We start from the raw sequence: 117,257 nt of genomic DNA on the forward strand, positions 1-117,257 counted from the left end.
TTTGGCCACTAAATTTAGTGGTTAAAGCCTCTCCATTGAGTGGTAAAGTTTTCTGAATGAAGTAACAGGTGGTGTACACACAAACAAAGATTTACAGAGACTGTACTGCACTAATGACTTTTAATCTGCTGCACATACCTGAGAATAGCTGGTGAAGAAACACTTGCTTTTCCAGAGGGAACAGAGTGAAGAGCTAAAGAAAGAGTGTAAGTCCAGCTACTAAAACTTGATGCCATGATGTGAGCAGACATTTTTACTACTAAGACAAGTTTTATGGACTGTGGCAGAGACAGGCTGTAGCCACTGAGGTGATGTGACAGCTGTTGAAGGCTCCCATGAATGACCACTGCATACAGTGCAAGCCTAGAGGGAAGTGCACCTCTGCTAAAAGGGACAGTCACCATGTGTTCATCTTATGAGCTCCCTAATGGTAAAAGGACTGTTTACTTTCTGTTCCAGTAACAACAAACTTTAGTGCCTTGAAGCAGTCACACTTTGTTCAGACGGATCTGCAAAGTTACCAATCTGCAAAGCCACCAAGAAAGAGACTTTGTTAACAAACCACTGGGTTGGACAAGGCATATATATAGCAAGTCTAGGAATATACTTGAAACTATTATAAGAAGGGCTCAAAGGTATGAGGATATGCATGATTTATCAATGATGTGAACTTGTAAATTGTTAACTTGGAATAGAACATCTGATAGTGAAGTTGGGGAGGATAACAGATAGTGAATGAACAATTATGCAATAATACTAGTTAAGAACAATTAATAATCATAGCAATGAAGCTAGAATAGCATCTGAGTTATGTTACAACTATTGTAACTCATAAAGGGATCAGACACCAAAGGGTGGGGTACATCTAGCAACATATTAAAGCTAGAAATGATAGGAGTGCCAAAAAATAGTAATCCATCAAGATGCTATATAGGATTTTAATATAATCTGATGCTATGACACCCACTGCATGAATTCAGTAATATGTAGACACAACACAGACTATGTAAAAAAATAACGGCAAAAATCTCCACTAACACCATTGATGAGATACATTGATTACTACTTGATAACAGCATGTTAAATGTAACTGTTTGTCCATATTTACGCTGGTTTTAGATGAATGGTACAGAAGCTATAGTGCTATTACATCTTACATGTCCATAAATGACTTGACATATCTACACTGTGACGGGGGATTAAGTACCTTTTGCTTTGTGGATATAACTTTCAAGTATTGTTTTTTGTCACAGATCCAGTGACAAAGGGTGGCTTGTTATACTACATTTTTCTTTATGTCACTATATCTGGACAATACTGTTATGAGTTTTATTCACATGTGCATGTTAACTGTGGCACACAGGGGCTCAGCAGTTAGAATTGCTAGCCAAGCATTGGATTAGATAGCCAAAGACAACTGGAGGCTTGTATAGTCAGCTTAAACACAGGTTAGGGTATTTCTGTCCTCTATCAGCACAAATCTTCTTTCCTTATTGGGAGAATGAGAATCGGCATGTAAGCACTATGATATTTCTGTATTTTGTGGAAGAGGAATTCAGCCCTTGTTTGGAGACAGAAGGACCAGCAAGTTGAAGAAGAACCATATAAAAGGTCTGGACAGTAGCCAGACCCTTCGAGGCTGTGTCGACACAAAGAGTAGTCGAAAAACCTCCCAGCGTGGGGACGGAGAAAATGGCTGACTGTGTTGATCCAGATTTCCCACCTGGATAAAGTCTGTCCATATGCCTCCCCATCTGTAACCGCGTAAAACGTCAGTAAATGTAAGCTAAAAGATATTTTGTCTCATGTGATTCTTGTACCGCCGTAATCACAAGGGATATCGCCTTTTCTGGTATATTATGATATTGTTTAATTATTTAATATGCCACAATTTTAAAAGAACACATTTCCAAGAGAGCTAATGCCTCTGCAGGAAACACATGTGGAGAGAGTAAATGAGTTCAGTATCTTCTACAACTGGTTCGACTGCCCTGCTCCTGCTTTAACTGCCACAAACTCACTGAACACCACTCCCTTCCTCACAGCTACTCATCCACTTGTCCCCTGAACTGGCAGCATATATCTTGCAGTCCTCTCTCCCCAACAGCATAGCAGTACAGCACAAGAGGCTAACAGCATCCCCTGTTCTCCACACCATTATTGCTGACCAAGTTAGAGAGAAACTGAGGAGGCTGCTGGCCCAGATAAGGTGTGCCCAAGACTTCTGAGGCTCTGTGCTGCTGAACTGGCAGAACCCCTTTGGCACATCATCAACCTGAGCCTGTGACTGGGGAGGATGCCTATACTGTGGAAGACCTCAGGTCTCATCAACCATGCCCAAGAAAGTGAAATCCAGGGAACTCAATGACCTCTGGCCCTAATATCCCATATCATGATATTATCAGTAATACATTATTTTATGTGTAACTTCTGCTTGTCTTTTTACTATATCTAATTGCCTGAGTTTATAGATATAGAGGGGAAGGTGGGGATAAGTTATATAAAATAATACCTTATAAACAGTGGTAAGTCGGTGAGATTAGGCATTCTAAGTCTACATGTTACTAATACAATAGGAGAAAGTACAGCAATATATATATTACTCTACCAAGATAAAACACATATGTAAGAAACTCCTGCAGATGTTCTGTCATTCTGTGGATGCCAGTACTGTCTTCTATGCTGTGATGTGCTGCTTGGGTTGGCTTGCTTGAAGAAGATATATGCTTACTGTATTAACAAGCTTATTATTCGACCAGGATCTGTGGTTGGCATAGAAATGGACTCTCTGGTGACAGTGACAGAGAGGATGACACAATGGAAGCTGCTGTCTATTATGGACAATGAAAATCATTTACAATACACCACCATAATTAAGCAGAGGAGTCTATTTAGCGGTAGGCTGCTATCACAGACCTGCAATACGGACAGATACAAAAGATCTTTTGTCCCCAGAGCCATTAGACTCTTTTACTCTTCCCTATCAGGGGGGATTGCTGGGGGTTGGCTGTACTCAGGACCTAATGCTCCTTCTCTGCTCATAGTTTATGTTAGCTATATTAGCTGTGCACTGCATCCAATACCACACTACTTGGTCACTACTGCATAATCGTTTTTCATAATGTGTCACTTTAAACATGTTATCCTATCAGCATAAACCATATCACTTTATTTTACTTTAATATTATGTCACTTTATTATGGGCCATGTGTCACTTTGGTAGTAAGTTATTTGCACAGTTCCCATTTCACTGGTATTATTGAATGCACCAATCTATATTACTTACCTGTATTGAACTGTAAGATTACAACCCCAGTGTACCTAGTTAATGTTATATTTATAGTGTGTACTTAAATGTTAATGGCAAATTTACCCTAGTTAGTTTTTGTTTAATTTCATTAGAATGTAGTTTTCACATAGATAATGGATATTTCTGTTTTACCCTTATTAGGTAACATGTTAATGGATAGTTGTTAATATTCAGGTACTGTATATTCCTGGGTGACAAAAGAATGATCTCAGATTGTACTGTAGCTAGGCAGACAGAAAGAAATTAACTGTTAAATAGAAATGCATTAGTGGCATATAATTTTCTGATTGTATGTGTATGTCAAATGTAGATGTTAGTGTTTGTGATAACATACCCAGGGCAGCACGGTGGCGCAGTGGCAGCGCTGCTGCCTCGCAGTTAGGAGACCCGGGTTCACTTCCTGGGTCCTCACTGCGTGGAGTTTGCATGTTCTCCCCGTGTCTGCGTGGGTTTCCTCTCACAATCCAAAGACATGCAGGTTAGGTGGATTGGCGATTCTAAATTGGCCCTAGTGTGTGCTTGGTGTGTGGGTGTGTTTGTGTGTGTCCTGCGGTGGGTTGGCACCCTGCCCAGGATTGGTTCCTGCCTTGTGCCCTGTGTTGGCTGGGATTGGCTCCAGCAGACCCCTGTGACCCTGTATTCGGATTCAGCGGGTTAGAAAATGGATGGATGGATAACATACCCAGTAGAAACTTTGGAAATGTAATGTAGACACCAAAGCCTTAATGGAACATCACAGACAATAAGTTTTTTTTTTCTTTTTGTGTATTATCAACTTTATTCTTTATTTTTTGTGTGAACTATTTGCTTTGAATTTCACTAAAACATTTAAAACAAAAACACTTGGACTGTACAGTGGGTTTTTTGTACATGAGTTATACTAACTGCTGGAAAGCTTTTCTGGTAGCTGCATTTTGAACTATTTTAAACTATGTGGAAACACTTGACAAACATAAGTCTATAAAGAGTGAATGATATTTTCAGGAATTCTAGATTTTTTATAGGGCTTTAATAATGTGTATAAAGGTCTTGAACTTTAGCCTGAAGTTAAAATAAAGACAACAGACTCCAGGCTGCTGAGAGGTTGCATGTTCATAATTTTCTTTTATTCTATGGGTGTTAAATCTGCTTATGTGAGGACCGTTATTGTGTGAACTGCACTAATACATGAGTGTGATCATGAAAGCAGAATAAGTTTATTTTTGTATCCAAGATGCTAAGACAACTGATAATCTGCATATCCTCTGTAAAAAAAAAAGATTTTATTATACCATATGTACATGCCCCAGAGGACGCTTGGGCGTCCCACCCAGGATTGAGGTGGAATCTTTACCCAGCTACAATGCTATAATGGAAGGATGGACTAAATTGGGGCAACACCCAGCTGGGATGACTTATGATTCTTGTCCTTATTGGAATGCCGAAAGGTTACAGGAATTGGCAAGAGAAGATGGCAGGGAACAGTTCATCCTCCACTTTAATAGGTGGCAGTGTTCCTCATATGGAATCCCAGTTTGGACACCTGCCAGGCTGCATTGGAGTTGGAGTCTGGAGGCACAATCCTGTAAGGATCCCTGGCAGACGATAGAGGGTGCTGCAGGGGGAGAACATGCCTGACTTTTTCATGAAAGTGCTTCCAATGGGCCACGTCACATCATTCGAAGTAGTCCTGTGTCCCCCATAAAAGAGGCCACACTGCTTTGTCCAGGGAAGTCAGAGCTGGGAGCAGTGCAGTGGAGAGAGAGGGGGGAGAGAGAAGGAAGAAGAAGCACTATTTAATTGTTATAACTGAACCTGGGACTCTTTGTGTGTTCATGTTTGGGGTTTGGGGCTCTGTGGCAAGCCCTAGACTTCACACATATATAATTAACAATTCACAGGCAGCCTAATTATTTCAGTGCTGTCTGTGGAAGAGGCATTATTTTAAGAATTAACCCCTGAGGAATAAAGACTCACGCTGTAAAGAAAATAAGTTGAAAGGAACTTCTTTTTATTGTAATTTGGGTATTGGATTTGCCAGCATTAATCATCTGGCAAAATTACATATTTTATTATATTTTGAGGTGCATTTAATGTGAAAACAGGTGTTTTTGGCATTTCATAACATTTTATCCAATGATGTGTTACTGACTGAGGTGTCTTTTCTGTAGAGTTTGAATAAAGACCTCACAGTCTTTTCCATAGGCATATTGAGAATATGTTTGTACATGTTTGTGAGGAAATATGTTCTGGTACGGGTCCCAAACAGCCGTGAATTGCATTTTGGATGAACAATATAAGAAACAGCCTTAACCATGACCAAGAAAGGACGGTCAGGTCAATAAACATTTATACTTAAAAAAAAAGGAAATATGCCAGATTATTTAAGTAAAGGGAACAATAATTGCAGTAATATGTCACTAGCAATTGCAGCAAGAAGATTAGATGTATAATCTAGTTGTCAATAGCACAAAAAATAAAATAAGCCAATGGAGAAGAGTAATAGTTTCCTAGGTTTCAGGGATGGGGATTATTATTCCTCTTGAGAAATTTTTGTGCATTCTTCTCACTTGTGGGAGCTGATGATTTAGTTATTGTACAAACCGTAATAGAGAAACTGTGTGTGCTACAGTATATAAACATAAAAAACCAGCAGTTATTATTTTGTCTGTTTAAGCTCTGCAATGCAGATCCTGATGATATTGTTACTTGCTCTTTTCACAAGAGCCGAAGAACTGGCATGTAAAATTAGAGGAAGACCAGAGAGTCCAGAATTTTATCAAGATGGGGATATCATAATTGGAGGCATCTTTTCATTTCGCAGCAGTTTAGATGGTACTACATACAACTATCGAATTATGCCGGAACCTCCCAAATGCAAAAAGTAAGTTATTTCATATTTTTCAAATTGAACTGATAGCCAATAAATCAACGTATATCCAAAAAGATATAAGCATATAAGTGTTAAAACACTGCTTTTGATAAGTACATGTTTTTCTATTAGATACAAATTGGATGATAATAATACAGAAGAAATGCTGAGGATTAATTTCTTAAATCTCCGTTTAGCTTTAATTTCAGAGAGTTCCAGTTTTCTCAAACTATGATCTTTGCCATAGAAGAAATAAACAGAAATAAAGAAATACTTCCAGATGTCACTTTGGGCTACAAGATTTATAATGCATGCGGCTCCCTGAATATTTTAAGAGTAGTCATGTCTTTAATAAATGGGCATAAAGAAGTGCTTTCAGACTTTTCTTGTGTAAAACCCTCAACGGTACAAGCAATAATAGGCCATTCAGCATCAACACCAACAATGGGAATAGCAAGAACAGCGGGGCTTTTTGGAATACCTGTGGTAAGATTTGAAAAGCATGAATAATAATAACTTTATACATTAGTAAGTGTTAAAATGTCATATGTTATAGACGCCAAAGGAATACAACACTTACTTTAGATGTGTTATTATGAAATATGTTTTCTGCAGTTTTCATAAAATTCTATTGCCATAATATTTATTCAAATTTTAAGTGTACAGCTAGAGTAACCTTTATGAGATTTCCACTATCATTTAGGTACCTTTAATAATCTACTGTTGTTTCAGATTAGTCATTTTGCCACGTGCGCTTGTCTCAGCAATCGAAATGAATTTCCCACTTTTTTTAGAACGATACCCAGTGATTATTATCAAAGTCGAGCCCTTGCAAAGCTTGTGAAGCATTTTGGATGGACTTGGGTTGGTACTATTAGAAGTGACAATGATTATGGGAATTCTGGCATGGCTACATTTGCACAGGTGGCCCAGCAAGAAGGTGTTTGCATTGAATATTCAGAAGCGTTTTTAAAAAGTGGACCAAAAGAAAAGATTTCTCAAATCATTGACATTATAAGAAAATCTACTTCAAAGGTGATAGTAGCTTTCTTGTCACTTATAGAAATGGAAGCATTGGTAGAAGAACTACTGCTTCAGAATTTAACTGGCTTGCAGTGGGTAGGCAGTGAATCTTGGATAACAGAGAGATCCCTTGCAGCAGGAGATGGTTACAAAATTCTGAATGGGGCAATTGGATTTGCAGTTGGTAAAGCAACAATTACAGGGCTTAAAGACTTTTTGCTGGCTATTCATCCCTCAAATAATTCTGGAAGCAGTTTTTTGAAAGATTTCTGGGAGGCAGTTTTCAGTTGCTCTCTGACTTCTGAAAAAGGGGTTGATATTTTAAACCCTTGTACTGGGAATGAAAATTTAAAAGACATAAATAATGAATTTACTGATGTTTCTGATCTGAGGTTTTCTAATAATGTTTATAAAGCTGTATACATGGTAGCACATGCCCTTCATAACCTACTTATCTGTAAAAATGGTTCAGGTCCATTTGAAAACAAAACATGTGCTCAGAAGATGAAAATAGAACCATGGCAGGTACGCTATTGAATTGAATGTTTCTTTCCTTTTTGGAATCTATTTACTTAGTTTTGGTAGTTTATATTGTATTAAATGGTAGTTGTATCCCGCTTAGATGTAACTTGTATTCAGTAGTGTTTGTCACTGATTCCAAAGATCAGTTTAGTTGCATTTATGCTACTTCTGACACTTAGTTACACTCTATAATCATAATATCTAATGTTAAACAACAGAATGAATAATTTGTAATATTTTCCTATTTGCAGCCTCATATTTTTGTCATCTATTAATTACGTATGTAAACAAACAGTTCAGTACCACTATCTGTTTTGAAAACTGAACATTTTAACACTTAGATTATGTTTGGTAATTCACAGTTCATTTTAACACTTACAGGTTTTGCATTATCTGAAGTTAGTGAATTTCACTACCAGAAATGGAGAGATGGTATTTTTTGATGAAAGAGGGGATCCTGCAGCAAGATATGAACTAATAAATGTGCGTGCTAACATGAGAAACTTAACTGAATATGTTACCGTAGGCTATTATGATTCAGGTTTTCCAGAAGAAAAACAGTTTTTGATGAATAATATTAGCATTGTTTGGGCAACCGGTCAAAATGAGGTATGGTTTAATTGTGTATACAAATGTTTAGAATATAGGAATACAATACCAACTGTGCCCCAGTCACACTTAATGACACATTCAGAGAAAACTGGGGGCTGTTTCTTCAAATTAGTTTGATATTAAAACAGAATGCAAAAAACTGCTATGATGTTTAGCATAACAAATATAAGTTATTTTATTTATTGCACACAACCAAATGGCAGGTGTGAAAATCTGCATAAACCTCACAGGAACCGATTTCTATGGCTAAATGACATAGGGTATAAACAGAGCTTTGGCCACATATAACAGCAGCTAGTTTAGCTTCGAAAAAAGAAAGCATATGCAGTAATAAACCTCATACCTACTGTAAATATGGTGCTGGATCTCTGATGATATGGGCCTGTTAAGCTTTGATTCTTCTTGGAGTGCTTGGTAAGGTCAAGGTCATCATCAGTACAAGAAGAACACTAATCCCACACATGTATCAAATTAAAAACAAAATACTTGAATCCCTTTAATCAACTTATTTTAAAATCTACATATTTTAATTTAGGGTGGCAAGAAGCCAGAGCCTACATTAATTAGATGCTAAAAAGGATCCATTCTTGAAAAAGATTCCAATTAACTGCGGTGGGCTGGCGACATGCCTGGGGTTTGTTTCCTGCCTTGCACCCTGTGTTGGCTGGGATTGACTCCAGCAGACCCCCATGACCCTGTAGTTAGGATATAGCGGGTTGGATAATGGATGGATGGATTTCAATTAAAAACGCCCATCTCAGTTTGTGGTCTACACTCTACTGAATAGATGTGATTTAAGCTGCGGATAAGTTCAAAAAGAAAGATATCAACTATCAGGAAAGAACCTGTATGATGTGTTTTTTTTTGAAGATCACCTCCTACTTTTTATTCTTATAAGAAACAATGAAAGATTTTAAATGTCATATCACTGCATAAACAAAAGCAAGAAGTAACTGATTTATTATTTTACTCTCCTATATTCAAACACATACTTTTAAAGAGCTAGAGCCTATTTTGGTATTAATAAATGCAAAGTAAGAACCAACCCTGGACAGGAGACCATTACATAGCAGGCACTCTCACTTACATACAGATGCATAAATAATAAAACAAATGAACAAACACAACAATTAATGTAGTGGAGAACATGGAAAAAAAAAAAAACGCCCTGAGCCAAGATATGAACATATGACTTTAAAGGTATTCTATGCCATGTTGGTTAATGAAGAGAACTACCTGTATAATTAATATACTGAAATAATATATGGTAGCTGTGTTTGTTGTTAGTCTGTTTTCAAGGTTAACCTGGACAATAATAACTGATGGTGATTTAGAAAGCATTTTTTTTAATTTCTGCTTTAAATTAGTGTTAGATAATTGTCCTACAATTATTATTTGCATTCTTTATACAGACACCAAAATCAGTATGTAGTAAAAGTTGTGATCCAGGAACAAGAAAGGCAGTTAAGAAAGGAAAACCTAGCTGCTGTTTTGATTGTATACCATGTGCAGAGGGGGAATTCAGTAATAAAACAGGTAACACCTTTATCATGCTATGAATACAGTTCTTATAAGAATGCATGTATATTCTTGACTTTTGTGTATATGGATGCATAACTTACTTTATACTTCCATTCAGACTCCCTAAACTGTAACAAATGCCCTGTGGACTACTGGTCAAATGAAAGAAGAGACACATGTTTCCTAAAGAAAATTGAATTTCTAATGTTCAGTGAAATTATGGGATCATTACTAGTGGCTATTTCATTATTTGGAGCCTGCATAGTTACTGCTACTGCTGCCATATTTTACCATTACAAAGACACTCCTGTTGTTAAAGCAAACAACTCTGAGCTAAGTTTCCTCCTTCTCTTTTCACTGGCCTTGTGTTTCCTCTGTTCTCTCACTTTCATTGGTCAGCCTTCTGACATTTCCTGCATGCTACGTCACACTGCTTTTGGCATCACATTTGTCTTGTGCATATCTTGTATTCTAGGGAAAACAATTGTGGTATTAATGGCTTTTAGGGCAACTCTACCAGGTAATAATGTTATGAAATGGTTTGGACCCAATCAGCAGCGGCTAACTGTTTTCACTTTCACATCAATACAAATTGTAATATGTATAATGTGGCTGATTATATCACCTCCTCTTCCTGATAAGAATACAAAATACTATAATGATAAAGTTATTCTGGAATGTGATCTAGGATCATCTGTGGCATTTTACACTGTATTGGGGTATATAGGCTTACTGTCTGCCATTTGCTTTGTTTTGGCTTTTCTTGCTCGCAAGTTGCCAGATAACTTTAATGAAGCAAAATTTATAACATTTAGCATGCTGATTTTTTGTTCAGTTTGGATAACATTTATTCCTGCTTACATCAGCTCCCCAGGAAAATACATAGTAGCAGTGGAAGTATTTGCTATTCTTGTCTCCAGTTTTGGGTTGCTCTTCTGTATTTTTGCTCCCAAGTGCTATATTATAATACTAAAACCAGAGAAAAATACAAAAAAACATTTAATGGCAAAGACAAATGTTAAAACTCACTAAGAAATGTGCATGCAATGTTGAAATTATTATACCAATAAATTAATTTATGTGAAAGATACTGTTTTGTATTAGATAACATAGTGGTTAGCAAATCCCAGCCTAAGCAGTGTCTGTGTAAAACTTTTTCTTTCTACTCCGATTTCAATCAAAATTCCAAAGTTAGGTTGGGCTTGTTATGAATTAGCGGGTCATAGGGATTGTGTGTGATGCCCTTTCCTGGGTTGGATCCTGCCTGGTGTCCATTGCTAGCAGCACCCTAGCCAATGACTCTGTGTTGAAGAATAATTGAAAAAAGAATAAATGAATGTGCCACCAGTTTTAAACACACTTTGAATTATGAATTATTTGATATATCAAATTGAGAGACTTTAAATAAACGTATTAGAATATATTACACAATAACATTCATACAAACATTTGTAATTAGGAATCTTGCATATTTATCCATCCATTGTATAACCCGTTATATCCTAATACAGGGTCACAGGGGTCTGCTGGAGCCAATCCCAGCCAACACAGGGCGCAAGGCAGGAAACAAACGCCAGGCAGGGCACCAGGCCACCGCAGGGCACAAACTAACCTAACCTACATGTCTTTGGACTGTGGGAGGACACCGGAGCACCCAGAAGAAACCCACACAGACACGGGGAGAACATGGAAACTCCACGCAGGGCAGACCTGGGCAAACCCGGGTCTCCTAACTGTGAGGCAGTAGCACTACCACTGCACCACTGTGCCATCCCTATCTTGCATATTTCTTTCAAATATACTTAAAAATAGTAGTTTCCATTATACAGTGCATCTTATATATATGTGTGTGTATATATAATCATTTATTTCTGAATGAAAATAATGATAAATGAGAATATATGTAATTATATATATGTAATTACAATGACAACAGTTTTATATTTTACCTAATCTGTCTTAAAAGCTGATACTTGTATGTAGGCAAATAAACTTGCAGCTGTTGGAAATCATTAATACATTTCTGCTTTAAAATGTTTATTAATACTGTTAGACTGGCACTGTTCAGTATAATATTTGTTATTTGTTTTTTTATAATTTTATTGTACAATTCAATAAAGCAATCCAAAAACATTCTAGAAGTTGTGGCACAATACGACTTAAAGCATATATTTTGTTAATACACATGGAAAATATCAGAAGCAAGTCTTTAGCTTTAATTGTTTCAATTTTGTACACAGTTGTTCCATACTGGACATGGAAAAAAAAAACTCTGGTATAGATAATGTCAATGTGTGTTTAAATAAAATCTTACAGCATGAGTGATTTGTCAAAATACATGTTTTATTATGTGCATAGAGTTTAATTTCAGTCAGCATGATGTAGTGACTTTCTCAGTTGTTCAAAATGTACAGCAGGCTTTATAGGGTGAGACCTAAAATAGGAACGTGTCAATGCTCATTTACAGGGGCTCATCAATGAGTTTTGAAATCTTTATGAAGTGAATACACTGGCCGAATGGATAAATGATTGTATTTTCCATATCAAAACATTTTTAAAAGACATTAAAATTACTTAAGAAAACATATAGTGATCCCTCGCTATATCGCGCTTCGACTTTTGCGGCTTCACTCCATCGCAGATTTTAAATGTAAGCATATCTAAATATATATCACAGATTTTACGCTGCTTCGCGGATTTCTGCGGACAATGGGTCTTTTAATTTATGGTACATGCTTCCTCAGTTTGTTTGTTTGGCGGATGGCTGAGAAGCTACCCAATCAGAGCACGTATTACGTATTTAAAAAAACTCAATGATATACGATATGCTTCCCGCACGGTGCTTCGCACACTTAACAGTAGAATTACCAGAGCCTACGAAAAAACTCGTAATTCCGTCCCACCTTAAATCGCTTCTTAAAATCGTTCACAGCTCTCCACCAGCGTCTTTTGTCATCTAAATGTGCTGATAAAAATCAGGCTGCAAGCAGCCGGCTATTCCATCCCCCCACCGACTTAGAACGTGCACAAACTTCTCCCAGCTCATGCCTTGATTGATTAACTAGGAGTGAAGTGGAGTTTTAGACTGGAAAGAATAGATTATTATTTGGAATACACGCATTTCACGTGTGTTCCGTTTCTACAGTAATCCGTGTAAACACATTTTTAAAACAGAAACGTTTTTCATATTGTAGTAGTAAATGACAAAATGTAAGCATAAACTATATAATGTATGAAGCCTGAAGTCCAAATATCAAACACTTTCACAAAAGGTACACATATAACAGAACAAGTATGCTGTTATTCAAAAATATAACTGCAGAAAAAAGCCACCTTAGCATGCCATATTGACACGTATGTACTGCAGCTGACACAGTAGCATAATGGTATCAGCCGCTTACTGGTATCCAAAAGCTCATGAGTTCGATCCCACGTGGCTCAGTTTTGAGAAGTAAACTGCTCTTATTCTTACTATTTTAGAATAAAAACATGCATTTGATTTCAGTGTGTAACAGCCAGTAATTTATGATACTTGTAAAGGTTGTTTTTTTTTTTTATTCACTTTTCATTCTCAGTCTCAGTCGTGTTCAGGATCCTTCCCTACCCACCATCTGACACTGCTGTTTTCACATAAAGATGCGCTGTAGCTCTGCAGCGTACTTGTGACTGCATTCTCGTACCAATGCTTGCGAACTGAAGTGCCTGCGTGCACTTTTCGTGGCATTACACGTCTATTTTTTTGAGCATGCCTGTGTCGCTCAAACACAGGAACATATGTTGGTGTACAAGAATAAAAAACAAGTGCACTTTTATTCTAGACTATAAGTGAAGAAAAAATAAAGCAAGTTATAGTATAGGCGGTTGATACGACAGCTTGCGTGGTGCAATGCTAAGAACTGCTGATTTCCGATCCGTGCTATATAAAATCATCACATTCAAATATTAACAATTCCCACACACCCTTCCTACATTCACGACATGTGTACTTGTTGCAGTGTTGACATCTCTTTGGGCTATGGTTCCTATTACACTGAATGAGCACCTGACATTGTACTTTCTTCCCTATATAAATCACATTCGAGTATAGCGTCTCCAAATAAATCACATTTGAGTTATAGCGCCTTTATGTGAAAACAGCATTGTCAGATTGGGGGAATCGTGAACGCGACTGAGAGAATGGAACTGAATAAAAAAAGACTGAAATCAAATGTATGTTTTATTCTAAAATAGTTAAGTACATGCAATATTATTTGAAAACGAACAGCGTCAGATCGGGTTTGAATACACGCTGCGACGCTGAACTCTCTGTCTATCTACATAGTAATAACAGTAATTTTATTATTATATAGGAGCTTCCCTGTCTGCCTATCATATAGTGCCTTTCCTTCCTACCTATCTATATATCTATCCCCTTAGCTGTTTTTTATATATCTATTATACAGTGCCTTCCCAGTTTATTTATATATCTAGTGCCTTCTCTGCCTGTTTGTCTGTCTGATTGCATATAGCGCTGAACTTACTGCTCTGTACTTTTCTGTCCTCTGCATGTCCTGCACAAAAGAAACAGCACCATACAGCAACATGTGCGAACTGGCAAGATCGGGGAAAAAACACGCGGTCACTGATTACAAACCGCAAGATGAATGAAAGAGACAATATATGTAAAAACATCATCGCACTAATGCAATATTATTTAAAAACGAACAGCGTCAGACCGGGTTTGAATATGCGCCCAATCTGACGCTGTTCGTTTTCAAATAATATTGCATGTACTTAACTATTTTAGAATAAAAACATACATTTGATTTCAGTCTTTTTTTTTATTCAGTTCCATTCTCTCAGTCGCGTTCATGATCCCCCAACGCCCCCCCCGCCATTCTGACAATGCTGTTTTCACATAAAGACGCGCTATAACTCAAATGTGATTTATTTGGAGACGCGCTATACTCGAATGTTATTTATATAGGGAAGAAAGTACAATGTCAGGTGCTCATTCAGTGTAATAGGAACCATAGCCCAGAGAGATGTCAACACTGCAACAAGTACACATGTCGTGAATGTAGGAAGGGTGTGTGGAAATTGTTAATATTTGAATGTGATGATTTTATACAGCACGGATTGGAAATCAGCAGTTCTTAGCATTGCACCACGCAAGCTGTCGTATCAACCGCCTACTGTAACTTGCTTTATTTTTTCTTCACTTATAGTCTAGAATAAAAGTGCACTTGTTTTTTATTCTTGTACACCAACATATGTTCCTGTGTTTGAGCGACATGGGCATGCTAAAAAAAATAGACGCGTAATGCCACGAAAAGTGCACGCAGGCACTTCAGTTCGCAAGCATTGGTACGAGAGTGCAGTCACAAGTATGCTGCAGAGCTACAGCGCATCTTTATGTGAAAACAGCAGTGTCAGATTGGGGGTGGGGTGGGGTGGATTTAGGGAAGGATCTTGAACACAACTGAGAGAATGAAAAGTGAATAAAAAAAAAAAACTAACCTTTACAAGTATCATAAATTACTGGATGTTACATACTGAAATCAAATGCATGTTTTTATTCTAAAATAGTAAGAATAAGAGCAGTTTACTTCTCAAAACTGAGCCATGTGGGATCGAACTCATGAGCTTTTGGATACTAGTCAGCGGCTGATACCATTATACTACTGTGTCAGCTGCAGTACGTACGTGTCAATATGGCATGCTAAGGTGGCTTTTTCTGCAGTTATATTTTTGAATAAAAGCATACTTGTTCTGTTATATGTGTACCTTTTGTGAAAGTGTTTGATATTTGGACTTTTGGCTTCATACATTATATAGTTTATGCTTACATTTTGTCATTTACTACTACAATATGAAAAACGTTTCTGTTTTAAAAATGTGTTTACACGGATTACTGTAGAAACGGAACACACGTGAAATGCGTGTATTCCAAATAATAATCTATTCTTTCCAGTCTAAAACTCCACTTCACTCCTAGATAATCAATCAAGGCATGAGCTGGGAGAAGTTTGTGCACGTCGGTGGGGGGATGGAATAGCCGGCTGCTTGCAGCCTGATTTTTATCAGCACATTTAGATGACAAAAGACGCTGGTGGAGAGCTGTGAACGATTTTAAGAAGCGATTTAAGGTGGGACGGAATTACGAGTTTTTTCGTAGGCTCTGGTAATTCTAGTGTTAAAAGCTCTAACAGCCCATATTGAGTTTTGATTGTTTGCTTTTCTTTGTCTCTCTCACTCTCTCTGACATTCTCTGCTCCTAATGGAGGGGGTGTGAGCAGAGGGGCTGTTTGCACAGTGGCTGTTTGCTTAGAAGATATATACGCTCCTCTAAAAAACACTGAAAGACTACCTTCACATTGATTTTATTGCGTTGCGTTGTTTTGCATACTTAAAAGCCCAACAGCCCTATTGATTTTTGATTGTTTACTTTCCTCTCTCTCTCTGACATTCTCTGCTCCTGACGCGCACTCCTTTGAAGAAGAAGATATGTTTGCATTCTTTTAATTGTGAGAAAGAACTGTCATCTCTGTCTTGTCATGAAGCACAGTTTAAACTTTTGACTAAAGGGTGTTATTTCATGTCTAGAGGGCTCTAATAATGTTAAAAAACGTATTTAGAAGGTCATAAACAGGTTTTCTATGCTCAAACTGCAAAAATATTAGATTTATAAAAAAAGAATCCTACTTCGTGGAAATTCATTTATCTGTCTGGAGCGGATTAACCGCGATAAACGAGGGTTTACTGTATAACTGCAGGGAATATTTCTAAACAGTGTGGGAGAGTTTCTAAGGGCTTAAAGTATATAAAAATAACAATACAAACATATAGTTTCTACTTCAAGGATTTTCACCTATTGCGGGGGGTTCTGGAATGCAATCCCCACGATCGAGGAGGGATTACTGTACTGTACTTTTATAAAAATGCAATGATACACAATTTCAGAATTATTGTGGAGATGTTTACAGAGTCACCTTGATATATACGTCTAGGAGACTTTTTAAGACAGTTTCAAGTCTATTTTATAGAGAAAATGGCCACCATAACATGCATGTTTACAGTCCATCATGCTTACATTTGTTCATGTGCAAAACAAAAGAGAAAGGCCATCAGTGTACATGTTATGCTTGTCCTTCTGAACTTTCTTAAGCAGCTGCACTGCAAATGCCCATGTTGTTTTGACTCTAAAATTCCAATAACAAAAAGACATTGATGACAATTTTCACAGCTTTCTTTTACACAGAAGACTCTTCCATTAACACTGGAAATAATGGCATTGAGCGTTGGTGCTAAGGTTCTGTATTTATCAATCATCTCTGAATATTAAACAGGCTCAAAATTCCCAAGGTGACATAATTTTGGTCATACTCTTAGGAGCAGGAGTTTTCCTAAGTTAGGAAACTACTCCTAACATTGCCGGGAAATGGCTGTATTCGACATACATAACTCATTGCTATTAAAATGCTGCATTTTATATGTAACTCTACCAACACTTCCATTATGGTTGACAGTTCTTGGTTTCTTATTGCACTTGAAAAATCGATTTCTATTTTTGAGCTCATTTTTACCCAGCATTTCCAATACATTCAGCATTTCCCAGGATGTGCATGCCAATCGCTGCCTGATGCTCATCTTCTGGCAAATTTTAGCACTAGAATCCACGAAGCCTACAAAAAAAGCCGTAATGCAGCACCAATTTAAATTCCTCCATACCTCTTAATCAGCGTCCTTGTTTGCAAATGTGTCAATCAGAACAAGCAGCAAGTTCTCCCAGCTCAAGTCTGTTTATCTGTGTGCGAGCTGCCTGGAGTTGTATAGGGTAAATAATATATTGTTATTTGGAATACATGTATTTCATGTGTGTTCCATGTCTGCAACGATCTGGGTAAATGTAGGATGACAGGGAATGCAAGGTAAGAAATGTTGAACACATAACTAAAACAGAAACATTTTTCACGCTATAGTAATAATGACAAAATGCTGACGTGAAGTGTATAATGTGTGAAGACTGAAGTCCAAATATCAAATAAACACTTTTACATGAAGTATAACAAAGGAAGTGTACTTTTTCTCAATAATATAAGCTAAGAAAAATAAATCATTCAATTTACATGTTGTTGTCAATGAGTAAAAACCCAAGCCCAAATATCAATTGACAGAAAGTAGATACGTCTGCTTGGTTAGTGCAGAGGTAAGAGCTAGAATAGGTAAGAGCTGCTGCCTCATAAACAAATCCCAGGCATTACGACTTTTTTCGTAGGCCTCAGGGATTCTAGTGTTAGAGAGTTAGAACAGATTATAAGATAATAATAAGATAAAACAGATAAACTGTTCTAAATCCTAAATAAAATGCTTTTACTCCTATGTCTAGGATTAGCAAAGTTTGTCGCTCTGAGATTTTTGGTCCAGTTAGGACCATGTTCCTACTCTGACTTATGACCAAAATGTTATGGGAAACATGGTAAAAAAAAGTTAAAACAAGGAACTATATGCATTTTAATATCTGCCACGACTTTAAAAGGAAAAGTCAGTGGAAGAAAAGACCATGAAGAAAAGGACTCCAAGGAACACTCTTAAAAATACACATTATAGACACTATAATGTTCTGCACAACAGGAGAGTTCAGCATCTGCAATTTAAAGGGATGCTTGCTGATTCTAAAAAGCAGGCAATCTGTCAGGCACTGGAAATTTTCCAGAATTCAAGGAATTCAGAACCTTTTTACTTCCTATAATGTAACTGAGAAATCCAGTGCAACTTCATCCTCAACTGAAGGCATGGGAAGTGACAATTAGCAAAATGAAATAAATTTTTTAAAGAGAATGGTTCAATCTTCCTGTAAATAATGCAGAGTAAAGCTCCAGAAAACAGTTACTTATGGACGAATGGTTGATAGTTAAGAGTTATTTTTAAGATGGAATAGTTGCAAAAGCATAAGATTTCCATAACCTCAATATCAGGTTTAGCTCCATTCACATAATGTTGAGCCCTAGAGCGATGAATCTCAAGTTTTTTTTAGCTTTCTGCAACAGTAAATAGTTTTTAATTCAGAGTGTCTACTTGCAGGTACATATGGAGTGACCCAGTTCTTCAGGTCAACAGAAAGTGGAAGTGTAACCAGGTGCATGCTTCACTTCTTTCCACAATGAGGTTTGGGTTATTAGATGCATATGTAAAACTAGGGAAAAAGTGAAATGGTAGTTGTTTTGCTCTTATTTTGTTAAATAAGTAACAATGGGTTAAACAAAATGTGCTTAATAATTGATAATGATTATTAAAATAAGCTAAATAATCTTAAATTCAGATGTCTCAATTGAGAATAAATCTTAAAATAAGGAAAAGAAGATGTAATGTCTTGATATGAAAACATTTTATTTGCTTAGATTTTGTTTTTTGCAATAAACGAAAAAATATTTATTACCAGATCAATTGTGAAACCTCGAGTATGAATTTTTCTATGACACCAACTACAAAGCACAAAAATAAATTGACAGCATGCTTCAAAAGTACAAAATCATAAAGTGCAATATGTCACTAAAGATTTTATTTTCTATATTCACACATGAACTTTTTCCCTGCTAACTTTGGTGCAGTCAATGAAGAACATGAAAAAAGGTTTCACCAGAATACTGCAAAGATGGAAAAGCAGTATCAGGGTAAGTGGAATCAAAAAATGCTGGCCGACTTCTGTTGAACATGGAAATGAGAAGAATCAGATGATGAGTACAAATGAAAATCAGCAGCAAAACATTTTATCTCAATTGAACTAATGCAATGTGTCTTAGGACAAATAAACAGGATACATTCAATAAAAAATAATTTCATGTTTCTCCAAATCCATACATTATATGGAAACTCTGAAATTATATTTGTGCTCTGCTTGAAGCTGTGTGTCCTAACGCAAACAAACGTAAATCATGGTCAATCAAATATTAAGTAATATATTACATAATATATTATGTAAGTAATTTATCCCATAAAGATTAAATTAAGGCCAAAATCAAACATTTAGAATTTTGATTATATGGTTAAAATTAGAGTTATCTGTCAGTAACATCTGTCTAACCTCATACTGTAACCAGCTAAAATGCCAACAGCTTATATAGTGTACCAAGTCATCAAAGGCCATATTCACACACATACCAACACTCAATCTCACTGAGCCAGTTTAAAGATGCCAGTTAATAAAACTTGAACATCTCTGAGATGTAGGAGGGAAACATTATCTAGGAGAAAAATACACAGACAAGGGAAGAAAATTGTGAACTCCACACCAGAAATTGTCTGATAAATATGAATGTATAAATTGCTTAAAGATGTTACCAACTGCAAAAGACACTATATGAGGGAACCATTGTGTGTTGTGCTTACCTTAAAATAGTACTTCTAAAGGGTTTCCAAAAGAATACATGCAAACAACAACTCTTTTGTTATTTATATATATTGTAATTAAGACTATATCTGTTATAAATAATATGAGAATTTCATCAGAACACTAGAAGCTACAGGTAGTCCCAAGTTGAAAATTATTTCATTTAGGTTTTTCTTTCTATTAGGCAAATGTGAACCACTGAGAATTAAAGATTATTAGTCCGGTAATGCCCTAGGCATCCTTTGTTTAACAGACAGTATTTAAACCTACCCATTGTCTATTTGTCATCTTGGATTTCCTTTCAAGTCACTGAAAGACATGCTGATGAGAATTATTCTACTGGCACTTTCTATACGAGGAGATGAACCTATCTGCAGACTATGGGCAAAACCGGATACTCCGCTTTTTTCAAAAACTGGTGACTTTATACTTGGAGGAATTTTTACATTTCATAATAACATTGAATACTCTAAAGTCACCTTTACATCTATGCCGCAAACACTGAGCTGCAAAGAGTAAGTATAGTCATAAGCAGATTTGCATATAATGTAAATGCATCGTGTTCTGTGTTATTCTGTATTATTATCTTGTAATGAGTTTTGTTTTTTTTTTAAGTTTAGATTACAGAGAATATCAGTTTGCTGAAACCATGATCTTTGCGATTGAAGAAATAAACAACAGAACAGATATTTTGCCAAATGTAATTTTGGGTTATAAGATATATGATGCTTGTGGTTCTGTTTCTTTGGCAATCAAAGTTGCAATGGCACTAATGAGTGGAGCAGGAGAAGCAGAATCATCAACTCTGCCGTGTTCTCAACAGTCTAGCATTCATGCAATCATAGGACAGTCTGGCTCTTCTCCAACTATTGGGATTGCAACAGTTGTTGGTCAGTTTAACATACCAGTGGTAAGGAATGCTGTGTTATATCATTTATTTTTTAAATAATTGTTGATATTAGAAATTCTTTTCAACTGGTGATCTTTATTATTTTTAGTGTTTTTTTAAAAGTGACAACTTGACACTACCTTACTATTCCAAGAGCTCAAGTTTCATTTGTAGCTCAGTTATAGCTTGTGTCAAGTCTGTATTTTCACTGTGTCTTCGTGGGTTTTCTGCAATCCTCATGTATGCTCCTACATCTCAAAGATGAATGTTAGTTAATCGAAAAGTTTGGAATGGCTGTGAGGGGTAAAAGAACTTCCAGGTGGTGCTGTTGAACCATGTGATTAAGGAAAAATTAAAGACACTGTCAATTATTTGGTTTAGAATTATCAATTATTAGTTTTCAAATTTTAAAAGCTCATGCTTATATTTTTATTTTTAAATAGCTTAAAAGCCACCATTTATTTGTCAGCATAAACTCTGTTGGTTTTTTACACGCAAACAGCCTGTTTTTCTTTTTTACTTGCTAAACTTTAAATTTCAGTGAGATAATGAAACGTCAAGGACTCTGTGTACCCTAGGAGAGTTGAGCAGGCCATTGTTTTGAAAATATACAGATAGTTAAAAACTATATATCAATGCTTTTTAATTAAATTAAAGTCAAATGAATGTGTTGCATTAGCTAACTATAGGTTATTTAAGAGTTAATTAGTAAAGGCCTGTTACAGTATTTTATTTCTTCTAAACAGTTAGAGAACTGCCTGTGCTTATCAACTCAAGGCCACTTGCTTTTACTTGCAGCGGCCAGGGCCCTTGAGGTAATGACAAATCAAGGATAGTGTGTACCATAAGAAAACTAAATGCCATTGTCTTAGATATGCAGCTACCTAAAACTTTTGACTTGAAAGATGCCTGTGCATCAAGAAACTTTTGTTTGAGTGGTCCAGTATGTCATTTGTGGGTCCTCCTGGTTCTGAATTATTTGTGGGAATTAATCGATACACAAGTCTCAGACATGTATACAGGTTAAGGAGTAATGTTGGCAAGTTTCAGTCAGATGTTGGACACTAGATGATGGACAGTAGTGGGCTTAGACATTAGGTAAGGCTGGGAAGAACTACAAGGAGGGGATTATTTTGCATAGACGATAAGAAATATAATTTAAATTAATGCACTTTCTAGTTTAAGCACTTGCTCCATGGTCAAGTCTCTTTATTACACTGCTGTGTAATAAAGATGTTTTTCTGCATTCCCATCTGGACTCAGAGGCTACCTTCTTTTAAGAGAGAGCTTTTCTCCACAACAATACCTATTTGGGTAAAATTCTACTGTTAATTTTTATTTAGTATGATCTTTCAACAATATTTTAATATGGTAGTTAGACATCCAGGAGTTTTTCTAATAAAATTCATAATATTTTTAATATTAAATTATACAAGTAATAGACTTAACAGATATATTTGATAAAAGCATATTTAAAACTGTCATTAGATCAAACATAAAACATTATTACTAATGAGTTTTTCAGTAACAAATAACCCATGAATACAACAGATTTCTTCCTTTTTCATTTATTTTACTTTACACAGATCAGTCATTTTGCTACTTGTGCATGTCTCAGCAACAGAAGAAAATTTCCCACTTTTTTTAGGACAATACCAAGTGATTATTATCAAAGCAGAGCACTGGCACAACTTGTCAAGCACTTTGGATGGACCTGGGTGGGAACAATACGAAGTGACAATGACTATGGCAATTCTGGCATGGCTACTTTTATCCAAGCAGCCCAGCTGGAAGGTATCTGCATTGAATATTCAGAGGCAATATACCGGACCAATCCAAGAGAAAAATTTCTGAAAACAGTTGAAATAATTAAAATGGCATCTTCAAAAATTGTTGTTGCTTTTACATCTGTTATAGATATGGAATTTTTACTAAAGGAACTGGTACTTCAGAATGTTATCGGTTTACAGTGGGTAGGCAGTGAATCTTGGGTTTCTGCCATAAACCTAGCAAATAAAGAAACATATAGCATTCTTAAAGGGTCGATTGGTTTTTCAATTGCTAATGCAGAAATACCAGGGCTAAAAGAATTTTTAATGAAAGTTAAGCCAACATCTACTCTAGGTAATGACGGTTTAGTAGAATTTTGGGAGAATATTTTTGACTGTACTTTTAATAATTCAAATTCTAAGATGTGCACAGGAAAAGAGAATCTGCATGAAATAAGCAATTTGTACACTGATATCACTGAATTAAGAATAACATATAATGTTTACAAAGCAGTATATGCAGTAGCATATGCACTCCATGATGTCTTTACATGCCTCAATAACCAGGGAGCTTGTTTGGATATCCAAAGAGATACACAGCCACAGCAGGTACTGTCACTGATCTCTACTGTATATACTGTAATTACAGTATATAAAAATATTATACTTGCTTATGTATTTCAACAACCAAAATGTAACATTTTTCCTTTTAGGTACTAAAATACTTAAAAGAGGTTAATTTCACCATGAAAAATGGAGATGGCATCAATTTTGACATTAATGGAGATCCACCTGCAAGATATGAACTAGTGAATTGGCAGCTTAGCGTAAATGGAATCATAGATTTTGTGACTGTTGGATTATATGATGCATCATTACCAAATGGAAAGCAGTTTATAATGAATAACAGCATTGTGTGGGCTAGTGATGATAAGGTGAGCAGTTTTACGTATTTTTATTTTAACAACTGTGATATGTGAGTCACTGTCTTGCACCCCAAAACACGAGGCTAAGTCTCAGTACTTTAGAAAAAAAACAGCTTTATTCTATACTAGCAAAATACCCGCGCTGTGCAGCGGAGAAGTAGTGTATTAAAGAAGTAATGAAAAAGAAAAGGAAACATTTTAATAATAACGTAACACAGTGGCTCCCAAACTCAGTCCTGGGGACCCACTGTGGCTGCAGTTTTTTGTTTCAACCAGATTCACAATTGGTGATAATAATCGATAACAACTGATCTCATTTAATTAGCTGTTTTCTCTTATTTTGCATTTAGAAATACACACACACATATATAAACATATATATACACATATATATACATATACATGCATATATACATACTGTATATATATATACACATATACAAATATATACATATATATAGATATATATATATACACATATATATACATACATATATACATATATACATATATATATACACATATATACACACACACACACATATATATACAAATCTACATATATATATCTACATATATATATTAGGGGTGGGACTCAATTAAAAAAATTAATCTAATTAATTAGAGGCTGTGTAATAATTAATCTTGATCAATCATATGTAATCACACATGAAAATTTGCCCCAAATCGCAAATGTTTTTTTTAATTTAAAAGGGTTTTAGTGGGCGACAGAATCAAATAATAGACATGGACATGAATATTGTAAACTCAAGCTCTTTTAATTTCTGAAAAAAAAAAATGCTTTTAAACTGTATTTCAATTCAAAACAGAAACAAAAATATCATCCCTGGCTAAAATTGGGCAGACTTGAAAATAAAGTGGTATTTTAAGTATTGTCTTTAAATAAAAATAACAAAAATTTCAACATAAAGTGCAGTTTTTCTTCTTAAAAAAATAAGGCAGAAACATAAAAGGTAATTTGACCAGCTTCACCTTTAAACTCTGAGTAACCTTAGCCAAAATTATTTTGTACATTAGGCTAAAAGAGTGTGATTATTGAACATTTTTAATTAGATGTAATTAGAATTACGGTCACGGAAGTCCAATCATCCCCAGTAAGAGCCACAAAGTCCGCTTTCTGTAATGCATCTAATTTTGCTTGCTTTTCAGTGTGCACAAAACCATGCCTTTATCAAGGCTTCCTTCGGGTAGTCTTTTGAAATGAAATTTTCCTCCGATCAGTCGTAGGAACACGCTTTATTCCGACTCTAACATTTTTGTAGCTCTGATGTGTGCATCGATGTAATCGATGTACCAGGAAATCATGCATTGACAAAAGTTCCCCTTTGCCTGGAATTGAAAGTGTAATTAAATGTGTTATTTTTTTTAACGCGTTATGGAGTACATGCATCGAAGCTTCTCAGCTGTGCTTGCGCTAAGAAAAGGAAACATTTTAAAAATAACGTAACATGATTGTGAATGTAATAGTTTTGTGACCATTATGAGTGTTGCTGTCATCAAGGATTTGATTAAAATTTCTTTTAATCAGGTTCGTATTTGGACAGTTTGCACAAAACCATGCTTTTATCAAGGCTTCCGTCAGGTAGTCTTTTGAAATGAAATTTGTCTCCGATCAGTTTCTCTCGCAGTTTCGCTGAGTTTGTGCCAAACACCACCCTGACCATCTCATCTTCCTCTGCATAAGCACAGTCCTTTACCCGTGAATATTTAGCGGCAGTGTTTCTATTGGATTGCCGCTGACGGACGGCCTTATATGGGCAGGCACTAAATTACGTGGGGGCATCGAGCCAAAGTCTTTTATAGTATATGGACGAAAAAATAGGTTCCAGTTATGACCATTACATGTAGAATTTCTAAATGAAACCTGCCCAACTTTTGTAAGTAAGCTGTAAGGAATGAGCCTGCCAAATTTCAGCCTTCTACCTACACGGGAAGTTGGAGAATTAGTGATGAGTCAGTGAGTGAGTGAGTGAGTGAATGAGTGAGTGAGGGCTTTGCCTTTTATTAGTATAGATAAAACAGGAACAGCAAAGTTATTTATTGTAGTGGGATCTACCACTCTCTGATACATAGACACAGCAAACAGGCAGGGAGGGGACCAGGTTACTGGCCAAGTTATATTGTTCCCTGCATCACCCATTGACGACAGGTGCTTATAGCGTGATGGTGATTGGCTTGTAGTCGCTTCCATGGCGCTATGCAGCTGTGCTGCGAACATGCGGTTGTCTCGGCAACGGACACGCAGCAGTCTCATTCCGCTGTGTCGTCAATTTCAGAAACCTCACACAAAAATTAAACGGATAGTACTATAGAAATTTATAGACATTATTAAAATTTTCTATCTTATTACCATACATCAAGTTTTTTGTAAGAACCTTGGGTGGAGACAAGAATTAAAACTGGACTAAGTGCCATTTTTTTGCAGGCCACACTTACACACCAATCAATATAATCTAACGTATAAACCCAGGGAAACTCACACAAACACACTTAAAAATCCACACACACAATTTTTGGTCTGGGACTTAAATCAAGGATTCTGAAGCTTTAAGGGTGGAATGGTAACTAATGAACTACCTGCATATTGCCCATACCTGCATATTGCAATTTTTAATCACCTATGAATGCATATATTTTAATTTTATTTCAATTTCACTTGTTTTCAAAGATTCCAAAATCTGTATGCAGTGAAAGCTGCCCTACTGGCACACGAAAGGCTATACAGAAAGGCAAACCAGCATGCTGCTTTGATTGCATACCTTGTGCAGAGGGAGAAATTAGCAACATTACAGGTAAAGATGAACTACAGAATATAAAATACAAAGCCTATGCGATACAAAATGTGTGTTTTTGGCAAAATTAAGTATTTTTAGCACTTTAGCAATGTATTTAAGTTATATGGTAATTAAAATGCAATGTATTTAATTTAGATGCTTTCATATTTTTGTGTCAGATATTTTCTTTAGTATATATTTATATATTACTTTTTGAACTTATAAATGATCACTGAGTATTTAAAGTAAAGGATTGTTCCTACATTAACAATGTATAAGTCTATTATATTAATTAATTACAATATAATAATTATAATAATACTATTATTACTGCATATCATGTACAGCTTTCTTTTATGTTATCTCTGCGCAATATACATTATGCTATAATCACATATGTTATTTTGCTTTTTGTGTTTACAATCATATTTTATGATGCCTGGGATTAGAGGCCCAGCTTTAACATTTAAAATATAACAATTTTATAGAAGTATATTTTAATAAATACCTTTCTCTAATAATAAAACAGAAAATAATAAATAAAATATAGGTCACTACCACTGATATAATAATCAGTTTCTTCAAACCGTGGATTCCTTTATAACTGTGAAGCATTTTAAAGAGCAATTTTTATATGCCAAATAATTGTTTTTTTCATTCTTCCTACAGAAGTGACTACAACTATTATATAACTACAATGAGCTATAATTTATATAATTCTAACAACAGAATACAAGTATATTGGAAGTATATTCTTTGTGGTTTAAATTATGTTATATTTACAGATTCAATTCACTGCTTGAAGTGTCCTTTGGATTACAAGACCAACGAACAGAAGGACCAGTGCATTATGAAGGACACAGAATTTTTATCTTATGAAGAAATCATGGGGAAAATTTTAATAATATTTTCTTTGCTGGGTGTTTTCATAACATTAGCAGTAATTGCTATATTTTTCAAGTTCAGAGATACTCCCATTGTAAAGGCTAATAATTCTGAACTAAGTTTTCTTCTTCTTTTTTCATTGACGCTGTGTTTTCTGTGCTCACTTACATTTATTGGGGAGCCCACTGAGTGGTCCTGCATGTTACGACACACAGCCTTTGGGATCACATTTGTCCTGTGCATTTCATGTGTTCTGGGAAAAACAATAGTTGTACTGATGGCATTCAGAGCGACAAGGCCAGGAAGTAATATAATGAAATACTTCGGACCAACACAACAGCGTATCAGTGTTCTAATTTTCACTCTTATTCAGGCAATAATCTGTATTATATGGTTAGCAGAATCTCCTCCTTTTCCAAAGAAAAATATGAAATCTAATAAGGAAAGAATTATTTTAGAGTGTGACATTGGGTCAATAATTGCATTTTATGCTGTGCTTGGATATATTGGCCTGTTATCAGTCCTGTGCTTTGTTTTGGCTTTTCTTGCCCGGAAATTACCAGACAAGTTTAATGAGGCAAAATTCATCACATTCAGTATGCTTGTATTTTGTGCTGTTTGGATCACGTTTATTCCATCTTATATCAGCTCTCCTGGAAAGTATACAGTAGCAGTAGAGGTATTTGCTATTCTGGCATCAAGTTTTGGTTTACTTCTCTGTATTTTTGCTCCAAAATGTTATCTCATACTGTTAAAGCCACGTAAAAATTCAAAAAAATATTTAATGGGTAAAATGAGCTTGAAATAAATTTGACAAATATTTTTAAAAATCTATTGTTAAAGTTATAAAAGAAGGACAACAATGGCAATTTTGTTCACAAATAAAACTTTCTCAGTTTGTTCCTACAGTACATTATTCTTGACAATCTTTTTTGAGAATATTTAGAAATGTTTCAAATTACTTCAACTTTAAATAGCAATTTAAACGCTAAAACATAATCAACTGTTAGTAATGAGTAAATGGTACATAATCATTTTACAAACAATTAAAAAATTTTTTGTCATTGGTGACAAAAATTGGTGTTAAGTGACCAGTCTTAAGTGCCTTATATGTATGTTTTGCATAGCTATATAAAAAATTGCTTACATTGTTTAGAACAGGGATGTCAAAGTCACAGTGGTAGAGCTGCTGCTTTGCATTAACAAGACTGGGGTTTTTTCTTAATTTTACTTCACTTGCTTTCCAGGATTCCAAAACCTGAATTATTTTGTTTTTCCTTAACCAGCAGCAAAGCAATAATGGGATGCAAGGAAAGCTAGCAAATGATCAAGAAAGGGGCTGAAACACAGTTCCTTGAAACCATCATTTTTACTCCAAGCAGTTGCTTAATTAGAAGCCAGCTCTTGCTGCTAATTTATTCTGTTATATAATTCTTTGGTCTTGTTTGTGGTATCATTTATTTTTAAAACTGTTTATTCAATTTTTTTTTCCTTTGAGACCTACCAAAATATTTCGTAGGTTAATTTTTCTCAGACTTGCATTATTTTTTTTTTTAAGTATTTTATTGACACAGATATTGTATAATGAGCACAGAGCTGTAAATGGATTGACAATAGCTGGCCATCTATTAGCATGCTTTGCATGGCTGCTAATTATATGAAAAGGAACAAGTTTGAGATCTAAATCTTGAAAGGCTTGTCAAATACAATTAAGGCAAAATAAGCCTGTTCCATTAATAGCAATGACTGGTTAGTAATTAAGAAAATGAATTCAGCCATTCAGGATCTTTATTAGAACAATTTACAAAAAAATGAAATTTAGATGCTAATTCAATGTTAAACATTTACTTGTATTTGTACTGTAATATTGTGCAGGTCAGATAAGACTTGACCATCATCCATCTATTAATTTCCTAATATTGTTTCAACCACTGAAAGGTTTTGAGAAGTGAGAGCCAATGCTAGAAGCACTTGACAGAAAGTAGGATTTAACCGTGTATAAGGACGCTAGTCTGCTGCATAAGACACACACACCACTGCTTACTGATGCTGGGTCAATTCACAGCACTCTGTCAACAGACACAACCTTTACAATTTGGGGGTAAATTATAACACTCCTGAGAAAGTCCACATCCATGAGGAGACTATGCAAAGTCCAGGTAGTTCATGACCAAGCCTGAAATGGAACTCAGATAACTTTAACAACAAACAAAAATATTTTTAAAAAATACCAAAAATATGGCAATACTTGCAAGTCAGGATGCTCTGATCTCATATACTTCAGAACTGTTCCCTGTTGCTGCTGATGGAGCACTGACCTCTTCTCATCCCTAATATCAAGCACACCTACAACAGTCATTAAAATACATTATAGTCACCACCACAGATCACAACAGAGGGTACTGTGAGATTAAAGGGCACCTGATTTGCTGAAATCATTTTTTCTTGTACTCAGAGGTAGCAATTTTAACGATTTGTTTCACTGAGTTAATAATAGGTTTAAGGTCTAAAATCACTGGATTGTTTCTGAGATCATTTATTTTATGTAGAATGCTTGGAGGGGGCTGGGTGGTCATGTGGCCTGGAACCCCTTTCTTTATCCTGTAAAGCACTTTGAGCTACATCTTTTGTATGAAAATGTACTATATAAATAAATGTTGTTGTTGAAGCAGCATAAGAAATATTATGGCTATTATGTTCTGCAAAATCACAAATGACTTTGCATATGCATTACCATTGCCCCACAATTCTATAACTAGATTATGCATACATGGAGAAAGTTTATCGAAATACAAGAAACCTTTACTTGTTAGAGCCTAATTCCACCCCTGCTAGGCGACACTGCTTGTAAATCTCTACCATGTCATCATATTCACTTTCATAATACAGGGTTTACCATAATCATGAGAACATTCTGCAAGAATGTGAAACTATTTAATGTATTACTTTGTATATAGGTACCAAACAATTTTGCTCTAAAAATAGAGAGTATAAACACAATACGTATCAGAAGATATACGGTGATACCATTTATTGTATAATACAGAGGTCAAGTAGTACATACTACCTCTATACATTATATCGTGATGTGTGAGTCCCTGTCTTACACCCCAAAATATGAGGCTGAGTCTCAGTACTTTAGCAAAACCAGTTTTTATTCAACTTAAAAAAGCAACAGCATGGTTATTTATTGTAGTGGGATCTACCACTCTCCTATACACAGACACAGCAGTCAGGCAGGGTCGTGGCCAGGTTAGTGGCCAAGTAATACTGCTTATAATGTTCCTTGCATCACCCATTGATGACAGGCACTTTTAGCGTGACCGCATTTGGCTGAGATTTGTGGCTGAGCCACTTCAGTGCTGTGAGCCTGAGTTTAGAAACCTCACATATATATAGCAAACAATGCATATGCCTATTTCCTATTAGTTCTACTATATATTTAATGTGATATTTAGTTGGTGGGACTAAAAATGGCTGCGGTGGGTTGGCACCCCGCCCAGGATTGGTTCCTGCCGTGTGCCCTGTGTTGGCTGGGATTGGCTCCAGCAGACCCCCGTGACCCTGTATTCGGATTCAGCGGGTTAGAAAATGGATGAATGGATGGATGGACTAAAAATGGAAAGCTTTTCAAAGTAATCAGATGGCCTCCTTTAAGAAATTAAGAGAGACTTTCAAAATGAAGTACAAGAAAACTTCAATAGAAGTACGGAATACTCTAAAATATAAATTCATATTAGGAAAAAGTAAAAAGAAACTAATTTAATGAACAAATGCTTAAACATAAAACATTAACCAAATAAACTTGAATATTACAGAAACAGTGCACCCCAAATGATTGCAGTGTGCAACAGACCTGACCACTGGCATTTAGATTTAGATTAAACATTGGTTTTCAAGAGGACAGTGTAACAGGGTAACTTAGAAGAAGAAAAGGCACACAAGTTTTAGGAGCCAGCCACCTATGCAATTTCAAGACATCCTCCTTCCTCACAGTAAACATAAAGCAACACATACTGTTGCATTTCAACTTAATTAAACATACACCTTCACAGAAAGCATCAAACCACAGGGATTGTCCATGAAATCAAAAGAAACTGGTGAATACGAGGTGGAAAGGATAAAACGTCTTACAGTCACAGGTGGTAAGGGTCTGTTTCTAGAAAGCAGTTAATTTATCTTACTAAGGTGCTTAACTTAAACATCCAAACTTTTTCTGATGTTTATTATAGACAACTCCCCTTGAGAGCAGTTTCACAACCTTTAACAAGGTATATTGTTAGTATCATACAAATTTATGATTTTTCACAAAATGACAAGAAACAGTGCGTTTTAAAGTGGCTGTTTTTGTTAGTTTTGTGCTTAAACATTCTAAGACTTATTGACCTTAATGGTTTCTTGAACTCGAATCCATGCTTACATCATTAGAAAATAGCAATAGAAATTGCATACCTCTGGTCGGTGAGAATATACTCCAAACTATTCTCTAAATCTTCCAGCACTTCCTATCAAATTTCTTAATACCATTCTTATCCCCCATCTCTTGGATGATGACGCCTTGCTTTTTAAAACTCCTATATCCCTATTAAAACCAAACAGAGCACAGCTTCCCACAAATGACGGGAGAGCCCCTGGTTCAATGGTTTGCTGCTGGAATTGTGTTGTAAGTAGCTATGTCACATGTTGAGAAAGGCCTTCTCATTTGGATACTTGAACCCAACCATTAATATAGTTGTAATCATGGCCTTTGGCAGAAAATTACTACCCAATGTTGATTAGTATATGTTTCAGGGAGCCAGAGATAGTCCTGACAATGTGACACATGCCAAGTGCATGCCTCACAGATGTAGACATTCACACTTGCTTATACCGGGCCAGTTTAATGTAACTAGCATGTCTTTAAGATGATTAAAGAAACTGGAGAAGTAAATGGATGAAGGAAACTGAAAGACAGAGCAACAAAAAGAAAATAGTAAGTAAAAAAAGAGAAGTTGTGTTAATATAGTCTTTATAGTCAGTCTTTAGGTACCTTTTTTTAAATGCAATTGAGGTACTGTTTTAAAAATGAATAGTCTACATTGAGCAGTCTCACAAATGGAATTAAGTCCTTTGAATTAAGCACATGCAAACTACATTTTCTTTTACTTCATCCAAGCACCCATACTCTTTGTGTTGATTTACATGACTTAAGAGGTACACCACTTTTCTCCTTTTTGACATTGCTAGGCTGGGCTGGCTTCCTGGAATATTTGGTCATCTTTCCATAGGTTGTGTTTCTGGAGATGTCCAGAAAAAGTAAGCAAAACAGAGTCTGAAGCATCTGAAGTTCTCAATCCATGTTACTTACAACACATTTTTTCATAAATAGGAAAGAGAACGGTGACAATAGTGATCAATACATTTCTGAATCCAAGGGACATTCATTTTAGTGCAGCATGTTCCATCACCAAAGTAAATTCCCTCTCCAACAGAAGATGCTATGTCTACACCACTATCCACCAGAAATAACCTGGCGATTAGGATTATCTGTACAACTGCCAGAGGGCTACTCTTAACTGGACTTTGTAGCTTGCAACAAGCTGCGAGACAGACAGAAAGAAAGAGCAAATGGGTGAAAGACAAAGAGAGGGAGAAACATAACATGAGTGGCCCACACTGCATCCTCAGTGCATGTACTTGTACAATCACACAAACCTACTAACCTCTGGGCCATCTCCCACTGCCCTTAACTAGGTGTCCCAATGTAAAGAACAAGAAAGTGTGAGATACAGAGAAGAAGAGAAATTAAGAAAATATCTTTGAAAAAGAAAAGAAATAAAGGACATACAGAAGACAAACAAAAAGCTGCTTCAGGATGTTAAAGACAAAGAAAAACATGAAAATAGCTTTGAGGCTGCCTTTAAAGGTATGCTAGAAAAAAATCGAAGAACAAATACAGAAAAATGCATCTAAGTTTGAGAGTAACCTTACAGCACTTGGCACTCAGTTGGAAGACGTTAAACACTCATGACTCATACTGAAACAGCTGAATAACTGGCACCTACCGCTGACAGAAAAGCAACGGCTGTAAATTCCGAATGCAAAGTGCTTGGAGACAGACTAGCTGCACTGCAAGATGGATGCACAAGGAATAATATCAGAATCAAAGGTCTCCCTAAGAATTATGAAAGTCCAAACTCAGTGAAATTCATAGCTGAACAATTCTCTAAAATAATTGGAGAGGACTTCAAATCAGACATCGAGATAGCAGCAGCTTACTGCATACAGGGATCAAATCCCTCTAAACCTAAAACTCTCATTGTGCATTCTGAAAAAGTACAGTTTAAACATCATATAATGTTATTTCTCAGACTGAAACAAGAGATTATATTTGAAAATAACCACATTCATATTTTCCTGGATTTCTAAAAGCTAAAAGTGCTGCATTGTACAACATTAAACAGCACTTATGGAAAGCCAAGATCAGATACATCTTTTTGTATCCTGCCAAACTGAAAGTGGACATTGAAGGTAAGCTATTTGTTTTTACTTCTATGAAGGAAGCAGAAAAAGAGCTAAAAAAAACTGATCCCGACACTTTTTTGAAATACGATCGTTGGTTGCATTCTGTTCAGGCATGACAAAGAAGATCTTACCAGCTGTTTGATTCGCCTGCAATAATACTGCTACCATTATTATACATCCTATTTACTTCTTGGTCACTTTACATTTATGTTTTAATTACAATTACATGTGTATATGTATATACCGTAAATACCTGTATATAGGACACATTTTTTTTCTTAAGAAGTAGGCCTAAAAACCCAGGTGCGTCTTATACATGGATACTTCTATTACAAAAATTATAAATCTATATACAGTATATAATTCACTAAAGCAGCCGACCATGGGCAGGCAAGACGCAAGACAGAAAACCAACTCACCAAGCCCTGCCCATCAACAATTCACTACGCATGACATGACAGAGCCCTGTCCGCCAAATCTAACCCTCCTCCTGCCACACTCACAAATTGTTTTACACGCTAATACAGTGATTCCCAAACGTGACAAACTTTGATGGCTTGTCCGCCTGCCTGATTGTTACCAGCATTCACTGCAGTGTACTGGAGTGTTAAACTATCGCAGCTGATACCTCACAAACTGTCCTTATTCCCCCGATATCGGATACGCACTGTCAGGGATGCCAGGGGCCATGACCCGGCCGGGACGTCATGAGGGACCGGATGTGGGTCTGTGCCCACCCAGGATCACGTGGGGGTTGCCTTCCGGGTTGCTCTGGGGGCCACGGGTACAGGGCATGGAAACCCGTGGCCACCGCCAGGAGGCGCCCCAATGCCTTGGGGACCTGTTACCCCAGCACTTCCTGGTATGGCAGAGATTTAGGACGGCGCCCGGAGAGCAGCCAGGAGGACAGCCGGCACTTCCGCCATGCTGGGGCGTGGCCAGAGGAGGAATGCCGGGAACACCTGGTGCTCATCTGGGAACCATATAAAAGGGGCCGTCTCCATTCATTCGAGGCTAGAGTCGGGAGGTGGAAGGACGAAGCTCAGGAGAGCTGTGGAGGCGGCCCGAAGAAAAGGCATTGTGAGGTCAGGACTGAGTTGTTTGGGGTTTGTGCACAACTGGGTCTTAGTGACCATTATTTGGGTCTGTGTGACCATTGAACTTACTGTTGTAAAAATATTGTAAATAAACGTGTTTGTGGGTGACATGAACGTGTCTGCCTGTCTGTGTCCGTGTCAACTTCCACAGCACGCACATACGCACGCAAGACAGAGCCATGCCCACAATTCCTCGCCTGTGTCGCTTTCATCTGTGTACAGTCCACACATACCTGTGCGCCACATTGACTGTTCGTTTTCCAAACGCATCTAGTCACAAACTGTCCTTATTCATCGGATGACACATACGCAAGACAGAGCCCGGTGCCCAAATCCTCACCTGTGTCGCTTTCATCTGTGTACAGTCCACACGGGACTGCACCGACAATTCACTACGCACGACATGACAGAGCCCTCCCCGCCAAATCTAACCCTCCTCCTGCCACACTCACAAACTGTTTTACATGCTGCATACAGCGATTCCCAAACACGATTACTCTCCTCCTGCCACACTCACAAATTGTTTTGCACGCTGCATACAGCGATTCCCAAACACAACAAACTATGATGGCTTGCCCGCCTGACTGTTACCAGCATTCACCACAATGTACTGGAGTGTTAAACTTTGCAGCTGATACCTCACAAACTGCCCTTACCGCATTCCCCAGATATCCCTGACCCCATCAGATTCAAATTTGCCTTTTACTTTTGCACGCAATTTCCTTTGCCGTTTGCAATGACAATTAATAAGTCACAGGGACAAACTTTCAAAACCATATGCCTGTATCTGCCAAAACCAGTTTTCAGTCACGGAGAATTGTATGTTGCTCTCTCCAGAGTTCCAACTTTTCATTCACTCACAGTAATATCCTCAAACCCACCCCATTTGGACAACTGTGTCTTTCAAGAAGTGTTCAGTCATCAATAAATAATTATACAGCGTATGCTACGCCACGGGTTGGCTAGTTTATTATAATATCAAAAATTTATTGTAAAAATTTCAAATTACAATACTATATTCATCAATATTTATCCTCGTCGTCACTGTCCTCATTAAACAAAACATCCCACTCCTGTTGTGCTATACAGTCATCATGATAGTCCAGCTCTTTCTCCTTTTGGTCATCATCATTGTCATCAGCATCGTCCATCCAAAGAATGTCGTCTTCCGTGCCATCTAACATGTTGCTGATACAACATTTCTTGAATCCCTTCACCATGGTCTTGATTGGCAATTCTTTCCAGGCATCTACTATCTATTGGCAGATTGCAGGCATGTCGACTTTCCTCGTGTTGCCACCCTTGGTAAAAGTGTGTTCACCATTAATCATCCATTCAGCCCATTTTTTCTTTAGTGCTGCTTTGAATGGCTTATTCACGACGGCATCCATCGGTTGCAGAATACTGGTCATGCCGTCGGGGATGATGAAGAGGTCTGTATTGTGTCGCTTCAATTTAAATTTAACATTGTCGGTTGTATGGCATCGGAAAGCATCTAACACCAGCAACGATTTTTGTTTCCCTAGACCACCGTCACGTTTCATCCATACTGTTTTCAGCCAGTCGTCCATTATGCTGTCATTGAACTATCCTTGTTCTTGCACTCTGACTATCACACCACTCAGGAACTTATCTTTGGGCATGGTTTTCCTCTTGTAGACGATGTACAGTGGTAACTTTGTGCCATCAGCCATACACCCAAACATCATGGTGAAACAGTTCTTTTCATTTCCAGTCGATCGCATAGTGATGGTACTTGCGCATTTGATATTTACTGTGTTCTTGGATGGCAGGTCGAATGTCAACAGAGTTTGGTCGGCGTTTCCAATCTGGCTCATGCCATAGTCGTATTTCTGACACATCTTGATGACATAACTTTGAAATTTCGTTAATAACTCCTAGTGGTCACTGGGTAGTTGCTGACTAATAGTAGTTCTTCGTCTTATTGAAAGCTTACTTCTTCCAAAGAATCTCCGACACCAGTTCATCGACGCCTTGAATTCTATGATGCTTTGCTCTTTCGACAATCTTAGAGCCTGTAAACGAACGGTAGTGGTGCTGACTCCTAGGCAGTCTCGACGGGTATCTTCAATCCATTTAATGAGCGCCTTTTCCAGGTTAGGGTGGTGAGACTTCAAGCCTCTGTTTGCCCTCTTTACCTTTCGCATTTCTTTGATGGTACTTTCGGCTTTTTTCCATTTTCTGATTACGCATTCTGTTGGACCAAATTGCTGCTCAACTGCCCGGTTCCCGTGTTCTTTCGCGTACATGATCACTTCCAGTTTAAACTTTGCAGTATAGCTCTGTCGTATTGTCTTCGCCATGTTGACTGGGTGATAATGAACAGCTATCTTTAAAACTAATGGGATATTTATACTACCGGTGTGTACATGGAAGCGTAATATCAACCAATCATAGAGAAGTATTTGAATCAAAATTTATTATTGATTTATCTTCGGCTTTAGTCTCACTGAACACATACCGATGAGACTTACAGTGCGGTGCAAAAGTTTTGTTGCAGTCATTCAATATGAGCCGGTGGATATGCATGAAGCTCTCGGTGCGTAGATGGGAGCATCCATTGGACTTTATGATCGCGTGCGCGTGTGTCAGTGCTTCTCCTTCACCTTCTCCTTCGCCTTTGATGGCTGTGTGATGGGGATAGAGAAGAGTGGTTTGAATCTAATTTGAATTTCAGGGTTAGTTTTCAAGCGACAGATGGTTAGCAGTGCTGCAATTGTAGCTACTGGGGTATGCCTCAGTCCACGCGCGATTAGCCGTCGCCCCCGCACTGGCATTTTTACACCATTTCAAATGAAAGTGTTTTTCAGGTGTAGCGTCGCTAATACTGTATTGATTTTGGAGAATGACACGGCGTTTGAAAGCTCATTTTACAATACATCCACCTGTATGCCTTATTGTAACGTTTGGATATTGTTTTGTTTAGAAGTTTCATGTCACCGATACGTCATTTTCGCCGTCTAGTATGTTTCTTGCTCTTTGTTGTTGTTCAGAGAGACTCCAGGCTAACACAAATGCATGGATACAATCACTGGCGCTGGCAGCAGCAGCTTTTAATTAGTAACTCAAAATAAGTATGCGTCCTATAAACAGGTACACAGGTTTTTCCATGGTTTTTAGGGTCAAAAATCAACTGCGTCCTATACATGGTATCGTCCTATATGCGGGCATTTACGGTATGTATGTATGTGTACCTTCTTTTTATTTCTTTAGGGCTTACTACACTTATCCAGGGCTACTGTTTAACATCATTCCCTGGGTTTACTCTGTCAAGACTGTTTAAGATTATACTTCATGCTTATGCTTATAGTATTTGGACTGTATTGTCAATAGAGATCTCTGTTTTGATCCTTATACGCCGCAGCTGGGGGGCTTGTTTTGTTTTGGATGTACTCTGTCTCTAGCTATGTCAGAGGACTGGGACTTTGTGAAGTGTGGTCTAGCCTCATGTTGGTTGGCAAAATGGGGGGGCGGGGGGACAAGGGGTGAGAGAAAGAGAGCAAGCTATCTCTAATCTATTTTTTAACCCTTATAATTATAAGTGCCAACACAACATTAGGATTCAGAGAAAACTGGAAATTAAGTTCAAAGCTGTATTATTTTAAGACTACAAAATTACAGCAAAAGCTCAGAAGAAAGATCTTCATGAAAAAAGGGAAGGGGTAAGCTGAAAAATAAGGGAAAGATTATCGGTTTATTTAGACTTTTCCAGGGTGAGGTTAAAGAGTTAAAGGGAGTGGAAGAGGCAGCTCTGGGGCAAAGCTTTATCCAGAAGTCCTGTAAAAGAATTGGCATCAATACCAACAATAAGGTGAAAACCAACAAATGATAGAATGTTTTTACACATGCCAGAGAAAAAAGTACCTCTTTTCTTGTTTTAAGTTTATTTTCAAAAAGCAGAACTTTACAATGGCAAGCTACTCAATCATACAAAGTCTTACATAACAAATACAAGAATTACTTCAAAATCAGGACAGAGAAAACAAAAGAAAAACAGAAATACAAAGAAAAACAAAACAAAATAATATTCCAGCATTTCTATGTGGCACATGGGCATAAATCAAGCAGAAGGCAAGTTTCCTGCTACTCAGCTCAACAGATCCTTACATAATTGTCACGTCCAAATGAAAGAATATTAAGTTGTAATGATCTGCTAAGTAAAATCATAACCTCACTTTTATGGGTGGATACAAAACACAAAGCAGCAACAAGATAACACTTGAGTGCAGCATGCTGTTCATCTTCCTATAGCAGTTGTGTTTCTTGAGAAAAGCTATTTGTGCCTTATTCTGCTGTAGAAGATCATTAACACTCGACCTCTTCTGTGGTGTAGAAAGAGCTCACATTCTGTGAGAGAAAATAAAGATTAGCCATTATTCCATAGAAAAGAAAAAGCTATAAGAAAGAATAGAAATTAAATATGCGAGACTGTAACAAGGTTGTTGATTTTAATATAACTAAGGGGATCACTGAGCATCTCTAAATACCCATCCTACTATGACCCCAACAAACATTAAAAAAAGCTACTGGCCTGATACAGGGAAAGTGCTGAACAAGGAAACCCACATCACTGTCTCCCCATCCCAAACCCCTAGTAATAAGAAAACACAATATCATTCAAACAAGGGCTCTCTATTCCAACTTGTGTGGAAGAATAATTTTAGGGTAACATAGCATTCATCTTAAAGAAACAGCATAAATAAAGGGTTAATACATATCAGAAACCTGTTCAGGCATATCAGGAAACCAGATAAAGGTCAAGTGAACAACAAAGACAAGAATGTACCAGGAGCAGGTTGATGTAATATTCCAAATGTATGATTAAGAGATCAGCAGATTTCTTGTAAACAGTAAAATTGAACAGTTGCCACATACACTGAGATTTCAATGTCTAAGCTAAGAGATATTGAAGAAAGGATATAATGGAGAAAGACTTTTATTTAGTCTGGTTGTGCTCTATGCTAAACACCTAGTGTCTTTTAACTAATCAGAGTATGAAATGTAAGGATTAATCAGCACTAGTTATGTAAGTTTAGTTGTCAATAAGTGTGAGCTTCTGTTTTTTATTATGTGACATTTTCTCATCATGGTTTAACAGACTGCTGTGAGAGATGCTCCCTCCTCAAGCATGGTGCTGCAAGTGTAAATAAATGAAACAGACAAACTTTTTTCTCCTGCTTGATTACTGATTAAAAGGGATTTACCAGACTTGTCTTATAATTAAAATGTTGATTTTGACCACACTTGTTTAAATTACTTATGAAAAAAAAATAACATTATAAAGACATTAATAATTTGAACTCAGTCATAAAAAATGCTGTTAACATATACCAATTGAGAGCACATGACACAGTCAAGATATTGATCGCTTCACAAGCCACATTGGGATCTGAGTAAAGCTGCTGAAAGCCTGCATGTGTTAGGTGGACTCTGGCATGTGTCGGAGATGGCTGTGGTGGAGACCCGGCTGGGACGCCTAGGAAGACCGGAGGAGTGCTTACACCTTTCCCCAGACCATATGGGGGTGACTGTCCTGGTTCCTTTGGAGGTCACGAGTGCAGAGCTTTGAAGCTCAACCCTGTAGGGGCCCGTGGTCACCCCCAGGGGGCGCCCCAATGCCTGGAGAGCCCTGGGCCTCAGCATTTCCGCCACACCAGGAAGTGCTGGGGGGAAGAAGAGCAGGGACACCCGGAGTGCTTCCGGGGATACAGCCAGCACTTCCACCACACTGGGGCGTGTCGGTGGAAGATTACCGGAGCACACCTGGAGCTATCCGAGGGGACATAAAAGGGGCCGCCTCCCTTCATTGAGGGCTGGAGTCGGGTGGAAGAGGACGAGGTCTGGAAGGAGAGAGAAGGAGGCGGTCTGAAGGAAAGGCATACTGTTGTGTTGGCCTGGACTGTTGTGGTGATTGGTGCTGCGGCACTGGGTTTGTGCACTTTAAATACTTGTAAATAAACATGTGTTGGACTTTAAAATGATGTCCGTCTGTCAGTGTCCGGGCTGCTTCCCACACATGATACAACAGAAAAACTCGATTGCCAACATCCCCGCAATTTTCAGGATTTTTGACATCATCTGACAAGCCCCTACAGATTGAGCACTGTAATTGGGAAAGAAATAACAATTGTTTCACAAGCAGTAATTCTGGCATCACGTTACTCCAGATGCACTGCACAAAATTCTAGTATTTTACTGATTTGGTTTTGCACTTCACATCCAGGATCAGCATTTTCATAATTTTAATTGGTTACCTAGCTGTTTTAACCAGTAGAACTTAACAGCCAGACATCTTCATACATTTTTTTTCTGTCCCAATGCCCTGCACTTTGACCTACATTTGTACTCAGAGCAGTCTTACTAAGCACTTCTCTGATGCAATGTCCCACAATTAGTTTACATCTTGTGACTGCTGGATTGACACAGAATTGCTATAACAATGAGGTGTAATTAAAAATATTCAGGATACCATTATTAAAATACTGCTAAATCTGTAAAGGAGAACAAAAGTAAACAGGCTGTGTGGACCCTGACTTGATACTGTGGCAATCCTGCTTTTCTGCATGAGTTCACAGGTGCCAACTGGCACAATATAAATGGCACCCTGTTGCTACCCATTGGACACCTCCAAAATAATAAAACAAGTCTATCTTCAACCTGCCTCTTGCCTGCTTTTTTACTTTGCTTGTTATTCTCACTCTGTTGCGGTCTTACTAACTGACCCATATTCCTCTTGATCCTTGTCAGGATAGTGAGCTATAAAAGCAGCCAATGTAAAGAGTTTAAAGCCTTACAGGCCACCTGTGTTGACACCATTCTTTGCTGCATTATTATTATTACTTTTTTCACTTATTGTGTGCCTTCAAAGAACAAAGTGCATACCATAATGTTTCTTGGGTTCTGCTTGTAGCAATCAGCTGGTGTCCTGCGTTGCAAACTCTTACTGCTGTAAGGAAAAGAAAGCAGTGAGGAATGTAAAGCAGGGTTGGGGTGGAACCCAGGGGAAAGCACTTTTTATGTGGGCATAAGACAGTCGAGTGACAGGGATTAGGGATAGTACTTTCATGTCTAGCATGATGTGTGGTTTAGGACTTGGTCACCCAGTTATTGGTGCTAGACTGAAAATAAGATGGTGGTGCTGATGCTTCCCTTTATAGGATGCAGCTACTTGGAATTTTGATGGCTCTTATATTTAAATAACATTTGCTGAAGCATTGCTAGTCTTAGTGCTGCACCAAAGTAAAAGCAGTCAATGAAAGCATAACTATTTATAGCCAGCATGTTCTCATGTAAATAGTTAAAACGGTGCACTTATGTGGGTGAGTGCACTGGACACGCTAATAGCATAACTGGCATGTAAAGGTGGTGGTACAAGCGTTGTCGACTGCTGGAATTGGAAGAAAGTATTTTGGGGTGGTCAACTTTAGCACAAGATACCAGGTAAGCGGTGCTTGCCTCAGCAAATTAGCTGCCATGAAGCTGAAACACACGTAATAGAGAAGCCAGCTTACGTGCAGGAAAGAGCAGGGGCCCGCTGGAAGATGCCATCATCTATATGCTACACGATCCCTCTCCCACTTGGACAGAGGCAGTGGTGCTGTAAGAAATATGTTTCTGGACTTCTCTAGCACATTCAACACCATCCATCTTCTGCTCCTTAGGGACAAGCTGACAGAGATGGGAGTAGACTCATACCTGGTGGCATGGATCGTGGACTGTCTTACAGACAGACCTCAGTATGTGCATCTCGGGAACTGCAGGTCTGACACTGTGGTCAGCAACACAGGAGTGCCGCAGGGGACTGTACTTTCTCTGGTCCTGTTCAGTGTATATACATTGGACTTCCAATACAACTCGGAGTCCTGCCACGTGCAAAAGTTCACTGATGACACTGCTATCGAGGGCCACATCAGGAGTGGGCAGGAGGAGGAGTATAGGAACCTAATCAAGGACTTTGTTAAATGGTGCAACTCAAACCACCTACAACTAAACACCAGCAAAACCAAGGAGCTGGTGGGGGATTTTAGGAGACCCAGGCCCCTCATGGACCCCGTGATCATCACAGGTGACTGTGTGCAGAGGGTGTAGACTTATAAATACCTGGGAGTGCAGCTGGATGATAAATTGGACTGGACTGCCAATACTGATGCTCTGTGCAAGAGAGGACAGAGCTGACTATACTTCCTTAGAATGCTGGTGTCGCTCAACATCTGAAATAAGATGCTGCAGATGTTCTATCAAATGGTTGTGACAAACGCCCTCTTCTATGAGGTGGTGTGCTAGGGAGGCAGCATAAAGAAGAGGGACGCCTCACGCCTGGACAAACTGGTGAGGAAGGCAGGCTCTATTGTAGGCCTGGAGCTGGACAGTATGACATCCGTGGCAGAGCGACAGGCGCTAAGCAGGCTCCTGTCAATCATGGAGAATCCACTGCATCCACTAAACAGGATCATCTCCAGACAGAGCAGCAGCTTCAGCGACAGGCTGTTGTCACTGCCCGGCTCCACTGACAGACTGAGGAGATTGTTCCTCCCCCACACTATGCGACACCATTTATACGTTAACATTATACAAAGTTATTGTCTGTGTTACCTGCATTTTTATCACTGTTTAATTTAACATTGTCTTTTATCAGTATGTTGCTGCTGGAATATGTGAATATTCCCTTGGGATTAATAAAGTATCTATCTATCTGGAGGAAGAAGCCGTTATGCTACAAGCGTGGGGGTAGTGCTGCAGACATTGTGGGAATGTGTGAGTGTGAAACAACCAAGCTTTATAATAGTTTTTGGGGAGGTCAGCGACACATGGACATAGCTAATGTGCTACGTAAATCAGGATAGGGTGATACCTTAGTGCATCACTCACAATTGGCTGCTGAGAAGCCAACAGCTATATAAAAAGGGTTGGAGTGAATGCTAGAGAATGGACTGAATTTGAGCCAAATCTACATTGTTGAATTTAGTTGGTGGCAATCCAGATAAAGACAAGACACATGCTGAGAACCCTCCGATCACCTACAGAGTGGAGGGTGACGGCAAACAATGACAGAGAGAAGCCGTGCAGTTTATGCTGGCAAAATTTGCAAAGAACTTTATAAATATATTACTGTATATTTTATCACACTTATGGAAACTTTTATTGCAATTTATTGCCTTAAGCAAGAACCCTTTAATATGTTCTTGCATTTTTCAACCTGCAGAATTCTTGAGTGCTGAACTTGTACATATTGTGATAGCATCATGATTTTACTTTGAGTATTTATTGTATTTTTTCAACCAAGTGGGTATGGACATAAGTTTTGGTTTATTTCTGCATGACACACAACTTTTAATGTGTTTATGATTTTGCACTTGAACAGTCATTTTGTAATAAAGAACGTTATTTTTTTTATTTTCAAGAGTCTGCGTTTCCTTTTTCTAACATATCTCTGGTTTCAGTTAGACTATGAACTATCGGGAGCCCGACTGTCAAGGTTGTGTCACAGGTTCAAGTGCACAGGATTCCATAATTTGGTGGCAGCAGTGGGATAAGAAACCAGTGTGTGGTGAGAAAATATTTTTTGAGCGCACAGAGATGAAGACAGCATGGCTCCCAAGAATGTTCCACAAACCAGTTCTCCTTTTCGGATTCTTGGATAGGATCCAGGTACAGCACGGGCAGAACAGATATCAGTTCAGCTATAAACTACTAGGAGCCGCATTGTCAAGGTCGTGCCACGGGTTCAAGGGCATGGGGATACACAATTTGGTGGCAGTGGTGGGATGCATTGCCTTACCCAGTCACGGAAAAAGAAGGCATGGTCAATAAGATCAACAGGCAGAGAAGGAAGGAAAAGCTATGGGGCTCGCCTCAGGTTGGAGGTAAAGCAGTACCTCTGTCTGACCTCGCAGGTGACACTCTAGATCTGCTGGATAGTGTGGCAGAGGCCCAGTGTAATGACCTGAGCCTGTGAGCCTGCTTTGACAAAGCTACCAGGGGTTTTCGAACAAATACACGAGAGATCTTTGCGAACCATAATAATCTTAAGTACCATGCAGATGAGCACTACTATAGGCTGGTGTCACCTGCAAGTATGAGGACAGAAGTCTTAATGCTAAGCTACACTACCCCATGGTCAGGTCATCAAGGGCAGATCAAAATATCTGGCAAGCCTATCAGAAGTCTCTCTTGGCCAGGATGGTCGAGAGACATGGCAAAATATGTATGTTAAGGAGTGTGTCTAGTGTGCCAGAATGTAGGACCAGTAAAGAGTGCCAGTAATTGATGAGCCATTCTTCAGAATTGCAATGGATGTTGTGGAGCCTTTAGAAAAGATCCATAATGGGCACAGATACAGTACATATTAGTGGTATATGATTACACAACTCGATTTCCTGAAGCTTTTCCCTTTCTCTGGCAGTATCAAGCAGAAGGCAAGAAACAACCCTGTCCACTACAGATCATGAGCATACACACAAATTTAATTTAGGTTTGTCAGTCAGACATATAGCATGCCTTTAGATTGTGTATGGAGAGTGCCTGTACAGTAGAAAATTAATTATGAGATCATATAGAGAACATGCAATTTTTTAACAAATGAAATCCCATTCAACATTCAAAGTAGAGTATGAGTATAGAACAACTACAGTGCTCTTTGTTATGCAACAGTTACTACTGTTTAATAAAATAATAAATAGCTTTTATAAGGAACTGAGACATATTGGTTTAAAATGAAATTTTGCTGTTGTCTGAACTCCTTTTGCATTAATTCAACAGATGCTTACAGTGTGCCTATAAACATTGAGATATATTGATAAAGTACATATATTTAAAAAATTTAAATAAATAATAAATAAAATTTACCATTAATTAATTGACCTGTGATTTTTGAGAATTTGTGCATTGAACACATGAAGGATAATATCTGTAGAAAAATAAACAATGTATAAATCCCAAGGCTAAAAGGAGTACATTAGGCAAATTAGATAGAATCTTTGTTACCTTCAGGCAGAACACTATATAAACTCAGTCAATTCTTGTTCTTTATTTTTAGTGTCATGTAATTTGCTCAAAGACATGTTTCTGAGAATTATTATGCTGGCTCTTTCAGTAGAGGGTGAAGATTTGTTTTGCAAATTATGGGGAAATCCTGATATTCCTCTTCTTTCAAAGACTGGTGACTTCATGCTGGGTGGAATTTTCACACTTCATAATAATATTATAGCATCCAAACCCACACTTCAGTCAAAACCTGAAGCATTTACCTGTATAGGGTGAGTATTCTGTCTATCTATATAAAATACACAAGCTATGAAGTTACATTTAAAAACTAAGTCAAAGTTTCTTTTCGTATTTTAAAAGCTTAAATTATAGAGGATATCAGTTTGCTGAAGCAATGATCTTTGCAATTGAGGAAATAAACAACAGAACAGATATTTTGCCTAATGTGTCACTAGGATATAAGATATATGATGCTTGTGGTACTGTTTCTTTGGCAATCAAAGCTGCAATGACACTAATAAGTGCAGATGGAGAAGCACATTCATCAACGTTGTCATGTCCTCAACAGTCTAGCATTCATGCGATCATAGGGGAGTCTGCATCTTCACCAACTATTGGTATTTCTACGCTTGTTGGCCAATTTAACATTCCAGTGGTAAGAAACAGTGAATCATTATTATTAGTGACAGGTTTTTCAGTAACTTTTTACAACTTAAATTACTATACAAGTATCATTTTCCAATAAATTTTAAATATTATACTAAAGTTATAAAAGGTTTTTGGCAATCAAAAAATTAATATTGAATGGATTTGCCATAAACATGTAACAGTATTAAATAGCTCTTTATAGTTAATCAATTGTTTTCCTAATATAAACTGCTCAAAAAAATTAAAGGAACACTTTGAAAACACATCAGATCTCAATGGGAAAAAGAAATCCTCCTGGATATCTATACTGATATAGACTGGGTAATGTGTTAGGAACAAAAGGATGCCACATTGTTTGATGGAAATGAAAATGATCAACCTACAGAGCCCTGAATTCAAAGACGCCCCAAAAATCAGAGTGAAAAAATTATGTGGCAGGCTAGTCCATTTTGCCAAAATTTAATTGCAGCAACTCAAAATTGTACGCAGCACTTTGTATGGCCCCTGTGTTCTTGTATACATGCCTGACAACATCGGTGCATGCTTCTAATGAGATGACAGATGGTGTTGTGGGGGATCTCCTCCCAGATCTGGACCAGGGCATCACTGAGCTCCTGGACAGTCTGAGGTGCAATCTGGTGGCATTGGATGGACCAAAACATAATGTCCCAGAGGTGTTCTATTGGATTTAGGTCAGGAAAGTGTGGTGGTCAGTCAATGGTATCAATTCCTTCATCCTCCAGGAACTGCCTGCATACTCTCACCACATGAGGCCAGGGATTGTCGTGCACCAGGAGCCACTGTACCAGCATAGGGTCTGACAATGGGTCCAAGGATTTCATCCTGATACCTAATGGCAGCCAAGGTGCCTTTGTCAAGCCTGTAGCGGTCTGTGTGACCCTCCATGGATATGCCTCCCCAGACAATCATTAACCCACCACCAAACTGCTCATGCTGACTGATGTTACAGGCAGCATAATGTTCTCCATGGCTTCTCCAGACCATTTCACTTCTGTCACGTGCTCAGGGTGAACCTGCTCTCATCTGTAAAAAGCACAGAGCACCAGTGGTGTATCTGCCAATTCTGGTATTCTATGGCGAATGCCAATCGAGCTGCATGCTGCTGGGCAGTGAGCTCAGGGCCCATTAGAGGACATGGGGCCCTTGGGTCACCCTCATAGAGTCTTTCTGGTTGTTTGGTCAGAGACATTCACACCAGTGGCCTGCTGGAGGTCATTTTGTAGGGCTCTGGCAGTGCTCATCCTGTTCCTCCTTGCCCAAAGGAGCAGATACTGGTCCTGCTGATGGGTTATGGACCTTCTATGGCCCTCTCCAGCTCTCCTAGAGTAACTGCTTGTCTCCTAGAATCTCCTCCATGCCCTTGAGACTGTGCAGGGAGACACAGCAAACCTTCTGGCAATGACACGTATTGATGTGCCATCCTGGAGAAGTTGGACTACCTGTGCAACCTCTGTAGGGTCCAGGTATCGCCTCATGCTACCAGTAGTGACACTGACTGTAGCCAAATGCAAAACTAGTGAAGAAACAGAAAACATGAGGAGGGAAAATGTCAGTGGCCTCCACCTGTTAAACCATTCCTGTTTTGGGGGTCATCTCATTGTTGCCCCTCTAGTGCATCTGTTGTTAATTTCATTAACACCACAGCAGCTGAAACTGATTAACAACCCCTCTGCTACTTAACTGACCAGATTAATATCCCATAAGTTTCATTGACTTTATGCTATACTCTGATTAAAAAGTGTTCCTTTAATTCTTTTGAGCAGTATACTATCATGATATAATGAAAGTGTTTATAAATTATATATTTTATATATACTGTATATATATATATACTGTATATATATATATATATATATATAATATAACTGGTTTAATTTTCACAGATCAGTCATTTTGCTACTTGTGCATGTCTCAGCAACAGGAAAGAGTTTCCCACTTTTTTCAGAACAATACCAAGTGATTATTATCAAAGCAGAGCACTGGCACAACTTGTCAAACACTTTGGATGGACCTGGGTGGGGACAATAAGAACTGACAATGACTACGGCAATTCTGGTATGGCCACCTTTATAGAAGTAGCCCAGAAGGAAGGAATTTGCATTGAATATTCTGAATTTATTTACAGAACCAATCCAAGAGAAAAATTTCTTAAAACAGTTGAAGTAATTAAAATGGCTTCTTCAAAGATCATTGTAGCTTTTGCATCTTTCATAGACTTGGAATTATTAATGAAGGAACTGCTTCTTCAAAACATAACGGGTTTACAGTGGGTAGGCAGTGAGTCCTGGGTGTCTTCCAAAAATGTAGAAACTAAAGAAAACTACAGAATTTTTAAAGGAGCAATTGGTTTTTCAAATGCTAATGCAGCCATCCCAGGATTAAAAGAATTTTTATTGTCAGCTCATCCATCTAGCATTCCAGGCAATACAGGTTTGATTAATTTTTGGGAAAATACATTTGATTGCAGTTTCAATAATGCAACCTCTAAAATCTGCACAGGATCGGAGAATCTAGAGCAAGTAAATAATCTGTACACTGATGTTTCTGAACTAAGAATTACATATAATGTTTACAAAGCTGTATATGCTGTAGCACATGCACTCCATGACCTTGTAGCTTGTCAGGATAATCAAGGACCCTGCACGGCGAACCAAAAAGATGCACTGCCACTGCAGGTAAGTACTTTGTCATGTAGCATTTATGTATTTTTCTAACCTTAATTTAACCAAGGTATTGAACTTTTTAATTTATGCGCTTAAATTTAATTACATTTATTGTTTTCATAAACACTGCGGTGGGTTGGCACCCTGCCGAGGATTGGTTCCTGCCTTGTGCCCTGTGTTGGCTGGGATTGGCTCCAGCACACCCCCGTGACCCTGTGTTCGGATTCAATGGGTTGGAGAATGGATGGATGTTTTCATAAACAATGCAGTTCTTTTCCACTTAAATAATGTTGGTTACGAAATCTTCTTAAAGTCATTGTAGGTTTAAAATAATTTTTCTTGACTCCTGCTCTAGTTTAACAATTTAAAAATTTTAAGAAATACCCGTATTTAACTGTATATCGAAAAAGTTACTTAACAGTATGAATTAATGTAGTACGTTTGGATCTTTTAAATATCTCTTTGATGTTAACATTCAAAAATGTTTGACAAACAAAAACTGATAAACTGTTGGACTGAGTGGCCTGTTCTTATCTTCTTTTTATGATCACAATATTTTAATATAATAGGCATTGCAATACCTGCAGAAGGTTAATTTCAGTGTAAACAATGGTGAATATGTAAATTTTGACATTAATGGAGATCCTCCTGCAAGATATGAATTGGTGAATTGGCAGCTTAGCGTAAATGGAATCATAGAGTTTGTGACAATTGGATTTTATGATGCATCTTTACCAGAAGGAAAGCAATTCATTATGAACAATAAGAGCATTGTGTGGGCCAATAATGACAACAAGGTGATCTGTTTTATTTTAGCTTTATTTGAATAAAGGATGAAATTTATGATGTAATTTTATGAGCTTCATTACTGTATGATTCAGAATTGTATATGTTTATTTTTCGTTTTACTTATTACGCTAGATTCCAAAATCGGTATGCAGTGAAAGCTGTCATCCTGGTACACGTAAAGCTACGCAAAGAGGGAAACCAGTCTGTTGTTTTGATTGCCTGCCATGTGCAGAAGGAGAAATTAGCAATAGCACAGGTAATGATCTGACTACATAAATACACAAACTTTTTAGTTAAACTGATCCTTTTCCATAGCCTGCTTTGTTAAGCACGTGGTTAAGAAGACTTGGAATGCGCCTTAGCAGAATTGAATATAATCCAGGAACCAATCCTGAACAGGATGTTATTCCTTCACAGGCTGCATAATCTGGATGGTAAACACAGGTTTGGAAGTAGTCAAATTGAATATATATCAGCTTATATTTTCAGGTCCAAAAATACTAACAAAATATACCTTGTGAAACTGGAACTATTATTGAGAAGCAGGACTGTGTTTTTTATGAATGAATAAACATCATTGTAGCACTCTCAGATACCTACTTGATGGAAGAGATCTGCATAAGTTTTGTGACATTGTAATGTGCTGAGAAAGCCAAATGGATCACTGTCTAGCGCAAAATTCTGCTTTTTTCACTTCTTCCTTAGAGTTTGTACTCTTGAAGCAGTAAAAAATGAAAAAAGAACAATCAAAAACAAATCTAATGAAGTCATTTTCTTTTTGCATCCTTTGGTAAATTGTTATCAGCACTTCAATTTAACAGTAGAAGGCAATTGTTTGATTTACAGTAAGATAAATTTCTACAAAGGTTTTAGGAGAAAAACTACTAGACTGTTCCCAAATTAAATGCCACATTGGAGTTTTATTGTGTTGTATGTTTTCAGCTACATGTTTTACTGAAGTTTCCTTCCACAATAGTTAGTCAAAATATAAAAATAATATAATTCATTATTTGCTATTTATCAGTAAATCAACATTGTCCAAATGTTCATTAAAATTGCTACTTCATGATAGTCTTAACTTTTACTTACAGATGCAGTTCACTGCATGAAGTGTCCTTTGGAATACCGGGCCAATGAAGAGAAAGACCAGTGCATTTTGAAGGACATTGAATTTTTGTCTTATGATGAAATAATGGGGATGATATTAATTATATTTGCTTTGTTAGGAGCTTCTCTAACTTCTGTGGTTACTGTTGTATTTTTCAAGTTCAGAGATACTCCAATTGTGAAAGCTAATAATTCAGAACTAAGTTTTCTTCTTCTTTTTTCATTGACACTGTGCTTTCTGTGCTCACTTACATTTATCGGGGAGCCCACTCAGTGGTCCTGCATGTTACGACACACAGCTTTTGGGATCACATTTGTTCTTTGCATCTCGTGTGTTCTGGGGAAAACAATAGTTGTGCTTATGGCTTTTAGAGCAACAATGCCTGGTAGCAAAATAATGAAATGCTTTGGACCAACTCAACAGCGGTTAAGTGTTTTATCTCTTACACTTTTACAGACCTTGACATGTATCATTTGGTTAGTAAAATATCCTCCATTACCTCACAAAAACATGAACTCTAATAAAGAAGTAATCATTTTAGAATGTGAAATGGGATCCACAGTAGCTTTTTATCTTGTGTTAGGATATATTGGGGTGCTAGCAGTCATGTGTTTTGTTCTAGCTTTTCTTGCTCGAAAATTACCAGATAATTTTAATGAGGCAAAGTTCATCACATTCAGCATGCTGGTATTCTGTGCTGTTTGGATCACGTTTATTCCATCTTATATCAGCTCTCCTGGAAAGTATACAGTAGCTGTTGAGGTATTTGCTATTCTGGCATCAAGCTTTGGCTTACTTCTCTGTATTTTGTTCCAAAATGTTATATTGTTCTGCTGAAACCAGATAGAAATTCAAAAAAGCATGTAATTGGTAAAATGCAGTCAAAATCGCTTTGACATCTACATTTGATAAACCATTATATAGAAGACACAATCAGTGATAATTTTTTAAAGCACTGATTACACAGCAAGGCAAATTGAAATTGAGAAAAATCTCAAGTTGTACACCAAGGTAATCAAATTATTTTTACAACTGTTAAAAGTAATAGTATATATAATTTAATAAGTCTGCTTTAAAAATATCTAGAATGCTATGTTGGGGCCCCAGCCCCCACAGCATTTAAGTCGATTAGCTGGACTTATTAATTGATGGAACAATTAAGGAAATGGGCTGTGAAACATCTAAAACAATTTTATTAGATTACAATACAATTTATAGTTAATTTTAATATATCTGAATTGCATTCTAACATATTTTGAATTAACTTCCTGCTCATTTCAACATGTGTCAATATGATATCTAATGGCAATTCATATAACTTAATTGTAATTTAATAATGTCAACACATAAATTAAAATATTTCACTATAAATCAAAATTATATTAAGATATCTTAAATACATTTGAGATATTTTGGAACATTACATGATCTGAAGCGCATTTTTTGATTTCTCATATTTATTGACATCTTAAATTCAATTTCTTTAATGTCTGATATTTATTAATCATATTAAAGATATCTAAAAACATATTAAATATCTAAAATTAATTTAATATACTTTAAAATTACCTATATAAAAGTAATTAATATTCATTTTGATGTATCTCAAATGTGGCTTTTATATGCTTTGCATTCAAATACCTAACCAGTCGTGTCTCCTCATGTTTTTTTTCTTGTGTAAATACCGTAGGTATCAAAAATCTGAACTGTATTTTAAAATTATTCAAGTTAACTTACAGATTTTTGAAAGTAATAATGTTTGTTAATGTGGTATAAAAATGAAGACATATGCCAATAAGTAATCTATATACTGTAGATGAAATAATAGATATTATGTGTCACCATCAAATACCAGCAAGAAAATAAGTATTGACTGAGTCAATGTTTTTCTCAATAAATATATTTCTAATGGAGCAATAGACATGAAATTTTCACCAGATGTCATTGACATCCCAAGTAATCCACAGGTACAAAGAAATCAAAACAAATACATCCACAAATTAATTATGTGTAATAAAGTGGAATGACACAGGGAAAACTTATTGAACACATGAAGAAAAGGAGGTGCAAAAAGGCATGGAAAGCCAAGAAACCAACTGAACTCTGTCAGAATTTAGAAAGCAATCCTGCCCCCTATCAGTACAAATTAATTTCGGCTGGTTTAGTCCTAATTGAAATTTTCTCATTATCAAGGTGTTGCAGAAAAGCATCTCTTGATGGGTAAAAGCAAAGAAGTCTCTCAAGACCTGTGTAACCTTATTGTGGAAAAACATACTGATGGCATTGGTTAGAGATGCATTTCTAAACTTCTGAATGTTCCAGTGGACACGATTGGGGCCATAATCCCGAAGTGGAAAGAACATCATTTTACCATAAACCGGCAATGACCAGTTGCTCCAAGCAAGATTTCTGACAGATGAGTCAAAGGAATAATCAGAAGAGTTGTCCAAGAGACAAGGACCACTCGCTGAGAGCTTCTGAAAGACCTGGGGCCTCATGTATAACGGCGTGCGTAGAACTCGCACTATAACATGGCGTAAGCACAAAAGCCGAAATGTGCTTACGCACAGAAAAATCCAGATGCAGGAATCTGTGCATCTAACTTCCACGTTCTTCCGCTACATAAATCCCGATCAGCGTGAAAACTAACGCCGTGCACGCCGCATTATGTAACGCCCCAAATCCTCCCAGAATTACGCCTATTTGAATATGCAAATCAATATAAATCGCTGTTGTGATGTAAGATTTTGCATATAACTTGATAAATGTTTTGTATGTCTTTATTTATAATTTAGGCAAAGCAATGTAATTTAGTGGTACCTTGGTGAGAGGCATTCTTGTTTATCCCCCCCATGTTTACGACTTTTCTTTGTAATTTTATGACAGGATTTGGGGGATGTGTCTTAAACCAGTTTGATGAGCATTTCTTTACTAAAGTCTTTTCCCCCATCCCCCACACAAAGCCAGGTTAGCATAATATATGGTTTTGGGGGGGCAGGAGATAAGATGTTCTATTTCACCCATTGGTCTGAGGTATGGCTGTTTGGAATTGGCCTGTCTCAGAGGCCTTTAAGTACCATGATATCCTATTCGCTGTAGGGAGTTGGACAGAAAGCCTATAAATGTACTTGCTCAACTACATTCTCTCTCTCTGACTGACATATGATGGAAGAAGCATCTCTCTTGCTAACCTGTGATGATGAAGACAACACAATGAAGAGCACAGCTCAGCAGCCATATTGAACAGACATGTGGCTGAAAGCTGAGCACCAACGATGCCTTAACTAGAGACATTTTAAGTAACTGCAAGTCTGTGTGCCACCTGAATTACACATCACCATTTTATCAGGTTGTATGGTTGCCAATATTCAAATGTACTTTGCATTTTGTTATTATTTATGAATATTATCAGTAATACATTATTTTATGTGTAACTTAACTCCTGCTTGTCTTTTACTACATCTAATTGCCTGAGGTTATAGATATAGAAGGGAAGGTGGGGATAAGTTATATACAGTGGTAAGTCTGTGAGATTAGGCATTCTAAGGCTGCATATTAATAATACAATAGGGGAAAGTAGAGCAATACATATATTACTCTACCAAGATAAAACAATTGGTGTAGTCGGGCAGGATTTTGGGGTAACCAAGTTTTGCACCCTGTTTGCAAATACTGTTTTGATGTATGTGTTTGTTTATGCATGTGAATTTTAGGGCACCCAGTGTACAAATGCGGTGGAAGTAAAACATTGTTTGGTTGCTGAATGGAATATAACCAACAAAGTGTAGAGACTTCATGTGTGTCACAAGGACACCCGCATGTTTGTTAGTACTGGTGGTAGTGAGTCCCTAATTAAAGTGCTAGGGAGTGGTGAAAGATGCATGCGTCATTCATACGGCATTTAAGTGGTTAAAGTGCTAGGGAGTGATGGGACATGCATTCGTCATTCATACGGTACTTATTCGTTTAGAATCTTTGTGTATGTATGTGTATGTTTGCTTACAGGGGCAAAAGTAGGCCAACCCATAACGAATTTGGCAAATTGTATTAGAGTAAATTGTAGACTTAGAAATGCCTAAGTTCATTTTAAAGTCAGCCATCTTCCAGTGGAGTGGCAGAGGGAAGCAGGCTAAAGCTAGGAAACCTGTAGTTCAGGTAGAGAAAGCAGAAGCTGAGCTGAGTGTGCCACAAAATGGAAGGGGCTGGAAGGATTAAAAGCAAGAAAACAGAGATCAGGTTTAAAGAAGACAGCTGCTGTTATAAGAGGTTTACTAGCTTGTATTATTGGTAATAAGGAAGATCATGATAAGGAAGAAAATAGCAAAGTGAATGAAAGTGAAAGTTATGGAATGTTGAGTGAGAGTTTTGAAAGATGTAACAGTTGGTGTGATAATTGTGAAGTGTTAGCATGTAGAACATCCGCTGCTAAAGTAGAAAGCAGTGAAAGAAGTGGAAAAAGAAATGTAAACCCCCATGGTGAAAGTTAGGGCAATAGTAACCAGATCGGACTGGAACCCTAAAACATGGGTGGGTGACTTACATGAGACAGATGTGTGCTCAGATAAAGAGTGGGAATGTGAGTGTGAGGAAAGGAGAGAGATGAAAGGAAGGGAAAACAGCAAGGGTGTTTTCTTCCTTTATTCTCCACTGCACCACAATCTCCAGTAATTCTGAGGCCTGTCCAGTATTTAAAGAGCATGCTACACTGATAGATATTTCACCACTGTTAGGAAAGGTAACCAGTGCTGCATTGAAATTTTGATTTAGGACAAAGAGATCAGATAGAAGGCAGAGGAGCTGGTGAGTGTGAATGGCAATTGTTGACTAGAGGGCATGAACTGGATATTGGCTTAAGGATACTGAGTAAAGAAAGTGTGGAATTTAAACAAAGAACAATGGAAATGAAAGGAATTCAAGTGCTTGTGTGTGAAAGGTCTGAATGTGCTAGTGCAAGAATGGCTGAGTTGGAAAGAAAGTGCACCAGTTTAGGAGTTGGTTTGAATGAAACAGGACAAGCCAAAGAACAAAGGATGGGGATGGTGCAGCAGGAAGCTCAGCTAGCAAGCCAGGAATGCACAGGGGTGTGAGGTCCTAACAGCTGTGCTAGGGCCAGCAGTAATTAAAAGCACACACACTTAGGTTCAGTAATTCGAAACCTGACTGACCAGTTGTTCAAAAAGACAGCCTATGACTCTCCATGCAATAAAATGGAGAAAAGTGAGCTGGTCTTTAGTAAAGAACACAGGTCAGTTTTAGCAGAAATGCTGGATTTAGAACTTGGGTTCTGGAGAGGCTTCAGCCCACACTTTCAGGTAGCAGTTACCATACATAAAAAAAGGACACACAGGCAATGAAAAAAATAGAAGGGTAGCGCAGGAAGACAGGAAATGGAAAATAGTTATTTCTGTTTCAATTTTCTGGCCTTTGCAATAGTGCTACTTCTATTGTAAGGTTTTATGGACTTTGGGTTGGTGCAGGTAATAAATAGTGAAGGCAATTAGCAGAGTAAAATCCATGCAGGAGATCGGGTTACCATTGGCACATTGGAGTGGCATGGCACTAGTGCCAAGCTGTTCCAATGAATGCCTGGAAGCAAAGTTTGAGTTTTGGCACCAGGTCGACAGCCAAGAAAATGAGATGGACAGAAACTGCTTTGTCACCTTCCATTTTGCAGACCTGCCTACATAGTGGAATGAAAAAAAAGAAAGAGGAAACGACAAAGTCAACACGCAAAGACAAAGACATGAAGAAGAACTGAAGAGACAGCAAGAAAAGACACTTACTGGGGTTTAAGTGAGTAACAAGTCCACAAGTCATGCAATAATAGGACTAGTCACAATAGCTATAGTTTAAAAGGAAAGGTTTGTTCATTACTGCAGCAAATTTATATTCCAAGGGGTGGAAACTGAACAAACCAGTTAGGAATGCCAAAATAAGGGGATTAATTTTGGGCTCATAAAGTATACATTCTGGGTATTAATTAATTAAGTGGGATAATTAATATAATTAATAATATTAAGGAAAATGTATACTAAGAAATTGGTGAACTTTTCAGGAAAGCAGGTGCAGCTGATACATTTGCAAGACATATGGGCTCCGATGTTTAGGTATAGTCTAATTGGGAAAATATGGAAGCCCTGCTGAGATTGTCGGCTGTGGTACAGGCACAGGACCAGTGGGCCAATTCTGAACCTGAGGTGTTTAGCACAATGAGTATGCATATGGTGAGCAAACAACTCTAGGGGTGGCCTACGGGGGGAATGATGAGAGTTGCAAAGCTTTGATGTCTCATGGTGGTGATGCCAGCCTATACTGGTAAAGGCTGATGGCAGTCAAGAGTTGCACCATGGGTAGGAAAGCACAAGAGGCAACTAAGTCAACCCCAAATGTGTGCAGAGGGGCCACAAATGTTGGTTTGTGAACAGTTTATGCAGTGGCACATGTGCTGTCACTTGGGCAGAAGTGGTTGTACTGGCACCTGTGGCATGTTACCTTTCAAATTTTGATGTTAATTGTACAGCTGCATATGCTTAAACAGATAGTTTGGGACAGGGGTCTAATTAGCAGTTAGACAGAGAACAAGTACAGATTAAAAATTCACACAATAGACTAAATTGTAGTGGGCTAGTTTAGTGGAAGGTGTGGACTTGTCTCATTTTGAACCACCAGATCTGATGACATATGAAGACTGCAGAAAGAGTTGACGCAAGCTGGAGCAGATACAAGTCATCGGAGCGCTTCCAAGTTCTTCAGATTGTCTTTGAAATAAAGAAGATATGTAATGGACAAATGGTCACGGACAACTTTTAACACTGGGAGAGCAAATACTGCCAATCAATGCACAAGTTATGCATCAGACTCTTGAAACAATTTAAAGACATTGTTTATAAAGACACTGTACAAAACATTCATCGGGTGGAGTGTTGTGATGTAAGATTTTGCATATAACTTGATAAATGTTTTGTATGTCTTTATTTATAATTTAGGCAAAGCAATGTAATTTTGTGGTACCTTGGTGAGAGGCATTCTTGTTTATCCCCCCCATGTTTACGACTTTTCTTTGTAATTTTATGACAGGATTTGGGGGATGTGTCTTAAACCAGTTTGATGAGCATTTCTTTACTAAAGTCTTTTCCCCCATCCCCCACACAAAGCCAGGTTAGCGTAATATATGGTCTTGGGGGGGCAGGAGATAAGATGTTCTATTTCACCCATTGGTCTGAGGTATGGCTGTTTGGAATTGGCTGTCTCAGAGGCCTTTAAGTACCATGATATCCTATTGGTTCTAGGAGTTGGACAGAAAGCCTATAAATGTACTTGCTCAACTACATTCTCTCTCTCTCTGACTGACATATGATGGAAGAAGCATCTCTCTTGCTAACCTGTGATGATGAAGACAACACAATGAAGAGCACAGCTCAGCAGCCATATTGAACAGACATGTGGCTGAAAGCTGAGCACCAACGATGCCTTAACTAGAGACATTTTAAGTAACTGCAAGTCTGTGTGCCACCTGAATTACACATCACCATTTTATCAGGTTGTATGGTTGCCAATATTCAAATGTACTTTGCATTTTGTTATTATTTATGAATATTATCAGTAATACATTATTTTATGTGTAACTTAACTCCTGCTTGTCTTTTTACTACATCTAATTGCCTGAGGTTATAGATATAGAAGGGAAGGTGGGGTTAAGTTATAAACAGTGGTAAGTCTGTGAGATTAGGCATTCTAAGGCTGCATATTAATAATACAATAGGGGAAAGTAGAGCAATACATATATTACTCTACCAAGATAAAACAATCGCCCTTAAGCGCAGCCTTCTGTGAAAAGACAATGGGAAAAGCACGGGGAAAATATAAGACTTTCAGCGAATACCAAATGGAGGCAAAGGAAAAACATACTATTTGTTCAAATAAACCGTGGTATAATCAACAAAATGAAGTTAATCGAGTGACATAGTGTGTTAGAGAAACTTGAAAGCTCACATTCACAAAATCGCACAGTGCCGGAAATAAAAAAGAAGTCACATATCAAAGTTGCCGTGAAAAGAAGAGTTGTAAGCCCACTGTCTGAGTGTCATATGAAAGTTTATTAGGGTACAGAGAAAAAAGGCACACGGTGGGGAAAAGCACGAAATGTCAACTTCAATCTCGACATTTCCACTTTAATCACGTAGTTTATTTTGTCATTTAGTAGAACATTATAAATTTCATCTTAAAATCGTTTAATTAACCAGTTTCTCAAATCACATCGTAATTAAAGTAGCACGTTAAATGCTTTGCTTTGTATTTGATCTTCTACTCGTATGTGCTCTATGTGTGTCAATCACTACTTGCTTCTTAAACTGGCTCTCTTCCTCCAACTGGACACAGAGTCCATTACATTTGTGATATTACAGCTCTCTGAATAACTAAAATACTGAGATGTATACGTGATGTCATTTTCATGAGGATAGGAGCTAAAGCACGTTATTAAACATGTGTTTCACTTCGATGAAATAATTTATTGTCGAAATTTGTCGCATGCGTTTTTAGCTGTGTTGTTATTTTCTTTCTGTGTTATATTCAATATATATTGGCGTATCCGTCACTGCAGTCAGTGCTTTTCTTTCCCCAAGTAACCGATCGCCATACAATCAGCTCTGTAATAGACGTTAAGCCATCTGTAAGCTTAGCTCCGATTCTTCAAAACGTTTAAAGAACATTGAAATATCTTCGTAGTACATGTTTAATTATTCTATCCTTCACGACACTCCCAGTGAAGAATATAGATTATGTAAATGAAGTTAAAGTTTTATGTGTATAATTTAACAAACATATTTTGCTGCATTTCACCTTAAAAATGATATCGTCATCATATGTAAATACGCGCTTTATAAAGTGGCTCAGGTTGTGAGATATTATAACTGTAGTGCAAGTTTACAGTGGGGTGATTGTACTTATAAGTACAAATCGCTCTACAAGGAGCAATTGATTGAGTGCATTTAAAGTTCTTGGGATGAAACTGTTTCTGAACCGCGAGGTCCGTACAGGAAAGGCTTTAAAACGTTTTGCAGTGGCTGAGACAGCGTGTCCTTGAAGCTGTATACCGATAATTCTCTTCCGATCAGCTGCTGCTGTGATTCACACTCAGATACAGTGATATAAATACTCAGAGTCGTGCAGTGAGAGTAATATGGAAAAAGATGATCCGCTGTGGCAGCTCCTAACGGGAGGAGCTGAAAGAAGAAGAAGAAGAAGGAGAAGTGAGAGTAACAACACTAAAGCAGTTATGGTATTTGGAATACTATGGCTGTTCCCTGAACCATTATATTGTTACGAGTTAATTACAATCAGATGCATTACACTAATAAACAATATGCGGTTAGTTTCTGTGTATTTATAAAGCCGCGTCATGAAAATAATGAGTAATCACACAAGAACAGTACCATTACTTTGACGCTGGGTGCCGCCAGTTTGCAAAACCGAGCGGAGAACTTGCGTACGACAAGGCATGAGGTACCGTGGAAAAGTGCGTGGCTTTACGCCAAGTGTAAGTTTTATACATCGCGATTTGAACATGGAAAAGTTCTCACGCAACATTTCTGTGCGTACGCACCGTTTATACATGAGGCCCCTGGAATTAGCAGGTACACTTGTTTCAAAGAAAACAATAAGGAATGCCCTCAACTGCCATGGCCTCAATGGATGCTCACCACACAAGACTCCACTGCTGAAGAAAAAGCATGTTGAAGCTTGTTTAAAGTTGGCTGCACAACATTTGGACAAGCCAGTTAAATACTGGGAGAATATAGTGTGGTCAGATAAGACCAAAATTGAACTCTGTGGATGTCATTGCACACACCATGTTTGGTGGAGAAATGGCACTGCTCATTACCCAAAAAACACAGCTTATGGTACTGGCAGACTTCATATAATTGAAGGAAGGATGAATGGAGAAATGTATTGGGACATTCTTGATAAGAATCTTCTGCTATTTACCAGGATGCTAAAGATGAAATGAGGGGGGACATTTCGCCAAGACAATGATCCCAAACACACAGACAAAGAAACTCTCAATTGGTTTAATAGAAAGAAATAGAGCTGCTAGAATGTCCCAGTCAATCACCTGACTTGAATCCAACTGACAATCTATGGAAAGAACTGAAGATCAGAGTCCATAGAAGTTTGTGTGGAAGAATAGGCCAAAATCACACCTAAGCAATGCATGCGACTAGTTTCTCCATACAGGAGGCATCTTGAAGCTGTTATTACCAACAAAGGCTTTTCTACTAAGTATTAAATAAATTTCAGTAAGCATGTTCAATACTTATTCCCTGTGTCATTCCACTTTATTATACATAACTTAACTTATGAATTTATTTGTTTTGATTTCTTTGTATGTGTGGATTACTTGGGGTGATATCGACATCTGGTGAAAATTTCATGTCAATAGCCCCATTAGAAATATATTTACTGAGAAAAACGTTGACGCATTCAATACTTATTTTCCTCACTGTGTGTATCATCATCAAAGCTTCATTACAACAAGATTACATTAAACATTTTTTTCACATAAATGGTTGTGTGTATTAGGATTATATCTCTGGTTAGTGTTGTATACATCATTGGAAACATAAACTAAACCTTTTGAAGTTTTCAGGTAAATAATGGTGCTGTCTGTGTCGCCACCAACAATAATATTAAATGATCTGACCATTGATGAAAAATATAGGACTAGGTGCACTTCTATGAATTAAGATAGCTAATGTTTGTTTGATAAGAAGGAAATCAAGTAGTTGTTGACAATGTTTTATCATCGTACTTAAAGTTACGAGGTTATGGGATACAAATCTGAGATTTATAGGGGAAATCATGTAATGCCAGTATACTCTGAAGAAAAAGGACTTTTGATACATGTTATTGTTTGACTTGATTTTACTGATTTGATTAGCTATTATTGAGGTATAAGCGAATTACTTCTTTTTAGCCCCAAAGTAGGGACATATTTAGTATACACACATGTTTATATAGATTGGGAATAGAGTTACAGTAGGAAACTGGTCCTTACAGTTTTAGTTGGACTTTAAGAAGACCCAAAGGGGGGAATGTGGAAGAATAATTTTAGGGTAGCTTAACATTCATTTTAAAGAAATAGCATAAAGGGTTAATAAATGTCAGAAACCTTTGCATATCAGGCATATCAGGAAACCAGATAAAGGCCAAGTGAACAACAAAATGTACTGAAAGAGGTTTAAGAGATGACTAAAAAATCAGCAGATGCCCTATAAAACAACCAGAATAGACAGTTGTTACATGCACATTAATTTGCAAGGGTGGTGGCTCAGCCCAAAGGTATAAGAAGAACCAGAAAGTAATATAAGAGACTTCTATTTTATGTAAGTCTTTTGGGTGTAAACCAAAGAACCAACCAGAGTAAAATTATGCATTGATTGACACTGTATGTACATTCAGTAGTTTATAAAATGAATCTCTATTCTTTGTTTCTTTGATCATTCTGACCATGCAATAAAAGACTGCTTTTGAAGAATGCGCCATTTAAGGCATTTTGCCAAGGAGTAATTAAAAGAAACAATGAACAGCTTTTCTTCTACTTGATTACTGACTTGTCCTGTTAGAGGATTTTTCTTTCTTTAACACTAGAATTACCAAAGCCCACAAAAAAAAACTTGTAAACCCGGCCCACCTTAAATCCTTTCGCACCTCTCCATCAGCATCTTTTGTGTTGTAAATGTGTCGATAAGTGCAAGTAGCCTACTATCCCATCCTCCCACCACCCCAGAAACAGCCACAAGCTCTGTCAGCTCAAGTCTTATTTATCTGGGAGTGAGTTACCAAGAGCTGTATAGCGTAAATAATATACTGTTATTTGGAAAACATGCATTTCATGTGTGTTCCGTGTCTACAAAGATCTATGTAAGTGTAGCATGACAGAAATGTTGAACACATACCTAAAAGACTAACTTTTTTCATGTTTTAGTATGAACAACAAAATTTTGACATGAAGTGTATAATGTGTGAAGACTGAAGTCCAAATATCAAATAGCACTTTCACAAAAGGTACAAGTATAACAAAACAAGTGCACTTTTATTCAAGACTATAACCGAAGAAAATGAAATCAGGTTAGTGCACATCATTGTCATGACTGCTTTGGTAGCACAGTGGTAAGAACTGCTGACTCATAATCAGTAGGTCATGGGCTCGAGCCTTGCCACGTCACAAAGTAAACGTTTTGAGTAGTGAGCTGCTCTTATTGTTATTATTATACAATAAAAACATACATTTGATTTGAGTCTGTAACAGCTGGTGTAAATGAATGGTCCTTGTAAAGGTTAGCATTTTTTTTTATTATTATTATTCACTTTTATTCTCTCAGTCACGTTCATGCTCACCCCGATCTGACACTGCTGTTTTCAAATAAAGATGTGCTATAGCAGAGGTGAATTCAGATGAGGACGAGGGTTGTACATCGGAGAAAGAGAGCAGAAGCCCTCCCCGCAAGAAACCTTCACTCACATATAAGAACAACACAGCTGCACCAGGCGTAAAGGCAGCTTTCATCATTTGCCTAATAGGAGTTCCCATTTCCTTGGCAGTATGTCATATACAGTAGTATATTTCAATAAAACTATAATCAAAATGGGATTACATATTGAAAGGTGATGTGACTTGTTCAAGGGAAAACATCTCTTACTCTTCTCTGATCTTCCAGGGATGTGCTGGCTGTCAGAAATATTTGGCCTTCCTTTTGGATTACGTTGTACATGGTTTGCCTCTGGCTGTGTTCTAAAAACAAAACAAAATGAACTCTGAAGCACCCCTGTGGTTCCTAATCAACTGTACTTTCAATACTTTTCTCACAAGAAGTGTGTACTGTGACAACGCCTCAACAAGTTCTGACCCACTTTAGTACAGTATGTTATGTAACCAGAGAAAACTCCCCCACATACAATACCATGTCTAAAACAGCATTCATTAAAAAAACTTTTCATTCTAAAGCTGCATACCTCATCTCAACAGATGATATATATGACAAGCATAGTTGGGAAATCCATTAAGTATTTGCTGTGACATATTCTCATTCCTGTTTTATATGTGTCTTTCTGGAGAATGGAACAATCATGTTTAAGTCTGAGCATGACTGTGGCTGTTGTAAGATATGGCCGGCCATGTACCCCGGCCAATACCCCCAAGCCGCCAGGTGGAGCCCTCCTTGCAGCATGGAGGTCCCCAGAAGACCAGCAGGGCATTATGGACCATGTAGTTTTTATGCACCGCCCTGCTGGATGCCATGGGGCCACGAGAGGGAGCTGCAAGGAGAACCGAAGAGTTCTTCATGCCTATGACCCGAAGTTCGTCATAGGAAGAGCGACGGGCTTCCGGGGTGAGAAAAAACATTATTTACCCTGACCCGGAAGGAATAAGGACTTATGGACTGTTGGGAAGGAACACCTCCGGGTCAGGGAATATAAAAGGACTGTGGGAGCTCCCAGACGATGAGCTGAGTTGGGAGGCAGGGTGGCTAAGCGTCTGGGAGTGGAGGATTGTTATTACTTATTGTATTATTTATTGAGAATTGTGGAGAGGAGCGTGCTTTGTGCACTTTATTATTATAATAAATATCATCATTGGATTTTTACCTGGTGTCTGACGTATAGTCTGAGGGTACAAGCGTGCGAGCGAGCACTTAATTCTATTACAATTGGCGTAGCTTCGGCAGGATTCTCTGGCCGTCAGTTTGGCAGAGGACCTGAATTGAAAAAAATTTTGTGGACAGAATACCCCGGGAAGACAGCATCACGACACATACAGGAAAATCGCCAGAAACCTCACCTTTTTTCAAGTCCGTAATGGGAAAAAAGAAGACAAAACAGGGCAACAGCACCAGCGGAAGTTCCATGTTCGTCATGGCCGACACTCGGAATGAGCGACAGGCGACTACACGGATCGGGAGAGGACTCCGGACTGAAGAAACCTACAACGAGGTATGTGCTGGTAATGTAAATAATCTATTTAAAATTACTCATTTTGTACCGTGCACATACCTCGGAAAAGATCATCCGGAAGTTCTGCGGGATGCAGGAGAATCTCCCGAAGACAGTGTGGCGCTTTTGTACGGGCAGACGGACAACGAAAAGGACTTCCGCATTACGGGTGCCGGCGAGGGACACGGGAAGTACCACGGCGATTCCAGAAAGGTGACGCCCGTGTCCAGCTGTTTGTGGCTTCCAAGAAAAGACGGACTTGATTTTTCCGAAGGGGAAAGGGGAGGTGAGCGAAGCACCGCTCAACCCACGAGAAGGTAAGGAGGGCCGGGAAATGGCTGGTCGATCTGCCGACAAATTAATACAGGCAGATCGCAGTCAGCCAAAGATGGTGGCCCGGTCCTCGTCCGTAGAGAACTCCAATTCCCAGAAACCCGTCGCGGAACCCATCAGAGCACGCGTGCCGACAGCGGCGTGTTATTCTCCCGGCCGGACGGTATGGCAAACCAGGAAGTAAGCCAACCTCCGCCGAATTAACTAACTATTTTGACGTCGGGGAACTCAAAATTAATCGAGCCCGCGCGGAGTATTTTGCAGACGTTAGAGGCGCATTAAGAAGATCGTTGAGATCTGGGAGCGGCGGTCGAAGTGCCTTTAAGAAGAGTACGTGAGTACCTGCGGCGATTAGACCGAGAGCCTCCCGTGTTATGTGATTTGGCGGTACAGGCAGATAATGTCGGTACCGTATATAATGTAATAGGGACGCGAGTGTGATCCGGCCCGCTTTAATCCATAGCGGTGCCAAATGGATGCGTCCTACAAGAGAGGCCAAACGCTTACGGAGCGCCGGGGAAGGACCGATCGAGCCAGAGCAGCTGGATGGTGCTGTCTCTTGGAGATTCGATCCTAAAGAACCCGACCCATGTTGTTTATAAATCAAAGGGCGTGCAGACAGTAAAAGGGCTCTCTTTCACTAATAGAGAGACCCAAACTGTGGACAAGCCCCAGAGTAAACTGGAGATCCCTAGAATAAAGAGGGGGTCTCCTGACAAAGTTGAGCAGCGAGCTGAGAGTTCAGGGTCGGCCGCGGAACCCTCCTCAGTGGACAAAGGGGCGGAGCGAAAGTTTCCCGACTGTTTCCAGACTCGCAGAGGGATACACACTGGAGGAAGGCGGCTGTGCTATGAATGCTGCCGACCGGGACATGGATGGCGGTTGTCCTGGGAGGACGTGGAATACAAATCCTTTTTTATTTAATATTCCCCCAAGGTTCTCCCGAAATTTTCTGGACTTCGCCAGGACCAACAACAACTCCTCCTGGAGGAAGACATCCCTCAAGGGCTGGCCGCCCAATCATGATTCGTCACTGGGGGAGTACTGTAAGATATGGCCGGCCATGTACCCCGGCCAATACCCCCAAGCCGCCAGGTGGAGCCCTACTTGCAGCATGGAGGTCCCCAGAAGACCAGCAGGGCATTATGGACCATGTAGTTTTTATGCACCGCCCTGCTGGATGCCATGGGGCCACGAGAGGGAGCTGCAGGGAGGACCGAAGAGTTCTTCATGCCCTATGACCCGGAAGTTCGTCATAGGAAGGGCGACGGGCTTCCGGGGTGAGAAAAAACATTATTTACCCTGACCCGGAAGGAATAAGGACTTATGGACTGTTGGGAAGGAACACCTCCGGGTCAGGGAATATAAAAGGACTGTGGGAGCTCCCAGACGATGAGCTGAGTTGGGAGGCAGGGTGGCTAAGCGTCTGGGAGTGGAGGATTGTTTACTTATTGTATTATTTATTGAGAATTGTGGAGAAGAGCGTGCTTTGTGCACTTTATTATTATAATAAATATCATCATTGGATTTTTACCTGGTGTCTGACGTATAGTCTGAGGGTACAAGGGTGCGAGCGAGCACTTAATTCTATTACACTGTATAACAAACACCTACTCCCATCCATTCATCTACTAAACCCGCTTATCCAGATCAGGGCTGCAAGGAAGCTAAAGCCTATTCCAGTAAGCATCTGGCACAGGGCCTGTGAATCTGCTCCTTCCTGTAGAGGATTAGAGACAGGCAGACCTTACTCTGATAGTAAGAAGCAGAAGGCAAGAAACAACCCTGTCTATTACAGGCTACTGTATGTTCATACACACAAATTCTATTTAGGTTTATCAGTCAAACATACAGCAGTGCCTTTACAGTAGATAGTCAGAGTCTATCTATACTAATAAAAGGCAAAGCCCTCACTCACACTCACTCACTCATCACTAATTCTCGAAATTCAAGTGTAGGTGGAAGGCTGAAATTTGGCAGGCTCATTCCTTACAGCTTACTTACAAAAGTTAGTCAGGTTTCATTTAGAAATTCTACGCGCAACGGTCATAACTGGAACCTACTTTTGTCAATATACTATATATGGCCATAGCCTGCAGCTCGTCGCCGCTTTATATATATATATATATATATATATATATATATATATATATATATATATATATATATATATACACACACACATATATATATAGACACATATATATATATATATATGCGTACAACTGAGTCCAGAACAAGATTGAGGGAAAAGGGGAAAAGGGTAGGCTTTTAAAGGGGAAGACAGGAAGTGAGGTCATAAGGATCATCAATCCTTACCAACATGTTCATCAATCATTGGTTCAAGCCCGGATGTGACATCACAGGGGCCGGTAAGGTCTACTTCCATTGGCTCGGTCCCGGAAGTGACGTCAAGAGAGACAGGTGGAGTCTCCCGGCAATGGCCTACAGGAAAAGGAGAAAAAGAGTCAGTGCACTCTGCCTCCGGCATGCCTCAGAACCACCTTCACTCAAGCCCTTTAGCTGCCTCCCATGTGCAAGTGTATGACAATATACATATATACTGTATATGTATATATATATATGTATGTGTGTGTATATATATATATATACATATATATATGTATGTGTGTGATATATATATATATGTATGTGTGTGTGATATATATACATATACACACACATACGTACACACATATATATATATACACACACATACACATATATATATAAATATACACATACATATATATATACACACACAAACATATATATATATACATATATATGTATGTGTGTGTGTGTATATATATATGTATGTGTGTGTATATATATGAATGTATATATGTGTTTGTGTGTATATATATATGTAGATATGTATATATATGTGTATATATGTAGATATGTATATACAGTATATATGTATATATATATATATGTGTATATGTATATATATGTTTATATGTGTGTGTGTGTGTGTATATATATGACAGCAACACTCATAACAGTGACAAAACAATTACATTGACAATCATGTTACGTTATTTTCAAAATGTTTCCTTTTCTTTTTCATAACTTCTTTAACATACTACTTCTCCGCTGCGAAGTGCGGGTATTTTGCTAGTGGAGAATAAATCTTAAAATAAGGAAAAGAAGATGTAATGTCTTGATATGAAAACATTTTATTTGCTTAGATTTCATTTTTTGCAATAAACAAAAAAAATATTTATTACCAGATCAATTGTAAAACCTCGAGTATGAATTTTTCCATGACACCAACTACAAAGCACAAAAATAAGTTGACAGCATGCTTCAAAAGTACAAAATCATAAAGTGCAATATGTCACTAAAGATTTTATTTTCTATATTCACACATGAATTTTTTCCCTGCTAACTTTGGTGCAGTCAATGAAGAACAGAATTCACCAGAATATTGCAAATATGGAAAAGCAGTATCAGGGTAAGTGGAATCAAAAAATACTGGCCGACTTTTGTTGAACATGGAAATGAGAAGAATCAGATGTGTGTCCTAACAAATTTTTTTTAGGAAGCAATGCTTAAAAAAAAACATATCTAGTGGTGTTTCACCTTAAGACAGTAGTACTGTTGCACAGGAACCATAATCAGCATCTTTCATTGTTTTCAGGAGACTAGAAGTGCATGTGCTTTTGAACATGTACAAATGGGTGTTTATTTAGAATCCTTAAACACACACTACTAATATGGCAAAAATAATATGAAATATTACATATGTATCACATGCTAAGTTTATGGCATTGTTGGGTTACTTTAAAGTGCATCCTAGTTTAACCTCTGAGGTTACATATCAAAATGTGAGTATTGGCTATAGTCAGTTTGTTTTCTAGGAGCTTGCAACCTTATGCTTTTCAAACAAACGTAAATCATGGTCAATCAAATATTAAGTAATATATTACATAATATATTATGTAAGTAATTTATCCCATAAAGATTAAATTAAGGTCAAAATCAATCATTTAGAATTTTGATTATATGGTTAAAATTAGGGTTAGAGTTATCTGTCAGTAACATCTGTCTAACCTCATACTGTATCCAGCTAAAATGCCAACATCTTATATAGTGTACCAAGTCATCAAAGGCCATATTCACACACATACCCACACTCCATCTCACTGAGCCAGTTTAAAGATGCCAGTTAATCAAACTTGAACATCTTTGAGATGTAGGAGGGAAACATTATCTAGGAGAAAAATACACAGACAAAGGAAGAAAATTGTGAACTCCACACCATAAATTGTCTGATAAATATGAATGTATAAATTGCTTAAAGATGGTACCAACTGCAAAAAACACTATATGAGGGAACCATTGTGTGTTGTGCTTACCTTAAAAATAGTACTTCTAAAGGGTTTCCAAAAGAATACATGCAAACAACAACTCTTTTGTTATTTATATATAGTGTAATTAAGACTATATCTGTTACAAATAATAGGAGAATTTCAGCAGAACACTAGAAGCTACAGGTAGTCCCAAGTTGAAAATTATTTCATTTAGGATTTTCTTTCTATTAGGCAAATGTGAACCACTGAGAATTAAAGATTATTAGTCCGGTAATGCCCTAGGCAACCTTTGTTTAACAGACAGTATTTAAACCTACCCATTGTCTATTTGTCATCTTGGATTTCCTTTCAAGTCACTGAAAGACATGCTGATGAGAATTATTCTACTGGCACTTTCTATACGAGGAGATGAACCTATCTGCAGACTATGGGCAAACCGATACTCCGCTTCTTTCAAAACCGGTGACTTTATACTTGGAGGAATTTTTACATTTCATAGTAACATTGAATACTCTAAAGCCACCTTTACATCTATGCCGCAAGCACTGAGCTGCAAAGAGTAAGTATAGTCATAAGCAGATTTGCATATAATGTAAATGCATTGTTCTGTGTTATTCTGTATTATTATCTTGTAATGAGTTTTTTTTTTTTTTAAGTTTAAATTACAGAGAATATCAGTTTGCTGAAGCCATGATCTTTGCAGTTGAAGAAATAAACGACAGAACAGATATTTTGCCAAATGTAATTTTGGGTTATAAGATATATGATGCTTGTGGTTCTGTTTCTTTGGCAATCAAAGTTGCAATGGCACTAATGAGTGGAGCAGGAGAAGCAGAATCATCAACTCTGCCGTGTTCTCAACAGTCTAGCATTCATGCAATCATAGGACAGTCTGGCTCTTCTCCAACTATTGGGATTGCAACAGTTGTTGGTCAGTTTAACATACCAGTGGTAAGGAATGCAGTGTTATATCATTTATTTTTTAAATTATTGTTGATATTAGAAATTCTTTTCAACTGGTGATCTTTATTATTTTTAGGTGTTTTTTAAAAGTGACAACTTGACACTACCTTACTATTCCAAGAGCTCAAGTTTCATTTGTAGCTCAGTTATAGCTTGTGTGAAGTCTGTATTTTCACTGTGTCTTTGTGGGTTTTCTGCAGATCCTCATGTATGCTCCTACATCTCAAAGATGAATGTTAGTTAATCGAAAAGTTAGGAATGGCTGTGAGGGGTAAAAGAACTTCCAGGTGGTGCTGTTGAACCATGTGATTAAGGAAAAATGAAAGATACTGTCAATTATTTGGTTTAGAAATATCAATCATTAGTTTTAAAATTTTAAAAGCTCTTGCTTATATTTTATTTTAAATAGCTTAAAAGCCACAATTTATTTGTCAGCATAAACTCTGTTGGTTTTTTACACGCAAACAGCCTGTTTTTCTTTTTTACTTGCTAAACTTTAAATTTCAGTGAGATAATGAAACGTCAAGGACTCTGTGTACCCTAGGAGAGATGAGCAGGCCATTGTTTTGAAAATATACAGATAGTCAGAAACTATATATCAATGTTTTTTAATTAAATTAAAGTCAAATGAATGTGTTGCATTAGCTAACTATAGGTTATTTAAGAGTCAATTAGTAAAGGCCTGTTACAGTATTTTATTTCTTCTAAACAGTTAGAGAACTGCCTGTGCTTATCAACTCAAGGCCACTTGCTTTTACTTACAGCGGCCGGGGCCCTGCCTGCTTGGACATTACCTTGAGGTAATGACAAATCAAGGATAGTGTGTACCATAAGAAAACTAAATGCCATTGTCTTAGATATGCAGCTACCTAAAACTTTTGACTTGAAAGATGCCAGTGCATCAAGAAACTTTTTTTTTTTTTTTTTATTTATTAATTTTATTACAATCAATACATAGCAATCAAGTTTTATAAAAAAAAAAAAGAATTATGCTAAGAACAGATCGATCCCCACCCTTGAGAGAGAGAGCAAGCCAAACGGTGTAAAATTTAAGGCTTTTAAAAATACCTAAATCAACAAATTCTCTGTGCTTTATAAAATCATTTCAAAATATTACTGATTAGATCCTGCCATGCTTTGAAAAAAGTCTGCACAGATCCTCTAACTGAGTATTTGATTTTTTCCAATTTTAAATAATATAACACATCAGTTTCCCACTGACTTAAAAGAGGAGAGTTTGGGTTCTTCCAGTTTATCAGAATAAGTCTGCGTGCCAACAGTGTAGTGAATGCAATCACAGTTTGTTTGTCTTTCTCCACTTTAAGACCCTCTGGAAGAACCCCAAACACAGCTGTTAATGGGTTAGGAGGGATTGTGAGTCCAAGACTGTCTGAGAGGTAATTAAAAATTTTTGTCCAGAATAATGTTAATTTGGAGCAGGCCCAGAACATGTGACCTAGTGAGGCTGGGGCTTGGTTGCAACGCTCGCAGGTTGGATCATGCCCTGGAAACATTTTGGAGAGTTTTAGTCGAGACAGATGTGCTCGATATATAATTTTGAGTTGTATAATTGTATGCTTTGCATATGGAGCTTGAGTGAATTCTCTGCATTGCTACTTTCCACTCCTTTTCTGATATATTAATTGAGAGGTCATTTTCCCAGTGTCCTCTTGGATCTTTGAAAGGAAGGGATTGTAAAAGGATTTTATATATTGTAGAGATGGAGTCTAACTCCTTGAAATTGAGCAATAATTTTTCCAGCGTGGATGAGGGTGCAAGATGAGGAAAATCTGGAAGGTTCTGTTTAACAAAGTTCCTGATTTGAAGATAGTGAAAGAAATTTGTAGCTGGAATGTTAAATTTGGAACGTAATTGTTCATAGGATGCAAAGACGTTGTCTATATAAAGATCTCTAAGCAAGTTAATTCCAAATTTTTCCAGATATTAAAACTGCATATGTTTGTGAGGGTTGAAAGAGGTGGTTCTTTTGCAGGGTGCCACAGAAAGAAGCTTCTCCGTCTTAAAATGCTTTCTACATTGGTTCCAGATTCTAAGTGAGTGGAGCACAATTGGGTTATTAGTGTATTGCCGATAACGTGTGTTTATTGGAGCACAAAGCAAGGAATACAAAGAAGTACTGCAGGATTTTACTTCTATTGCGGTCCATGCCTGTGTATGTTCTTCTATTTGTGTCCAGGTTCTTATCGACTGTATATTTGCGCCCAGTAATAAAACTGGAAGTTAGGTAGAGCCATGCCGCCTTCTGCCTTTTGTCTTTGTAGGGTCGCTCTTTTGATGCGTGGATGTTTAGAATTCCAAATAAATGAGGTTATTGTTGAATCTAATTGCTTAAAGAACGATTTATTAATGTATATTGGTATGTTTTGAAATAAAAAGGAGCTTAGGAAGAATATTCATCTTAACAGTGTTAATTCTTCCAGCTAGTGTGAGATGAAGGGTTGACCATCTATGCAAGTCTTGTTTAATTTTTTCCATACAGACGACGAAATTTTTTGATAAAGAGCTTTATGTTTACTTGTGATGTTTACCCGAGGTATTTAAACTGTTCTGCAATGATAAAAGGAAGGGTGTCTAATCTAATATTATATGCTTGCGAATTCACCGGAAAGAGTACACTTTTATTCAGATTAATTCTGAGACCAGAGAGCTTTTGAAATTCTGTGAGTGCTGCTAAGACTGCAGGCACAGAATTTTCTGGGTCCGATATATACAGTACCATGTCATCTGCATATAATGAGATTTTCTGTTCCAGTCCTTCTCTGCTAATCCCCTTTATCTGATCAGTATTTCGACAATGTATTGCCAGTGGTTCAATGGCAATTGCAAACAGCAGTGGTGACAAAGGGCATCCTTGTCTTGTGCCACGCTCTAGTTTAAAGTAGTCTGAGCAAATGTTATTGATGCAAACTGAAGCTTCTGGGTTAGTATACAGTAATTTAATCCATGCACAAATGTTGGGCCAAACCCAAACTTCTCCAAAATAGTAAAAGGTATTTCCATTCAATCATGTCGAATGCTTTTTCTGCATCCAATGATAATAATATTTCTGGGGTGTTTGATTTAGTTGGTGAGTATATTACATTAAACAGGCGTCGAAGATTTGAAGATAAGTGTCGGCCCCTAATAAATCCAGTTTGGTCTTGTGATATTATTGAGGGAGCACTTTCTCCATCCTTCTAGCTATGATTTTAGAGAGTATTTTAACGTCGTTATTCAGAAGTGAAATTGGTCTGTATGATGCACATTGTAATAAGTCCTTATTTTGTTTTGGAAAGACAGTGATTAGTGCTTGGCGAAAGGTTTGTGGAAGAGATTGGTTATCTCTGGCTTCTGTAAATGTTGCTAATAGGACGGGAGCTAGCTGAGCGGAGAATTTCTTGTAAAACTCTGCAGGGTAGCCATCAGGGCCTGCTGCTTTTCCACCTTGGAGTGACTTTATAGCATCCAGTAATTCTGATAATGACAGAGGTTTATCGAGCTCCTCCACACTAATAGCGTCAATTTGTGGTATCTGTAATTTATCCAGAAATGCATTAGATTGTATATTGTCTTCTTTAAACTCAGTAGTATATAGGGATTTATAGTAGTCTCTAAAAGTGTACATTATATTTTTGTGTTCGATGATTTTATCTCCATTCGTGTTAGTAATTACGAGATTGCGTTGCACTTCTTGCTTGTGAATTTGTTGCTAAAAGCTTATTAGCTTTCTCTCCATGTTCATAATAATGATGTCTGGATTTGTAAATTAGTTGTTCGGTTTCTTTAGTTGTCAAGAGGTTTAATTCTGAATGTAGAGCCTGCCTCCTCTTATGTAGAGTCTCGCTTGGTAGTCTGGCATGTTCTTCATCTATTTTAGTAATTTCGCTTTTATCTCTGCTACTTTCGCTTCGGATTTATTTCTGTGGGAAAGATATGAGATAATCTGTCCTCTTAAGAAGGCCTTAAGAGTTTCCCAGAGTGTTCCTGCAGAGATCTCAGGGGATGTATTTGTCTCTAGAAAGAATTCAATTTGTTTGGATATAAATTCAGTACAATTCTCGTCAGCTAATAGAAGCGGATTGAGACGCCATCTGCGGGTGAGTGTATGGGGCTTAGTAATTTCAGCTCCAAGATCATCGGAGCATGGTCTGAAATAACAATAGCATCGTATTTACAAGATTTAATCTTAGGCAAGAAGTTATTATCTATAAAGAAGTAATCAATCCTTGAGTAGCAATGATGTACTGGTGAGTAGAAAGAATATGTTCTTGAATTTGGGTTTAAAACCTCCAGGGATCTGATAAGTTGTGATCAGTTATAAACTTTGTAATTATCTTTGCGGTGTTAGTTGCGTTCCCCCTGGGGAGGAAGTCTTATCTAAAAGTGGATTTAGAACACAATTAAAGTCCCCAGCCATTATAAGTTTATGAGTGTTCAGATTGGGAATGGATGCAAATAAATTTTGTATAAATTCCTTATCATCAACATTAGGTGCATAAACATTTATCAAAATCATTTTACAGTTAGATAAGTCTCCCATGACCATCACATATCTCCCTTCAGGATCCAATACTACATCTGATGCTACAAATGGTACTGTTCTATGTATGAGAATTCCCACCCCTCTAGTTTTCTTTGTAAAACTAGAATGGAACATTTGGCCAGTCCAGTCTTTTGCAGCCGGAACTGATCCTTACTTAGTAAGTGGGTTTCCTGTAAAAATACTATTTTAGCATTTAGACCTGTTAGGTGAGAAAGTACTTTCTTTCTCTTTAATTCGTGATTCAGGCCTTTAACATTCCAGCTTACGAAGTTAACTGTCCCATCATGGAGACACTGATTCTGAGTTTTTGGTGTCATATTATAGTCTTAACTGGAAGTGAAATAGTTTAGGTCTTAATTTCCTATTCCCCCAAGAGTTGTTGCCATGCAGCTTATTATTACGTTGATAGTTATAATTATAAAGATTGAGATGATAGATTAGATATAGATCAAGCCTGCTCTCTTTCTCTTCCCCTTAACCCCCACCCTCCCTTTTTGCCTCCCCAGGTGAGGCTAAAACCCACTTCATGCAGTCCCAGTCCTCTGACATACCCAGAGACAGAGCACGCCCAAAGCACATCAAGCCCCCATGCAGTGGCGCTTTAAGGTTAAAAGATAGAGATATCTGTTACCAATATAGTCTTTAAAAGAGGAAAAGAAAAAAGAAAAGAATTTTGCACTTAATATAATATATATATATATACATATACACATATACATATATATATATATACATACATACATACATATAATCTTCATCAATTTTAGTGCATTAAGATGATATCCCCAGATAATAAACCCAGGTGATGGTGTTAAAGATGTGTCCAAAACAAGCATAACAAGTCTTAATGCAGTAATAGCAATAACAGCAAACCAAGGGTATGATATTGAACAGTCTCATTTAGGGTACACATGAAATAATTAGAAAAGAAAAAAAAAGAGGAGGAAAACGTAATTAAGCACAATAAAACACAAACATTTAGCCCTAGTAATACTAAGTAATGATAAGTAATAAGTAAGTAATAATAATATAAGAATATGAGAATATATGCTGATAAAAACCCGTATTTTAAAACAAATAGATCAGACAGTAGATTATTAATCCTAGCTTTATCATTTACCGCCATGACTCACAATTATGTATCAGAATAGTCCCGGATCAGCTTTCTTAACTCATTTTCTGCCTCCTCCTTGCTAGCGAAAACATAGAAATGACCCTGCCATTCCACTTTCAGTTTTGCCGGATACAGGAGGCCGTATTTGACATTGGCTTGCCGTAGCGCTGTTTAATATTATAGAAGGCGGCGCGTTTGATAGCTGTTGCTGGAGAGAAGTCAGGGAAGACGCGAATGTGGCAATCTTCATATATAATATCTTCCTTTTTTCCTGAGGAGTTCCATCACCTCTAACTTAAATGATAATCGTTCAAAACGGACTATAAAAGATCTTGGTCGGGTCTGACGGTGTTTGATCAGCGCTGTGTAAGCCGCTGCTATCTCAGATTCTGCTTTAAAGTCGCCCCGATTATTTTAGAAAAAGTTCAGTTGCGAATTTCACGGTTTAAACTTTCTCGATTCTCCGCAAGCCTTCAATTCTGACATTATACCTTCTATTCCCATCTTCTAAAGCAGCCAGTCTGTCTCCAAGTTTTTCTCCGAGTTTTTTACATTCCGAACTGACATTTACTGCTCTTTCCTCGGCACTGGCAGCTAGATGTTCGGCTATTTCGATCCGATTCGTGAATGTCTCACTAAGATGCTCCAATCGATCAGCAAGCGTGCTCAGTTTAGCCGAGTTTTTCTCAATGCGCTCTTCAATTTTACCCAGCACCTGTCGAAGTTCAAGCTGTACCTCTTGACGGCCTTTCATTTGCCTGTTGGATTTCCTGTCGCAGACATTCATTGGCCTGTTTCATCTCCTGTTTCAGTCTCTCATGTGCCTTTGCCGTTGCTTTCTCATTAGCCCTCGCTTTTCTTTATATCTTGCCTGAGGTCAGCGAGCAACACTTTCAGTTCAGATAGCTGAAATGTGCCTTCTTGTACCGTAGATGAAGCAGCAGACTCTGCTGAAGCCGGTGTCCCCGCTGCTCCAGTCCCGCGTGATTGCGTAACTGCATCAAGAAAACTTTTGTTTGAGTGGTCCAGTATGTCATTTGTGGGTCCTCCTGATTCTGAATTATTGGGGGGAATTAATCGATACACAAGTCTCAGACATGTATACAGGTTAAGGAGTAATGTTGGCAAGTTTCAGTCAGATGTTGGACACTAGATGATGGACAGTAGTGGGCTTAGACATTAGGTAAGGCTGGGAAGAACTACAAGGAGGGGATTATTTTGCATAAACGATAAGAAATATAATTTAAATTAATGCACTTTCTAGTTTAAGCACTTGCTCCATGGTCAAGTCTCTTTATTACACTGCTGTGTAATAAAGATGTTTTTCTGCTTTCCCATCTGGACTCAGAGGCTACCTTCTTTTAAGAGAGAGCTTTTCTCCACAACAATACCTATTTGGGTAAAGTTCTACTGTTGATTTTTATTTAGTATGATCTTTCAACACTATTTTAATATGGTAGTTAGACATCCAGGAGTTTTTCTAATAAAATTCATAATACCATTTTTAATATTAAATTATGCCAGTAATAGACTTAACAGATATATTTGAGAAAAGCATATTTAAAACTGTCATTAGATCAAACATAAAACATTATTACTAATGAGTTTTTCTGTAACAAATAACCCATGAATACAACAGATTTCTTCCTTTTTCATTTATTTTACTTTACACAGATCAGTCATTTTGCTACTTGTGCTTGTCTCAGCAACAGAAGAAAATTTCCCACTTTTTTTAGGACAATACCAAGTGATTATTATCAAAGCAGAGCACTGGCACAACTTGTCAAGCACTTTGGATGGACCTGGGTGGGAACAATACGAAGTGACAATGACTATGGCAATTCTGGCATGGCTACTTTTATCCAAGCAGCCCAGCTGGAAGGTATCTGCATTGAATATTCAGAGGCAATATACCGGACCAATCCAAGAGAAAAATTTCTGAAAACAGTTGAAATAATTAAAATGGCATCTTCAAAAATTGTTGTTGCTTTTACATCTGCTATAGATATGGAATTTTTACTAAAGGAACTGGTACTTCAGAATGTTATCGGTTTACAGTGGGTAGGCAGTGAATCTTGGGTTTCTGCCATAAACCTAGCAAATAAAGAAACATATGGCATTCTTAAAGGGTCGATTGGTTTTCAATTGCTAATGCAGAAATACCAGGGCTAAAAGAATTTTTAATGAAAGTTAAGCCAACATCTACTCTAGGTAATGATGGTTTAGTAGAATTTTGGGAGAATATTTTTGACTGTACTTTTAATAATTCAAATTCTAAGATGTGCACAGGAAAAGAGAATCTGCATGAAATAAGCAATTTGTACACTGATATCACTGAATTAAGAATAACATATAATGTTTACAAAGCAGTATATGCAGTAGCATATGCACTCCATGATGTCTTTACATGCCTCAATAACCAGGGAGCTTGTTTGATATCCAAAGAGATACACAGCCACAGCAGGTACTGTCACTGATCTCTACTGTATATACTGTAATTACAGTATATAAAAATATTATACTTGCTTATGTATTTCAACAACCAAAATTTAACATTTTTCCTTTTAGGTACTAAAATACTTAAAAGAGGTTAATTTCACCATGAAAAATGGAGATGGTATCAATTTTGACATTAATGGAGATCCACCTGCAAGATATGAACTAGTGAATTGGCAGCTTAGCGTACATGGAATCATAGATTTTGTGACTGTTGGATTATATGATGAGTTTTTAAAAAAAAAAGAATTATCAAAGAACAGATCGATCCCCCCCCTTTGAGAGAGGAAAAAACGGTGAAAAATTTAAAGGGTTTTTAAAATACCAAAATAACAAATTCCTGTGCTTTATAAAATCATTTCAAAATATTAGTGATTAGATCCTCCATGCTTTAAAAAAAGTCTGCGATCCTCAAACGAGTATTTGTTTTTTTTCCTTTTAAAATAATATAACACATCATTTCCCCATGACTTAAAGGGAATTTTGGGGCTTCGTTATCAGAATAAGTTTTTGGGCCAACGTGTAGTAATGCAATAAAGTTTTTTTCTTTCCACTTTAAGACCCTGGAAGAACCCCAAACACAGCTTTAATGGGGGAGGGATTGTGAGTCAAGACTTCGGGGAAATTAAAAATTTTTGCCAAAATAATGTTAATTTGGTGCAGGCCCAGAACATGTGAAGTGGGCTGGGGCTTTTTTTCCAACGTTGCGGTTGGATCATGCCAAACTTTTTTTGGAGTTTTTAGGGACAGATTTTCCGGTATAAATTTTGAGTTTATAATTGTATGTTTTGCGCATATGGAGTTTGGGGGAAATTTCTCTGCATTTCCACCCCTTTTCTGATATTTTTTGGGAAGGTCATTTTCCCAGTGTCCTTTTGGGATCTTTGAAAGGGGGATTGTAAAAGGATTTTTATATATTGTAGAGAGGGGAGTCAAATTTTTTAAAATTGAGCAATTTTTTTAGGGTGGATGAGGGGGAAAATCGGGAAAGGGTTTCTTTTTAACAAATTTCCCTGATTTGAAATGTAAAAAAATTTGTAGCGGGAAATTTTAAAATTTTGGAAACTTTTTCTTTGGGATGCGACGTTGTCTATATAAAAAGATCTCAAAAGGTTAAATTTTAAATTTTTTTCCAGATAATAAAACTGATATGTTTGTGAGGGTTAAAGAGGTGGTTCTTTTTTGCGGGGGTGCACAGAAAGAATTTTCCCCTCTTAAAATCTTTCTATTGGTTCCAGATTCTAAGTGAGTGGAGCAATTGGGTTATTAGTGTTTTGGGAAAGCGTGTGTTTTATTAGCACAAACAAAGGAATACAAAAATACTGCAGGTTCTACTTTTTTGCCCATCCTTGTATGTTCTTCATTTTGTCCAGGTTCTTTGCTGTATTTTGCGCCCAGTAATAAAACGGGAAAGTTGGGGTAAAAACAGCCTTCTCCCTTTTTTGTCTTTGTAAAATGCTTTTTTGATCGGGGATGTTTGAATTCAAATAAATGAGGTTATTTTTGAATCAAATTTTTTAAAAAACGATTTTTTTTTATATTGGTATTTTTGAAAAAAAGGCTTAGGAAGAATATTCATTTTAACAGTTTTAATTTTTTTCCAGCTAGTGGGGGGTAAAGGGTTGACCATCTATCAAGTCTTTTTTAAATTTTTTTCCATACAGAATAAATTTTTTTTTGATAAAGGTTTTTGTTTACTTTGATGTTTACCCCAGGTTTTTAAAACTGTTCTTGATAAAAGGAAGGGTGTCTTTTAATATTATATGCTTGCGAAACACGGAAAGATACATTTTTATTCAGATTAATTCTGGACCAGAGGTTTTTGAAATTCTGTGAGTTGCAAGACTCGGGCACAAAATTTTCTGGGTCATATACAGTACCATGTCATTTTGCATAAAAAAGGTTTTTTCTGTTCCAGTCCTTTTTCCTAATCCCATCTGATCAGTATTTGACAATGTTTCCCAGGGGTTAAATGGAAATTGCAAACAAGGGAAAAATTTGTCTTGTCCCGCTTCGTTTAAAGTAGTCTAGCAAATGTTATTGATAAAGGAAGCTTTTTTAAGTATACAGTAATTTAACCCATAAAATGTTGGCCCAAAAAATTTCCAAATGAAAAAAGGTTTTTCCCATTCAATCATGTCGAATCTTTTCTGACCCAATGAAAATTATTTCTGGGGTGTTTGATTTAGTTGGTGAGAATTTTTTAAATTAAAAAAACGCGAATTTGAAGAAAAGTGTCCCCCTAATAAACCAGTTTGGTCTTGTGATTTTGGGGGGAATTTTCCATCCCTGCTATGTTTTTTAAGAGTTTTTAACGTCGTTATTCAGAAAAAATTTGGTCTGATGATGCATTGTAATAAGCCCTTTATTTTGTTTTGGGAAAAGGGATTGGGGGCCCGAAGGTTTGTGGAAAAATTTGGGTTATCTCGGCTTTTTAAATTTTTAATGGGGGGGAGCTAGTAGCGGAGAATTTTTTTAAAACTCTGCAGGGGTACCCATCAGGGCCTCTGCTTTTCCCCCTTGGTGACTTTTTTTTTAATTAAAGGGAAGGGGTTTAAAGGGCCCTAATAATGCCAATTTGTGGTATCTGAATTTACCCAAAATCTTGATTGTTTTTGTCTTCTTTAAACTCAGTATATAGGGTTTTATATATTCAAAAAAGGCACTTTATTTTTTTTGTGTTTGTTTTATCTCCATTGTTTAATATCCCAGTTGTTGGCACTTTTTTTTGGTTTAAATTTGGCCCCTAAAAGCTTATTGCTTTCTCCCATGTTATAATGATGTCTGGTTTTTAAAAACGGTTTCTTTGTTGTCAAGAGGTTTAATTCTAATGTAAGCCTGCCTCCTCATGTTTAAGTCTCGCTTGGTAGTCTGGAAACTTATCTTTTTTAAAATTTTAGCTTTTTTCTCTGCTACTTTCTTGGGTTTCGGGGGAAAGATAAGATAACCCTTTAAAGGGCCAAGGGTTTTCCCCAGAGGTTCCAAGGGATCCGGGGGATGTTTTGTCTCGGGGAAAAATTCAATTTGTTTATATAAATTCATAAAACTCACAATGAAGCGTTAATCTTTTGGGGGTGAGTGAGGGGTTGTAATTTCAGCCCAAAATCATGAATGGTCCAAATAACAAAGCTGTATTTAAAAATTTAATCTTAAACAAATTATCTATAAAGAATAATCAATTTGAATACAATGATGCTTTAGTGAAAGAATATTTCAATTTGGGGAAAACCTCCAGGATCTGATAAGTTGTGATCAGTTAAAACTTTGAATTATCTTTGGGGGTTGGTTCTTCCCCCTTTGGGGAAAATCTTTTTCTAAAAGGGATTTAGCACAATTAAGTCCCCAGAATAAGTTTATAGTGTTCAGTTGGGAAAGGATGCAAATAAATTTTTTTTATAAATTCTTTTCAAAAACTTAGGTCATAAACATTTTTTCAAAAACATTTTACAGTTAGATAAGTCTATACATCACATTTCCTTCAGGATCCAAAATTTCTACATCATGCCAAAATGGTATTTTTTGTAGGGAAATTCCCCCCCCTCTGTTTTTTTTAAAACTAGAATGGGAAATTCCAGTCCAGTTTTTGCAGCCGAATGATCCTTACTTGTGTGGGGTTCCCGTAAAAAATCATTTTAAATTTTGACTTTAGGTGAGAAATATTTCTTTCTCTTTTAAATTGTTCAGCCTTTTAACATTCCACACGGGGTTAACTGTCCCATCAGGAGAACTGATTCTGAGTTTTTTGGGGTCAATTTTAAATCTTCGAGTAAAAAAGTTTTTTTCCTATTCCCCCAAGAGTTTTGCCATGCAGCATTTTACGTTATAGTTATAATTAAAAGATTGAGATGATAGATTGATATAGATCAAGCCTGCTCTTTTTCTTCCCCTAACCCCCACCCCCCCTTTTGCCTCCCCCGGTGAGGTAAAACCCACTTTTCAGTCCCAGTCCTCCCCCTCCCCGAGAAGACACGCCAAAGCACATCAAGCCCCCCTCAGTGGGGAAAGGGTTAAAAAATAGAGATATCTTTTAAAAATAGTCTTTAAAAAGGGAAAAAAAAAAAAAAAAAAAAGAAATTTTTATTTAAAATACATATATATATATACATATAAAATATATAAAATATATTACATACATAATCATATAGTCTTTTAATTTTGTAAGATGATATCCCCCATAATAAACCCAGGTGGGTGTTAAAAATGTGTCCAAAAAAACATAACAAGTCTTAATGCGTTTTTAATAAAAACAAACCAAAAAGGTTATATTGAAAGTTATTTAGTACAAGAAATAAAAAGGAAAAAAAAAGGGGAGGGGAAATTTTAAACAATAAAAAAAAAAAAAAAACATTTATGCCCCAGTAATATAAGTAAATTAATAAGTAAGTAATAATAAAATAAAATATGAGAATATATCTGATAAAAACCGATTTTAAAACAAATAACAGACGGAGATTTTTAATCCCAGCTTTATATTTACCCCATGACTCCCCAAATTTTGTATCAGAATAGTCCGGATCACTTTCTTAACTCTTTTTTCCCTCCTCCCTTCTCGAAAACAGAAATCCTCCATTCCCTTAGTTTTCGGGTAAGGGGGCCCATTTTTTTGGCTTGCCCGTGCCGTTTAATTTATAAAGGGGCGTTTGATGCTGTTTTGGGGAAGTCAGGGGGAAAAGGCCAATTTGGAATCTTCATATTTAATATCTTCCTTTTTTTTTTCCCGAGGGGGTTTCCCTCACCCCTTTAAATTAAATGATAATCGTTTAAAACGGACATAAAAAAGGGTCTTTTGGGGTCTGTGTTGGTTTTGCCGGGTAAGCCCGCATATTAGATTCTCTTTAAATGCCCCCCTTATTTTTGAAAAAGTTCCTTTTTTTCCAGGTTTAAACTTTCTATTCTCCCCAAACCTTAATTCTGCAAACCTTCTATTCCATTTTAAAGCAAGTCGTTCCAAAATTTTCTCGAGTTTTTACATTTCCAACGGCATTTTTCCTCTTTCCTCGCCTGGCCTAGATGGGTTATTTCATCCGATTGTGATTCTCACTAAGATCTCCAATCGATCAAAGCTTCAGTTTGCAGCTCAAGGCCTTAATTTTTTGGGCCCAAATTCAAGCTGATTTTGAAGGTTTCATTTCCCCCGTTGGTTTCCCTTGCGTTCAAGGCCGTTTTATTCCCTTTTAGTCTCTCTGCCTTTGCCTTTTCTTTCTCATTAGCCTTTCGCCTTTTTTTATCGACATTGGGTCAATAATTGCATTTTATGTTGTGCTTGGATATATTGGCCTGTTATCAGTCCTGTGCTTTGTTTTGGCTTTTCTTGCCCGGAAATTACCAGACAAGTTTAATGAGGCAAAATTCATCACATTCAGTATGCTTGTATTTTGTGCTGTTTGGATCACGTTTATTCCCTCTTATATCAGCTCTCCTGGAAAGTATACAGTAGCAGTAGAGGTATTTACTATTCTGGCATCAAGTTTTGGTTTACTTCTCTGTATTTTTGCTCCAAAATGTTATCTCATACTGTTAAAGCCACGTAAAAATTCAAAAAAATATTTAATGGGTAAAGTGAACTTTAAATAAATTTGACAAATATTTTTAAAAATCTGTTGTTATACTTATAAAAGAAGGACAATGGCAATTTTGTTTACAAATAAAACTTCAATTATCAATTTCTTCCTACATTCTTCTTACACATTAAGATTTGACAAATATTTTTTGAGAATATTCAGAAATGTTTCAAATTACTTAAACTTTAAATAGCAAGTTAAACTCTAAAGCATAATCAACTGTTAGTAATGACTAAATGGTATATAATAATTTTAAAAACAAGTTAAAAATTATTTTTTCTTTGGTGACAAAAAATGGTGTTAAGTGACCAGTCATAAGTGCCTTATATGTATGTTTTGCATATCTATATAAAAAAATAACTGTTTATATTGTTTAGAATAGGGATGTCAAAGTCACAGTGGTAGAGCTGCTGCTTTGCAGTAACGAGACTGTGGGTTCACTTCCTGGGTCCTCCCTGTGTGGAGAGCTTTGAGTAGTGAGAAAAGCGCTATATAAAGGTAAAGAATTATTTCCTCCTTTTTTCTTAATTTTACTTCACTTGCTTTCCAAGATTCCAAAACCTGAATTGTTTTGTTTTTCCTTAACCAGCAGCCAAGCAATAATGGGAGGCAAGGAGAGCTAGCAAATGACCAAGCAAGGTGCTGAAGCACAGTTCCTTGAAGCCATCATTTTTACTCCAAGCAGTTGCTTAATTAAAAGCCAGCTCTTGCTGCTAATGTATTCCGTTATATAATTCTTTGGTCTTGTTTGTGGTGTCATTGATTTTTAAAACTGTTTATTCTATTTTTTTTCCTTTGAGACCTTCCAAAATGTTTTGTAGGTACATTTTTCTCAGACTTGCATTGTTTTCTTTTCAAGTATTTTATTGATACAGATATTGTATAATGGACACACAGCTGCAAATGGAATGACAATAGCTGGCCATCTATTAGCATGCTTTGCATGGCTGCTAATTAAATGAAAAGGAACAAGTTTGACATCTAAATCTTAAAAGGCTCGTCAAACACAATTAAGGCAATATAAGCCTGTTCCATTAATAGCAATGACTGGTTAGTAATTAAGAAAGTGTCTTCAGCCATCCAGGATCTTAATTTAGAGCAACTTACAAAAAAATGAAATTTAGATGCTAATTCAATGTTAAACATTTACTTTTATTTGTACTTTTTCAATAGTGATATTGTGCAGGTCAGATAAGACTTAACCATCATCCATCTATTAATTTCCTAATACTGTTAGTAGTTATAGGCATGCACCTTCTGTCGAAATGACTGAAAGTCCCGGCTCCTCATGTGACCTATCTGGACCTATCCCCTGGCGGTGGATAGGTGAAGGGCACCCAGTCCCCACCCAGACTCTGCCTTGAACCCGCCCCCGGCCCCTGATTGGTTCTCCTTTCTGTCAAGGAGACTTTGATGGATGTCTGATCCCTCCTTGAACCCGCCCTCCTCCACCTGTTTGGTTCTCCTTTTTGTCAAGGGGAATTTGATGGATGTGTGCCCCCTCATTGAACCCTCCCCTTGCACCTGATTGGTTCAGGAAACTGTCAAGGGCAGTTTGATGGATGTCTACCCACTCCTTGAACTCACCACCGCCCCCCACCCCCTCCAGAAAGACAAGCTGGGCAGGTTACAGCCTTTACCTCGACAAGCACAGACATGCTCAGGGCATGTCCTGACAAGATCAGACATGCCCAAGGTTGTCCCTCGACCAGTCCGACCCCGTTCCCGTCCGTACCGTCGGCCTGAAGGGCCTGCCTTGGCCCCCAGGTCAGGCAGCACCTGACAGTCGGACTCCCCACACTTCCCAGTCCTCTCTCCGGAGGACTTGTGCTCCCTGCTGAAAGCCCTTCTGAAAGGGCAGTATAAAAAGCGATGCCTCTTCTTCGGTTCTATCTATGATTTTAATATGAACACGAAATTAAAATATCTATCTCATCTTGGCTTTATGACTTGCAGCTCCAGGCTTTTTTCCCCATCTCACAGACAGAATCTGCAGTAAAAACAGCCTTAGCGGTAATTCAAGCTTCCCATCTCACAGAAAGAAATCAAGCAGCCCAGCTTTTAGCCAACCCCCTGCGAGCAGGCCCTGCTCTCTCTCTACACACAGAATGTAAAGTCAGGTATGGGAGGACTCTGTGAGTTCGCTTGCAAACAACTGAGCCCACCCGTTTCGAGCACCCATCCCCATAGCTTCTCACTTCAGCTGTGCAATTCACAAGCTGACAAGTGATCTAACTTCCAATCTGCCCCCACGCCGCTGAGGAATTCTTTGTGGTCCTTTGAAGCACTCGGAGGTTATTTTTCATCTCTGATCATCCAATTATTTTAGACCGATTTCTCAACTATCAACTTGCTTTCTGCAAGTTCCCTTCCTCCAGCCCCAGCCTGTTCGGGAGTGCCCAGAACGTCTGTCCATGGAATGTACTTCACTTTTTAAGGTGATGCATGAGATAACTAGTTTGATATAAGCCTTGTAAAAATCACACAGACGTATACCGCAGTTCCCTTTTAAATCATGTTTGAGACGTATAAAAAGTCAAGCCTGGGCTGATTGGTGGCTGATACCAAAAATGTTCACATATATACAGAGCTTAACTTTAGGGTTTATTTTCCGGGGGCTGTCTAAAATCAGACAAAAGAGCAAAACCCTAACTTCCTTAATTACATTGTCCTCCAGGCTGAGTAATGAACCACGTCCTGTGCGTGTCAGATGCCAGCCCATGCCTGTCATCCCTTACACTATACAGTATAACATGTTTGGTTACTCATTTTGTAAGTATAATATAATGAAGTTATTTTTAAAAGTAACACCATACCGCTGAAGAGAGACAGATTCCATGTGTGTTTTTGGATTTGCTGTGGTCAGTGATTTTTTATTTTTTGCTTAGCTCATTTCTATCACCTAATGTGCTGGTTTAACTAGAGGCCTTTAAAACACCCTTTGGCAAGCCACAACTGTTTCCAAGGCACATAGCCCCCCAGCGTCTATATGAACTTCTTAGAAAAATGATTTCTTTTATCTTTGTATAGGATTAAATGAAATATAACTATTCTTCATGCAGACTATTCATGATTATTATAGGCACTAAACGAGTATGTTTTTAAAAAACGGATGGCTGAATCCTTAATATTTCCAAGTTGATTCTGAAGTGCGTGCGTATAATATAAGATGCAGCATTTTTTTTTTTCTATCTACGTGTACGACGATTAATGTATAAATTCATAGAACTGAAGCAAACAATTGTAGTTTTTCATACCAAAACGGGTAATCAATCAAGTAGTTTTTGTCTCAGCGTCTGAAAATTCAAACAGGGGTCTCTCTTCTGAGAATATTCAGGAGTGGCTTTAAAGCACAGGCCGGTGGTGCATTAACTCTGACATAAAAGTATTCTGAACTACTTGCAGAAGGGAACCACTTGTGAAATGCCTACTCTTTTGAAACGGCCTCTTTCTGTACGGAGCCGCCTGTTTTTAAGAGGCTGAGATAACGTAACATTTTTGCTTTATAAACTCTCATTTGGACAAGACTCCAGGAGCTTACTGTAACGGTGTTTTCATTCATTTTGCTAAATGTAATTATTTTAATACAGAATAGTAACCCAAAATCTGGGTGATTTTAGACGTATGAGTAATATAATGAAGTTATTTGTAAAAGTAACCCCACACAGATTCCACGTGTGTTTTAGGATTTGCTGCGGTCACTGATTTTTATTTTTTTGCTTAGCTCATTTCTATCACCTAGGAGCCTTTTGACAAAGGAAAACTCTGTAAAGGCACTTGTGCATTTAAACGGAGATTTATAAGAAAGCACAGGAGGCTATAGTGAGGTGTGCTGGTTTAACTAGAGATAGGGGATGTAAGAAGTGCTTTTCTGCACATATGAAGTTCATCGAACTAAAATCATGTGTGTAAAATCAGCAGCTTTAGCTCATGCCAGTGATCCACCCCAACCATAGCATAGAACTTAATTTCTGTACTCATTTTAAATGTTAATAGCCAGTATAAAGCCCCTAAAGGAACTGGATACATCTGATATCTTCTTTCATGCCAGCCGAAGTCATTCAGATTCTGCTTACAAAAATGTACGATTATTTTTTCTCAAATGGCCAAATCTTTGGCCTGCTAATCATGAAAAAATAAATACATAAATAAATCAGATTTTATTCTCATGACACTTTATTTGCATATTTTATTATACCTACTTAACTTTTATCGACATTTATCTACAGTAATCCCTCGCTATATCGCGCTTTGACTTTCGCGGTTTCGCTCTATCGCGGATTTTATATGAAAGCATAACTAAATATATAACGCAGATTTTTCGCTGCTTCAGGGGTTCTATGGACAATGTGTCTTTTACTTCCTGTACATGCTTCCTCAGTTGGTTTGCCCAGTTGATTTCATACAAGGGACGCTATTGGCAGATGACTGAGAAGCTAACCAATCAGAGCACGCAGTTAAGTTCTCCTGACTGAGAAGCTAACCAATCAGAGCAGCAGTTAAGTTCCTGCTTGCTGAATGCAGTGTTAACCAGGAAGTCTTGTCTCGCTCATTCAGCATCAACGTGTTTCGCTGTGTAAAGAGTTGTGCTCTTTTGTGTTTATCTTTGTGCATAGTCAAGCCCTTCATTATGGCTCCAAAACGATCTGCTACTGCTTCAGGGCCGTGCCTAAGCGCAAACGGAAGATGTTAACGACTGCCGAAAAGGTAAACGTTTTGGATTTGTTGAAGGCTATGATTCCTTTTATTTAAAAAGTAGGAAAGGTATATAAGATCTACGGCCGCAGTGTCCTTTTAACCAGGGTGCAAAACAAGTTGTAAGTGGATGTAATAAGGCAGTTGTCTGGATGGAATCTGCTTTAGGGATTTGGATTGAAGACTGCCAGAAGAAGAACAACGGCAGTGCTACACAATCGCCTGAAGTGGCTCCTTTAAGAGCTGTAACGCTCTCCTTTGTTGTGCAGTAAAATAAAACTCATTGTTATCGGACAAGTCATCGTGTCATTGTTGGTGAGTAACCATAATTAATTTTCTACTTACAGTACTTAGTACATGTACGTACGTTTAGTGTCACTGTACACACATTTACTGTATACTATTTTTGTTGCATTGTACGTATTTATTGCTGGTGGCATGTCTATCGTAATGGCTGTAACGTGATATCGGAGACACTCAATATCTTTAAAATAATATTTAGGTTTTACTATATATAAACAGTGTGTTTATATACATAATTTCAATGAATCTTACCTAATATCTAAGAGAATACAAAGAGATTATGCTGTATAACTCTGCGGGGAATATTTATAAACAGTGTGGGAGAGTTTATAAGGGCTTAAAATATATAAAAATAACCATAGAAACATATGGTTTCTACTTCTCGGATTTTCACCTATCGCGGGGGTTGCGTTCCAGACGGCGGGATTATTGTATCTCTATATTTATTTTTCTGTATCAGAAGGTAGTTTAAGTTAATTTGTTTTGGGTTCAATAGATGTATTTTTCATATTTTCGATTCTTGTTTTCTTTTTTTCACATCTTTGAGCCCTCTTTTTGTTACTTCGCGCCCCCTAGGGGGATCGCCCACAGTTTGAGAACCACTGTTGTAGGGTTTTATTTGTAAAACACTTTGCGGCATTTCAAGCTAAATTAGATTCCCTTGTTTATTCAGCCGTCCATCAGTGTCCCATTTTGTTATAAATTGTATTTAGTCTCTCTTTATTTACTAAACATTTTATATGATGATTAGAAAACAGTTATCTTGTTCAGGCTTTAATTTAAACCATAATTTTCATCAACAGGTTATAACCAGTTTGGTACTCAGTATACTCACTATAGCCTCCTGTGCTTTCTTACAAATCTCCGTTTACCACTAGAATTACCAGAGCCTACGAAAAAACTCGTAGGTCCGTCCCACCTTAAATCGCTTCTTAAAACCGTTCTCAACTCTCCGCCAGTATCTTTTGTTAATCTAAATTTGCTGATAAAAGAAAAGCTGCAAGTAGCCGGCTATTCCATCCCCCCAACGACTTAGAACATGCACAAACTTCTCCCAGCTCATGCCTTGATTGATTATCTGGGAGTAAAGTGAAGTTTTAGAGTGGAAATAATAGATCATTATTTGGAATACTGTACACGCATTGCATGTGTGTTCCATTTCTACAGTAATCAGTGTAAACACATTTTTAAAACAGAAACATTTTTCATATTGTAGTAGTAAATGACAAAATGTAAGCATAAACTATATAATGTATGAAGCATGAAGTCCAAATATCAAACACTTTCACAAAAGGTACAAATATAACAAAACAAGTATGCTTTTATTCAAACATATAACTGCAGAAAAAAGCCTTCTTAGCATGCCACATTGACACTTATGTAGTACAGCTGTCACAGTAGCGTAATGGTATCAACCGCTGACTAGTATTCAAAAGGTCATGAGTTCGATCCCGCACAATTCAGTTTTGAGAAGTAAACTGCTCTTATTCTTACTATTTTAGAATAAAAACATACTGAGAATGCTGTTTTCACATAAAGATGCGCTACAGCTCTCCAGCGTACTTGTGACTGCATTCTCGTACCAATGCTTGCGAACTGAAGTGCCTGCTGCACTTTTCGTGGCATTACACGTCTATTTTTTTGAGCATGCCCGTGTCGCTCAAACACAGGAACATATGTTGGTGTACAAGTATAACAAAACAAGTGCACTTTTATTCTAGAATATAAGTGAAGGAAAAATAAAGCAAGTTACAGTAGGCGGTTGATACGACAGCTTGTGTGGTGCAATGCTAAGAACTGCTGATTTCTGATCCGTGCTATATAAAATCATCACATTCAAATATTAACAATTCCCACACACCCTTCCTACATTCACGACATGTGTACTTGTTGCAGTGTACACAGCTCTTTGTGCTATGGTTCCTATTACTCTGAATGAGCACCTGACATTGTACTTTCTTCCCTATATAAATAACATTCGAGTATAGCGCGTCTCCAAATAAATCACATTTGAGCTATAGCACGTCTTTATGTGAAAACAGTAATATCAGATGGGGATCGTGGAACGCGACTGAGAGAATGGAACTGAATAAAAAAAAAGCTAACCTTTACAATTATCATGCATTTACACTGGCTCTTACAGACTGACTGAAATCAAATGTATGTTTTTATTCTAAAATAGTTCAGTACATGCAATATTATTTGAAAACGAACAGCGTCAGATCGGGTTTGAATACACGCTGACGCTGTTACAGAAGAAGTCAGCTTATTCAGTGCAGCAGTTTCAACGCACAGTACATGCAATATTATTTGAAATCGAACAGTGTCAGATCGGGCGTATATTCAAACCCGATCTGACGCTGTTCGTTTTCAAATAATATTGCATTAGGGCGGTGATGTTTTTACATATATTGTCTCTTTCATTCATCTTGCGGTTTGTAATCAGTGACCGCGTGTTTTTTCCCCGATCTTGCCAGTTCGCACTTGTTGCTGTATGGTGGTGTTTCTTTTGTACTCCAGGACATGCAGAGGACAGAATAGTACAGAGCAGTAAGTTCAGCGCAACAGTATATGCAATCAGACAGAGAGACAGGCAGAGAAGACACTAGATATATAAATAAACAGGGAAGGCACTGTATAATAGATATATAAAAACAGCTAAGGGATAGATATATAGATAGGTAGGAAGGAAAGGCACTATATGATAGGCAGACAGGGAAGCTCCTATATAATAATAAAGTTACTGTTATTACTATATAGATAGACAGAGAGTTCAGGCAGGCAGAACGGCGAAGGTTAAAAATAAATACACTTTTTCTCCAACAGGGAATCGAACTCAGATCTCTTGAAGTACAACAAGTCTGCTGCGCTCTAAGTGACGAGATCTTACAGGTATGCCACGGATGCTGTTGTAAAAAGTCTTGGACCTTTTATGAAAGTGTTTATTTTCTCTTTGGCTGTCAGGCTTCACAATTTTATAGTTTTATGTCTACATTTTGTAACATTTATTACTAAAATATGAAAAAGTTTCTGTTTTAACATTGTGTTTACACAGATTACTGTAGAAACGGAACACACATGAAATGCGTATGTTCCAAATAACAATCTATTATTTCCACTCTAAAACTCCACTTCACTCCCAGATAATCGAGGCATGAGCTCGGAGAAGTTCGTGCACGTTCTGAGTCGGTGGGGGGATGGAATAGTTGGCTGCTTGCAGTTTGTTTTTATCGGCACATTTACAGGACAAAGGAGACTGGCGGAGAGGTGAGAACGGTTCTAAGAAGCGATTTAAGGTGGGACGGATCTACGAGTTTTTTCATAGGCTCTGGTAATTCTAGTGTTAAATGCACAAGTGTATTTGCAGAGTTTTCCTTTGTCAAAAGGCTCCTAGGTGATAGAAATGAGCTAAGCAAAAAATAAAAATCAGTGACCGCAGCAAATCCTAAAACACATGTGGAATCTGTGTGGGGTTACTTTTAAAAATAATTTCATTATATTACTCATACGTCTAAAATCACCCAGATTTTGGGTTACTATTCTGTATTAAAATAATTACATTTAGCAAAATGAATGAAAACACCGTTACAGTAAGCTCCTGGAGTCTTGTCCAAATGAGAGTTTATAAAGCAAAAATGTTACGTTATCTCAGCCTCTTAAAACAGGCTCCGTACAGAAAGAGGCCGTTTCGAAAGAGTAGGCATTTCACAAGCGGTTCCCTTCTGCAAGTAGTTCAGAATACTTTTATGTCAGAGTTAATGCACCACCGGCCTGTGCTTTGAAGCCACTCCTGAATATTCTCAGAGAAAAGAGCCCTGTTTCAATTTTCAGACGCTGAGACAAAAACTACTTGATTGATTACTTGATTTTGGTATAAAAAACTACAATTGTTTCCTTCAGTCCTTTGAATTTATACATTAATTGTCGTACACGTAGATAGAAAAAAATGAAGAATAGTTATATTTCATTTAATCCTACACAAAGATAAAAGAAATCATTTTTCTAAGAAGTTCATATAGACGCTAGGGGGCTATGTGCCTTGGAAACAGTTGTGGCTTGCCAAAGGGTGTTTTAAAGGCCTCTAGTTAAGCAGGCACATTAGGTGATAAAAATGAGCTAAGCAAAAAATTTAAAAAATCACTGACCACAGCAAATCCAAAAACACACATGGAATCTGTCTCTCTTCAGCGGTATGGTGTTACTTTTAAAAATAACTTCATTATATTATACTTACAAAATGAGTAACCAAACATGTTATACTGTATATAGCGTAAGGGATGACAGGCTTGGGTTGGCCTCTCGACACATCCAGGACGTGGTTCATTACTCAGCCTGGAGGGCAATGTAATTAAGGAAGTTAGGGTTTTGCTCTTTTGTCTGATTTTAGACAGCCCCCGGAAAATAAACCCTAAAGTTAAGCTCTATATATGTGAACATTTTTGGTATCAGCCACCAATCAGCCCAGGCTTGACTTTTTATACGTCTCAAACATGATTTAAATGGGAACTGCGGCATACGTCTGTGTGATTTTTACAAGGCTTATATCAAACTAGTTATCTCATGCATCACCTTGAAAAGTGAAGTACATTCCATCGACAGACGTTCTGGGCACTCACGAACAGGCTGGGGCTGGAGGAAGGGAACTTGCAGACAGCAAGTTGATAGTTGAGAAATCGGTCTAAAATAATTGGAGTGGAGATGGCTTTCTGAAAAGGGTGATCCTAACTTCCCTTAAAAGAGATGAAAAATAACCTCCGGGTGCTTCAAAGGACCACAAAGAATCCCTCAGCGGCGTGGGGGCAGGTTGGAAGTTACATCACTTGTCAGCTTGTGAATTGCACAGCTGAAGTCTGAAGCTATGGGGATGGGTGCTCGAAATGGGTGGGCTCAGTTGTTTGCAAGCGAACTCACAGAGTCCACCCATACTTGACTTTACATTCTGTGTGTAGAGAGAGAGCAGGGCCTGCTCGCAGGGGGTTGGCTAAAAGCTGGGCTGCTTGATTTCTTTCTGTGAGATGGGAAGCTTGAATCACCACTAAGGCTGTTTTTACTGCAGATTCTGTCTGTGAGATGGGAAAAAAGCCTGGAGCTGCAAGTCATAAAGCCAAGATGAGATATTTTAATTTCGTGTTCATATTAAAATCATAGATAGAACAGAAGAAGAGGCCTCGCTTATCATACTGCCTTTTCAGAAGGGCTTTCAGCAGGGAGCACACGTCCTCCGTAGAGAGGACTGGGAAGTGTGGGGATGCCGACTGTCAGGTGCTGCCTGACCTGGGGCCGAGGCAGTCCCTTCAGGCCGACAAGGTACGGATGGGAACGTGCTGGGACTGGTCCAGGGACGACCTTGGGCATGTCTGATCTTGTCAGGACATGCCCTGGGCATGTCTGTGCTTGTCGAGGTAAAGGCTGTAACATGCCCGAGCTTATTTTTCGGGAGAGGGGGGCTAGGAAGTGGGTGGGGTCTGGTGGGGAGTTCAAGCAGGAGGCAGACATCCATCAAACGGCACTTGACAGTTTGTTTAACCAATCAGGTGCAGGGGCGGGTTTCAAGGAGGGGGCAGACATAGCAGGTCTCGGTGTGTCTGATTTCTTTCTCTCTCAATGTGCCTATTGCTGCGGCAAGCTGACAAAAGAATCTGTCTGTGAGATGGGAAAAAAGCCTGGAGCTGCAAGTCATAAAGCCAAGATGAGATAGATATTTTAATTTCGTGTTCATATTAAAATCATAGATAGAACCGAAGAAGAGGCTTCGCTTTTTATACTGCCCTTTCAGAAGGGTTTTCAGCAGGGATCACACGTCCTCCGGAGAGAGGACAGGGAAGTGTGGGGAGTCCGACCGTCAGGTGCTGCCTGACCCGGGGGCCAAGGCAGGCCCTTCAGGCCGAAAGGGTACGGACGGGAACGTGGCCAGAGTGTCGAGGGACAACTTTGGGCATGTCTGATCTTGTCAGGACATGCCCTGAGCATGTCTGTGCTTGTCGAGGTAACCTGCCCAGCTTGTCTTTCGGGAGGGCTGGGGGCGGTGGTGAGTTCAAGGAAGGGGTAGACATCCATCAAACTGCCCTTGACAGTTTCCTGAGCATGCAGGTGGGTGTGGAGTGGGAGCAGTTTCAAGCAGGTTGCAGACATCCATCAAACGCCCCTTGACAGAAAGGAGAACCAATCAGGTGGAGGGGGGCGCGTTCAAGGAGGGGTCAGACATCCATCAAAGTCCCCTTGACAGAAAGGAGAACCAATCAGGGGCTGAGGGCTGGTTCAAGGCAGAGTCTGGGCGGGGACTGGGTGCCCTTCACCCATCCACCGACAGGGGGCGGTGCCAAAGGGGCAGAGATAGGTCACGTGAGGGGCCGGGACTTTCCGGAGTGACATCATCAGGAGGTGACGGGGCGGGACTTCCGGTCTTGTGCCATAGGGGCGGGACTTCTGGTCTTGCGTCATAGGGGGGCGGGACTTAAAGGTCATTAATCATTTTGACAGAAGGTGCATGCCTATAACTACTACTGTTTTAACCACTGAAAGGTTTTGAGAAGTGAGAGCCAATTCTAGAAGCACTTCACAAAAGGTAGGATCTAATCCTGGATAAGGACAATAGTCTGCTGCAGACTTCACAGCACTCTGTCAACAGACATAACCTTTACAATTTGGGGGTAAATTATAACACTCCTGAGAAAGTCTATGCAAAGTCCAGGTAGTTCATGACCAAGCCTGAAATGGAACTCAGATAACAACAAAAAAAAGATTTTTAAAAAATACCAAAAATATGGCAATACTTGCAAGTCAGGATGCTCTGATCTCACATACTTCAGAACTGTTTCCTGTTGCTGTAACAGTCATGATGCAGCACTGACCTTTTCTCATCTCTAACATCAAGCACACCTACAACAGTCATTAAAATACATTATAGTCACCACCACAGATCACAACAGAGGTTACTGTGAGATTAAAAGGGCACCTGATTTGCTGAAGTTATTTTATCTCATACTCAGAGGTAGCAATTTTGATGATTTTTTTTCACTGAGTTCATAACAGGTGTAAGGTCTAAAATCACTGCCATTGTTTCTGAGATCATTTATGTTAAGTAGAATGCCTAGAGTGGGCTAACCGGTCTTGTGGGCTGGAACCCCTTTCTTAATCCTGTAAAGCACTTTGAGCTACATCTTTTGTATGAAAATGTGTTATATAAGTAAATGTTGTTGTTGTTGTTTAAGCAGCAGAAGAAATATTATGCCTATTATGTTCTGCAAAATCACAAATGACTTTGCATGTGCATTACCATTGCCCCATAATTCTATAACTAGATTATGTATACGTGGAGAAATTTAATCGAAATAAAAGAAACCTTTACTTGTTAGAGCCTAATTTCACCCCTGCTAGGCGACACTGCTTGTAAATCTCAACCATGTCATCATATTCACTTCTCATAATACAGAGTTTACCTTAATCATGAGAACATTCTACAAGAATGTGAAACTATTTAATGTATTACTTTGTATATAGGTACCAAATAAAACCTAAAAATAGAGAGTATAAACACAATATGTATCAGAATGTATATGGGGGATACCATTTATTGTATAATACAGAGGTCAAGTATTACATACTACCTCTATACATTATATCGTGATGCGTGAGTCCCTGTCTTACACTGAGTAAAGCTACTGAAAGTCTGCATGTGTTAGGTGGATTCTGGCATGATACAACACAAAAACTTGATTGCAAGCTTCCCCTGGCATTTGTCAGGACTTTTGACACCATCTGACAAGCCCCTACAGTTTGAGCACTGTAATTGGGAAAGAAATAACAATTGTTTCACAAGCAGTAATTTTGGCATCACGTTACTCCAGATGCACTACACAAAATTCTAGTATATTACTGATTTGGTTTTGCACTTCACATCCATTTCATAATTTTGATTGGTTACCTAGCTATTGTAACTAATGAAACTTAACAGCCAGACATCTTCATACATTTTTTTTCTGTCCCAATGCCCTGCATTTTGACCTACATTTGTACTCAGAGCAGTCTTTCTAAGCACTTCTCTGATGTAATACTGTAACAAATTAGTTTACATCTTACGTGACTGCAGGATTGACACAGAATTGCTATAACAATGAGGTGTAATTAAAAATATTCAGGATACCATTTTTAAAATACTACTGCATCTGTAAAGGAGAAAAAAGTAAACAGATTGTGTGGACCCTGACTTGATACTGTGGCAATCCTGCTTTTCTCCACAGGTGCCAAATGGTACAATATAAATGGTACCCTGTTGCTGCCCATTGGACACCTCCAAAATAATAAAACAAGTCAATCTTCAACCTGCATCTTGCCTGCTTTTTTAATTTGCTTGTTATTCTCACTCTGTTGCAGTCTTACTAACTGACCCATATTCCTCTTGATCCTTGTCAGAACAGAAAGATAAAAAAACAGCCAATGTAAAGAGTTTAAAGCCTTACAGGCCACCTGTGTTGACAGCATTCTTTGCTACATTATTATTATTATTGCTTTTTTTACTCCTTGTGTGCCTTCAAAGAACAAAGTGTATACCATAATATTGCTTGGGTTCTGCTTGTAGCAATCAGCTGGTGTCCTGCATTGCAAACGTCTTACTGCTGTAAGGAAAAGAAAGTAGTGGGGAATGTAAAGCAGGGTTGGGGTGGAACCCAGGGGAAAGCACTTTTTATGTGGGTATAAGACAGTCGAGTGACAGGGATTAGGGATAGTACTTTCATGTATGGCAGGATGTGTGGTTTACGACTTGGTCACCCAGTTATTGGTGCTAGACTGAAAATAACATGGTGGTGCTGATGCTTCCCTTTTATAGGATGCAGCTGCTTGGAATTTTGATGGCTCATATTTAAATAACATTTGCTGAAGCATTGCTAGTCTTAGTGCTGCACCAAAGTAAAAGCAGTCAATGAATGCATAACTAGTTATAGCCAGCATGTTCTCATGTAAATAGCTAATACGGTGCACTTAACCTTTTTTTTTCGTGCAGCACGTGGGTGAGTGCAATGGACGCGCTAAAAGCATAACTGGCATGTAAATGTGGTGGTACAAGCGCTGTTGACTGCTGGAACTGGAAGAAAGTATTTTGGGGTGGTCAACTTTAACACAAGATACCAGGCACGTGGTGCTTGCCTCAGCAAATTAGCCGCCATGAAGCCGAAATGCACGTAATAGAGAAGCCAGCTTACGTGTAGGAAACAGCAGGGGCCCGCTGGAGGATGCCATCATCTATATGCTACACCAATCCCTCTCCCACTTGAACAGAGGCAGTGGTGCAGTAAGACAAAGTTATTGTCTGTTATACCTGCATTTTTATCACTCTTTAATTTAATATTGTTCTTTATCAGTATGCTGCTGCTGGAGTATGTGAATTTTTCCTTGGGATTATTAAAGCATCTATCTATCTATTTGGAGGAACAAGCCATCATGCTACAAGCATGGGTGTAGTGCTGCAGACATTGAGGGAATGCGTGAGTGTGAAACAAATAAGCATTATAATAGTTTTTGAACATGACCTTAGTGCATCACTCACAATTGGCTGCTGAGAAGCCAACAGCTATATAAAAAGTGTTGGAGTGAACGCTACAGAATGGACTGAATTTGGGCCAAATCTACATAGTTGAATTTAGTTGGTGGCAATCCAGATAAAGAGAAGACACACACTGAGAACCCTCCGATCGCCTATAGAGTGGAGGGTGACGGCAAACAATGAGAGAGAGAAGCTGGGGAGTTTATGCTGGCAAAATTTACAAAGAACTTTGTAAATATATTATTATCACACTTATGAAAGGTATCATAGATTTTATCACACTTATTGGAAGGTTTTATTGCAATTTATTGCCTTAAGGAAGAACTTAAGGCAATTTTTTCAACCTGCAGAATTCTTGAGTGCTGAACTTGTACATATTGTGATAGCATCACGATTTTACGGCTTTTAGTATTTATTGGATTTTTTTCAACCAAATGGGTATGGACACATGTTTTGGTTTATTTTTGCATCACACAACTTTTAATGTGTTTACGGTTTTGCAATTGAACAGTCATTTTGTAATAAAGAACATTATTTTTTTGTATTTTCAAGCGTCTGTGTTGCCTTTTTCTAATATATCTCTGTTTTCAGTTAGGCTATGAACTATTGGGAACTCCACTGTCAAGGTTCAATTACACAGGATTCCATTATTTGGTGGCAGCGGTGGGATAACCAGTGTGTGGTGAGAAAATATTTTTTGAGAGCACATAGATGAAGACAGCATGGCTCCCAAAAATGTTCCACAAACCAGTTCTCCTTTTCGGATTTTTGAATAGGATCCAGGTACAGCACAGGCAGAACAGATATCAGTTCAGCTATGAACTACTAGGAGCCACATTGTCAAGGTCGTGCCACGGGTTTGAGGGCATGGGGTTACACAATGTGGTGGCAGCAGCGGGATGCATTGTCTTACCCAGTCACAAAAAAAGAAGGCATGGTCAGTAAGATCCACAGACAGTAAAGGCAGGAAAAGCTATGGGGCTCACCTCAGGTTGGAGGTAAAGCAGTACCTCTGTCTGACCTCCCAGGTGACATGAGCATACACACACATTTTATTTGGGCTTGTCAGTCAGACATATAGCATGCCTTTAGATTGTGTATGGAGAGTCAGTGCCTGTACAGTAGAAAATTAATTACAAGATCATACAGAGAACATGCAATTTTTTAACAAATGAAATCCCATTCAACAATCAAAGTAGAGTATGAGTATAGAACAACAACAGTGCTATTTGTTATGCCACTGTGTCCGAAGTGAATACTGTTTAATAAAATAATTAATAGCTTTTATAAGGAACTGAGACATATTGGTTTCAAATGAAAGTTTATTGTTGTCTGAACTCCTTTTGCATAAATTCAATAGATGCTTACAGTGTGCCTATAAACATTGAGATATATTGATAAAGTACATATATTAAAATAAATAAAAATAAATAAATACAATTTATCCTTCATTAATTGACATGTAACTTTTGAGAATTTGTGCATTGAATACATGAAGGATAATATCTGTAGAAAAATAAACAATGTATAAATCCCATGGCTAAAAGGAGTACATTAGGCAAATTAGATGGAATCTTTGTTACCTTCAGGCAGAACACTATATAAACTCAGTCAATTCTTGCTCTTTGTTTTTAGTGTCATGTAATTTGCTCAAAGACATGTTTCTGAGAATTATTATGCTGGCTCTTTCAGTAGAGGGTGAAGATTTGTTTTGCAAATTATGGGGAAATCCTGATGTTCCTCTTCTTTCGAAGACTGGTGACTTCATGCTGGGAGGAATTTTTACACTTCATAATAATATTATAGCATCCAAACCCACACTTCAGTCAAAACCTGAAGCATTTACCTGTATAGGGTGAGTATTCTGTCTATCTATATAAAATACACAAGCTATGAAGTTACATTTAAAAACTAACTTTTTGTATTTTAAAAGCTTAAATTATAGAGGATATCAGTTTGCTGAAGCAATGATCTTTGCAATTGAGGAAATAAACAACAGAACAGATATTTTGCCTAATGTGTCACTAGGATATAAGATATATGATGCTTGTGGTACTGTTTCTTTGGCAATCAAAGCTGCAATGGCACTAATAAGTGGAGATGGAGAAGCAGAGTCATCAACGTTGTCATGTCCTCAACAGTCTAGCATTCATGCGATCATAGGGGAGTCTGCATCTTCCCCAACTATTGGTATTTCTACGCTTGTTGGCCAATTTAATATTCCAGTGGTAAGAAACAGTGAATCATTATTATTAGTGACAGGTTTTTCAGTAACTTTTTACAACTTTGATTACTTTAAAAATATCGTTTTCCAATAAATTTTAAATATTATACTAAAGTTATAAAAAGTTTTTGCCAATCAAAAAATAAATATTGAATGGATTTGCCATAAATATGTAACAGTATTAAATAGTTCTTTATAGTTAATCAATTGTTCTCCTAATATACTATCATGATATACTGATATTGTTTACAAATTATATATTTTATATATACTGTATACTGTATGTATTTACATATATATATTATATATATATATAAAATATAACTGCTTTCATTTTCACAGATCAGTCATTTTGCTACTTGTGCTTGTCTAAGCAACAGGAAAGAGTTTCCCACTTTTTTCAGAACAATACCAAGTGATTATTATCAAAGCAGAGCACTGGCTCAACTTGTCAAGCACTTTGGATGGACCTGGGTGGGGACAATAAGAAGTGACAATGACTACGGCAATTCTGGTATGGCCACCTTTATAGAAGTAGCCCAGAAGGAAGGAATTTGCATTGAATATTCTGAAGTTATTTACAGAACCAATTCAAGAGAAAAATTTCTTAAAACAGTTGAAGTAATTAAAACGGCTTCTTCAAAGATCATTGTAGCTTTTGCATCTTTCATAGACTTGGAATTTTTAATGAAGGAACTGCTTCTTCAAAATATAACGGGTTTACAGTGGGTAGGCAGTGAGTCCTGGGTGTCTGCCAAAAATGTAGCAACTAAAGAAAACTACAGAATTTTTAAAGGATCAATTGGTTTTTCAAATGCTAATGCAGCAATCCCAGGACTAAGAGAATTTTTATTGTCAGTTCATCCATCTAGCACTCCAGGCAATACAGGTTTGATTAAATTTTGGGAAAATACATTTGATTGCAGTTTCAATAATGCAACCTCTAAAATCTGCACAGGATCGGAGAATCTACAGCAAATAAATAATCTGTACACTGATGTTTCTGAACTAAGAATTACATATAATGTGTACAAAGCTGTATATGCTGTAGCACATGCGCTCCACGACCTTCTAGCTTGTCAGGATAATCAAGGACCCTGCATGGTGAAACAAAAAGATGCACTGCCACTGCAGGTAAGTACTTTGTCATGTAGCATTTATGTATTTTTCTAACCTTAAGTTAACCAAGGTATTGAACTTTTTAATTTATGTGCTTTAGTTACATTTATTGTTTTCATAAACAATTCAGTTCTTTTCCACTTAAAGAATGTTGGCTACGAAATCCTCTTAAAGTCATTGTAGGTTTATAATAATTTTTCTTGACTCCTGCTCTAGTTTAACAATTTAAAAATGTTAAGAAATGCCTGTATTGTACTGTATATCGAAAAAGTTACTTAACAGTATGAATGTATGTAGTACGTTTGGATCTTTCAGATATCTCTTTGATGTTAACATTCAAAAATGTTTGACGAAAAAAAACTGATGAACTGTCGGACTGAATGGCCTGTTCTTATCTTCTTTCTATGATCACAATATTTTAATATAATAGGCACTGCAATACTTGCAGAAGGTTAATTTCAGTGTAAATAATGGTGAATATGTAAATTTTGACATTAATGGAGATCCTCCTGCAAGATATGAATTGGTGAATTGGCAGCTTAGCGTAAATGGAATCATAGAGTTTGTGACAATTGGATTTTATGATGCATCTTCACCGGAAGGAAAGCAATTCATTATGAACAACAAGAGCATTGTGTGGGCCAATAATGACAACAAGGTGATCTGTTTTATTTAAGCTCTGTTTGAATAAAGGACAGCATTCAGAATATTCAGAACTGTATATTTTTATTTTTTGTTTTACTTATTATGCTAGATTCCAAAATCGGTATGCAGTGAAAGCTGTCATCCTGGTACACGTAAAGCTACGCAAAGAGGGAAACCAGTCTGTTGTTTTGATTGTCTTCCATGTGCAGAAGGAGAAATTAGCAATATCACAGGTAATGATCTGACTACATAAATACACACACTATTTAGTTATACTGGCCACTTTCCATAACCTGCTTTGTTAAGCACGTGGTTAAGAAGACTTGGAATGCGTCATAGCAGAACTGAACATAATCCCGGAACCAATCCTGAACAAGATGTTATTTCTTCACAGGCTGCCTAATCTGGATGGTAAACATAGGTTTGGAAGTAGTCAAATTGAATATATATCAGCTTATATTTTAGATCCAAAAATACTAACAAAATATACCTTGTAATACTGGAGCTATTATTGAGAAGCAGGACTGTGTTTTTTATGTGAATGAATAAACAAAATTGTAAACATCTTTTATTGTAGCACTCTCAGATACCTACTTGATGGAAGAGATCTGCATACGTTTTCTGACATTGTAATGTGCTGAGAAAGCCAAATAGATCACTGTCTAGGACAAAAGTCTGCTTTTTTCACATCTTCCATAGAGTTTGTACTCTTGAAGCAGTAAAAATGAAAAAAGAAACATCAAAATCAAATCTTATGAAAAGTCATTTTCTTTTTTCATCCCTTGTTAAATTGTTATTATATAATCACTTCAATTTAACAGTAGAAGGCAACTGTTTGATTTACATTATGATAAATTTCTGCAAAGGTTTCAAGAGAAAAACTAATAGACTGTTCCCAAATTAAATGCAACAGTGGAGTTTTATTATGTTGTATGTTTTTAGCTACATATTGTACTGAACTTTCCTTCCATAATAGTTAGTCAAAATATAAAAATAATATAATTCATTATTTTCTATTTATCAGTAAATCAACATTGTCCAAATGTTCATTAAGATGGCTAGTTCATGATAGTCTTAACTTTTCCTTACAGATGCAGTTCACTGCATGAAGTGTCCTTTGGAATACCGGGCCAATGAAGAGAAAGACCAGTGCATTTTGAAGGACATTGAATTTTTGTCTTATGATGAAATAATGGGGATGATATTAATTATATTTGCTTTGTTAGGAGCTTCTCTAACTTCTGTGGTTACTGTTGTATTTTTCAAGTTCAGAGATACTCCGATTGTGAAAGCTAATAATTCAGAACTAAGCTTCCTTCTTCTTTTTCATTGACACTGTGTTTTTTGTGCTCACTTACATTTATCGGGGAGCCCACTCAGTGGTCCTGCATGTTACGACACACAGCTTTTGGGATCACATTTGTTCTTTGCATCTCATGTGTTCTGGGGAAAACAATAGTTGTGCTTATGGCTTTTAGAGCAACAATGCCTGGTAGTAATATAATGAAATGCTTTGGACCAACTCAGCAGCGGTTAAGCGTTTTATCTCTTACACTTTTACAGACCTTGACATGTATCATATGGTTAGTAAAATATCCTCCATTACCTCACAAAAACATGAACTCTAATAAAGAAGTAATCATTTTAGAATGTGAAATGGGATCCACAGTAGCTTTTTATCTTGTGTTAGGATATATTGGGGTGCTAGCAGTCATGTGTTTTGTTCTAGCTTTTCTTGCTCGAAAATTACCAGATAATTTTAATGAGGCAAAGTTCATCACATTCAGCATGCTGGTATTCTGTGCCGTTTGGATCACGTTTATTCCATCTTATATCAGCTCTCCTGGAAAGTATACAGTAGCTGTTGAGGTATTTGCTATTCTGGCATCAAGCTTTGGCTTACTTCTCTGTATTTTTGCTCCAAAATGTTATATCGTTCTACTGAAACCAGATAGAAATTCAAAAAAGCATGTAATTAGTAAAATGCAGTCAAAATCGCTTTGACATCTACATTTGATAAACCATGATATAGAAGACACAACCACTGATAATTTTTTAAAGCACTGATTACACAGCAAGCCAAATTGAAATTGAGAAAAATCTCAAGTTGTACACCAAGGTAATCAAATTATTTTTTACAACTGTTAAAAGTAATAGTATATATAATTTAATAAGTCTGCTTTAAAAATATCTAAAATGCTATGTTGGGGCTTCAGTCCCCCCAGCATTTAAGTAGATTAGCTGGATTTATTAATTAATGAAATGGACTGTGAAACATCTAAAACAATTTTTATTAGATTACAATACAATTTATAGTTAATTTTGATATTTCTGAATTGCATTCTAACATAAGTAACGTCCTGCTCATTTCAAGATGTGTCAATGATACCCAATGGCAATTCATATAACTTAAATGTAATTTTCAATTTTATGATAATGCCAACACATATAAATCAAAATTATATTATGATAGTTTAAATATATTTGAGATATTTTGGAACATCACATGATCTGAAGCGCATAAATTGAATTTCTTTAATGTCCTCCCTGCGTGGAGTTTGCATGTTCTCCCCGTGTCTGCGTGGGTTTCCTTTCATAGTCCAAAACATGCCGGTTAGGTGGATTGGCGACTCTAAATTGGCCATAGTGTGTTTGTGTGTGTCCTGCAGTGGGTTGGCACCCTGCCCAGGATTGGTTCCTGCCTTGTGTCCTGTGTTGGCTGGGATTGGCTCCAGCATACGCCCGTGACCCTGTGTTCGGATTCAGTGGGTTGGAAAATGGATGGATGCATTCAAATACCTAACCAGTCATGTCTCCCCATGTATTTTTTCTTGGGTAAATACTGTAGGTATCAAAAATCTGAACTGTATTTTAATATTAATCAAGTTAATTTACAGATATTTGGAAGTAATAATGTTTGTTAGTGGGGTAAAAAAATGAAGACATATGCCAATAAGTAATCTATATACTGTAGATGAAATAATACATATTATGTGTAACCATCAAATACCAGCAAGAAAATAAATATTGAATGTGTCAATGTTTTTCTCAATAAATATATTTCTAATGAGGTATAGACATGAAATTTTCATCAGATGTTGATATCACCCCAAGTAATCCACACATACAAAGAAATCAAAACAAATAAATCCATAAATTAAGTTATCTATACTAATAAAAGGCAAAGCCCTCACTCACTCACTCACTGACTCATCACTAATTCTCCAAGTTCACGTGTGGGTAGAAGGCTGAAATTTGGCAGGCTCATTCCTTACAGCTTACTTACAAAAGTTGGGCAGGTTTCATTTCAAAATTCTGCGCCTAATGGTCATAACTGGAAGGTATTTTTCTCCATTAACTGTAATGGAGTTGAGCTGGAAAGACGTGGGGGGGCGGAGTTTCCTGTGACATCATTACGCCTCCCACGTAATCACGTGAACTGACTGTCAACGCAGTGCGTAGAAAACCAGGAAGACCTCCAAAAAGCGCTTAAGAAAACATGCATTATATAATTGAGAGGGCAGCGAAACAATAAGAAGCGAGTGAGTGACATATACTACCATATTCATCAGTGCTGCTACCTCGGAAAGAAAGCAAGGTGTAAATCTAAACTTTAAATTAAGTTCATAGACAGGCTACCGCTGGCGTTTCACATGCCCATGGGAATGCGGGATACAAGTTTAATAAGAGGACGCAGGATATAAACGAGAGTTTTGATCACTTTGTAACTAAGTTAAAATTGTAGATGAAGGGATGTGCTTATGCAAATTCTGAGAGACTGTGTTTGTGGGGGATTGACAGTTAAGGCGGGTGGGGGAGTCACGTCATCATCACCCCTCCCATTTACCTCATTTCGCTCTGAGCTGAGCTCCGCGGCTAACGCCGTCTTCCGAAGCAACTTCGTCAGACTGCCACCAAATACTCACAGAAAAATCCACAAGTTAATACACACGCTGTCTCTAGAGTTTCTCCACACTGAATCCTCCAGGCACTACTTACAAAAGGTTACATTGACAATCGTGTTACGTTATTTTTAAAATCTTTCCTTTTCTTAGCACAAGCACAGATGAGAAGCTTCGATGCATGTGCTCCATAACGCGTTAAAAAATAATGCATTTAATCACACTTTGCATTACAAGCAAAGGGGAGCTTTTGTCAATGCATGATTTCCTGGTACACCGATTACATTGATCAGCGCATCCCGATTCATTTTACCCTCGCACCACCTTAGTTTGAAAAGAAGTATGAAAAAATATGAGGTTAACACAGAAAAACAGATCACCAATTCAAGCTTTATGAATAATCGATTCGCCATCAATAATTGTTTTGGTAAAGCCATACACAGTGTAATCCTCCTTCCATTTTATAATTTTTCCGCCACTAGCCATGATTAAATGAACGGTAAAAAGTAAGAGCGGCGAGGTGACTTATTTAGGCAGGCATAATATGACAGCAACACTCATGACAATGTCAATCATGTTACGTTATTATTAAAATGTTTCCTTTTCTTTTTCATTACTTCTTTAACACACTACTTCTCCGCTGCGAGGTGCGGGTATTTTGAGATATATATATATATATATATATATATATATATATATATGAATGACCTCCAAAGAGTGCTGAGACTTTTGATATCATGAACGTGTCTGCAAAAACTGGGGTCTCCTGCCCAGCAAAAGTCGAGCAGCCAGCGCAGTGCATAGCTGTGCCGGCCTTTGAGACGCTGACTGCGCTTCTGCCTTAAGTCAAAGTGAGCACTTTTAATTTTTTTCATCCTCCCCCTGAGCTATAGCCCAGACAAGTGCAAACACGGGACCCCTTTTCTACACCGCGGCAAACTAATATTAAGGCGATTTGCACTTTCTTTTGCACGTATACGATTATGAGGTCGTCAGCTCGGATTATGAAGACACGCACACGAGTGGAGGACTGACAGTGCCATCACAACCGATTAATGGCGGGGACGTCTCACCAGTCTACACAAGACCCACCGCGACTGTCCCCAAAAGGCAATCATAACGTCAGCGAACACATCTCTATACTATAAAAAAGAAAAAGGCAACTTTCCTTTCTTTACACCTTTTTTCCTTTTATCCCAAAACAAAGCCTTTCTCTCTTAACACTGCAGTTGACACAAAACTAATTTTCTTTAAATGCCGGTAAGGCACATTACCAGAGGCACAAATTTGAACGTTCACATAGAAAATGTAATTTCTATACCACAGCCGTCGTGTAGCGCCTTTCAAAAGGGATCTACTACCGAGAGATGATCCATATACATTTTAGCTGCTGTTAGTTCTACTTACCTGTTGTGTTACACAGTCTTTAAAATGTAGTTTACCCGCAACCACTCCAGTAGTGCTCAATGTACCTGTACTTCTTAAAACGTTAATGTTTTGCTGTTTAATAACTTATAGACTATATTTTATTATTTATCCCTTGCACTCAGTGACCAAAGCTATACACACACATATAGACACATACAAACATAAACACAAGTATATGTATGTGTATATATATGTATGTATGTGTATATATATATACACACACACACGCCCCTATCTACGTTATATATATATATATACACACACACACACACACACACACATACATACATACACACATATATATAATTTGTGTGTGTGTATGTATGTATGTGTGTGTATATATGATGTAGATAGGTATCTATACTAATAAAAGGCAAAGCCCTCACTCACTCACTCACTCACTGACTCATCACTAATTCTCCAACTTCCCATGTAGGTAGAAGGCTGAAATTTAGCAGGCTTATTCCTTACAGCTTCCTTACAAAAGTTGGGCAGGTTTCATTTCGAAATTCTACACATAAGGGTCATAACTGGAAGCTATTTTTCCCCATATAATGTAATGGAGTCTTGAGTTGGAGATGGCCGTGGGGGGCGGAGTTCGTGTGACATCATCACGCCTCCTACGTAAGTACGTAGAGAACAAGGAAGAACTCCAAACAGCGATGAGCACAAAACGCCATTTCACAATTGAGAAGGCAGAAAACCATTATGAAGCAAATGATGCATACAAGCATATTCATAAGTACAGCTACTGCGGAAACAAAGCACGGCGTGAACCGTAAGTTTATATTAAATTAAGTTCATAGACAGGCTGCCACTAGCGTTTGTAATTTAGTGCCTGCCCATATAAGGCCGTCCATCAGCGCAATCCAATACAAACACTGCCGGTAAATGTTCACGGGTGAAGGACTGTGCTTATGCAGAGGAAGATGAGATGGTCAGGGTGGTGTTTGGCACAAACTCATTGAAACTGTGAGAGAAACTTTTAAGTGCCGGGTCTTAGCTGACATTACACGAGATGGCACCAGTACAGCTGGGAACCTTCGATGCAAGAACACCAAGTGGCTCACGTGAACTAACGCAGTGCACAGACAAAAAGCAACAGTTCCAAAGAGTGCTGAACAAAAACCGAATTACACAATTGAGAAGGCAGCAAAAATATGAAGCGCCTTATACATACAATCATATTCATAAGTGCAGCTACTGCGGAAACAAAGCACACGGTGGAAAAAGTGAATGTCCTGCTAAAGGAAGACAGTGTAAAAAAAAACTCGTGCATGTAGTTTGTCACATCACAGATAAAAAGGAAGACGACCTGTTTATTGGTGCAGTAAGGAATACTGATAATCAAATCCTTGATGACAGCAACGTTCAATAACACTCACAAAACAATTACTGTATATTGACAATCATGTTACGTTATTTTTAAAATGTTCCCTTTTCTTTTTCATAACTTCTACTTCTCCACTGCAGGTACACGGGTATATATATAAATGTATATATATATACCCGATCTACAATACATACTTTAGCATAGACAAGCCACACGCTGTGGCTAATTGTAGAGTCTTAAGCCTCTAACGCCACTTTCGAGGTTCGATTCAGAGGGTGTACTGACTATGTACGTGCGCTACCCGATTCATTTTACCTTCGCATCTCCTTGGTTTGGGACATATGAAAAAATATTAGGTTAACACAGAATCATGTTACGTTATTTTTAAAATTTTCCCTTAGCACAAGCACAGCTGAGAAGCTTCGATGCATGTACTCCATAACGCGTTAAAAAATAACGCATTTAATCACACTTTCAATTCCAAGCAAACGGGAACTTTTGTCAATGCATGATTTCCTGGTACATCCATTACACTGATGCACACATCACAGCTACAAAAATGTTAGAGTCGGAATAAAGCGCGTTCCTACGACTGATCATTTCACTTCCGAGCGAAGCCTTGATAAAAGCATGGTTTTGTGCACACTGAAAAGCAAGCAAAATTAGATGCATTACAGAAAGCGGACTTTGTGGCTCTTACTGGGGATCATTGGACTTCTGTGACCGTTAGTAATTCTAAATACATCTAATTACAAAATGTTCAATGATCACACTGTTTTAGCCTAATGTACAAAATAATTTTGGCTAATGTTACTCAGAGTTTAAAGAGTAAGCTGGTCAAATTACCTTTTATGTTTCTGACCTATTTTTTTAACAAGAAAAACTGCACTTTATGTTGAAATTTTGGTTATTATTATTTAAAGACAATACTATTCTGAAAATGTACTTAAACTACCACTTTATTTTTAAGTCTGCCCAATTTTAACCAGGGATGATATTTTTGTTTCTGTTTTGAATTCAAATGCAGTTTAAAAGCTTTTTTTTCAGAAATTAAAACAGCTTCAGTTTACACCCCTAATATATATATATGTAGATATATATATGTAGATTTGTATATATATGTGTATATACAGTATATATGTATATGTTGTATATACAGTATGTATATATGTGTGTGTGTATATACAGTATGTGTATATATATGTATATGTATATATATGTATGTGTGTATATGTATATATATATATGCCAGCAACACTCATGACAATGACAAAACAATTACATTGTCAATCATGTTACGTTATTATTAAAATGTTTCCTTTTCTTTTACTTCTCCGCTGCCAATCGCAGGTATTTTGCTATATATATATATATATATAATATAAATAGATAGATATGACAACAACACTCATATCAATGACAAAACAATTACATTAACAATCATCTTACGTTATTTTTAAAATGTTTGCTTTTCTTTTCATAACTTCTTTAACACACTACTTCTGCTCAAGCTGGTATTTTGCTAGTGTATATATATATATATATGTGTATATGTAGATATGTATATAGATATGTAGATATGAAGATATGTATGTGTATATATATATGTGTATATATATATATATATATGTATTTATGTATGTATGTATGTATACATATTATGTGTAACCATCAAATACCAGCAAGAAAATAAATATTGAACGTGTCAATGTTTTTCTCAATAAATATATTTCTAATGAGGTATAGACATGAAATTTTCATCAGATGTTGATATCACCCCAAGTAATCCACACATACAAAGAAATCAAAACAAATAAATCCATAAATTAAGTTATCTATACTAATAAAAGGCAAAGCCCTCACTCACTCACTCACTCACTCACTCACTCACTCACTCACTGACTCATCACTAATTCTCCAACTTCCCGTGTGGGTGGAAGGCTGAAATTTGGCAGGTTCATTCCTTACAGCTTCCTTACAAAAGTTGGGCAGGTTTTATATCGAAATTCTACACGTAATGGTCATAACTGGAAGCAGTTTTTCTCCATTTACTGTAATGGAGATGAGCTTCAACACCTTGGGGGCGGAGGTTCGTGACATCATCACGCCTCCCACGTAATCACGCAGTACATAGAAAACCAGGAAGACCTCCAAAAAGCGCTGAAGAAAACATGCATTATATAATTGAGAAGGCAGCTAAACAATAAGAAGCGAGCAAGTGACATATACAACCATATTCATGAGTTCTGCTACTTCGGAAACAAAGCACGATGTAAACCTACACTTTAAATTAAGTTCATAGACAGGCTGCGCTGGCGCTTGTAATTTAGTGCCTGCCCATATAAGGCCGTCCGTCAGCGCAATCCAATAGCAAACTGCCACGGGTAAATATTCACGGGTGAAGGACTGTGCTTATGGAGAGGAAGATGAGATGGTCAGGGTGGTGTTTGACACAAACTCAGCGAAAAGTGCCAGGACTAAGGTAACATTAAATACAGCCATGGACATAGCACGAGATGGCACCAGCACAGCTGGGAACCTTCGATCCATGTACACCGAGTGGCTCACGTGAACTGACGCAGTGCACAGATAAAAGCAACAGTTCCAAAGAGCTGAACAAAACCGAATTACACAATTGAAAAGGCAGCAAAAATATGAAGCGCCTGATACATACAAGCATATTCATAAATCCAACTACTGCGGAAACAAAGCACACGTTGGAAAAAGTCAATGTCCCGCTAAAGGAAGACAGTGTAAAAACCCGTGCATGCAGTGTGTCAGGTCTCAGATAAAGAAGAAGACGAGCTGTTTATTGATGCAGTAAGAAACGAATCGATGAATGAAACCTGTCATCTTTACAACGATTGACAAACACGGAATGTAACTTGAACACAACGCATCCTACAAATACGAACCTGATTGAAAGAAATAATGATAATCAAATCCTTGATGACAGCAACACTCAGTAACACTCACAAAACAAATACTGTATATTGACAGTCATGTTACGCTATTTTTAAAATGTTCCCTTTTCTTTTCTAGCTTTTTAACACACTACTCTCACATGATACGCTGGTATATATATATGTATATATATATATCCCGATCTACATACTCGAATAATGGATACTTTATTCGCCATCAATGATTGTTTTGGTAAAGCCATACTCAGTGTATTCATTAGATGAACGGTAAAAAGTAAGAGCGAGGGAGGATGACTTATTGAGGCATGCAGGCTGTAGTGCGCGCCAACTCTATCTGAATTGCGATCACATTTGAAAAATATATCTTTTCAAGTTCTATTTAGTCCATATGTGTCAAACTCAAGGGCCGGGCCACATCCGCCCGGCGTAATTATATCCGCCCCGAGATCATTTTATATACTGTATTATTGTTATTAATGGCCCGGTATATGAAGCGCTGGTAACACAATAAACTACAGATCCCATAATGCAGCGCTTCAGCTGCCTTGCCAACACTTACCGTTAATCAAGTCTAGCTTATGATGCTGCAAGTTATTGCGGCTAGCTCACACGATGCTGAAGAGAAAAGTTGATTCTGAAAATAGAGCCTTTAAAAACCGATGGGAGGCTGAGTATATGTTTACTGAACCCGTGTGTCATTTGTGGAGCTAATGTGGCTGTAATTACAGAATTTAATCTAAGACGGCACTATGAGACAAAACATCAGGGTAACCTGAATGCAATGCAGAAGATACAGAAAGCAGAAGAATTAAATAAGAATCTGACACTTCAGCGGACGTTTTACCCGTGCACAATCACAAAGTGATTTCAAGTGAAGCTGCTTTTATGGGAGACACAAATGCACCAGTGCAATTGCCCCACTTTCCCTGTTGCCAAGTAATGTTAAACCAAGTCGCCACTACGGTGTTCCCAAATACGCACTTTGCTGATAAACTGAGCGCACTGAGTTTGCACGGCGCTTTGGTGACTTTGAAGAACAAAAAGTCCGCCTACATGCGGCTCGAACCTTGTGCATGTTTGGTAGCACATATCTGTGTGAGAAGCTCTTCTCAGTGATAAAGACTAACAAAACAGCACACAGGAGTCGCCTCACTGATGAGCACCTGCAATCCATCCTGAGAATCTCCACAACACAGAACCTCACACCAAACAGAAACGAACTTGTTGCCAAAAAGATGCCAGGCGTCCAGCTCTAAAATGACATATGAGCAAAGACAACTGAATGATTTGATTTGTTATTGCTGAAAGGAACACATTTTATTTATATTTCTAGGTTTTGTTATGCAGCATGTTCATATTTGAATTTGTATAATTTTGACAGGATATATTTTTATGGAGAGCAAAATCTTTTGGGATATTTAAAATCTAAGTTTATTTTTATATAAAATTACATAAGAGTAAAGAAATTTGAATGTTTGTTCTTTTAACGTTTACTTTATTTCTAACTTGTATAATTTAGACAGGATATATTTTTATGGAGAGCAAAATATTATAAGTTGTTTAAGGTTTGAGTTGATTTATTCACGAATAATATTCCTGTCTGTTTTTACCATTCCTACCAAAGATATTTCTGTCGACTAAATAAAAATTCCTTCTATTTAAAATTTAAATAGAACTTGAACAAAAACGATAGTTCATAATATCCACGCAGACTTGCACGTAAGAGCGGGAGTTATCCGTTTTAACAAGCAGCGTATTGCACTGATCCGAAATAGCTGTGTGTGTATATATGTAGATATGTATGTATATGTATATATATGTTTATATATGTGTGTGTATGTATATATATATATATATGTATTTGTGTGTATATATGTAGATATATATATATGTATGTATATATGTGTGTGTATATTTATGTGTATATGTATAGATATGTATATATATATGTTTATGTGTGTGTGTGTGTGTAAATATATATATATATATATATATATATATATATATATGACAGCAACACTCATCACTCACAACAGTGACAAAACAATTACATTGACAATCATGTTACGTTATTTTCAAAATGTTTCCTTTTCTTTTCATTGCTTCTTTAACACACTACTCCTCCAAGCGGGTATTTTGCTAGTATATATATATATATGTAGACTCAAACCCATTATGACAGCAGCAATCCAAGCTGTGAGAAACACTAAAAAGGAGGCATGTCAGACGTCGTGGTACATTTTCTGATGCAGCTAGACGAAAAAAACTTTGACGCTGCCGCCAAATACACAAAACAATTACTTTGACAATTACATTATTTTTAAAATGTTTCCTTTTCTTTTTCATAACTTCTTTAACACACGACATCGCTGTGAAGCGCGGGTATTTTGCTATATATATATATATATCACAGCGACACTCATAACAGTGACAAAACAATTACATTGACAATCATGTTACGTTATTTTCAAAATGTTTCCTTTTCTTTCTCTTTCCTTCTTTAACACACTACTTCTCCGCTGCCAATCACGGGTATTTTGCTATATAGATAGAGATATATATATATAGATATATATATATATATATAGATATGAGAACAACACTCATATCAATGACAAAACAATTACACTAACAACCATGTTACGTTATTTTAAACATTTTTCCTTTTCTTTTTCGTACCTTCTTTAACACACTACTTCTCCGCTGCGAAGCGCGGGTATTCTACTAGTGTGTAATAAAGTGGAATAACACAGGGAATAAGTATTGAACACAAGAAGAAAAGGAGGTGCAAAAAGGCATGGAAAGGCAAGAAACCAGCTGAAATCTGTGAGTATTTAGAAAGCAGTCCTGCCCCTTATCAGTGCAAATTAATATTAGCTGGTTTAGTCATAATTGATGGCCTAAAAAAAGGCTTCTCGTTACCAAGGTGTCACACAAGAAGCATTTCTTGATGGGTAAAAGCAAAGAGGTCTCTCAAGACCTTTGTAACCTTACTGTGGCACAACACACTGATGGCATTGGTTATAAATGTATTTCTAAACTTCTGAATGTTCCAGTGGGCATGGTTGGGGCCATAATCCGGAAATGGAAAGAACATCATTTCACCATAAACTGGCAACGACCAGTTGCTCCTCGCAAGATTTCTGACAGAGGAGTCAAAGGAATAATCAGAAGAGTTGTCCAAGAGACAAGGACCACTGGCTGAGAGCTTCTGAAAGACCTGGAATTAGCAGGTACAGTTGTTTCAAAGAAAACAATAAGGAATGCCCTCAACTGCCATGGCCTCATTGCACGCTCTCCACACAAGACTGTAATGCTGAAGAAAAAGCATGTTGAAGCTTGTTTAAAGTTGGCTGCACAACATTTGGACAAGCCAGTTAAATACTGGGAGAATATAGTCTGGTCAGATAGGACCAAAATTGAACTCTGTGGATGTCATTGCACATACCATGTTTGGTGGAGAAATGGCACTGCTCAATACCCAAAAAACACAGCTTATGGTACTGGCAGACTTCATATAATTGAAGGAAGGATGAATGGAGAAATGTACTTGGACATTCTTGATAAGAATCTTCTGCCATCTACCAGGATGCTAAAGAGGAAATGAGGGAGGCATTTCAGCAAGACAATGATCCCAAACACATAGCCAAGAAACTCTCAATTGGTTTCACAGAAAGAAATAAAGCTGCTGGAATGGCCCAGTCAATCACGTGACTTGAATCAAAATTGACAATCTATGGAAAGAACTGAAGATCAGTGTTCATAGAAGTTTGTGTGGAAAAATGGGCCAAAATCACACCTAAGGAATGCATGCGACTAGTTTCTCCAAACAGGAGGCATCTTGAAGCTGTTATTACCAACAAAGGCTTTTCTGCTTAGTATCAAATAAATTTCAGTAAGCGTGTTCAATATTTATTCCCTGTGTCATTCCACTTTATTACATATAATTTAATGGATTTATTTGTTTTGATTTCTTTGTGTGGATTACTTGGGGTGATATCGACATCTGGTGAAAATTTCATGTCAATAGCCCCATTAGAAATATACAGTATTTACTGAGAAAAACATTGACACATTCAATACTTATTTTCCCCACTGTGTGTATCATCATCAAAGCTTCATTATAACAAGATTACATGAAACATTTTTTTCAAATAAATGGTTGTGTGTAATAGGATTATATCTCTGGTTATTGTTCTATACATCATTGTAAATATAAACTAAACATTTTGAAGTTTTCAAGTAAATAATGGCGCTGTCTGTGTCGCCGCCAACAATAATATTAAATGATCTGACCATTGATGAAAAATATAGGACTAGGTGCACTTCTATGAATTAAGATAGCTAATGTTTGTTTGATAAGAAGGAAATCAAATAGTTGTTGACAATGTTTTATCATCGTACTTAAAGTTATGAGGCTATGGGATACAAATCTGAGATTTATAGTGGAAATCATGTAATGCCAGTACAATTTGATTAGCTATTATTAAGGTATAAACGAATTCCACTGATTTCT

At 37.6% G+C, this 117,257-nt stretch overlaps 4 protein-coding genes across 4 annotated transcripts; all 4 read left to right on the forward strand.

Moving 5' to 3' along the window:
* Positions 1 to 5,985: 5,985 nt before the first annotated feature.
* Positions 5,986 to 10,871, forward strand: LOC120518315 (extracellular calcium-sensing receptor-like). Its single transcript, XM_039741053.1, has 6 exons — positions 5,986 to 6,173; positions 6,359 to 6,647; positions 6,894 to 7,709; positions 8,088 to 8,315; positions 9,731 to 9,854; positions 9,958 to 10,871. Exons 1-6 carry the CDS (start codon positions 5,986 to 5,988, stop codon positions 10,869 to 10,871), a joined length of 2,559 nt encoding a protein of 852 aa, XP_039596987.1.
* A 9,712-nt stretch (positions 10,872 to 20,583) lies between these two features.
* LOC120518322 (extracellular calcium-sensing receptor-like) lies at positions 20,584 to 28,280 on the forward strand. Its single transcript, XM_039741062.1, has 6 exons — positions 20,584 to 20,723; positions 20,824 to 21,118; positions 22,684 to 23,475; positions 23,580 to 23,801; positions 26,482 to 26,605; positions 27,373 to 28,280. Exons 1-6 carry the CDS (start codon positions 20,698 to 20,700, stop codon positions 28,278 to 28,280), a joined length of 2,367 nt encoding a protein of 788 aa, XP_039596996.1. The 5' UTR covers positions 20,584 to 20,697.
* Positions 28,281 to 46,206: 17,926 nt separating this feature from the next.
* Positions 46,207 to 52,202, forward strand: LOC120518329 (extracellular calcium-sensing receptor-like). The gene is given in 7 exon segments (XM_039741074.1): positions 46,207 to 46,349; positions 46,438 to 46,732; positions 48,630 to 49,421; positions 49,979 to 50,206; positions 50,331 to 50,454; positions 51,290 to 52,108; positions 52,111 to 52,202. Coding segments are annotated over 7 exon segments (2,439 nt in total). The 5' UTR covers positions 46,207 to 46,260.
* Positions 52,203 to 69,005: 16,803 nt separating this feature from the next.
* On the forward strand, positions 69,006 to 105,158 carry LOC120533315 (extracellular calcium-sensing receptor-like). The gene is given in 9 exon segments (XM_039760187.1): positions 69,006 to 69,091; positions 70,607 to 70,881; positions 100,802 to 101,021; positions 101,100 to 101,394; positions 101,733 to 102,524; positions 102,940 to 103,167; positions 103,264 to 103,387; positions 104,246 to 104,473; positions 104,476 to 105,158. Coding segments are annotated over 9 exon segments (2,931 nt in total).
* The last annotated feature ends 12,099 nt before the right edge of the window (positions 105,159 to 117,257 follow it).

The sequence above is a fragment of the Polypterus senegalus genome, chromosome 1 (genome assembly GCF_016835505.1).
Source record: "Polypterus senegalus isolate Bchr_013 chromosome 1, ASM1683550v1, whole genome shotgun sequence".
Classification (NCBI taxonomy): Eukaryota; Metazoa; Chordata; class Cladistia; order Polypteriformes; family Polypteridae; genus Polypterus; species Polypterus senegalus.

What these genes read in the sequence shown, in the direction of transcription:
- LOC120518315 (XM_039741053.1), top strand. Translation starts at nt 5,986, where the DNA reads ATGATATTGTTACTTGCTCTTTTCACAAGAGCCGAAGAACTGGCATGT. An exon ending in GAACCTCCCAAATGCAAAAA is followed by an intron (nt 6,174 to 6,358) that starts GTAAGTTATTTC and finishes ATCTCCGTTTAG; the next exon opens with CTTTAATTTCAGAGAGTTCC. An exon ending in GGAATTCAGTAATAAAACAG is followed by an intron (nt 9,855 to 9,957) that starts GTAACACCTTTA and finishes ACTTCCATTCAG; the next exon opens with ACTCCCTAAACTGTAACAAA.
- LOC120518322 (XM_039741062.1), top strand. Translation starts at nt 20,698, where the DNA reads ATGCCGCAAACACTGAGCTGCAAAGA. An exon ending in GTCAGTTTAACATACCAGTG is followed by an intron (nt 21,119 to 22,683) that starts GTAAGGAATGCT and finishes TACTTTACACAG; the next exon opens with ATCAGTCATTTTGCTACTTG. An exon ending in TGTGGGCTAGTGATGATAAG is followed by an intron (nt 23,802 to 26,481) that starts GTGAGCAGTTTT and finishes TTGTTTTCAAAG; the next exon opens with ATTCCAAAATCTGTATGCAG.